The sequence below is a fragment of the Tauraco erythrolophus genome, chromosome Z, assembly GCF_009769465.1.
Source record: "Tauraco erythrolophus isolate bTauEry1 chromosome Z, bTauEry1.pri, whole genome shotgun sequence".
NCBI classification, from domain to species: Eukaryota; Metazoa; Chordata; class Aves; order Musophagiformes; family Musophagidae; genus Tauraco; species Tauraco erythrolophus.
The window spans coordinates 29,520,324-29,664,502 of record NC_141496.1 but is presented as its reverse complement, the minus strand read 5'-3'; the positions used below and the strand labels follow the sequence as shown (position 1 = coordinate 29,664,502).

At 39.0% G+C, this 144,179-nt stretch overlaps 1 protein-coding gene across 1 annotated transcript; it reads left to right on the top strand.

Moving 5' to 3' along the window:
• The first annotated feature begins 56,900 nt into the window (after nucleotides 1-56,900).
• Nucleotides 56,901-142,553, top strand: SV2C (synaptic vesicle glycoprotein 2C). Its single transcript, XM_086629163.1, has 12 exons — nucleotides 56,901-57,480; nucleotides 78,778-78,958; nucleotides 93,094-93,245; nucleotides 117,100-117,233; nucleotides 117,390-117,479; nucleotides 123,766-123,876; nucleotides 126,365-126,453; nucleotides 126,824-126,988; nucleotides 129,700-129,833; nucleotides 131,104-131,307; nucleotides 132,211-132,370; nucleotides 142,370-142,553. Exons 1-12 carry the CDS (start codon nucleotides 56,901-56,903, stop codon nucleotides 142,551-142,553), a joined length of 2,184 nt encoding a protein of 727 aa, XP_086485289.1.
• The last annotated feature ends 1,626 nt before the right edge of the window (nucleotides 142,554-144,179 follow it).

Genomic DNA, 144,179 nt, shown 5'->3' with positions numbered 1-144,179 from the left:
CCATTTCATACTTTCGTTTATGATTTTGCTCGCAACATCCTAGCTTGCACCAAATTTTAAGTACCTCTTAGAAATCTAAAGCAAAGAAAATTTAAGAAAGTAGCTACATCCCTTTGGGCAAAGGATTCTGCCATCTGGTGGTACATCTCATAACTCTATGCTGGAAAATAAAACAGTTTTAACCATTTTTAAAATTATTGATGTGAATACAGGTGAGATCAGTACACGTCTTTTAATTTGAATTTAGCAATGCTTTTGACACTGTCTCCTATCACACTCTTGCATCCAAGTTAGAATGTTGCAGTCTATATGGAAGAGGAACTCAATGAGTCAAATCCAGTTTGGGTGACCAGGCTCAAAGGCAGGCAGGTAATGGCTTGTGCTCTACCTCAATACTGATAAGAAATACAGTGCTGCAGGGATCTGCCCTGGAACATGTCCTATTTAACATCTTCATTGATGTTCTGGAAGAGGTGAGAATGTGCCCTTGTCAAGTTTGCAGGTGATACACAACTAGAAGACATGTTGATATGCTGGGCAGGGCTGTCATTCAGATACACCCAGAGAGGGTGAAGGAATGAATTGAGAGGAAATATTGTGAAATTCAACAAGGATAAATGCAAATTCTTCTGCCTGTGGAGGAGGAATCCCTTGCTACAGTCTCAAGACAGGCAGAGGACTGATTAGCCTTTGAGTGGCTCTGTGGAAAAGGCCCTAGAAGTCCTGGTCGGCAGCAAGCTGAACATGAGCCAGTGGTGTGCCCTGGCAGCAAAGAACGCCAGGAGTGTCTTGGGCTACACTAACAGGACCATGTCCTGTAGACCAAGGGAAGAGATTATCCCTCTTCTTAGCACTCATCAGACTACAGTAGAATACCACATCCAGTTTAAGCCCCACATAAAAGAACAACATCAATAACTGGATAGAATTCAGTATCTAGTCACCAAGATAGAGGGTTTTTCATGGACAATCCCTTTCTGTCCAGGCAGATTTTAAGATTTTAATCCCTGATTCAATTAGATTGCTGAGAACAACTACCCTCTCTGACACCTTTTGACTCTTGGTTGCATGCTTTACATCTAATTCTTTACTTTTATTTTTCTTTTGTTATTGTTGCTGTTGCAACTATTGTAGCCAACACACATAGTATGTACCTCATATCTCAGATTTCAGCTAACTACAACAAAGTAATTCAGTCCTCTACACAATGCAAATGTTGGAGCAGGTACAGCCTGAGTTGTATGAACTCCCACTGTCATCCATCAGCCACCAATTCGTTTGTGGCTCCCAGCACTTTAGCATTCGAACACTCCACAGTTATTAAGGTAGCTATCCACTGCAGGAAAGTAGAGAAGCATCATTATCTCCAGTTCTCTAATGAATGAGGTGCAGAAGTCTGGGACACTTGTCATTTGATGAAGACTAGGTGAGAAGATCTGAAGGAGTTCATCTTCTTAGTTGTCTATTGCATCCAGAGCTGAAGAGCTGTAAACCTTTAAAGAACTGAGGAGAATAGTATCTGCTGCAAGACCTCCTTCTCTTTCAGGAAGAGGGGTATAATATTCAGGGAGAGCAGAGGAGGCATTCAAAGCTTGTTGCTCATTTATTTTGTGTCATGAGGACATTCTGACTGTATGCAATACAGGTATGAATCTTCTTGAGACTTACTGCAGTTGAAACAAGGTATGTATATTGCTCAAAGTACCTAACCTTTGCAATAAAGTCTTGGACTGACCTGCAGCAGCAAGTACTTGTAAAATATTGGTCAATAATAAACACAGGAGTTAATAATACAGCCACTAGGTGGATGTAGGAAGATATTATTATTTACATACAAGGACAAAATCAGTAAAATTTTCTCTAAGTCTTAACTTAGTTACAATATTCTTGGAAATGCTATTCCCTACTTAATAAACATTTAAGCCAAGTATCTCTCACATTCACTGTCTTTTGAAACGGAGTTGCTAAAATGTGTTTAATTGAAGTTAAATGATTCAATACTTCTAAAAATAATTGAATGCATATTCATGAGTAACAATACCACTTTGAGCTGAGTGAGCCCATACTTAGAGAGGGTGCCTGCTGTTCTTCATCAGCCAGATACAGTATGACCTGCTTTTGGACAATATGAATGTGAGCACTGGCAGAAAATTTACTGGAAATAGAAGTGGGGAGTGATGGCTCAGTGTGTCAGCTGCTCTGTGACAAATGTGTTTGTACTTAGCCATGTCCTGAAGTAAATGAAGGTAGCTTATCTCTCAATGTACATAACTCTGCCTGAAGAGTGATCTTAAATTCTTTGTGCAAATTAATACAACGTACTTGCAAGATATTTTTGCTTGAAGTATGACTGGGAAAAAAGAGAAGGGAAAATAGTGGAATCTACAAATGGAGATCCTTTCAAATAGTTTGTCTGGCCCAAATAAACTAAGTAGTAAAAACTTAAGAACATCTTATCATTTGGTCTTTTCACATTTTAAATTTTCACCTTATGTTTTACCCCTCAACATTTACCTGCACCTTCCTTAGTGATACTATGTTGCATCAAAAGCAATGTGGCAACAAGTAGAAGCTAAGAAGAGTATGTGAATGGAAATTGTTTTATGGATTCACAAAACAATTGTGTCAGATAGCAATTACTGTGAAAAAAGCTTGTTTCTAAAACATGTTTTCCCACTAGAGTCCAAGGCTCTTCTACTTAAGTCTTCCCTAACAGCCAAAGACTCGCCCAAGTAACAGTAGTTTTGTACTTTAAATTTGCCATGAGCAAGTACTACGTTAGTGGCAGGCTATTTTATCAACTAGAGGCGTATTTCCACAGAACAAAACAAGATCTGGACATTTTTCCCTGGGGATTTTACCAGAAACAACAGAAATGAAACAAATACGCAACTTCTGTAGGCCTTCTGTAGGTCTTCTGAGTTTTTCCCAAAGCCACTCCAAGATGTTTAATTACAATAACATCTGATCTCAGTCAAGAATTAGTAATCAGATACCCATGTGTGTCTCAATTAAATAAATGAAGGAGAGAAATCTAGGTTGGGAGGCACCTCTGGAATCTAATGTCTTGCTCAAAGGAGAACTAACTTCAAAGTTATATCAGTTCGCTTATGGCTTTGGAATGTCTCCAAGGATGGAGATTCTGCAACCTTTCTGTGAAACCTCTTCCAGAGTTGCACTACTCTCCCAGTGAATAATATTTTCCTAATGTCCTTATGCCAGGAAGATTTGTTTATTTACAGGCTAATACAGAATTAAGATTTTGTGGGAAAACATACTTCCCACTGATACATAACAGGAAGTCACTCAGCTTTCTTATTGACTTTTAAATTCTACAGTTTGCTAGAAAGTAAACTAATCAGTCAAATACAAGTGATCACACCAAAAGACTAACTAATAATTAACAAAAATATCATAGAATAATATAATTATAAAATGGTTTGGGTTGTAAGGGATTGCTAAAGGTCGTTTAGTCCAATTCCCCTGCAATAGGCAGGGACATCTTCAACTAGATTAGGTGGCTCAGAGCCCCATCCAGTCTGACTTTGCATGTTTGCAGGAATGGGGCATCTACCATATCCTTGGGCAACCTGTTCCAATGTTTTGCCACCCTCATTGTAAAAAACTTCCTCCTCATATCTAGTCTGAATCTATTCTCTTTCAGTTTAAAATAATTACCTCTCATCCTATCACTGCAGGCCTTACTAAAAAGTCTGTTCCCACCTTTCTTATAAGCCCTCTTTAAGTATTGAAAGGCCACAATAAGGTTTCCCTGGAGCCTTCTCTTCGCCATGCTAAGGGTTTGATTAGACTTCTGAAAGATGTCTGTAGAGGAAGTTCCTGTTGGGAGGCCTCCTGTCCTGGGTGACTTCTTTCATGGAAGCATTTACTTTTATAAACTCATGCTGACCTATAAGCTAACATACACAGGTGGAAACCATGACCACAGTCTTAACAGAAGCAAGGAGAGAAATACACTGCTGTGATACTGGAGAAGCAAGATGGGAAGAAACATCCTCTGATGACCATGAAGGCTTTAAGATGTCGGGATGCATGTTTGAACCAGAAAGGTCACAGGTAGTATGTTATTGTTACATATCTCTCAGAACCTGAAATCCTGCCAGGGTATTTTCAGGCAACAGCTGCAGTGACAGAAACCTTCAAAATCACTGAGGAAAGCTGATAACTCTGTTTTTAGCTTGTATTTTTGTAGGTTATTCTGTTCATTAGAAATCTAAAAATAAGAAGAAAGAAAAAAAAGTAGATAGAAGTTCTGTAAGTTCAAATCCAAAATATCCAGAAATCAGCGGCTTCACAACCAAAGCTAATATGTTAATTCATGTCATGCCAAGGGTTCACAGCGTCACTAAGCTTTTTAGTTATAATGATGAGATTCATCATCTTAAGACACTTTACCATCTTTGTCATAACATCTCAAAGAAATGTCTAAATATTCATTTACTCACTTCCTATGGATTTCCTGTCATCCATATGTCTGTGTATTCTGCCCATTGTGACATGCCTTTGTATTACATCTCCACATATAAGAGCCATTTATCTCTATACAGCCTTTTTCTTGAAGAGTAGCATTAAGTTAGTAGGGTTTCTCTGCTAAGAAATACTTTAAAATGTACCTGATCTTGGGCTAAGGATTAGATCAGATTCAAAAAATGCACTGCAGTGTAGATAGACGCAATCTGTAAATCAAAGTGTTGAAGATGTGGAGTGATTTTGTATGGATTTTTCTGAGGTACAGTGCCAGAGAAAGGCAGGCAAAAGGATGCAAGTGTAAAACTTAAGAAAAGCTGACAATGCAATACAGAAATTACCTAAGTCTATGCAAAGTTTGCATTCATAGAGAAATTTTCTCTCTGCTTTCGGAAAAGATGTTAAATAATGTCCTGAAGAGGGGGCTAAGTAAATTAATTAAACCAGAAATCCTGCAATTCTCAGGAAAGATCTAAAGTCCATCTGATGAAGAGATCATCCACATTCAGGAAGATGCTTGAAGAATAAAGAGCCAAATTTCCTAAACCAGTGAGTTTTTACGAGTAACCTTTGAGGATGATGCTGTCTCTCTCTCTTTCCTTACTAGTGAGATTAAAATAGCTGATGCTTCTTCCCACTGAAATAGCTAACTGTATATACTTCAGACAAACAACAGTGATTGATCCAGAAGAAACCTCAGTTAATTACTATCTATTGCCAAATCCTCCTTTTCCCAAACAAGCTTATGGAAAGGATTCTGAAGCTGTTTCCAAACACTTCTAATTACAGGAAATATCCTAGACCTGGCACAATCTGAATTTAGGTCCAAACGTAGGATGAGAACAACGTTCTCTCACTGTTGCATGGCCTCCTGCCATTGGTAAAGCCCACACAAACCTTCCTGAATCAGTCAGTCATTCCTGAGCTATTATTAACACGTCTGAGGAAGACGGAGGAATTCCAGGGAAACAGACTGCCTAACATTCTTAGTAGAGAAGAGATGTACTATTGATGCTGACAAACTGTATCAGCCTCACCTCTGGGGCTCCATAAAGACTAGTTTGCTGTCTGGCCCTGTTAAACTTCTGTTAATAGAAATTACTGTGCAGTATAAAGTGCAAAGTTACATGCTTCTTTCTATCCTGTTGTCACGTTAAGAGGTCAAAAGACCGGTCTATCAGCATCCCAAGTCAGAGCGTGGGACTCAACACCAATAGACGAGGAGATAACTTTGGCTAGTATACCGGTTTTCCCAAATGCCACAAGACCCTTGGGTCCGACTTCCCCTGCCCTCCCTTGGCAGCCACAGTTAGTTGGAGAGTGATTCGCCCACCTATAGGTCAACGGCAGTAGTACTATGGCCCAAACTCCTTATAATAATAAGGGCAAGAGTTTCCAGAAACATGTATATATAATTTTATTTGTGACAGGATATAGATTCATAGATAGCCGGTGATAGTGACTGACTACAAAACAACTTTAATTAAAATAATATAAAACTATTACTGATCAGTGATAATACTAAATAGCTAGCAAGATGTTAGTAAATAAGTGCATGTAACGCAGAGCTCTCATCCAATAGGCATCCCTACGAGGGGGAGAAGAGAGGTTCAGCCCGTCGACTGATCCCAGACGTTTCGATGGGGGGCTTCTCTCTAACATTCCCTTTGTCTTTTACCATTTTATACTTTTTAATTTCTTTTAGGTGGAGCTCGAGTGACTCTAGTCATACATAACTTTTATTAGGATTGGTGTAAATTTCTCTCGTGAGGGGTGGTCACAGCTCGAAGGCGGGTAGCCTTTGTGGTGGGGGTGTGATTTAGTAGCTAAAGGACACAATTTCACCATCACTGCTGAGGCAGCGGTTGTGATTCATCTTCCTTGATGGCAATTATATGGTTATCTTCACCAGGTGCCCCTTATCCCTGATAACAGGGATTAGCCGTGATACCTCCATACCACTCTACTCCCCATTTCAAGGGTATTACGCAGGCCTTGTTTGTTATTCCTTATTCTGATAACAGGGATGAGCCTTGATGCCTCCGTACCACTCTACTCCCCATTTGAAGGGTATTACATAGGCCTTGTTTGTTCCTGGGAGCAGCAACTGCATCTCAGCTCAGAGCTGCACTGATATTACAGAGATTTAAGCTGAACTTTCGGGCACGATATTCTCCCATTCCCCTCCCGTTTCAGTGATTTTCCCACACCTGTGTAACATAGAACCCCACACCACCAATACAGCCCAATACTTTGCCAAGAAATATAGAAGGATAAAGATCAACCTGTTGAAACAGAAGCCACAAAAGATAGACTGTGATGATTGTCAGAAGAAAGGGCTCAGAGTTTGTTTGGGCCACAGGATTCTCCCTTTAGACGGAAGAGACATAATTGACTTCTTGGTTTCTTGCTTGCTGGTAGACATTCTTCTACTGACCCTCATGTAGAGACCTGTCAATGGTGAGTAGAGTGCATCCTATCTTGAAAAAACAATGGCTAGTTCAACAGTACATCTAACTTTGCCATCTAGCGTACGCTTAACACACATTTTTAAATCTAACAGAGCCTGGGAGGAATACAGAGAAATTGCCTGAGCAGCCAGGGATCAGGTTAGGAAAGCTAAATCCTTGATAGAATTAAATCTGGCCAGGGACGTCAAGGGCAACAAAAAAAGCTTCTATAGGTATGTCAGTGATAAAAGGAGGGCTAGAGAAACTATGGGCTCTCTCCAGAATGAATTGGGAGACCTGGTTATTCGGGATATGGAGAAGGCTGAGGTACTCACTGACTTATTTGCCTCAGTCTTCAGTGACAAGTGCTCTAGCCACACCACTCAAGTTGCAGAAGGTAAAGGCAGGAACCAGGAGAATGAAGAACTGCCCACTGTAGGATAAGATCAGGTTCAAGACCATCTAAGGAACCCAAAGGTGTACAAGTCCATGGGACCTGATGAGATGCATCCACGTGTCCTGAGGGAACTGTCTAATGAAGTTGCTAAGCCATTAACCATCATATTTTAGAAGTCGTGGTAGTCCAGTGTCTCGGATTTGTCAGCCAGTAGTAATTTGAAAATCTTCCAGATATCTGCTCCACTTGCAAATATCAAAACAGAATATGAATAAAGTGTTGGTCTTTTCACCCTAAAGACAAACTAGTGAGATGTTATCTGATTATTATTGGCGCATACTGAGGTGAAATGCAGGAAACCACCACTTCAAAAGATCTAGAGTCTTTAAAAAACTGGAGCCAATTTGCTTTGAGATTATTGATGTTCCATTTCCTGTGTAATTCTGAGGGGCTTGATTTCTGCTATGTTCATGGCTCGTTGAACTTGTTGTAGCGTATGAAACAATTTTAATGTATATTATCTGATGAAATTGAAGGATAATGACAGAATATCCTGCAGGAAGATTGAAAGCAATGCACAGATCTCTCATCAGGAATAGCAGTTCATTGACAAATAAAGTGATTATAATCCCTGCCTGTTGTGTTTTGCATAACATATAAGAAATGAAGTCAATAATTTCTGCTTCCAAGCTATACTTTCAGATTGAGGTCAAGCAATTATCAAGGTTGATTTTAATAAATAAGCAGAAGAAGCACAAAAAGAATCTGACAATGGAAAAGAAGGAAAAAGTCCTCATAAATTGTTTCTTTCATTAACTGTTGATTTTGTTAAATACATATGGGTATATATAATATATATATAATATGTATTATATATATAATATGTAGATTTAGATTAGATATAAGGAAGAAATTCTTCACTCTGAGGGTGGTGAGGCAGTGGAACAGGTTGCCCAGAGAAATCGTGGATGCCCCACCCCTGGAAGTGTTCAAGACCAGGTTGGATGAGGCTTTGGGAAACCTGGTGTAGTGGAGGGTGTCGCTGCCCATGGCAGGGGGATTGGAACTAGATGATCTTTGAGGTCCCTTCCAGCCCAAACCGTTCTATGATTCTATCTGCATATAGGAGTTCCATGAAATTTAAGTTAGTCCACTGGGAGAAAGGAGGTAACACAGGCTGAGGCCATCTCATAGATTCATAGATTCATAGATTTCTAGGTTGGAAAAGACCTTAGAGATCATCGAGTCCAACCATCCCTAATCCCCATTAAACCATATCCTCAAGTAGATCATCCACCCTATTCTTAAACACATCCAGGGATGGGGACTCAACCACCTCCCTGGGCAGCCTATTCCAGTGGCTGACAACCCTTTCAGAGAAGAAATACTTCCTAACATCCAACCTGAATCTCCCCTGACTAAGCTTATGCCCATTTCCTCTTGTTCTATCACCCATCACTAATGTAAAGAGCCCTTCCCCTACCTCCCCACCATCTTTTCTCAAGTATTTATAGGCCATAATCAGGTCTCCTCTCAGCCTCCTCTTCTCCAGGCTAAACAGCCCCAACTCCCTCAGCCTCTCTTCATAAGTTTTATTTTCCAGCCCCTTGACCAGTTTAGTCGCCCTTCTTTGGACTCGCTCCAGGAGCTCAATATCTCTCTTAAAGCGAGGGGCCCAAAACTGGACACAATATTCCAGGTGCAGCCTCACCAGTGCCGAGTACAGGGGCAGGATCACTTCCCTGCTCCTGCTGGTCACACTATTCTTGATACACGCCAGTATCCCATTGGCCTTTTTGGCCACCTGGGCACACTGCTGGCTCATATCAAGCCGGTAGTCAACCAAGACCCCCGGGTCCTTCTCCGCCAGGCAGCTCTCCAGCCACTCTTCCCCGAGCCTATAGCGATGCTTGGGGTTTTTATACCACAAGTGAAGGACTCTGCACTTGGCCTTATTAAAGCTCATGCCATTGGCCTCAGCCCAACGATCCAGTCTGTTCAAATCCCTCTGAAGGGCCTCCCTACCCTCGAGCAGATCGACACAGCCTCCCAGCTTGGTGTCGTCCGCAAATTTACTGAGGGTACATTCAATTCCCTCATGCAGGTCATTGATAAAGATGTTAAACAGAATTGGACCCAGCACTGAGCCCTGGGGAACCCCACTGGTGACCGGCCTCCAGCCGGATTTAGCCCCATTTCCCACCACTCTTTGGGCCCGGCCATCCAGCCAGTTTTTAACCCAAAGGAGGGTGTGCCTATCCAGGCCAGCAGTTATCAGTTTCTCAACCAGAACACTATGAGAAACTGTATCAAAGGCTTTACTGAGGTCAAGGAAAACTACATCCACAGCCCTTCCCTCGTCAACCAGGCGGGTCACCCTGTCATAGAAGGTGATCAGGTTTGATTGGCAAGACCTGCCAAACATCTCCCTGTGTTTCATTGTGCTAACTTACCAAATTTTCAGAGAATTTTAGCAGATATAATGTCAAACTTTTATAATCACAATAGGGATAAAATTAAGTTTCTGAAGTAGTACCCTTCAGATGTCACTTAAGATTTGCTGCAGCCACTTCTTTCTCTACATGTTGCTGATTATAGACTCTTAATTCTGAGAGGACTTTTGGTCTTGGATGACCTATGAACTCTGTTTCCATGGGGATATGCCACAGTAAAAGCCAAAAAAGCCTTAGCAAAACAATGATAAACAGGAAGAGTTTTGATGTTGTTACATTTCTTCTGCTCTCTGGTATATGGAAAGAATAGGGATAATTTTGTTAGATTAGCATATTTATTATATATGCACATATATGAAGATTAATCCGACCCATGCAAAATCTATGATTTTCGAATGTGTTTAAGAGAGAGTTGTGAAAAGGATTAGTGTTTGTATAACAGGTACTGCCAATTTCAAAAAGTGAATAGAATGCAAAATGTTGATTTTCAGTTGTATCTATAAATGTATTGTCTCATAAAATAGATAAAATAGTTGATAACTAGAAAGTTAGTGAAAAAAATGCCTTTTATTTCAAGGAATTATTCAATTTCAGTATTCATAGTATAAAATTAATCAATTTCAGTATTCATAGTCAGACACAGAGACTATGCAGTATATACTCTAAACTGTTGGCAGGAAGAGAATTTGGAATTAATTCCTTTTGCATTTTTACAGCTCTTGAATAGCTTGTGAAATAACTCTGAGAAGATTAAATGTTTCCTTCAAGTAAACTTTATCTATTTACATATATTCCTGCTTTTTTCATTACCGAGAGTCTACATAAAGGAGCAACCCAGCAAAGACATAATGGAGTTAATTTCAACTTTGGTTTGTGCATGCCTTGTCAGAGAAGCACACTGAAATATTCAATTTAGATATTTTATTATATTTTTCCTAAAAAAATTGATGTTTTGGCAACATTAGTAAAGTGTAAGGTGCTCTTCATTGCGGCTTTATAGCTTTTCTCCAACTCTGCTGTTTTGATATTAGCAATAACACCTCCAAAGCCATTGTGAAGACATAAATCATAATGACATGCATTAGTATGTAATAGAGACGACCTTGGGAGCAATTCCCAACTTTCACATCTACAGCCAGCTTCTTTCTGACAGTATGCTGGGATGGGACCTAGGTGGGAAATGCGCCATGCCTTCATGATGCTTTGCACAGAAAGCTCGCAGACAAAGAACTATTCTGTGCTCTGACAGTACATTCAAGGTCTACCTGGGGACCAGCAATGCTAAACCTAGTCGCCTTAAAATTTGCAGTCAATTTTAGTGCTCTAGTGTTTTATTAGCAATAACTGATGCAGCAGACAGGTGGACGCCTTTGCTATCATCAATATTATTAAATACTTATATTGCCTGGCAACTTTAGTCAACGATTAAGCATATATTAGTAAGTATTTTGAGTATTTTTCCTAGATATGGAGGATATAGATCTTCATATGTAAAGTGTGGACTCACTTTGTTTAGATGTCCAGAATAATCTGACACAAGAAAAAAGCTAAATAAGCAAAATATATTAAATAAATAAGCAAAATATATTAAATAAATTAATACATACAAATAGAGGCTACTGTGAATAATGGAGGAAGGGGTGTACATCCTATTTTTCAACATCATGAGAAGTCTTAAAGAGACTATTATGTTGCAGTGAAATTTTGTTCAAAGACAGGTATGGTGACATTATAAGCAAGGAAAGTTTTCAGATAGGAGTGAGAAAGTAATGCCATTTTCTACTGCTCTTCCGGATATCAGAATATGGGTGACAGTCCTGCTACGTACGCCCCTACGCATGACACACGTCAGTGCTTCTTTACACAGCCACCACAGGACTGAGTCCTTGGTATGACCCTTTCATTTCAAAAGGATTTGGACATCTTTAAGAAAGAAACCTCTATCCAAGTAACCATCCACAAAGAGGTAACCTCTAATTCCAAAAAGGAATCCTAAGCCTTGGATTGCTTGGAGTAGGAACAAGGTATTGAAAGCAAATATCACTGTACATTTGCCCATTACTGTATCATTCCTCGCAGAATGGCAGAATGGTTGAGGTTGGAAGGGATCTCTGGAGGTCGCTAGTCCAAATCCCCTGTTCAGGCAGGGTTATATAGAGCTCAGGACCATGTCCAGACAGATTTTGGATGTCTCCCAGGATGGAGACTCCACAATCTCTCTGGGCAATCTGTGCCAGTGCTCAGTTACTCTCAGCGGTTTTACTTTAAAAAACTTACACTTTAAAAACTTGTTAAATTTCCTCAGCATCCACTTCTGAGCACTGCCCAAATTAGTGGTCTAGATGGACCTTTGGTCTGACAGCTATGTAATGTGCTTTCTTATGATTTATTGTAGAGGTTTTCTTTGCAGGGTAAAGAAAAGGCAAGTTGTCCACCAACACAAGAGATCTCCTATACAGAGTCTTCCAATTGAAGCACTCAGGAACTCTAAAATTCATCTTCCATTTCTCATCCATCAGGCTGCTTCCTAACCTTGAATGTCTCTGTGATTTACAATGTCAGATTTTTCTCTCTTGCATCTGATTTGCAGATCAAATACAGAGCCATTTATCTCTAGCTCCAACCCCCCCCCCCCACCCCCCCACCCCCCCCACCGCCCAAGCTCACTATTAACTTATCAGGAAACACAATTTAGAGTAGCTTTTTGGAACAATGCCAAACTGTGGTGTTTAATACTGCAATAGTCAGATACTGAGCAAAAAATAATCTAGACTAATAAACTGAAACTTCCATGCATAAATTGTACATATGTGGAATACTGAGTTACTGTATCTTGGATAACTCTGTAATACAATTTCACCAGTTAAAACTGATAAAAGAGACTAAAATTTCCTTTAGTCTCCTAGAATCTTTCTTTCCTAAACTATCATCACTGCAAACAAAATCCACAAATGCAGGAACATAACCTCAGTATAATACTTCAGTAAATTATAGTTCTAATAGTCTTCCAGTGACACAAATGATAGTTTTACTGTAAGCATGTAGCAAGCTTGGCGCATCTCTTAAGTGATCTACATTTTAGAGTTCAGAAACCAACTTTTCCTGCTCACATGTTCAGCACTAACCCTCCCCCTTTTGACAGTAAAAAATTGTTATCAAACAACAACTCTTCAGGCTTTGTCTTTGTAGAAACCCATCAAAATTCTGTTTTTCATGGCTCTAATCACTACTTAAGGTTTAATAGTAACCAGATGCAGCACTCTGTGATGGATAGCAGCCCCATTTAATCAGTGCTCTTGTAATACTTTGGGTTAATGCATTGTGACTGTACTGCTGTTGCCTCACACTTGAAAGCATGAAATCCAACTGAACAGTGACTATATAGAGTTGGCAGCTTCTTAGCTCATTTAATCTGCCTCTTCTGTATATTCTGGCTTAATATACTAGGATGTGTTTTCCTTCCTTTTTTTTTTTAGCCATTGAAAAGAATATAAATAGCGTTGCTGTGTTATGCATGGGCTTAGATCTACTCAGAGTGTGAATGAAGGGCGAAAGGAGAGCAACTGTATTACGTGGCCTTGAATATTTCTGCTGCTGATAGTGCTGGTGGGAAGACTATGATCTCCTTCAGATTTTCGATTTTTCTATAGCTTACTTTGCTTATGTCTTATCATAGGTCTTGCTTGATTCAAAGACTCCTTCTTAAGGGTTGTTAGAGGGGTGCAAGAATGACCCATTTGATTCTTGAATTTTGCACTGTTTCTGAAGGCCGGGCAGATTTCAGACTAGGATTTTGTTGGAGCTTAAGCATAGAGTCCAGCAATGCTCTTTATACTGGAGTTTTAAAAGACCAGTGTCAGTGACATCTAGTGATTTCCCTGGAGTGTTTCACAGTACATCAGACTTCATTATACAGAAGTTTAAAAAGACTAGGCTAAATTTTCTTTTCTGAATTCTAGATCATTGGCACAGTTATGATGCAGCTGCTTATGTATTTCAATACATTATTTTTATTTTACTTTAGGATTAGTTTTCTTCCAGTATTTGCAGTCTGGTATGTTGTTAGAGGTGAGTAAATTTTCACAATTCCGTCAAATATTTTTAAAGGTGAATTAAGTACTACTAAGTTTAAACTCTTTTTGTATTTGCTTATGCAAGTGTTACAGCAAGTAAGCTTGCTGGCTGAAATGTTCATGAAAGCAGAAAATATTAAGTAAATATTAGGGATCACTGGCAAAAAGTAAATTCTTATTGTACGAACTCAAATAACCTTCACAGAAACACGACCTTGAGTACCTCCAGTCAGTAAGGAAACAGACAGTGATTGTGATGCATCTTCCATGCATTTTGATTCGCATTTTGAATTTCAGCAATGGAAAAATATTTGTGAAAAGTCTGAAGTCATACAAGACACATAAAACATCAATAAATGATATAAAATTAAAATTGACATAGTTGTAATTACATCAAAAGACATAATTCTGTACCTATCACCTCATTTGTTCTCAGTCTTCCTTTAAATAATATTCACCTTATCTTCTTTTTTTGCTTTTGGCACAATTTATGTCTTAATGGAGATCATGGAGTCTCAGTCACTGTTGGTGTTAGATTCATATGCATATTTCACTAATGAGATAGATATAATTGATCCCACTCACTGGTAGGCAAGATCAGAGGTTTCCTCCAGACCTGTTTTTCTAGAATTCCAAACTATTTCTCCAGTAAAAACTCATCAATGTTATCTCTTACGAAGATCATTATTTGCATGTAGTAACTTTGGGTCATTCAATAAATGAATAGTATTAATAAATTGCAAAACTTGGAGCTTCTAGATTCAGAAAATCTGCTTTATTGCAGAAAAAAAAAACCCCACAGTTTTTATAGTTAGTTCATCATGAGCAACCTTGACTGCTGTCTTCTGAGAAATGGTATCATAGAATCATAGAATGGATAGAGCTGGAAGGGACCTCAAAGTTCCAACTCCCCTGCCATGGGCAGGGAAACCCTCCACTACACCAGGTTGCCCAAAGCCTCATCCAACCTGGCCTTGAACACTTACAGGGATGGGGCATCCACAACTTCTCTGGGCAACCTGTTCCACTGCCTCACCACCCTCTGAGTGAAAAATTTCTTCCTTATATCTAATCGAAATCTCCCCTCTTTCAGTTTAAATCCATTGCCCCTTGTCCTATCACTACACGCCCTTGTAAAAAGTCCCTCTCCAGCTTTCCTGTAGGCCCCCTTTAGGTACTGGAAGGCTGCTATAAGATCACCCCGGAGCCTTCTCTTCTCCAGGCTGAACAGCCCCAACTCTCTCAGCCTATCTTCATAGCAGAGGTGTTCCAGCCCTCATATCCAATTTATACAACTTTTATTGAAAACAAAATAAAGCGTGATGAGAATTTATCCTTGCGGTGTTCCTCAGAGTACAGCAACACTGTATCAAAGAAAGTACCAGTGAATCTGGGATGTGCGAGAACCTGTTTTCTTCATTCTCAGTCTGCTTTAGCCATTCTAACTTAATCAAATAAAGAGTGTGAACTTGCTTGTCTCTGTATTTAAGCTCTCAAAATACTTCCCATGACTCTGCCCATTGTGAAATTAAAAAAAGGTCATGTTTTATTTTTAGATACATATTAAGCAATGATGTTATGTCAGTGTCTTTCTGCTGTTCAGTCCTTGCCTTGAAATAAGCATACTTACCAAAGTTCCTACTAATGCTACTTCTTTTTCTAAGCATGTAGGTCAAGGTCTTTGAAATGTTTAATGATTTGGTGTTGTCAAAATTTTAACATTCAGCAATTTCTGTACACTGGCCTTCTTTGTGGTATTTTAATACAACAATATTTATATTCAATAAATGGTGATTCTTTTTTGAATGCTGTTATGATTAATAAAGATGTTTTATGACTGAACAGAAAGTTTATGGTTACATACAGTCATGTAAACATAAAAAGATTACGTTTGGTGAGGACTGAGGAAACATCTGTTATTTGTGCACTCAGTGCTTCCAAAGGCTAATTTTCATAGGCTGAGGAATACTACATGGAGGAGTTGGGAAAGTCAAGACAGAAATATGTCAATTTTCTGCTAAGGCAATTGGAAAATATTGTACTTATTTTTAATTTTCATAGTATTATTATTATCCAGATAGTCTACAGATTATATATTGACATTTAAAATGTATGGCATTATTTTTAAGAGTATTATGCTGTTTATAAATTTATGCAATTCTACACTCTTTAGAAAAAATTCAAGTTGGGGAAGGTTAGTTAAGTCATTTCTGATTTTCAAGAGTATAAAATCTCACTGTTTACCCTGGAGATTTCCTTTAGATGTTATCTCACAAATCATGGTGCTACATCTTAGCCCACTCCTTTTTTTCCAAGAGTGTGAATATTTCTGATATTTTTGGGCCTAGATTCTTCACCTCAACAAGGCATATTAGACTAGCTAAGTTTCTATAGGACATGAAGTTTAAAAGTTAATGAAGTGTCAAAGTGCTTTGATATCAGAAATATTATGTCAAAGATAGGTATTGGCCGTGAAAGGAATACCATAATGTTTAAGAGGAGTATATTATTATATATTAATTTATTCTCAGTTTCATCTCAGATATCTGTCAGTTTCTTAGACTGACCTGCCTAATAAGTTGCTCATGTCTTTATGGAAAAAAAAAGGCTTTAGGGTGAGCTTAATAAATTATGAACAGCTATTATACTTGTAATTAGAGTCATGTTACCCAAGACCTGACTGATCCCTAATGAACACAGATGTTTTGACCTAATTAGCTGGTGACAAAACAATTTTAACTACAGTTAGACAAAATGGAGACTTGATTCCATCTTGAATATCCAATGATGCTTAAACTGTGTGGGTAATCCTGTGTGGATAATCTCACAGCAGATATTTTAATATAGAATGTGTCTCATCATAGATAAACTTGCTGGTTTAGGGTAGAATTACATTCACGTTCTGTCCTGGTTTTTGAATAGAGTCACAAATACTCTGTCATCCAGACTTAAATATATTCGACTTACAGTATTTTCCATTCATATAGGTATTTTTCTGCCCATTCTTTCTTGGATCACTTTTTCCGTATTCACAAACTGCAGCTTTGCTTTAAGGATTTTACTAAATTGTTTTTATTGCAACTGATTTTTTCTACAACTATGTAAACATCTTTGTAATCTCATTTAGCAGTTAACCCCATACCATGTCATTAATGTTTGTTTTAAGAGTACCTGTGGATGATATGCTATAACTACTAAAACTGAGTCGAATTAGAAAAAATCTGTTCATTATGCCAGCAAAAGTGTAAATTGGGAGCTGGGTTCATTACTTTGCTGGGAGCTGCACAAGATCTTAAAAAAAGAAAAATAGGAACAATCTATGATTTATGTTCAGCTTTAATTTTTTTCCCAAATTCTTTGTGATATTGTTTGTCGATAAATGCAAGACATATGAGAAGGACAGTCTTCAGAATTACATAACAACAAATACCAAAGCTGCCAATACTATAAAGAGAAGGACTGAATTTTCACTGGATATGTGTATAGTATGATGTCTCTAAATGTTCTGAAGTGAGAACAGTGGCCTTTCATAACTCATTGAACCTTATTATGGTGCTATATCATCACAAACTGCGATGAAGGAATGTAGTGGTTATGTTCAAGGCTAGGAGAGCTTGTTAGGGCTGTGCAAAACAATCAGAATTTAACCTCAAACCTCTCTTATACAGCTCGTTGTTCATGATGTCTGGATGCCTCTGTCGTTACTGTACCTGCATCTCCTTAGCCCATTCAAGTAGGGAAGTGCTATAGACTTCATTTTGTAGATACAAAGCAGATGAAGAGGCAAATAAAGACTTACTTGTCAGATGTCATGGAGAAATTTGTGGGTGGGGTAATTTGTAATGTGCTTCTGTAACTGAACGACAGACTTCAGTTCTGTAATCAAGTGTCTTGCAGCCTACCCTGCCCAAGTAGCATCAGCTCATGCTTTTCCTTGCACAGAAATACTGCTCAAAAAGACGTTACACCACTCCCGGTGTCTAGAATTCTCATGGGCTTGAGTGTATCCTTTTCACTCACCTGCAACAGTCAGTTTAAGGGCTGCTAATATTAAAGTCTGAGTTAATGGAAAGAAGCCTCCCTTGGTTGTCATAACCGTTGCCCATTTTACAAGCAATTAGCAGCAAAGAGAGCTGCCATTGAGGCTGGGGAAACACGATATAAAAAGGCCTCTAGAAACATCAGAGATTAATACAGTTTACACACGTGAGACCTCAGTGACAGTTATCTATGAAACTGGATATGTTAGAAATCAGTGTTTTGAGCAGAAGTCCAGTTGGCTGTGATTTTTTCTAAGTTCTTCAAGACATACTTTTTTCTAAATTTTTAGTCCAGAAAAACACATCTGGTGTTTTTTGTTATGAAAAAGCTATTTCATGGCTGTTTCCAAGTCTTGTCCTTTGACTTCTTTTCTTTGGATTCAACTTCACTCTCAAAAGTGCAGAAAAAGTGCAGCCAAAATTAGATTTTTAATAAGAAAGATTCTTTTAAATATGCTTATTTATTTTAATTGTACATATTTCTATCTGTTAAGCTTTTGAATTCTATAGTATTTTGAAAGCCATTAGCGATCCCTTTTTCTGTTTTTGTTTCTTCCCTCTAGTTTCTAAATAAGGCACGTTCATAAAAAAAAGATCACTTTCACAAAACAAACAGTTGGGTTATTTTCGTCATTATTGAGCTAATGTTGTACTTTCAATTATATCATTCCCACTACTTTACAATGCCTTACTAATTACACTAAAAGTATAGCTTCTGCTGGTATATTGATGGTTTCTTCAAAACTCTGTAGTTTTCTACCAATGCTGCCAGCTGCTTCTTCGAACTTTTACTATGAAAAGAACTCAAGTTTTCTGTGAAATGCCAAGAAATGCAATTAACCTTGCTTTGACCTTTTCTCCACCTTAAGCATACTGCATTGTATTCTGTGTATAACAAAGGGTTGTCTTTCAGATTGTATAAACAAATTGAAATACTTAACATGAATGGGATATGTTTCACGTTACGCATTGATATATGTCTCTGTGTGTGTGTGTGTGTGTACACAGAATCATAGAATCATAGAATGGTTTGGGCTGGAAGGGACCTCAAAGATCATCTAGTTCCAACCACCCTGCCATGGGCAGGGAAACCCTCCACTACACCAGGTTGCTCAATACCTTATCCAACCTGGTCTTGAACACCTCCAGGGATGGAGGATCTACAGCTTCTCTGGGCAACATGTTCCAGTGCTTCACCACCCTCAGAGTGAAGAATTTCTTCCTTATATCTAGTCTAAATCTCCCCTCTTTCAATTTAAAGCCATTACCCCTTGTCCTATCACTACACGCCCTTGTATAAAGTCCCTCTCCAGCTTTCCTGTAGGTCCCCTTTGTACTGGAAGGCTGCTATAAGATCACCCCGGAGCCTTCTCTTCTCCAAGCTGAACAACCCCAACTCTCTCAGCCTGTTTTCATAGGAGAGGTACTCCAGCCCTCGGATCAACTGTATGCGTAATATATGCAGTATCTAGAATTATAAATATGTATGTATTTGCATGCATGTGTACATAATATAATGAACATAAAGGAGATGTGTATCACATACATAAAAACTGCAAATATATTTTCTGTTACTAGAGGGAAGCATGCTTTGGAAATTTTTCCCAAATGCCCTGTGTCTGTTACTGTGCAAATCTTTTTTCACTCAAACACATATCCTAGACCAACACAGCAGATCGTAAGTGTTGCATTACAAAAGATAAGGGTATGCATAGTGTGCAGCAGGTCAGCAGAAACCTCACTTTCCTGGCAGGGATGGGAATTAGGTGCCAGGGACTTGAATGCACCCCCTCCTCCTGGGGAGTTTGCCACTTGGGCTTAGGGCCAGCCTTTGTAGTGCAGCTGCCCAGCCTTGCACCAGGGAAACTGCTGCTTCAGGAAAAGCTGTGAGAAGTGAGGGTCTGTCCCCTTTTGCCTGGGAACTGCTTTTAAGCCCAGGTCCTTGCCCTCAGTCTCCGCTGTAGATGCCCTGTGCAAGGCTGGCCATGTGCCTCCCTGACTCCAGCCCTGACCTACGGACCTGCCTTCATCCCAGGCCTGCCTCATCTCTGTGGACATGTCTGGCTGTCACCGGACTGCAGCTGGTCTTGTTTACTGTCTCCAGATATCGTCCTGTCACTGACTTGCTGACTTGACTTCCTGGCTTGACCTTGGACCTGTCCTGTGGCTATGGACTTGTCTGAGGATCAGGATTCTTAGCTGAACCTTGTTACTGTCACTGGATCTGTCCTGCTTGCCTAGTTAGGGTGATGTGAGCCTGTCCTCCTTGTCACTGCCCCTGCCTGCCTTACTGTCATGTTTAGCTCACAGTTTGCCTTGCTGAGCAGCCTGCTTCTGCTAGTCCTTGACATAAGGCATACAAGTATTTTTTTAAATCCAGACCTAATTGCAGTAATAACTTATCTTCATTTGGATTTGTGAGTGCTCAACTTGTTGATCAGATTCCAAGAAACATTTCAAGATGAGCATCCAAACATGGGAAATCACATTTAGAGAATCAAAGATTTAGACCAAGTTTTAGCTTACGTGCTTAAACTTTTCTAATAAATTCATGGCAGAGCATAAGTCAAGTAGATAGAGGGAGAACTTATCAGATTTACACCTATTTTGAAAGTGAGAAAGAAGTAGGTGAGCATCATTTTAACTATCAATTACTTCATCCCCAGAGGTTCAGTGATTCCCATTTTGTTACAGTGGTTATCTCTACGTACTCAGGCAACAAGCTCTTGAATGTATACTCATTTATCACATGTCTGCTAGCATACTCAATGTTGGTCAAATGTTCCTCCATCAGTCAGCCAGAGACTTTCAGATAGAAGGATAGAGGAAATATTTTTACTGCCCTGAGAAACAACATTCAGCATTAACTAAGCTCTGGTATTTTCTACCTCTCTCTTGTCTGACATCATCCCATTTCCAGATATGTTACTGGAACAAAACAGCCATTTGAATGATTGTCCCTGTGGGAATTCTGGAAGAAATGTTTGACTTGGAAGGTTATGAGAAAGTAGTAGTGAGTACATTACATGTAGAGAATACGTGTGATGATAACTAGACAGAGCTGTAATAACTGAGGCAGCTGGGAAAATACTTTGTATGGTGTTGCTCCTAGCAGCAAAATTCTTAATCTGGATGTGGTGATCATTATGTGCATTCAGGAAAATATCATTAGATGAAGAAAACTGAACCCCCACTCCCTGTAATCTCCTTCCTTAGGTACTACTATACTTCATGTACATGATCTAAGGCAAAAAAGAAATTAGCTTAATAATTTTTAAGTTGTTAAGTAGGAGATAACTGCAGTTGCATATCTCTGAAAAAACAGTGATTAATTTAAATTAAATCTTTGACTTGTCTATGAAACAGTATAAGTCAGAAATCTTTCAGGAAACTATTTCTTATATGGTGCTTTTTGTCCTAATTTTCATTATTTTGCATCAGCATTTTGAAGTTATTTTTAGAAGTAGAGACCTATGCAAAATCCTAATGCTCCATTACAACTTCATCAGTTTTGGTTATAAAAGCTATGCCACCCTAAAAATAAAATGAATTTGACTTCAGGTGGGCTTTTTATACAAGTTTTTCTATTCTGAGAGCTAAGCATTCTTGGTATTAAAAATAATATCAGAGAAAGAAAACTAATTGGAGAGCTGCAAAGGACAATTGGAAAAATTATTCAAGGCAAACTTTTAATAAATTATATTGCCCAGAAACAGAATAATTTTAATACATTTATTGTGAACATTGTGATAAAGTTAATTATCTGACATTGAAATAAGCATACAGAGAATTTTTAGATGTGTTATGCAAAGCATTTGACTGGGTATAGTTTTATAAATTAGATATTACAGGACATCATCAAGGGAGGAACACTGAAAAATAAACGTCCTTCAGAAACCCCAGTGCGAAATATCTAGTCATGTTGGTGAGTTGTTAGTCACGTGAATATTCACTTAGACCCCCTTATGGGAAGGAGAAAAGGTGTTTCAAGGCTGGCTTTCAAAGATTACGTGGCAATTGTGGGCTGGTGAATGTTTATGAATCGCCAGAACAATATCTCTTTGCGCGTAGGTGTTCGATATAGCTAGTTCAGATAATTCTAGGATGGGGTAAAAAACAGTCAGAGTTTATCTATCCTTCTCCAACTGTGGCGACATTTGCTTCATACCAGAAGATATCTGAATGTTCTGGATTTATGTTGGTGACTCAGCTAGAATTTTAGATAAAACGTTAGAAGCCTCATTATTCTTTGACTCAGAAGTAGCTTAATGGATGGGCTCTACAGGGACTCCTAACTTCACTCTATTTTTGAAATGTTTAATAAGATCATATTTAAAATGAGACAGCCTTTTGGAACATGTTATTTGCACACAGCCACATGTACTCTTTAGCGGATTTGCAGCTCAACTCTACTCCTGCCAAAATGCAAAATCTCTGCTAGTGTGACATCAAGATTTGGCTCCTGATCCTGAAGTATAAAGCAGCTCAAGGGTTGCTCTGCATTACAGCACTCATAGTCTACTCATAGCTCACTGCAAACTGATGTGACCTTCTCCTGGCGTGTCATAAAGTAGTTGGATCCAGGGCTCAGGACTGCACTTAGGATGTTTGCAAACTGAATGTAACCTACAAAGCAAGGAGAATAGCATGACATCTCCTACTAGGAAGGATGAAAAAAGGACATGACAACCCTTATTTATAGTTTCACTGTAATTTCAGCTTTTTCTTATGTACCTGAACATTCAGTGCTAATTTGACCACTAGAATTGACGTATAAATTGCACTAGGGTGTACACTATTGCACTAGTGTGTACACTATTTATCATCTTTTCCAGAAGCACGTGGAAACCAGTGACCTCAGCGCATCATTGTCTGGGTGTTGTACAAGAATATAAAAAAATAGCACTTCTAACACAGGGATTTTGTATCTTGCTGCAGGATTTAGCACTGATTTTCACCTATTTGCACAACATCTGTGTTTTTACTTCCCTTTGTACTGAGAAAAGAATGATTCAGTTCTATTGTTAGTTGCAGTAGAGGGTTAAAGGCCTGTTTCAAAGATTCACCTTACTCTTATGAGTAAGGATTTATGGATTTATGGAAATCCTAAACCAAATCTTACATTCTTGTCTTTACCTTTCAATTTCTGCATTTTGTTGGAGTACTTCCCTTCATTGTCAACAGGCATAAGATCTTTGCCTTTATGCTAGAGAAATTGGCTCCAGTTCCTAGTGGTGAGTAGTCTAAAGACAGCAAGATCAGGCCCGTATGTTTTGTTCCTTTGAACTGAATTGCCTTTTATAAAAGCAGCATTCAACAAATTTAAATACTACAGCAAATACACTGATCCTGTTGTCCTTTTGTGCACCAGTGTAAGTCAGATGTTCTATTGGTGTCAATGGAGATGGTCAGGTAAAAGCAATAGCAAGCGGGAATCTGTCCTTTACTTTTAGAAGCAAATTAAGCTGTGCAGTCCATGGGGTGGCCAGATGGCAACATGCTTGTGGTAGTCACTAGCTTCATGAACTCTTTTACTCCTTGGTTTCACAGAGCATTTTACATTGTAAGTGGTAATGTTTTTATGCATATGAACAAGTAGAATGTGTTCTATTTCTGAATACAGAGAGGAGAGGAGAGAGGAGAGGAGAGGAGAGGAGAGGAGAGGAGAGGAGAGGAGAGGAGAGGAGAGGAGAGGAGAGGAGAGGAGAGGAGAGGAGAGGAGAGGAGAGGAGAGGAGAGGAGAGAGAAACTGAAGAGTTCCTGAAGCAGCAAATAGTCGTCAAATACAGACTCTGATACAGATTAGGCTGCCCAAATGGAAATACTTCCAGAAATGTGATTTCAAAAGAGCCTTTTGGATATAGATTTATCAAAGGTTCAAAATCTGTCAAGATTGCTCAGAAGATATAATAGAAAAGAAGCTGGTCCAGGTTTTGAAAGACTCCTAGAGCTGCTAAGCTGATTAGAGCAATTCCAGGAAAATCAAATTTTTTCCATTAACTTGATCCACAATGAGCAATGCCTGTGCAAAGCACAATTGATGTGTTTAATGATGTTTATTTTCTTCCACTTCTAACAAAATACTTTATTTGAGGTCCACAGTGAATCATCCATTTGCAGTGCTGTGTATTTTGTATAGATCTACTTCTTAACTCCTCTTAGTGTTTTATATTCAGAATTTGAGTTTCTTGTCACTTGATTCTGGTCCCTGATCAGATTATATATGCCTTCGAAGAATGAAGCAATATATGTAGTGAAAAGAACCTCAAAGTCTTCTGTGGAATTTCTATTGATCTCAGGAATAATTTGTTTTCTTTTAGAAATGCAGTAAGACAAGTACACTTGTTTCCCTTGCTTGTTTGGAAAAAAACACTGAAAGGAAACAGTGACAAATAACTGTTCAAATGTAGCCCATTAAACTTGCTATTTTTCTATATTCTTTGTGAAACTAGAATATCAACTCATGTTTCAGCTGTGTGGTATGTTCCAGCTTCATACTACAAACAATGCTTTCAAGTGTCTTCAAATGCTTATACAGGCCACAGCGAAGGTTCAGTCAAATTGCAGTTTACGTAGCTTTTCATTATTCCTTAAATATACATGCAAGATTCAACACTCTGGGCCACCATATGTGTGATTGAGGTACCTGCAGAAAGACTGTGGATTCATAATTCAGATTATTTACATGATTCATTTACAGATTTTAAACTATAATATCCTGAGGATATTATGCATTTTAAAGGTAATCCTGGCATCATTTCCTTGTATCTTCATTCCGTTTATCTAGTCCCAGAGTATGTACCTCAGAGAACGCAGGTGCAAATACGTAGCTATGAAAACACGGGTTCCTTGCACAGTCCCTAGATATATCAGCACTGGCTGTCAGAAATATGAAAAGGCATGTTACAACTTTTATTTAGATGCAAACATGGCATAATCTATATGCCATGTTATAGATGAAAGAGCTTTAAAACCAGCCTGCACCAGTCAGTCATGACACAATAGAAACAGTTTTTTTGTTTCGTTGTTTTTTTTTGTTTTTAAAAGGCAGTACGTTTAAGAAACAAAACTTAAGATACTCAATATTAGATACTTAATGTAATATGCTGACAAGCTAAATTACATTATAGTAGGTTTTGCCATTCTGGATCCTCTATGTCATATATCTATGTCATATAGTATCTACAGAAAACTAACACAGCAGCAGACCTCGTGAGCTTAACTGAATGCGTATAAACACCAAATTTTATGTCTGATACAGAAGAGTACTCTTGAGGGTGAATTTTGAAAAGGTCTAAGCCACCAGATCCAGGAGCAAGGACAATAGAGGTAGTCTGTAAAATTCTCAAACTCAGGAGGCATTACTTCCATCAGAGTTGCCTGCATGCAGTCAATCCACCTCAGGATGTGTTTCATGGTAGCAGGAATGAGACCTGCTTCCTGCCAACCTGCAGCGGGGATGTTTTGGGGGAAGGAATTTTCTCCTATTGTACAAATGCTCGTTGTGGATGGAAAACAGAGCAAGGAGACAGACGCTATGCAGTTTTACTTACATAGTGCTTCACATTCCCACGACAACCTTTCTGAGCTGACGCAATCAGCCCTATATGTGTGCTGCAGCTTCAGGATCAGCTTAACTCAGCCTGAGACAAGTGAGTCAGTTGCTGGACTGACTGAAAACCCACCAGGCTTTGGCATATTTTCCTTTGGTTTCCAGGCTTATTCTGCAGTCAAATCTACTCACCAACCCATGTTACCCTGAAACCACACAAACAAGAAAGCTGATGATAAGAAAGCAGCAAGACACGCAGACAAGTCGAAGAATCGTTCTCTGCAGTAGCAACACAGTGTTACTTCAGTTTAACCCAACCATGCAACTGCATAGTTTTTGCATCTGTGGATAAAATTATTGGTTTTATTCTTTAATCTATCTGCCTGTGTTCTATGAAATGCATAGAAACCTGACCTGTGAACCTCCCTCTCTAACACAGTAGGTGAGGAGGAAGGTGGCTGCTCTAGTGGTCCTTTCCCTAGGGAATCCGAATGCAAGGTTAAAAAAAGTCTTTAGTCTGCCCATTGTACTTTTATCACATTGGTCTATTTTTCTTAGCATTTTATTCCTGTATAGCCAAAACTTAAATGTGGTGATGGTTTTTCTTTCAGAGTTAATTGCTGCATTTGCTCAAGAACTCACAAGGGGTATATCTTCTATCTTAATTTATTTCAGTAAAATACAATAGGGTTGGTTTAAGATGCCTTTTATATTTATATGTTTTATAAATGTCGCTATTAGATAGTCAAGAGTAAATGGATGGAAACATTTTACCATCATTCTTGTTTGTATAGCACAAACAGCCTTTTCTTACATTGCCATAGGAAAATTTTGGAATCTTGTTTTTTCTTGTTTATTGTACACAGCAAGTTTAGCTTGTTAAGGAGGTGCTGTTTTCTAACACCAGGTGCAATTTTCTAACGCTAGGATTACTGAAAGAGACAGAAAAGTAATAAGTATTTCTTTTCTGTTTCTGTGCTTGTGTTTCACACTTGACAGCACTCCATGCATAGTTCATTCAGCTTTTCCCTTGGGTACCCAATCAATAAGCAAGTTTCCTTTGCTGTTTGAGTCTTTTGCTCAACAATGGAGGAAAAGAGAAGCATTTCAGAGTGTAACACACATATAAACTCAAAAATATTGACAGGAAGTCTCAAAGGCAGATGAGCTATCAGAAATTACAACTCCGTAGAAGCCACACATTAGGAATGCTCAGAGTACAAGCCAGAGGCATTGGTGGTATCTGCCTTTTGCTCTGCCTTCCTACTGTAGGTATAATTCGTGGTTAAACACATTTTGGAAGGGTGAATTCAAATCTCATGTTTGCTAACAAAACTGGTGGAATATTTGCTGATTTTTAAAAGTACTTTTAATATGGAGTCCTACCTCCTCTCCTCACTTTCTCTCATGTCTTCACTTCGACAATATATGTTTGTCACATCACACACTTTACCAGGGCAATTGCAGGTAAATGTATACAATCATAATGGAGGAACTGTCTTCATGTTCTTTGTTCTACAGTGGCTATTAACACCTAATGTAACAAAGTTATGATATCACTTTGAGTCTTTGATGCCACTGTTTTGAAAATATTGTTGATAATGATAATTGTTCATAGAACCTCAGTTCAAAAAGAGACTTCACAAGATAGGCCCTACATAGGCAGATAGGAGTTGCTGCTCGTTCACAAGCCCTGGTCCTCATGGGGGATTTTAGCCACCCCGACATCAGTTGGAAAAACAACACGGTGGGAAGAAGCAATCCAGGGGATTCCTGGAATGCACTAATGATAATTTCCTTATCCAAGTGATAGAGGAACCAACGAGCAGAGGTGCCATGTTAGACCTCGTTCTCATCAATAGGGAAGGGCTGGTAGGTAATGTTGAACTCGTGGGTAGCCTTGCCTGCAGTGACCATGAGATGGTGGAGTTTGAGATCCTAAGGGCAGCTAAGAGGGGGAAGCTCAGCAAGCTTGAAACCCTCGATTTCAGAAGAGCTGACTTTCGCCGCTTCAGGAACCTCCTTGGTAATGTGCCATGGGATAATGCCCTGGAGGAACTGGGAGCCCAAGATTGCTGGTTGACTTTCAAGGATCATCTCCTCCAAGTTCAAAGGCATTGCATCCCTAAAAGGAAAAAATCGGGCAAAACCACCAGGAGACCTATATGGATAAACAAAGAACTCCTGGCTAAAATCAAATACAAAAGGGGAATACACAAAGCAGAGAAGCAGGGACTGGTAACCTGGGATGAGTACAAGGAAGTCGCTCGTGTACTCAGAGACCAGGTTAGAAAAGCTAAGGCCCTGACAGAGTCAAATCTGGCCAGCCATATTAGAAATAACAGAAAAGGATTTTATAGGTGTGTGAGAGAAAAAAGAAAAATGAGAGAGAATGTGGGGCCTCTCCGGAAGGATACAGGTGACCTGGTTACTGAGGATGTGGAGAAGGCTGAAATATTCAACAGCTTTTTTGCTTCAGTCTTCACTGGCAACCACTCGAACCACACCACCCAAATCACAGAGGATGTTGGCTGGGTCTGGGAGAGTGAAGAACCACCCAGGGTAGGAGCAGATCATGTCTGGGAACATCTAGAGAACCAGAAGGTGCACAAGTCCATGGGACCTGATGAGATACATACACGGGTCCTGAAGAAACTGGCGGCTGAAGTTGCTAGGCCACTAGCCATCATATTTGAGAGGTCCTGGCAGTCTGGTGAGCTTCCTACAGATTGGAAAAGGGCTAACATAACCCCCATCTTTAAAAAAGGGACCAAGGACAACCCGGGAAACTACAGACCAGTCAGCCTTACCTCTGTGCCAGGTAAAATCATGGAACAGATTCTCCTGGTAGCTGTACTAAGGCACATAAAAAATAACCAAGTGGTTGGTGACAGCCAACATGGCTTCACTAGGGGCAAGTCGTGCCTGACTAATTTAGTGGCCTTCTACGACAAAGCCACAGCGCTGGTTGACGTGGGTAAAGCAATGGATGTCATTTTCCTGGACTCGTGCAAGGCGTTTGACACTGTCCCACATGACATCCTCTAAAATGGAGAGACACAGATTTGACAGATGGACCACTCGGTGGATAAAGAACTGGCTGGATGGTCGCACTCAAAGAGTTGTCAATGGTGCGATGTCTACATGGAGACCAGTGTCAAGTGGTGTTCCTCAGGGGTCTGTTCTGGGTCCAGTGCTGTTCAACATCTTTCTCAGCGACATGGATGACGGCATTGAGTGCACCCTCAGTAAGTTTGCTCATGACACCAAGTTGTGTGGTGCCACGGACTCACTTGAGGGAAGAGATGCCATCCAGAGGGACCTTGATAGGCTTGAGAAATGGGCCAGTGCTAACTGCATGAGCTTCAACAAGTCAAAACGCAAGGTCTTTCACCTGGGTCGGGCCAATCCTAGGCACAAATACAAACTGGGCAAAGAGTGGGTTGAAAGTATCCCTGAAGAGAAGGATTTGGGGGTGTTTATAGATGAGAAGCTCAACATGAGCCGGCAGTGCGCTCATGCGGCCCAGAATGCCAACCGCATCCTGCGATGTATCAAGAGAAGCGTGGTCAGCAGGTCAAGAGAGGTGATTCTTCCCCTTTACTCTGCTCTTGTGAGACCCTACCTTGAATACTGCATCCAGTTCTGGTGTCCTCACCATAAGAGAGACATAGATCTGTTGGAGCGTGTTCAGAGGAGGGCCACAAAGATGATCCAGGGGCTGGAGCACCTCTGCTACGAGGACAGGTTGCGGGAGCTGAGATTGTTCAGCCTTGAAAAGAGAAGACTTTGGGGGGACCTAATAGCTGCCTTCCAATACCTGAAGGGAACCTACAGAAAGGCTGGGAAGGGACTTTTTACAAGAGTGTCCACTGATAGTAAAAGGTGAAATGGGTTTAAGTTGAAGGAGAACAGATTGAGATTAGATCTTAAGAAGAAATTCTTCAGTACGAGGGTGGTACGACTTTGGAATAGATTGCCCAGAGAGGTCGTGGATGCCCCCTCCCTGGAGGTGTTCAAGGTCAGGTTGGACGGAGCCTTGAGTAGCCTGATCTAGTTGAGAGGTGTCCCTGCCCATGACAGGGAGGTTGGATTAGATGATCCCTAAGGTCCCTTCCAGCCTATGCCATTCTATGATTCTATGATAACCTGGCTTATCCATTTGTCCCATGACAAAGCAATCATCTTTAAACATACTTTTTTTCTGATATTTTCTTAAAAGCCATGGATGATGGAGATTCCACCATCGCTCAAGGCAATCCATTCTAACGCTTCACTCTTCTCCTAGTGAGGAATTTTTCCACTGAGGAAAGTGAATCTCGCTTGTGGGACTTCCTACACTGACTTCACTTCTCACCCTGATGTTCATTCGCAGTCTTTACGTGCGGAGCACAAGCAGCTTCGCCCTGTTGCTGCAAAGCGCTCACGGCCCGCGCTCCGGAGGACAGTAAAGGGGAAGGATACGGTGATCTTCGGGTGACCATAAGGCCTGTTGCAACCCGTTCTGAAACAAGCTGTTTCATACACCCTCCCCTGTCGCCGCCTCTCTTAAAACACTGCCTTCTGAAATAAAGTGAGCGCATGGGTGTCACTATTTCCCCCCCACAGCCCCCTCCTACCAGGAAAAAAGGGCCTTGTTTTCGCAGAGGCTTCCCAGCCTTGCCCGCGGTGTGTGTGTGTGTGGGAAGGGGGTGGGTGGGTGGTTCTGTGCCTCCCCCTCGCCGGCGCTGGCCGCTGCCTGCGGCGGGGATCGCCCTCCCCGCACTCCCACGCCTTCGATTTCTGACGGTGGCGGCCGCCGCCCGCGCCGTGCCCCCGCGCCGTGCCCCCGCCCGCTCCCCCTCTCTCTCGCCGGCACTGCAGCAGAGGCTTCACCGCAACGCGAAGCCCACGCAGCCACTCCGGTCCGCCCCTTCTCTGGTCTGTCACGCTCGGCGGCTCCTCCGGGAGGCTCCTCGCCGCCTCCCGCAGCCTCACGCCGCGAGCAGGAGGCAGGCGGCCGCGGGGAGCGGAGGGAGCCGGGAGCGCCCCGCAGCCCGGCCGCGCCGCGGCTCTCCGCCGCCTGCCCCGACGGTAAGTGATGCTCCGGGCGGCCGGGCGGCCGCTGCTGCCCCCGGACAACTTTTCCCTTGGTTGTTTTTTTTTTGTTTGTTTGTTTGTTTGGGTTTGGGTTTTTTTGCATGCTCGCAGCGGAGGACTTCAACTTTTCCACGGGACTCATAGGGAGATTGCTGTCCGGGGAGGGGGGAGAGCTCTTTTCGGGGCAGGTCGAGCGTTACGGGGAGCGCGGGGTTCCCTGGCATCTCCGTGGTGAGCAGAAGCAGGCTTTGCTCGGCTGCTGCTCACTCCCTGCTGCTCACTCCGGCTCTACCCGGAGCTCGCTCGCTCTTTTGCACAGGGATAGAGCAGGTTGCACAGATCCGAGGCGGTGCGCGCGTCTAATCTCTGCTTTTGAAGCTGACTGGCATATTAAGGCTGGCAGAACTTTTGCACGCTAGGGGAGCGAAAACCAGGGGTGCTGAGGTTCGCAGACTCCAGATGTTTGAAGAAAACAAGCTTGTGGATGTCCTAGCAGTAAGGATGGCGAGGAAAATCAAAGATGCAGGAAGGGTGTCGAGATTCCAGCTCCTTATGGAACCGACACTTTTCAAGATGTGTTTAGAAGCGAATAGTCAGAGTTTCAGACCCTGCAACAGGAAAGAAAAAAAAACAAAAACAAGACAGAAAGAAAGAAAAGAAACAATTTAAATGGTTTTGATATCTATGTTGCTTTCCTTACTGTAGGTTTCCTCCAAGGATTTTAACTTGCATTGACTACGTTGGGAGGATAGTTTAGCATTCATGACCCAAAAGGGGGAGAGGGGACTCCCTTCCTTACAGCTTCAGGAAAGGACTTTTCCAAAACACACGAAGTTACTGCTTTCCTGGTGCTTTCGGGGTTTAGACCTCGAGATGTCTCCAGCAGTATATGGGGAGGGGAGCATGGAAAAGCCACAGAGGGGAAAATTGTAGTCCAAGTCCTGAGGTTAGGAAAAGCCATGGGATGGTGAGGTTTGTTGAGGCAACCCCCATCTAATTTTTGAAGAGGATTGAAGAGCAGAAGAGCCTGAGGGATGCAAAGAGGCAGAAAGAGCTTTTCTGGCAGTCCTGAGTGGAGGCAGGACACCCCAGGGACCTGAGGGCTGAGTGACACGAGGGTAATTGAGCATGGAGATCACTGATGAGTCTTTGCAGCCTAATCTTGCAAAGTACTGTGGGTGCAGTGTGAGTGGGGGGCGAGGGTGTGAGCTGAGTCATGCTAGCTGGGGCGGCCGCAGCACATCTGTACAGAAAGAGAGGGCCTTGGAGAGCAGGAAGAGATGAGGAAGAAGCATATAAAGAAAGGCGGGGAGGAGGGAGATCATCTCATCGAAAGATGCTGAGATCATCCAGAGGCTCCTCTGTGATTGATAGTATCCTGCTCTCCTTCCCGTAAAGGGTTAGGAGGCTGATGAGTGTGTCTGTGCTGGAGGGGGGGAGCGGATTGCAGAGGTTAGTACAACACAGGGGAAACCTACTCAGATAAACACAATTGGTACTGCTGGTACTTGGGCTGCATTGCACTGCAGTGCAGGGAGCTCACAGCAACTTCTGCCTTAGGAGAGGGAGGGAGATGCTGAATTGATCTGTAGAGGTGGCATGAACTATGCCAAAAATTACTGTTTGTGAGGGAATTGCAGATAGAACTGGAAGCATAGTGTAAGGTGATTTTGGAAGGAACTGCCTTATGAATTTACAATTAACCACAAAGGATTTTAGGAAAAAATATCAACATCCAAATCAGATAAAGTTCTCTGATTAGAATAATTGTCAATGGTATGCATCTCTTGGAAGTTATTTTCCTCCAAGTTCGCTGTGGTAAAAAGCCCTGTTTTAACTATGTCATATGTCCTCCTGAATTATTGAAGTTTTACGATGGATCATATTTTCATGGATTGAGGTCCCTGTGGGAATGAAAACTACCATTGCAGGGTTTCGTGCAATATTCATAGTTTTCCCTGCAATTAAGCATTTATTCAGCATTTTCATAGAGTGCAAAGCACTGTGGTAAACTGGAGACCCCGTTCCTTTCCTTTCCTTCCCTTTCACCTAGCTTTTTTCTGCAATTTTTGCTGAATGATAATATGCGTTAAATCTTACCATTTTGGTGCTTGTGTTGGGGTTTTTCTTAATCTGTTTCCACAATGTGAGAGCAAGAAGCATTGCTTTTCTGTATTCCAAAGAAATCCAGAATTCGCTAAAACATAGTCACAGTAAGTTCCAAGTGGAGTTTTATTTATATTTGGAGGAAAGCTTTGTGTAGGCCAAATATTCACAAAAAGACAATCCACCAATTAAAATTATTGACACACACTGAGCCTTGAAACATCTTCAAATAATGCTCGAAGAAAAAGAAGAAACAATAATTTAATGTCTATATTTCCAAAGCTGTGTTCCTGCTGCTTATTCAATAAAAATGATCCTGAGGCTCAGTGGTACAGACCAGACCTAGACTTTCGTTGATGGTAATTTGATGTAAAATCGTATGTCATTGCATTCTAGCAAAATAGATTTGTATTTGTCCGAATGAGCTCAAACCAAGTGTTTTCTGATTACGTATTTGATAAATTGAATTCATTTTTAATAACAATGAAGCAGAAGTGTTAGCTTTCTTCTCAGTTCTGAGCAACGTACAAGAAAGATGTTTGCAACAAAGGAAAATCACATGAAGCATTCAGTTGTGTTTGCAAAACATGGTGTTACCTCAGGTTACAATGTGAAACCTATAATCGAGTTTGTGTATGTCTGAGTGTATAAGCTTGTATAAATTGCTCACAGTAATGGTGGATTTCAAATTAGTTTTTTAAACAATGTGTTCCAAAGCACAAATGACAAACATTTATCCGCAGTGGTCCTGATTGTCCGGTTCAAATCAGTGTGAATTGTATTGTAGATTTCAATGGGAACCAGAATGAATCCAGCTATATAATTATCTGATGGTGATTTTTTGTTGTTGTTTTTTTTTGTTTTGTTTTGTTTTGTTTTGTTTCTGCTTGGTAGGAAAATAGTAGTAATTAACATATGTGGCATTCTCAGTCATATAAAAGTTGTTTCAGCATCACAGGCAGATCACTTGGGCCGTATGTTGCCATGAATCTTTGCAACACATATGCATCACAGGATGCATATCAATGCTTGTTTAAACAAAAGCTCATCAATTAGATTAAATGTATTTGCAAACCTCTGGTAGGGAACCCACAGCTGCTGCCACCGCCTTCGTATTGTGCAGTGCATAACATTTTCCTATTAAAACAGAATAGAGTCCCTTTAAAAATTATTCAGAGGACTGGATTTAGAGCTTGTCTTCTTTTACGTGTAAACAGTAAAATGGAAAAATTAACTGGAAGTATACTCAAAGTATTGTCACTGGGAAGAAAAAGGTAGTTATATTTTTCTTTTAAATTAGCAAACTGTTTCAGTTTTAAATTAAATGTGATGTATTCTTTAGTAAGTACGTTACAAAAGGTAGCAGGTCTTTTTTTTTTTCTGTAAAACACTGGTTGATAGCCTTACAGGCTTTTTATTTATCTTTATTTTGTGTATTGCTACGTGATTCTTCTAGAGATATTCTAAACCTACAGAGTACCTATTCTCCTGTGAATATGTATGTTACTGGTCTGTGATATGTTAGCCAGGTCTGGTTTCAAATTACCATATTTATGTCAGCAAGAGATAAATCCATGTGTATTAAATATAATCAAATGCAAATGTCTTTAGTGTGATTATTATTGAAGCTGTTGTCCTGCTGTTAAAAAACCAAACAGACGAGGTAAATCAACGCTAAGCACGACCTTTCCTTCTCCATGGTTCGAACTCTCAGTCACCTTCCCACTCAGAGAGCCTAATAAAAGTTTAAATGTTGCAGATACAACAATGAAATTGCTTAATGTATAATACAGAGTAATATGAATAAGATACAGTAACGTCTTTTCATTTTTAAGACTGAATTCTTACCTCTGTTTGTCTGCATTTCTGCTAACAGCCGCTGACGGTAGAGACTTGCCATGCATCAACAAAACGTCAGAGACTTTCATGATTAGGTGGGCATTCCATCCAAATATTTCTAATTCAACTAAAAATGCATGATATTGGAAATACAAACGACACCCACCACGTAATGTAGCTGTTTCAGCACACAAGGCATATAGCATTATATTGATCCGAGACTCATGAAAAATATGGTGTTGCTGCAGCTTCATGTTTCCTTGTCAGCAGCAAGATTTTTTTTCAAGATAAAACGGCATCCCTGTAGCGGGCTCTCTCCTTCTCAGCAGGTTATTTTTGTGTCATGGCTGTGTGCGTCTAGTTATGTGCTTTGTTCTGGGATGGAAGTCTGTGTCTCACAAGCATGTCTAGATTTTTGACTGAAAATCCACGTCACAATGAATACAGTTGGTAGCAGCATTAAAGCATCCTGCAGGATTTTTTTTCCTTTGATGATTACATGAGTTTTTGCATAGTGAAAAGCTTTGTGAAATACATCATGGATGCTAATTATTTAGAAATACAGGTAACCAAGGAACTGAGAGGTGACTTTGCTCATAACATCTCATAGGGCCTCTGGGTCTTTAAGTTGCACTGTTTTCATGTTATATAGAACTGGAGGATAAACATCCCTTTCTGTAAGACAGTGCTAATCCCAAGATTCTGGTTTTGCAAACTGGCTTCCACCCTTTCCACCTCCTTCCCTGCTCTGACCATGTCAGGTTTTGCTTTTATCCGTGAATCCTAGTCATTGCCGCAGCCTTACAAATGAAGTGGTCCTCTGCACTGCTCTTAAGGCTGAGAAATGAATGATTCCTTGGAGCAGCACTTCCAGCTGGAAGATACTGCTCTCTAACATATACCTTTTTGTTGTTTCTCTTTTGTCTGAATGAATTCTTGAAATCTTGCCTCTTGGACAGCTGATGGTATGTCCCACATCCTTGCTGTCTATCAAAATTGGACAAAATATAGATTTATTTTCATTAAAAAGGAATGCACTTGAAACAAAATATATCCAAGCATAAATAATAAAGATAAAATCAACAGTGTATTTTTCCATTTCCTGATCATGTTGAAAGCTCTCTGCAGTGCACTTGTGATATCTTTCTTATACAGATATGAGGCATTAGATAGTGTTCGGAATTTTTCTTCTTAATTCTCAAGCCAACAAAGTTAATTGCTTCGTACAAACTGTGGAAGATCCTATAGTGATGAATTGTTAGCAATTTTTGAGGGGATTTATGGATCTGTGAATGAATGAGGTGTTTCCTCAGAAGTTATACGAGGCTGGTCCAGAAAGGAAAGGTAAGATCAAGTGTTACCGGGGTCTCCTTTGAGTCTAGAAAATGTGTATTCTTGATTTTACAGAGAAAAATTCTCCGTTTTCACTGAGCTGGATTTGAGTTGGTTTTAATCAACAAGTTAAAAGAAGATAATTCTAAATGCAGTAGATGATGATATCAAAAGTTAACATTTAACATGCCTTGACCTCCTACTTTCCATATCAGCACGTAGCTGTGCAGTTGACGGTGGCTTTTGCTTTTGGACAGTATTCTTCTTGGTGTCTAGGCATCACCTCTTAATAAGAGGAGGACTCACTGCCTTTCTTCATGTGTAGCTTGTGCACAGACTGCTGCTAACAGCAGATTCACTTATCCTTTTAATCTCAGCGAGCAAACAGCATCTTATTTTCAAATAACTCAACTGTTATTTTCTCTCAGCTGTGTTAAACAAATCAAGTTCTGGCAATAGGGAAAGTATCAGAGAAAAATGCACTTCATGATGTAAGACACATAAATAACAAAATCATTACTGTGCCTGGAAATCTTGTAAGGGTGATCTGTTCAGTAACAAAAAAAAAAAAAAAAAAAAAGGAAGAAAAAATATAAAGGAGTATTAAAGCTTGTGGGAGTCTCTGCTATGCAGATGGAGTCTGTCTTTCCCTTAGTATGCCATCTCGGAACAGACTGCAGTATAATGTAGACATAATGAAGACATTTAAAATAGCTAGTTTCTGTTGCAGTCCAGTACATCTTGTGATGCTTCGAATGAACCACAAATGTGCTTTAGACTATCCTACAGTGTCAACCATGATGCAGATAGATTGTCCTCCATTCAAAGGTAACTAGTTTAAAACTTCCAAGAAGGTTCTGCACAATCATGCTGTAATGCAAAAGAATAATGGAATAATGTATGTTGGAAGGGAGTCCTTGAAGTCATTTCATCCAGTCGTCTTCTAAAAGCAGAGACAATTTTTACAGTTAGAACAGGTTGCTTGCCTAGTCAAAGTTGAATATCTCCAGGGATGGGGACCCAAAGCTTGTCTGTGCAACCATTCCCATGCTTCACCAGCCTCGTCATGAAGAATTTTTTCCTTACAACTTGGTGTTGTTAAGGGGGTGTTGTGGGTTAGGCCACTCCCCCCACAGTCGTTGACTCGCCCTCCCCCAGTCCCAGGGACGAGGGAGAGAATTAAAGGATAAATGGGATACCCGTGGGTCGAGATAAGAACAATTTAATACAGATGATTTAATACACAGTGTAGCTGCTCACCACCTCCTCGTATGTGAAGCCCGTCTCGTCCTGAACCTGCAATCCCGGGCGAACGCGAGGCCCCGAAATAGAGAGGGGCAGAGAGAGAGAGAGTACTCTGAGAGTGGGAGTACTGGGAGAGAGAGGGAAAAAAAAACCCAATAGAGCAAAAGTGCAGCAAGCGCAAAAAGAGCAAAAAGTGGCGAAAGAGCCAAAGCGCAAAAGCCCTTCTGTCCGGCTGACCCTCACTTTTATACTGGGCATGACGCTGCATGATATGGAATACTAATTGGCCAGTTTGGCCCTCAATCTTAAGTTCCACCACAATTCACAAGGGGAACGTGTCCCCCTTGTCCCAGCTATGCTCCCCCCTTATCCCACCATGCTTCTGCACTCCGGCCAGAACACGGCACACTGAAAAGTCCTTGGAGTCTCATGTCCAACCACAAACATCAGCTTGCTGTCAACATTCTTCTCAGAGCGAGCCTCTGAGTAAAACCAAAACACGGAGCTCTTCTAGCTGCTAAAAAGAAGAGCTAACTCTGTCCCAGCTAAAACCAGGACAGGGGGTCAAAGTCAGACTTACTGACCTCAATGTAGCTTCAAAAGTAGAGGGGAATAATTACTACAGGTAAAACTCTTGCTAATGCATCCCAGGACGTGGTTATCCTTCATTACCACAGGGTACACTGTGGTGTATAGCAGCATAAGTTTAAAATGGGGTCCCTTTACTGTAGTACTGACATTGGTACGGAGGTGCCTATTTTTGTTATAGAAAACATTTTCCATTAAATCGTAGGAAGATGTTTCTGTGCAGGATTTTTGAAGTGTGGTAATCCATGAAAAATATTTTGAGACATGACTGCCTATAAACAGCATGAAGATGTGTCCCACAGCTATCAAGTATTATGTAAGGGCTCAAGTGTCAGTTAACAAAGATGTCTTCCACAGGTGACTTCGTCTCAGTTGTGAGAGGAGGGACACTACAAATTATTACAGATCTACATGTATACGTATATTGACTAGTGTAGGTCCCTGTACACCCCACTGGAATTCAAATGAGGTGAATGGAATTACATTCAGTGGGAACTTGGGTCAGAATCTGTCATTCTAGATGTTTTGTTGGAGAAAAAGGGCTATATAAGTTGTTGATCTTTTTTCTCTGATAATTGTTTGCTCTTTAATTTTAAAGAGTCATAACTACATGCATAAATAAATCAGCATTTGATCAGAAAATGTGTACTCTTCTAAGATTTCATATATCCAGAGATACCTAAAACTTGTATTTAAGTGGAACGTACATCATTAGCCTTGGCAGATGTTGTCATGTTAATTAGCATGGAAAACTTCAGATGAATGTGTTCGTCAAAACCATAAATAAAAAAATCATATCTTCTTTGTGGGGATATGCCTACTTTATAAAACCTTTTAAAGGTTATAAAGGCTTAACTTTACCTTTGAAGAGGCAAACCTGTATTTTCCATATGTACATTTTAATGCTTTTGCAGTTATTTATTAAGCCTAAAAGTACGAAAGTTGAAAATGACTGGAAGAAAAATGACTTTTAAAGGAACTAAAAGCATTTCCTTATATACTTCATGCATTTCACTCTATTTCATATATAGCTGCTCAAAGATTTGCCACACATATTGTGTAATGTATAAGAGGCGTGCACTTGCATGCATCTGAAGTAAAACCAGGAGAGAGTAGAGCATGAAAAACCACAGCTACATATATTGTGGTAGTAGAGTCACAAAAACTGGTAGGAAAATCAGTGCTATATCTGCCATTGCTTTCAAATACTTTTTAAAACAGTGTTGTTCTAGTTGGTGACATCCTTTTAATTCCATTTATCATCATCGTATCATATAGCCTCATTAGAATTTATAATTTGACTATTTACATTTTTAATTCAGAACAATGCTTTTCTTTATAGCATAACCTCTATATGGAGGGAATAGTCAGAAGAATAAATGTTTTGTAGTATTTCAGGTTTTAAATGTTAGTATACATGATGTGAATGAGGAATGTTATTTGGTTTTGTAAATGTATATATGTACTTGGTTTGTAAAGAACAGAAAAACACCAAACCAAATCACACTCTGACATAAAAAAATACATATCTCCTGTAAGTGTATGACATCCAGATTTCTAAATGAGTTTAGGTCACTACATTTGCCTACTGAGGGGATAGTCCCTGTGGGCAACAGCAAGCATACACTTAAAGTGCATTCTTCGGTGTTCTAAACTATCAAATAGATTCCTAAGTTTAATATATTTTTATATTGATATATGACTATATTAATAATACCCTAGGTCAGGCAGGCCAATACTGATGCAGCAAAAATTCAGCCTGCTTATTGGGAAAATGGAAAAAACTTTTTATGTTAGTCTTTGATAATTTCTTTTGTCCTTTTAGTTGGAATACTAATTCCTTCCCAGTACTCTTCTTGCCTTGAAATGAAGTTCTGAAGAAATAAAAAAAATAAACAACTTGAATATGGAGAAGTAAGGATACTTTTTCTAGGAAATACAAAAAGGTGGTATAAGTGTTAGACACCATATAGGAATTCAGAATATAGTAGCTGTCTGCAAAAATGAATTCAATTTTGTTTAATTTTTGTTTCTTCAAATACAATTCCATGTTCAGTTCACATCTGAACTTGGGAGAGCCTGAGTACTTATTAACTCTAAAGCTCTTTAAAGTTTTGCTCAACATGTTGTCCTAAGGATCTGAGCCATCACTCCATAGACCCATTCCTTAAACTTTGAATATCTAAACAGAAATATTTAGGCCCACGTTTATAATCATAAATCTAATGGACTGACTTTCAGAGACCCTGGAAATTCTCTCACTAGAAGACACATTCCAGTTGAATGCAATAGAGATTCATATTAAAAAAATAATCAAGATATATGTCCTTGTACACCTTGAATAAACAAACAACAGCAAACTCCTAGAGATTGAGAGTTAATGCCATCAGGGTGTTCTGTGTATTTGCTTAGAAAAACTACAAGGCAGGGGGGAAAAAAAGAATGCTAACCAATTGTCCGAACATATTTTAGCAAATGAATGCTTAGAAAATGGATGTTAATTGGCTAAAATGAGTTCTTGACAAAGACCATTATTCATTAGGTCCTATATGGAACAGAGCAAAATTTACTCCTACCTTAAGAACATTAACAGCTAAAATAAAAATGAACAAAATATAAACATTTCATATAGTGTTTGCTGGAGTTATGGTTTGGCTCTCCACAATCTGTTCATGACAGTGTCTGTCCATGGACGAAGTAGTTGTGCATGATCTGTAACTACTCATTAGCAGTCTACCGGCAACCCTAATGCTTTGGTAGTGGACATCTTACATGCTCAAGGCAATTTTGTCTGGAGTGCTACTTGTTTTGGACTAGCTTCCTTTATAGAAATAAAGAGGCTCCTAGAAATTCTCTTTCAGTTCACTTCTATTCAATGGTTAAAACAATGACTTTTTTTTTTTCCCCTGTTATAACATTATGGTTTACAAAACTGGAACAACCGAAAAAGTAAAGCATAAAAAAGAAAAATAGTGGGAATTTATCTGAGACATCTTTTGACTGAAATGACTAAGGACCAACTCAAGAGTAATCCATTCAGGGTGCGTTCCTCTATTGTATCCAAGCCATTCTTTGGGTTTTAAATCACTTTAGAAAATATTAGCGTACTTGGATTCATGAAAATTCAGGAAACATTTCCCAAATCCCTGTCTGGGATTGAAATCTATAAAACCTTTGAGTAATGGTTATTTCTCATACCTGGCTCATCATCTTGCCTAGGAAGATGGCTGAATTGCCTCCTCTCTGATGCTTGTTCTCCCGCATAGCATGACAAACTTTCTGTGACTTCATAATAACTTTAAAATGTTAAATATTATCTTCCTTCTCAATTTTAAAGTTTCAGTTTTATTCCATCTGCAGTTTCATGGCAGAAAACTACCAAAATTCACAGAATTAATTTCAGGGTTTTTTTCAGTATTTAGTGAACATTTGTCATTCACATGGTCTCAGAGCACAATATAGATGATTCCTTGCTATGACCAGCTCTACAAAATATTGACATTCTACTTAATCCTTTAGTAGATGGGAAGACTGTTTCATCTTGGGAAATTAGGTATTTCTGAGAAGAACAAATTTTCACTGGATAAATTGCTTGCCAATTTCTGTATTATAGTAACAAATGAATATGGTGACTCCCTGCTCCATAGTCCAAAGGAAGATAATCTATTTTTGAGTGTTTGGGAAATTATTGCGAACCAACTTCTTTCAATCCACTGGTGGTATGACTGCTCTCTAAAGTAAACGCTGCTCATAGAAATCACCGAAGAGTCATTTTATCGTGTATATTTTCTGAAATATGAGTAACTCAAGGGTATGACCTGAAATGCTTGTAACATCCCACTTGGTATTTTAAAGGATGTGTGTTATTCTGGATAGGAATAGGATAGGAAGAAAATGCTTGCTAAATGTTCTGGGCTTCCCTAGTGCATGGTCCATGTACAGTCTTTCAGAACAGAGCAACTGTAGTCTCCACCTGGTGAAGAAAAACACAGACTGACAGTCTAGCAGGTGGTTGGGGCACACGATGCATAAGGAGAAGCTGTGCATTTGCTCAACTGGGAAGAGAAGGCCAAAGGAAGATAGAGGGATCTAATTGCTGTCTTTCATCATCTAATGAGTGATTAGAAAGAAAATAGAGTCAGGAAAGTGATGGAAATTTGAACAAGATAGAAAAAATTCTTCATTGTGTGGGTGGTGAAGTAGTGGAATAGGTGCACAGAAATGTTGTGGTCTCTCTGTCCTTGGAGATGCTCAAAACTTGCCTGGGCATGACTTTGAACAATCTGATCTAATTTTGAGGCTAGCCTGACTTTCAGCAGGAGACTGGAGTAGAAGACCTCCAGAAGTCCCTTCACGCCTTCATTATTCTATAATTCTACTGGTATGAGGGACTGCTGGTATAAAGACCGTTTGCTACTGAAGGTTCATAAATCATGGGATTCAGTCTCCCTCTCCTGGGAGCCCTTCTAATCACATCAGAATAGTATCTGATCAGGATCAGGGCCTTTTTTTACAATTGCTTACAAATTCAGAAGATGTACACCTAGGAGCGAAGAATTTACCCAAAGAAGGGTAGAGGAATACATGACTGTTCTTACAAATATTATTTTATATATATAATAGAATTCGTTGTAACAGAGTTGTTTATATGAATTATTTTACTCAAGGGTCTAAGTTCTTGCAGAATAAGACTACTTGGCTGATAAAGTGGAAATGTTGTGGCAAATAAGTGCTGACAGTGTAAGTCCCTGCCAGGAGATAGCTAGGAAATGGAACTGAATGACCGATTAGAACCTTTTCAGTCAAACTTTGAGGATTCTTTATTAAGTATGTAATGCGTTTTTGCATCCACTTTATTTCAGGTTATTGGGTAAAAATGTGTTTTTTCCTAGTTGGGAGAAATTGATTTATACTGCACCTCTTCTACATGAAATAAATGGAAGCTGTTATGTATGTCAATATCCAGAAACAGGAGTGAACTACAGGTTCCAATATACTGCCTTCCTCCACTCCTGTGACAGGGAAAAATAATTTTTGTGAGCAGAAGTATCATTTCATTGGCTGAACTCTGTGCCGGCAACTTTCTTTAAACTGTGGCTTTTGTTAAAATATTAAATTCAATTTTCCTTAATATTCTAAAGCAGTGGAAGTAGTAATTCTGCAATGCCTTTGGTCTTTAATATTCTAATAATGTGCATTTTTTAATTAGGAAGATATTTTAGTTCAATAAAACTTTCTGAGAAAGTGCGTGGCATAACTGGAATAGGGTTGATATAAATGGAACTGTTACTCTATATATAAGGGCTCTGTAAACATGTAGAGGTTTTAAAAAGATTCAAGAAAGTGTTAAAAATGCAATTAAGAAAACCTTTTACCTGCTGGTTTAGCCGTGCTATAACAGCATAGAGTGCAAGGGTTAGATGCATGTGTGAACTGTAAGGCTGGAAGCTGTGGAGGGGTCAGAAGAGGAAGAGCATATTCAGTAGAGAGAAAAGATATACTGATTCAAATGCCTGTGAAATTTTGGATTTAATTAAAAACTGCCTTTTTTTAACGGGAGTGTCCGGTGCTCTAGGGTTGCAAGTAGTGAATGTTGCTTCAGCTATACTATCTATAAAACTGTTTTCAAGGAAAGCTGATACACATACATTGAAGGAACTAAGCACTTAATCAATGTGGTGTATATCCTGAGGCTACCACAATGTGATGCTTTCAAAAAGCTAATTGTAAGCTATAATCAAGAACTAATTGGCTGAGGAAGCAAGAATTTATTTTCTAAAATTGCTTTGCTTATTAATTTAAACATTTATGACATCTGGGTTTTTTCCCTCTTTTTTTTTTTTTGGTTAGAAAAAGAAAATTACTTTTAGAGCTTGGAGCTTTAATTAGACTTAATTTTTTGTTTATTTTACATACTTTAGACCTATGCATTTACACACACGAGTAAGTTGTTTCTTCTTACGCTCTCTTCAGACTCCCTCAGCCACAGAGTAGGCAAGAGACCTGCTTGGAGCCTAACATGGATTTCCTTCATTAGTCAGCTGGCACTGGTGTCATACAGATAATTTTCTGTCCTTGAAACAAAAGCACTATCTGATAGGAGTCATCCAGGACTGCCCTTGTGGGTGGGTAAGAGGAGTCTTAATGTGTCTTTTGAATAAGAAAAGTGATTATAACAGGCCAAATCTGAAGAGAAAAAATAGAAATGCTTATAAATGCCCATGAGTAATGTGGAATATTTGGTTTGCTGCCCAAGCATGAAGGTAAATGAGAACCCCCTGAAGGAGCCTGCTAAACATGAATAGTGGTTCTTCAATACGCTTTGTGAGTGCGAGTTATTGAGGTGCCGATAAGGGGATGGTCCACCTTATCTGTGGCACTCAGGGCATGTTATTGCTATGGCATTGCTTTCCTGATTCACTAATAGTAGCAATATCTTTAGTTACACAAAAAGAACATGTGAACCTGATACCACTATGCAGGCTTTTGTACTTGATTACCTGCTGAAGAGCCATGATTGGTTTTGTTCAGGGGCAATATCAGTAAACAGCCAGGGTGCAAAGCAGGGATAATGATTAATCAGATAGAAGACAGGAATTCTAGACAAATGGCTTCAGAACACAGCCAGGCCGGGATGGTACCGTATCGACCTTTGCAGTGTCAGAAAACAAGAACATTGTTGCTGTAAGTATAGCAAAGATAAAACTGAGTAATTTTTATTACTCAGTAATAAAAATGAAAAAAACCCAGAGTAATAAAAGCCCTCCCTGATAAAAATGAGAAAAACTTAATTCTTATCTCTTTGGGAATGTATGGTTTTTAGGGATTGAGCCAGTCTGAGCTTAGACTTCAGGAAATTACCAGATACTTTTTATTTTGTACACAAGTGTTCTTGACATGATTTTTGCTTTCCTGACTGTCACATTCAGTGCTTTAACTATCACCAATATTCTACCTTTTAAAACATAGAGATGAGATGAAAAATTAAATAAAGCTGTTGTGTACTGTCTCTCTTAATAGTTTGATTTATCAAATTATATTCAACCTAGAGGGTTAGAAGAAAACCATTAATATGACTGTATAGCTCCTACATGGTACAGTCCACGTTGGTACAACAAAAAAATACTTCTTATAGAAGGACGACATACAATAAGAAGCAGGGACTTTTTCATTATTAAGCAAGTATTACTTATTTTTTAATTTATAAAGAATAATGTTGACTTTTTTTCTCATGTTTTTGTTCCAGTTCCTTTTCATGAAAACTCTTTTAAGGTGAATTGAGAAAGGAGGGAAATTCATACATTCAGTCTAAGCAACTGGCAGTGGTAGTATGTTGTCATCTCTCCAGAATTGTGAGGTTAACAGTTTTCTCATTTCCTACAAACCTAAAACTCAACCAACTTAAGACTTTTGACATCGCCCCTCCAGAAAACGTCTAATTGCTCCTACTCCCATATTTATATGTGATAGAATAGATCCTGCTTTGATAATATTTTTAATATGCTGTTTGAGTGGCAGCACAGGAAATCAAACCCATGGCCCCATGTGCAGCAGCGTCGCAAAGATCCTGTTCTTTCAGCCTTCTGTCCTTTCAAAGGTTTCTTCCAATGACGTTATTCTCCTTGCATATTCACTCATGATGTAAAAAAATGATGAATTGCTATAAACTCATAATCCTAGTCAATGTTAAAAGTTGTGCAGAACTTTGGGTTGTTTCTTAAGTATTTTTAGCATGTAGTCCTAGTAAACTCCTGAAGATAATCATTCCATAAAAGGTGATACATGTTCATTCCAAATCCCACTGGCTTCAGTGTGAACATTTTAATTAATTCTAATCCAGTCCCAAATGTTCATCCTTAACGTTCCTTGCAAATAGCCTCTTCAGACTTGAAGACTGTGTTGCTGCTTTGTGTGGCAGAACAGAAAAATGAGATGACAGACAGATAACAGAGGCTTGATGCTAAAGCTGGTGATTCGGCAGCTGAAATGCAGTGTGTGCTCCCTGTGTGTCACCAGAAAACAGAACTAAGACAATGTCTGTAGACTAGACTTGCTACGCATGCTGAAAGTGAGCTTTCTACCATCCATTCTGATAACAGTCAAAATCAGTGATTGCTAATGAAACATTGCCACGTTTTCCAATGGCTGTTACCAGTGCTGTTCCAGAGAGTAGTTTTGGTCTCAACAGGCTTCATAGTTTTTGGTATACAATTCTGTATACATAAATCAGTTTTCAACTTTCTGTAGTTTAGAGATGCCTTCAGATTTTGCAGTGGAGGTAAGGAGCCATGTGGAGAGAATTTCAGTCTGCTGACAGTAGTCTTTAGTAGTTTTTAGTCAGTGTTGCAGTTCTAAGCATAGTCTGCAAATCAGGCACATACATCCTCTGTGAGGATGCCGAGTGCCCCAACAGACCTTGTTTCCCTAATGAGCCTCACCTGAACCCCTCACACCAGCACCTTCTGCCTGCTGGTCCAGGAACTCTATTTAAGCTCAGGCTTCAGCCTTTGTGAAACCTGTCAGAGGGCAACAACCATGGCACTGCTCCAGGAGGGAAGAGAAGGCAAGAGCTGAGGGGGACCACAGTGCAGGCATGGCTGTGCCTTTGCTGATGGAGCATGGTTCCCCAGGCAGGCTGTACAGGGATGACATGGGTAAAAGCTTTCTATCAACAGTCTGGTGCTCGTCAGGCAAGGTGAGGCAGTGTTATTTCCAAGGTCGGTGAGGGAAATCCAGTCTGAGATTCAGGAACAGCAGAGGACAGGAGACAGGTTCAGCTCAAGCAGAGTTGAGGTGCCCAGGTCTGAGCTTAAGGGAGCTCAAGTCCATGGATGGCAGAGGAGTTGAGTACCTGAGAGAGGTCCCAGGCGAGGTTAGTCAGGGTTGTTAAGGCCCATTGAGGCACTTGAGGCCCCAATAGTCAATTAAAACTTTCCAAGAGAAGAAGGAAAAACAATTTCAAAGCAGGGAACTGCAGGAAGATGGTTAACTTCAGAGCTGCGTGTCAAGTGTTTTAAGAATCAGTCTAAGATTTAGGCCAAGAATAAGTGGGAAGACTGAGGATCTCAGTGAACTGGAGAATTGTACATGTCCATAAAGCACAGAGAAAAAAGGCTGTAGTATCATTCTGCTTTAAAATAAAATAGAAATGGTTTCATATGGCAGAATTTATTTCTGAGATGTTTCAGCTCACCACACTTTCTGAGATGTTTCAGCTCACCACACCCTGTTGCTGTGTGGAGTCAAACACAGAAAGCAGAAATTTTTTTTCGGGTTGGCAAGTAAGTTGTTTTCAAAAGAAGCAGGCAGAAGCTTACTGAAATTGAAAAAAAAAAAAAAAAAGTTCACCAGCTCTTCTGTCTTCATTTTGCTCCCTGTTCTGTGCTTTCAATGACAGAGCACTGTGTTTACTCAGTTGTGCTATCCACCTCTACATATTCTACCCAAGGGAAGAAAACCACACTGAGGTAGTGCTCGGATTGCATAATGCACTCAGAGCTACAGATAAATCTTATTTTGTCAGAGGTCTAAATTGCAGAATCTGAAAACCTAGGAACTGCTGCATTTTCAGTACAGACTCCATTCATCAGTCCATTGTTCTAGTGTCCTTCTGTGCTCCCTTCTTACCTATGTTATCAAATCTACAAAACAAAGGCTTATGAAGTTTAGTGAACCAGGCAGGGATATAAAATAAATATTAAATTTGTGATTTAATGGAAGCCAAGCACCTGCAACCACTTGGATTTATTCACTTCAGGGCTGAAATTTTCTTACATTTGCTGAAAAACTGCATGTGCTATGGCACATGTGCACTGTGCAACTTGAAATAATAGTGCAATTGAGGTTAATGTACTGAAGAGACCTGATTAGATGTGTTGTCAGCAAATGACACAGTTTGAATATGGCTAAAATCTGAGTTTATAAGAATCTTTAAGAAGACTTTGTTTTCCAGTGTGGAATAAAATTACGTAAACGATTTGTACCATTATAAATCAGTTCAGCCTTAAAAAAATGCGATCGGATTTTTAGCAGCAGCATTTACATTTGGGCAGGTTAGAGCACTCATGATTTCCTTTTTTTACCCAGTTAAGGCCTGGAAGACAATGAGTCAGCCTTAATTGGGAAAAAAGTAATTTCCACCTGAAACTGTTGAATTATCCCCCAGGGAGAGGTAAGACTTTATGAGTGTGTGGAATCACTTTTTTTAATGCAGCAGAACCAGTGCTCTATTTGGATATCATGTTCCATAATCTTTAACAGCCACAGTGAGTCTGATGCAGAGGGATACATTACTATGATCACAGGCTTCCAGTAAAAACACTGTATGAGACACAGTGCAGAAAATAGTCCTAGGGAAACCCTAAAGGAACAACATGAAATAGAGAAGATTGGTGTACATCATCTGGAACATACACAGTAGAGTTTTTCATCTAAATAATTTAGAAAGTACCCTGTTCTTTAAGTATAACATAAAAAAGCTAAGATGGATGTAAGACCAAATCAGTTTGTTTGCAAGAAGGAACCTAGCAGTCTTGGTTGCCCTTGTACAAAACTGTTTGAGAAAAATTTAGGTTTGCAGGTTACTTTTAAATTACAGTAATCTGTTCATTAACATCCTTCCTCTTTTATATGAGATGTCCAGATGTTTTAAGACAGATCATCAACTTTTAATTATTTCAGAATGAAAAATTAGGTACAAGTATATCAAGCTTTTAAACTTAATTCCTACTTAAATATGTAGGAATTTTTTTTTTGCTATTTATAAATTAATTTTGAAAGCACTGAAAATGCAATTTGCTAAGGTACCTGTTATCTGCATATTATCAGACTGCTATTATTACAGTCTTCTATGAATGTTCTTCCTGTCATTCTTGATTATAACTGAGTTCCTATATTGATGAATTTCCGTGTCACAGACTCTGAAAGTCATTGTTACTTCTAATATGCAGGTACACTTCTTATCAACTGTGTTATTGCCTTATTCTGTGTAATGATCTGTACCTGACTTGTACAGCTTTTATTTCTGTAGTTAGGCAACTTTTCATTTTGAGCTTGGATGTTTTTAAGTTGTTTTCTCTCAGAGGTAGCAAGTTTACAGAAAAACACAAGAAAGACATGATCTATAATTCAAAGAGCAATGTGCTGAAATTACCAAATATTCATTTTAATACCTGTCCATATCAAGTTGGCAGTTAGGCAAGTGACCTAACTTTTCTATCGTTCAATTGCCACTGTTTCAAAGCAAGAAAGATAAAATTATTAAATACCCTGCCTGGGTAGTTTATCTAAGGTACTCATCTAAAAGTAGATTTTTGTGCTTTTTAACTTTTATAGTCTAAAGCATTTGATGTATTTTTACTGTATATCCTAATCCATTTGCAACAAGAACCATAAAGGCTATATGCCATCTAGTCTTGCTTTTCAAAACAGAAAATAGCAGGCACATTCCCAAAGTGACATTTTTTTGCCTTTCAAAATCACTAGAGATCAGACCTTTCAAATTACAGGAAAATCATAAAAATGTTGGCTTTTTTATGGCACGACAGGGACATGACAAATACCTGATCCATATTGAATTACTGTTCAGATCTGATATCTTTGCAAAATGCTTCTCCAAGATGAAATTTGTATGAAAACAGAAGACTGTTTTCCTTTTTTTCATATGGGCAATGGCTGTTTAACCACTTTTAGCTAACCATTTAGGCTTTGTGACCTTTGGGTGTGTGTATGCCACCCATTCTCCGGAGTCTTTTGAGGTGTCCCTTACTTTCTTTCTAGTTTCCAAGAATAGATTCTGAACGTTTTCAGTTATTATGTGAAAGATATATTTGTACATTGTACAATGTAATTTTTTAAAATAATATGAGAATGATAGAATAATCTAGTTGGCAAAGGGCCTCTGGAGGTCATCTAGTCTCAAACCCGGATTTAGGTAGCTCAGAGTCTTGTCCAGTTGAGTTTTCAATACCTGTGAGGCTGAAGGAGCTCCTCTGTGCAGCCATTCCAACCTCATAACGAATTTCCTCCTTAGAACTGGCTGGAATTGCCCTTCTGCATCTTGCAGCTGCTTCCTCTTTTCTTTTTGTTCTTTACCTCTGACGAGGGCCTGACTCTGTTGTCTTTATACTCCCTTATTAGATGATGGAAGACAGTGATTAGATTCCTTCTTAAGCCTTCTCCTCTGGAGGCTGAGCAAACACATCTCCCTCTTCTTGTATGTCATGCGTCTCAGGCCTCTAACCACCCTGGTGATCCTCTCCCTCTCCACTTTGTCATTGTCTTTTCTAGATTGCGTTGGTGGTGAGGGGAGCAAAATAGGACGTGGCAGTCTAGACGTGGCTAAGAGGCAGAGGGGATAAACTCCCTTCAGCCAGTGGGCAGCACTCCTGCTAACACAACCCAGGACATAACCTGTCTGTCATGGCAGAAAGGGTCCTCTGCAGATTCATGTTCAGCCTGTTATTCGCCTAGACCCTCAGGTCTATTTCTGCAGACTTAATGCAGTAACTTATATCTAACCTCTGTAAATATTGATTTAATTAAGGGAACACATTCCTCATTCTGAATTTGCGTTTTGATGTAACCAGCTTAATGATATATAGCAATAACACAACTCTATATTAAAATATTGATCAGAGAATGCTTTGTTTGTTCATTTCCTTCATTACTTTCTACCACTAGTGGGACAACAAACTCCAGACAAACCAATCTATGGCACTGTGGTGGGTTGATCCTGGCTGGACAACAGGTACCCACCGAAGTCACTCTGTCCCTTCCTTCCTCAGCTGGACAAGGGAGAGAAAATACAATGAAAGGGTTGTGGATCAAGACAAGGACAGGGACACATCACTCAGCAATTACTGTCATGGGGAAAACAGACTCAACTCAGGGAAATTAGTTAATTAATTACCAATCAGATCAGAGTGGGTTAATGAGAAAGAAAAACTAAATCTTAAAACACCTTCCCCCCACCCCTCCCTTCTTCCTGGACTCAGCTTCGCTCCTGATTTTCTCTACCTCCTCATGCTGAGCAATGCAGGGGGACAGGGAATGGAGGCTACAGTCAGTTTGTTACACGTTGTCTGCTGCTCCTTTGTCCTCAGGGGGAGGGCTCTGCATACTCTTCCCCTACTCCAGTGTGGGGTCCCTCCTATGGGAGACAGGCCTCCACAAACTGCTCCAACACGAGTGTTTCCCACGGCTGCACTTCTTCATGAACTGCTTCAGCGTGGGATCTTTCCACATGTCCGTTCCATGGGGTGCAGTCCTTCAGGAACAGACTGCTACAGTGTGAGTCCCCCATGGGGTCACCAGTCCTGCCAGCAAACTTACTCCAGCGTGGGCTCCTCTCTCCACGGTTCACAGGTCCTAACAGGTCCCTGTTCAGGGAGGCTATCCACGGGGTCATAGCCTTTGGGCGCATACACCTGCTTTGGTGTGGGGGCCTCCATGGGCTGCAGGTGGATCTCTGCTCCACTGTGGACCTCCATGAGCTGCAGGGAGACAACCTGCCTCACCGTGGTCTTCACCACAGGCTGCAGGAGAATCTCTGCTCTGGCACCTGGAGCACCTCCTCCACCTCCTTCTTCACTGACTTTTGTGTCTGCAGAGTTGTTTCTCTCACATATTGTAACTCTTCTGGTTGCTGTTCCAGAGCAGGATTTTTTTTCCCCTTCTTAAGCATGTTATCCCAGAGATGCTGCAACAGTCACTGATGGGCTCAGCCTTGGCCAGGAGCAGGTCTGTCTTAGAGCCAGCTGACACTGGCTCTGTTGGACATGAAGGAAGCTTCTGGCAGCTTCTCACAGAAGCCACCCTGGTATACCGCCCGCTACCAAAACCTTGCCATGCAAACCCAATACGGTCACCAAGCACGAGTGTTTCTCTTTTGATTGAACTTGTGCATTCTTCTAATCTGAAGTTAGCTGTTACTAATGATTTGTTCATAGTGAAGAATTTCATTATATATATATGCATGTATACACACAATATAAATAAATTATATGCATATATTAATAGAGATGTACATATCTATACATATATGTGTAAATCATTTTCTTTTTAGCTAGTCTCAATGATGTATTTCATGTATAGCAGCTTTCCAGTACCTAAAGGGGGCCTACAGGAAAGCTGGAGAGGGACTTTTTACAAGGGCGTGTAGTGATAGGACAAGGGGCAATGGATTTAAACTGAAAGAGGGGAGATTTAGGTTAGATATAAGGAATAAATTTTTTTACTCAGAGGGTGGTGAGGCAGTGGAACAGGTTGCCCAGAGAAGTTGTGGCTGTAAGTGTTCAAGGCCAGGTTAGATGAGGCTTTGGGCAACCTGGTGTAGTGGAGGATTTCTGTGCCCATGGCAGGGAGGTTGGAACTAGATGATCTTTAAGTTCCCTTCCAACCCTAACCATTCTATGATTCTATGATTCTATGATTCTAATAGTTTAAGACAAGCTGGGCAGGTAGAGCATAGAGTGCAGAGGTAGGAACAGTTACCTATGCTGGTTTAATGAGGGAGAGGAACGAAATGAAACACCCGTCTCTGCAGAGTTCAGGATCGTTGATGTGTACTCGATTACTGAATTCCCAGGCCAGTTTCATGCACATGTTTTGTGGTTACATTGAGGATGAATAGTCAAAAGTGCCAGTACAGGACAAGTGATGAGAATCCATCTGAACCGGGAGAGGGTTGGTGACTGCCACTGTTGGTAGCACTGCAGCCTTACAGTGATTTACATGGCTTTGGCAACTTCAGACCAAGAGAGAGGATTTGCAGCCTGGATGTGTGTCTGTCAACATGAGAGAAAGAAAATTTGTGTAGATTACAGAAGCTTGTCTTTTAATCTGTTAACATTACCTGAAAAGAATTCGGTTCTCACCAGCTTTGGTGCCAGCTCTTATTTACTATAAATAAATAAATACCTCTATAAATAAATAAATACATACCTCTATAAACAAATAACCTTTATTGAGGTGTCTATTTTTTATCGGAGTATACTATTATTGTTCTAGGTACTACCTAGAACAATAAAAGAACAGCTCTTTAAAACAGTTTTGTGTTTGCAGTTTGTTTACTTTGCAGGTAAATTCAGGGATGGGTTGTAACTCCGCATATGGCTCAGGTTTGTAATGACTTGTAGAATTGAATCTTTTGTGTTGTTTGAACTGTACCACATAAAAATTGATGGAGAACTTTAGTAAAATTTGAGTAATGTTGTTCTTTGTCATGACACAGCAATGCACAATACCTTCTTTTTTTCCTTACTTTTTTTTTTTATAACTGAGAGCACATGCAAGAAAAAAGCACCTTCTGTTTGTGAGTTCACATAGTTCAGGTACCTATATTTCACCTGGAAATAAAATCATTTGGCACATCAGAGTAGTAAAATTGGAAGTAGTTATGATCAAACAAAAGATTATGCCTTCAGATGAAGATTACCTTGGAGCAACAGATAAACTCAGAAGAAACAAAACACTTTTATCCATGCAAAGATCATTGATAAAAAAAGTGGAGGTAGAAAAACAGAAATCAAACCAGAATTAAAATGTTGGGAGAAGTGTGCATTTAAAAAGTTATCAACTCAAATAAGAAATAGTTTTTAGTATTTTATTTTCCTTTGGAATGGAATTACAGATTCAAAAGAAAAGCAGGAAAAATTATATACTAGGTCCCCAAGTGTATCTGACATACCATAGCTCCATTTGAGTGTGACTTCCAGGTCTAGTCTGAAAAATTTATTATCTGAAGATATGTGCATAGTTTATATCATGTGCTGTTAGTCCTCAGTGGGTCTTCTCATGGCTTATGTTAAACAAAGATGTAAGTCTTTGTGAGAATGGGTTTTCTGACATCTCATATATTTCCATCTTCATGGGACCTCCCTGATGTAGTTTGTAATGTTCAACATTTGTTTCAGATGTAGCACATCATGTACAAAGTGGTAACTGTACTCAAATCTGTGAATATAATAGGATGGAAAAGAATAAACATTACAGCAAACAAATAATTTTATTTTTTTGTACATGCATCTTTGAGTCCTCTGGAAAAAAAAATTGTAGGTGTTTCTTGAAATAGTATTTTTATTTCAGATGAAATCACTACTTTCCTGGGATTTTTTTTATTTTTTTATTTGAAAGGATTGAATAGGAATGTGTTGTTTAGTTTAGTAAAAGTGAGCTGGCTTTTTGAGTAAGACATTTTATACAAACAAGACTATATGGCTAGACTCTCATCTGTGCTTCTGCTCCTTTATGCTACTCAGGTAGTCATTAATCCTTACTCTTTCAGACTTCCCAGTTACTTACTTGTAGTCAATCAGTCCAACATAATTAAAAGGGTGGGGAGCTATCATGCATGGGCTGTAAATAATTCCTCTTTGTAGTTATCACCCTTAAGGCAGGGATCTCAGTTCACTGAGAAAGCAAAGCTGTTTAAAAGAACAGTGTTCAAATTAGGTGTGCTGCTTAGAAACTTACGCAAGATAAAGACAAATTTCTGATTTCATACTCTGTACATCTTTCTGTCTGCCCAGACAGGGATTTGACTTGGTCTATGTGCAAGTTTTTGCTGGCAGAGTTACACTGTTAATGAGTTTGAACAAGTATTGAGTATGTCAATTCCTTATTGACATTCTTGGTCTATCATAAACTACAGTGTAAGGTCAGCTCTTCTGCAAATTTGTGTTTTCAGAGCCTGCTGAAGTCATGAAGTAGGTGTACTCTAGGAGTGCAAAGCACGATTTGGCCAATGTTGACATTTAAACTATATGTTCATTCAATGTTCTTAAACTCCTGCTGTCTTCCCTCCGTAGACATACCCTACAGTAAAATGGAATTGAACATTGGACAATCTTTTTAAAAGAAAGCTGCTCTCACTGGAGAGAGAAAAAAAAAAACAAAAACAACAAAACAAACAGTAGTCTAAGAATTAGAGAAATTCAGAGTTTAGGTTAAACAGGGTGCATGCACACTCTAAACTAACCTAAAATGGTCAAAATCTAGGAACACTTTGTAATCATCAGCCCTCAGAAAACTTGTTAGGAGTCCGTAAAGTTCTTGAAAGCATTTGAAGAAGGCTACGGCAGACCCAGTGAATGTTTTTATGCATTGCATTTTCAGTAACAGCTAGTAGATACTGTAGTCACACACAGGTAACAGAAAGGATCAGGTGCCTAATTCAGTACACAAAGAATAACTTCTAAGGAGCATCTTGAAAACTGAAAAGCTGTAATTAGAGAAGTTGCCTTATCATAAAAGATTCACCAGGATGACCTACTTAGAAGGATCACGACGCACCTAAAAGCAGGCTACAGTTTTCAGTCATAAATATTACATCCTAGCTTTTTTAAGGCTGCATTTCTCTTCCAGTAAATGCCTCAGTTTGCACTGAATAGTTGAATAGTGCCATCACATCTGATTTCTTTGAGAAACTTCCAGAGTGTACAAAATTAGTCTAGAGGAAAGGACTGAAAGTAAAGACATTTTCCACTATAGGTGAATTTCTACATTCAGCATCAAAAAAGCTAGGAAAATACCTTTTAGCTTCTTAAGTCATATTACCTGCATGTCTGTGTTATTTTTAGAGTTGGTTTTCTTTTATCAGAAGTACATCATGTCCTTAGTTTATCTAATGCAGTCTATAATTCTTCCTATCCCTCAAAACCGTATCAGTCTTAAAATTGATGTCTGGAATATACTCCTGGGGACAGTGTTTACAACAGAATGAGTAAAAGACAGCTTCTCAGAGCAGTACACTGCTCTTCTCCCATGGAGCTCAGGAGGCAGTTGACACTACATTAGCAAGGGAAACAGGATTTGCTTCAGAAATTTCCAGCCATTAATCTTGACTCCTGCATTACATCTCACTGCCTCCTTAGTAGTACTACTGCAGCTTTTTCTGAGGTTATGCTGGAAAATAGATCATTAAAATGATCATGGTTAAAAATAACCATTTCCCCAAGCTGGAAGCAGACGATGTTTTCTTGGAAGCACTGCTGCAGAAATTTTTGCCTGCTTTCTCCCAGAGGTCAGGCTTCTGCAATCCTGTTGCAGTGCCCAGATTCATCACCCCCCCTTAACTTCAGGCACAAGAGTAATGGTGCGGTTTTGTAATTGATTTCAGCTGTTCTTACTATGGACTGTTGCCAAAGAAGGATTCTGAATTTCTTCCCTCCCCCTGCTTGCATGCAGCCAACATTTCTTTCTACCACCCCTAGTGATCATGCATATGTGTGATGAACAAATTGCCTAGCTAATATGCCTGAAAACTGCCCAGAAATGAAGGGAATGGTTAGTCTTCAGTCAAATAAATAAGCAAGCCACTCTTGACTCATTGTGTCTGCATTAGTGACCCTGGAACTACATAAAAGAAGAGATGGAAAGGTATAGCAGGGTAGCAGGGAGGGCGACTGGGACAAAATGTCTTGGTGTTCTCACACAGCTAGATCTGTGTGAGCTCATGCTGGACTAACACACTCCAGGTTGAATTAGCTGATGATATGCAGCTGCTCCATCCTGCCTCTAGTGACACTATGGAGATGTGTCTGTCCACAATGTAGGTATTAGAAATCCCCGAAGTGTGAAAGTACCACCACTTCCATCTGCCCAGCTCCCTGTGCTGATTTTTTTTAGGTTAGGACTACATATGGCTAAGACTCAGTGTGTATGCACTGTGAATGCACTGGCCAAGTTCTATGAGCTTTGAGATACAGGTAAAGATCTGAGGAACATTAACTCTACAAGATCAGTGTAAGTGAGAGGCTGGACAGAGGATAGATATTTCTTGGTAACTCATTGGGAGAAAAGCTAATATTTGTACCTTTTTTAACATAGCAGGGAGTTCAAATGACATTGCAAACAGAGTCAATATGATGTATGGTGCCTGGAATTGCTTGTTTGCTTTCAGACGAGAACCTGATGTCCATTGAAAGACTAGAGTGTAATAAATTTCATTCTGGAAACTGGTAGAGGTACTAGATTTCTCTCCAGAGTATTTTCCGTGTAACCTGGGATATTTGCATCTCTGAATAAAATCCAGGTTTGTATATTTGAAGACATGAACTGTGGTGTCCAGTGCTTAAATGAAGATTGGTATGATACTGTATCAATGTGAAGAAGCAACTAAGAAGAAGCAAATTATAATTTTTTTCCCTCATATTTTGCAGGTACTTGGGCTTTTTCTGCTGATGTCCAACACGCAGTAGATATTCTAAACGCTATTCAGCAAGTTTAAAACATAACAGCAATCCTTCCTTGATACAAGATGGAAGAAACATACAAAGACAGGACTTCATTAATGAAAGGGGCAAAAGATATTGCCAAAGAGGTGAAGAGGCAAGCAGTGAAAAAAGTGAATAAAGCTGTTGACAAAGCTCAGGATGGCTACACACAGAGGTCCTACAACCGATTCCAGGATGAGGAAGATGACGATGATTACTATGTCCAAGGAGGAAATTATGGTGTAGAAGCTAACGATGATGAAGGATCAAGTGAAGCAACTGAAGGGCATGATGAAGATGATGAAATTTATGAAGGGGAGTATCAGGGAATCCCCAACATGGGGCAGGGCAAGGATGGCATGGTGGCCTTAGGTCAGTCTATGCGTGATGAATATAAGGATCGTCATGAACTGGAAACAGAGAGGAAAGCTGATGAAGAAGAGCTAGCACAGCAGTATGAACTGATAATACAAGAATGCGGCCATGGTCGTTTCCAGTGGGCCCTCTTCTTTGTGTTGGGAATGGCCCTAATGGCTGATGGGGTTGAAGTTTTTGTGGTTGGATTTGTGTTGCCCAGTGCAGAAACAGATATGTGTATACCCAATTCTGGATCAGGATGGCTCGGTGAGTAAAGTCTTTGCTCTGTCTTTGTGCCATTACAAGTGGTGCTTACTGTGTGCCTAAATAAGCATTTGTCAAAACCAATAAAAATACATTTGTATTGAATATAAACAAGTAATCTTCAAAGTGCATTAACAACTAATATGGGTTTAATAAAGATTACAGTTTTATTTTTTAGATAATTGATTTCTTTTTCAGTCAGAAAGTATAAATAAATAACTAAAGTGGAAGACTGCACAGTAATACTTAAGAGAAGTTAACTTTTAACTTAAGTTTTTGTGTACAAAAGTAGACATCCAGATGAGCTAATTTAAAAAACCAACCAACCAACCAACCAAACCACAGTTTGAGTATTCGAGTTCTGCTGGATTTATACAGGCATAATAAAGAGTAGGTGATACAACTGTTCAGCAGCATTGTCGTAATGTGTGGAAGTCTTCCCAAGGGCGAGGTGGAATGCAATCTGAGAAATGCAGGAGACCCAGGGAAAATACTGTCTAGCATGTCTCTCCTTGTGTCTTTTACTCCTTATATCCCAATGACTTTTCTCTATCCATCCAAAAAGTATAACATTTATTTTAAGTCTGGGGAGACAGAAGTCAGCAGGAACAAAAGGCTGAAGATGAGCTCAGGATATACTTTTTGTGTCCTTTCAGTTGATGAGGATGGGCTGTGTCTCATCCTGTTGCCTTTTTCCTCCCATGGTGCAACAAATAGCCAGAGTGTGCCAGCATTACATGACTCGGTGAGAGCAGCAGCACTGCCAGGAGGTCCATGCTTGCCCTCCCTGGGCATGCCCAGGCACAGCAGATAAAGCTCTGTCGGGACAGGGCTGTGGAGAAAGGTGGAGAAAGGGTTCCCTGAGGAAGAAAGGAGGTGGGAGCACGGGGGCTTGGGATGTAGCAGAAAATGGAGTGTATGTGTGTAGATGAGCAGCTTGGGCCTGAAAGACCCGGGCTATTACAGAAAAGGAGGGCTTCATATAAAATATTTAGGAACTTTTTTCTTCTTGTAGATGTACTGTTTGTTCCCTGCATCTTTACAGTGCATGGTTTTGTTGCAAGACAGCAATTTTTACTTGGCCCAGTTTCCTGATTTTATTCCTTTACTCACTATTGATTAGAAGGACCCTAAGATACCAATTAAATAAAAATTAAATTCAGAATTTTAAATAACACGAAGCTATTTGTGCTATTTAAATAGAACAGAAGCTTTCTTGGTAAACCATTAAGACCATGATGGGTTGAAGGGTTGACATATTGATACTAGCAGTTTGGCTCTATAGATTTCAGTAAAGTAGACTGTAGTTACCCTCATTTATATCTCTAAGTCTCCCTCTGTGTCAGAGTATCATGAGTGGAAACAGTAGCTGAGTTCTCAAATGGCTGGGTCCTTTGAGGCATTCTTTGCCATTCAATAATTTGTTGTTAGAAATGAACTACTCTGCCTATTTGTACAGTGCAGTGATTAAACTTCTAAAAAACCAAATTAAATTATCCAAGTTTTTATGGTTAAAGAGGCTGCATGCAAATAATCTGTTTAGTACTGCTTGTTTACACAAATTTACAAACGTTGTATTTGTCATGTTTGGACATGTGGGTTTTCAGATCCACTTCTTACAGAAAGAAGGTGCATAAAAAGATCTATTTATAGCCATTTTGGAGCTCTAGAAGTAATTCAAAGAGTAGAGAGAAATAAGAGAAACCAAAACAACCTCAAAAGGTATCTGTAGGTAAATGTTACTGTGGCAGTGCAGATAATTTTAGAATACACAGAATACATTTTATAAAAGCAGTGTACACCTAACTTGCTTTTAATGTGATTTTGTTATCCAGTGCTTGGCAGTTGAGGATGTCTTTAAACACTACTAATACATTTTTGTAAGTCTCTCTATTGCTGGAACAAAAGTGATGGATCTCTATCCCATTTTTTAACTATTGATAATCCTGTTTGTTTTGCCACACACACCCTCCCAACAAACTGGGTGGTCAAGGTCGTCTTTGCTCTCCAGGATGATAACAATGTAATCTCTCTGCAGTTAGTTCATATGGGGTTAAGGAAAGGAACAAGTTTATGTAACATTAAGAGGGAGCTTCATGATGCTTATGCATTCAGTAGTTAACTGATCCACATATGTACTTCCTTCCACTTAACGTTAAATGTTAAATGGGGAAATGGATCTTTTCATAATTAAGACATTCTGAACACTTCACTACTCCTGGCTTCTCTGATTGTCAAGTTGTGAGGGTGGAGAACATGTCTGTAATGCTTTCTCTTCGTCACACTTGCTATATAGAGTTGAAATTTGGGGGCAAATCCATTATATTTTCTAAAAATAACATTTCATTTAAATAGTTGCTGTAAGCATTACAGAGATGTCTGGAATTGGGAGTGGGGAGTATAGTCCCTGCAGTAGCAGTTGGCCATGAGGACTTGCAGCCACCTGTTAGGGTCTGACCCATGTCACGAAGAGGGTTGAGAATTTCCCTGTGACTAGACTTCTTATGAGGCTGTCTTGAGATACATTAGAATTACTCTGTCGATGTTTAACTAGAATTCAGTACAGAGATTGTTAAATACCTCATAGATAGATAGATAGATAGATAGATATGTGAGTGTATATATATAAATGATGGTCACTGACAAAATTAAGGAAACAACTCTAGGTGTGCAAGCAATGATGTATGCCTAAAATATAGAAGTTGTAATGGATATCTCTATCTTCCTTTTGTAATTTTATAACACTAGCCTGTGTTGTGGTATTAACAAACAAATAATTATATGCAAAAAGATTAACACAGAAAAGCAGGAAAGAACAGAGATAAGCGTTTTCTTTCCAAGTGTGTATCGAAGGCATTGCAACACATGGTGGTTTTATCAATAGTTTCACAATAATCATATTACTTGCCCCTTGCTAATAGAAATATATCGTAGGCTGCAGTTTGTCAGTACACAGATGTACATACTGCTTATAACCAGTGTAGATACATAGCCTTTGCAGACAGCATAGCCTTAATTCCAGTGATACATAACAGTCATCAGGGCAGTGAACGTTGAGTGAAAGCATTTTCATATGATCATAACTAGGTCCTCACAGCCATGCATTTCAATTATTTTGCCCCTGTGATTTCACATCATAATCACATCCTAACTGGGGTCTTCCAGACAGACGTAATTTTTTTTCATGATTATAATTCCATAATCCGGACGGTTTTAATGTTGTTAGAATACTAAAGTCATGGGACCAGTCCTAGGAGTTATAAGGTGGAGTTGGTATGCATACACAACATTTATTTTCCATGCAATTTTCTAGGCTGTTAAGAAACACAGTAAGAACATGTTAATTTGTCATTGAAAAAGCAATGATTGACTCAGTTGTAAAAACTGATTTCTCATATGTCATGCCATGATAGTTTACTAGGGAATATGAGATAATAAAAAGCATGTGATAGTATTCATAGAGCCTCCCTGTTGGCGGGGTTTTTTTTATTTACTTGCACCAGGGCACTTTCCCAAATTCCCTCTCTATTGACCCTTGAATGAGCTTGAGGTCACTGTTGATTGATGACCAGCAGCATTTCAGAGCACATAAAGTCATGTGATGAAAGTGCTGATCAGAATCATCAACTGGTTTCCCAATGCCTTTTGAATTAAATAATAAAATAATATGTTTTTTCATCTCCATGCAGTTGTTTTATTAAAAATATGGAAGTTGACTTGCTTAAACTCTTCCAAGATTATGGTGACATCTCACTAAGCTTGAGGGAAAGGCCTCCTTTCCTGCTGTATAATCTGACTGTACGTGTCAACTCCTTCACCTATGGGGATCCACGTTGACCTCTTGGGTTCCGGCACCAATGAGGCAGGACTGTACCTTCATGAAACAGGTTGTAGACTCAGGCCTGAAGACGTAGTTTTAACTCTTTTGCTGCTTGCGCCTTGTCCCTTTGGTTTCACATGCAGCTCAGAACTGGACTGATTTTAGGTTAATTCTCTGAGCTGATTTGGGTGTACTTTTCTATGTCACTTTGTTTCTATGTTTTTGCATGTAGATTGTTCTAAAGTTTTATAGATTTTTTTTTCTATAAAATTTAAATTATGGCCTTTTTTTCCCTCAGCATCTCTGCATCTTAAATAATGAAATATTCCTTTCCTTAAGCAAAGCAAAGCTAGCCTTTCCCAGCTATATCCATTCAGGATGCCATGCCACTGCTGACCATCTTCTCACTGGTTCTCCTATGGGACCTGTAAGTGCTCACCTTCATGTGCTAGACTCTGCACATCTGCACCACTGTCACCGTTGCTAGCAGCAGATACAGGCTGACTCCCACTTGACTGGCCCATGATGTCAGTCTTTGTGCACTGTTGGCACATTTTTCAGACAGATACCTCCATCCCTTTTTTGTATTTTATCACCTCAGCACTAGAAAAAAAAAAAATCATATAAAGGTCCCAGGACTAAGTGATTATCTTTTTTTAAACCTTTTTTTTTTGCATTTATTCCAACAAAAGCTGACAGCTGGGTAGCCACTCATATGCTCTGACTGCCATCTTTTCCAGAGGCCAATGGTTCCTCATTACTTCCTGGTAGTCTCCCTGGTCTGTTTTGAATCCATATATCATCCTCTGTGTGAAGGTTATACTGAATGCTCTCTTGAGGATGAATAGTCTTTGTTAAGCAATGTGTTTTCCAAGTCCTTGATACGGGCTCATAGATAGCACAGTAACAAAACCAGAAATAATCTTTATGTATAAAAGATATTTTTAGTTGATGAGCCGCATAGATAGTTTCTTCAATTTGAAAAACTCAAGTATCATAGTAAATCACTGGGCTGATAATACAGGTATTGTGCATACGAATAGCAACAGCTTACTTCAGAAATCAAAGGATTTTCTGAAACTCCATGTTTAGTGTCAAATAATGCCTTGATATAAGATCTCTCTCTGATATTATCAGTTTTTAGTTATTACATTTTGTATAATATTTGTAGGAAACAGAGTATCAGAGGCATTAAGTAGGTGTTTTGAGCTGAAATAGTTTTCAGTCTGGGACAACAGGCATGTGCCTACCACTTCTGCATTCATTGCCAGTTTGCCTATCGGCTGGTTTAATGCAATGCTTCCTATGGCTGCTTTGTCTTAAAACCTACTAAACATAACCCTGCACAACGCTAATCCAGACAGTTCTTCCTCTTCCATGGTAGGAAGTGCTCCCCAAAGGCTCAGTAGTTGATGTGAAGTTCTTATAAACTGCTAAGAACACCAGATGATTACTGAATTCTTTCCTCATCATAGTTTAAAAAAGTACTGGCTTGCCAGATCTTTGCTACTTAATCTGTAAATGTACAACACTTCTGGCTTCCTATAACTAAAAGAGATACTGCAGTTGTTACACTTGACTAAACTTTAAAATAGAAGAGTGTTCTGAACTCATGGATTGTACACAGGTTTGCTGGTTTAAACACAGGCTAGGATATAAATTTGTTTAGGCAAGATCATATAGCTTGAGTTATTTGGTCTCCTCCTGAGCCTGTATGGATTCTCTCTGGATCAGGCAGTAGTCTAAGAGCATGCAACAAAATGTCAGTGAACAAAAGACTGCAGGACCTGAGTCTGACAGGACCCTTTTGTAAATATTCAGGCATCCGCATGCCTAGTGGGATTCTCCAACATGTCCAGGCACCTCACTATGTCACTAGACACCTTGCACACATCCTTAGAGACATAAATACATGGACAAACTTGGAATCAAATTCTTATTCTCAGACTGTGGTTTTCCTTCTGCACATTTGGCTAGGTTTCTTTCATGTACTTTCTTCTTTTTTGGAGAAATTTCTCCTGTTGTGGATGTTCAAACTAAAATGATAAGCAAATTTTTTTGTGGACTTTTCTTTGATGTTCAATGCTTGCTATATTCCTTTGTTTTCTCACCTGTTAAGTAGCTTTAAATTCTCTGTGTAGCCCAGAGACATTGTGCTTTGGAGGGGAGGAGGAGCTTTCTTGGGATTGCTAATCTTTTTTGAGGACTATGATTTAATATGGAAGCTAAAGATTTTGTCTTTGTTAGTTGATGGTTGAGTAAACATTTTACTACAAGTTTTTATTTTTACCAATTGTAAATAAATGTACTATTAAAGCTTGAAAAAAGGCCATGAAAACTGAGTATATTGATCTTAATGATCAATTAAGATTACCCCTGTTTGTGAATTCATTAAAACTGTTTTTAATTGACCATCTTTATGCCAAGTTATGTTACACTTGTGACTTAACTGAAATTTTATCTTCAGGGCCAAGTCCAGAATTCAAACACAGAACTGGGGAAGTATAACACTGAGCAGCTGACTTTCTGGTTTCCATTTCTTCTTAAAATTCAGACATTTAAGACTTTATTTCAAAACAAAATCTGCTTCAGGTGTTACAGTGTTCTCTTATCTACTCAATTCCAGTGATACTTAGTTTTCACAGCATAGTTCCTCCATATGCCATCATGTGGAAGACACAGTTATCCATATATTTGACACTACTTACTAAAAGGTCTAAATTTTAATAGATTGTCACAAACCCGTCCTTACGCAGCAGTGAGCAAAATTTCTTCTGCTGCTGTAAATGGACATCTATGTATAGCACTGTTTTCTTTTATTGTTAAATATTACTATAGGACCTTCAATACAGTTGAGATTTGTGACATATTCCTTCATAGAATACAGTAGGAGAAAGTGTGTCTTCTCCTCGTATTCCAGTTATTAGCAGAGTACCAGATATGTGATGATATAATAGACCTCAAGTGTTGTATAATAAAGGAAATCCAGGCTCCGCTACTCCGTATTTTACTGTTGTATGCAGCCAGTACATGTGATACTATAGAACTGAATCTTCCAGGAGAAGATCCATATTTTTATTATGGAAAGCATGTTGAAGTTCATTTTTTAAAGTGATTTTAGACTTCAGGGATAGAAGAAGAGATTCAGAACTAATTTTTTAATGTGGACTCTTGGCCATGGTATAAATTTTATTGAAGAGGACACAGATGATAAAATATTAGATACTTAAATATGTGTCTGGGAATTACTGTATTCACAAGAAATGCATCTAGGTTGAGAATACTTACTGAAACCACAGAAGACCTTTAAGTGTGAGGAACCCCATTGAAATAACTGTAAGAGTTCGTTGCACTTACAGTTAATAGTAGTAATAAATCCTTAGCAGAGATAAAAAGATTTAGAAATAGAGCTGCAGTCACTGAAATGTGTGCTAAATATTCAGGAGCAAGGTGAAAACTGGTCTGTAGGATTAACGTCTTATTTCTTCAGAAGGAAATGCCAGAAATACAAATGCCATCATGCGTGCTGTTCACCTACAGTACAGTTCAGTTCCCCTGCAATGACATTATTAAAGTACTCTACTGCAGTGCTTTTTCTGCTTGCTTTCCAAGTAATTATTTGAGGGAGAAAAATTAAGAGACAATTCCTTATCCATTCTAGGCAGCTACGTTTTGTGGACCAGTGGAGATGGTGATTATGTTTGGTTTTCTTTTCTGAGAGGAAAAAAAGGGACAGTGAAGAGAGTATGCAATATAATTTTTGTCTATTATGAACCGAACTAAACCTGTATCACACAGAGTGTCATGGGCTTGTCACAAGACAGGAAGTGGAAGCACGAATTTGAACCATTAATGAAATGCAGTGTATTTAGTACTCTGCCCTGGCACAGGTTCCCATTATAAGCCAGTATTTGGGGTCAGTCACAGCTGCCCTCCTTTTCTGAGGACAACATTGCTCCCAAAACACGTTTTTGAAGCCAGTGCTAACAAAGAGAACAATACCACCATGTCAAATGTTTTCTCTCTTTTACAGTGTTCCTGCATGCAGCTTTACTGAGGAATACAAGTTATTGGGCACTGTTTACTTACATGTTTGCTCTTTGATTTAAGAGGTTCACCATTTAGCCTGGGGTTAAGTATAATAATTCTCTGGCTCAATACCCAGTTTCAGTCACGCAGTTTTAACCTGAGTAACGCACTACAATACAAGACAACATGAAATGACTGCATTGCAGTTCATAGCAGAGAGCTTTGGTGTTTGTATGCATTTTCGGTACAGCTGAGTGCTGTTTTAACCAACTCATCTTTTGATAGCTCTATGAGTAATGTAATACTTATTAGCTTTTTTTAGTTAAATGGACCTGACTACACATGTATACCTTGGAATAATGTCAGAGATCAATCAATGTACTTACAGCTAGTAAAATAGTAGGTCATTTTTTGAGCAAGACATTTGTTGCCAGAATATAGTATTTCTTCAAGGTTTAAGCTTTGCTTGCTTCAGCTGAATTCAATGAGTACAATGGATATTGGGAAACTTATTTAAGTGATGAAAAATACAGACTGCAAATGGGATAATGTATGTACTAGACTAGTGAAGATTGTATGAGTAGCCAGTAAGATACTCACACATTTAACCACTTAAAAACATGCATTACCACCATATGCAAGTAAGTCTGTACAGTTTGTTTACACTTAAAAATAAGGCTGAATGCTTATGGGCTTGTAGTTATCTCCAAATCTCTGTCTTGGAGACTGTGTCTAAAACAGTTAAAAATCACTGGGCTGCTTTGTTATGCACTGCAGGTTATTTTCTGGCTCTTCCTATCCCATCACAGATCGGCAATTTTACCATTTATGTCACATAAATTTATAATCTTACAAAAGTGGCCAAAAGAAGGAAATGCCTCCCAAAGCAAAAGCCTGAGGGCCGTGGTGATTTCACACATTTAATTTGGTTGTCGCCTCCACTTTTTCCTCCCTCTCTCAACTGCCATGGAATCTCTGGCTGATGATACATCACTTTTTAAATCAATGTGTCAAATGGAGTGTTTTAACCAAACAGACATTTTAAACATGATTCATAGATTTCTAGGTTGGAAAAGACCTTAGAGATCATCGAGTCCAATGATGGTGCACTCTCTTCCAAGTCATTGTTTTGTTAATTCTCCAATACAGTTAAATTATGATCTGAAAGCTTTCATTTACAGTAATTCATTATTCGTGTATTTGTAGCTCTGAATTTTGCATCTTGCATCAAATGTTGCACTATGAAATGAAAGACGAGATGTATGAGCTCCTGGGCAAGAAGAAGAAATACTTTCACAGAGAAAGTGTTAATGAACTTCATTAAGACTTGGAACGAACAAAATTTAATGGGTCTTTGTCACAGCTGAGTAAATCTCTTCCCATGCATTTTATCCATGGATTTAACCAATCAAGGATTTTAGAACTGTCATGGTTTGATGTGGAGGGGGTGGGGTTTCTGGTGGCAGGAGAGGGGCTTTGCTCCCTGTGACCTCCCTGGTTTTGGAACTGGGTTAGACTTGGTTCTGGCCACCAGATCAGACTGCCATCCTCCTCGGGGTAGAGCCAATAGGGCGCCTCTGCGAATTGCCCTATTTAAGTTGGGACAAAGGAACCGGAAAAGGTGCTTTGCCCAGGAGTGAGGAGAGAAGGGAGGAGGGCACTGCCCCCCCTCCCTGGCTCCCGGCCGGGCAGCTGCCTGCGTCGGGCCGGCGCCACCCACGGAGAATGGTGGCAGCAGAGCCGGCTGGGGAACTCGGGGGCACCCCACTCCCGGGGTGCCCACTGGGCTGAGTTCACCTGGAGAGGACTGAGATCTGAGAGAAACAGCTGCATCAACACCAGGTCAGTGAGGATGGAGCGGGAGGAGGTGCCGGAGCCGAGTTTCCCCTGCAGCTGGTGGTGAGATGGCAGGCGGCCCCCCTGCAACCAGGACGGCCTCGGTGGAGTAGAGACCCACTCGCAGCCCATGGAGAGGAGATGCCTGAGCCTGAGGATGGTCATGTTGGGATGCACGGCAAGGCAGAGAGGCATCTGGAGTCTGCGTGACGACGCACGCTGGAGCGAGTGGCTACAACTCTCTAAGTATCCGAGACTGTGGTAAAGCCCACATTGGGGCAATCCATGGCGAAGGATTGCATCCTGTGGGCTGAACTCACGCTGGAGAAGTTTGTGGATTTTTCCTCGTGAGCAGGGGATCCACTGGAGCAGGGGAAAAGGGTGTAAGGACCCCTCCTCCTTTAAGAGAGAAGCCGCAGTAACAGCACGGAATGAACTGACCTGCACTCCCCCAGTCCCTGCCCCCTGCGCCGCTGGGGGTTGGGGGGGTGGGAGAGGAGGAAGGTGTCGGTTTTTACGATCTGGCTTTGTTTCTTTTTATCCTCTCATGTAACTGGTTTTGTTTCCCTTTGTCCTTTTAAGTAACCGTCAATAAATTGTTTTGCTTTTAAGAAAGCCAAGTCTGTTTTGCCCGGGACCATGGTTGGTGGGTGCTCCCTCTGTTCTTGTCTCATCCCTCAGTCCCTTTATTATATTTTTCTCCTCTCCACTTTACTGGAGAAGGAGAGACTGTGTGAGTTTTAGCAGCTGGATCACCCTAAAACCACGACAACAACCTTTCAAAGTTTGACTTGTCATTTTATGTTATACCATCAGCATTTTAAAGAATTGGAAAAAAATTGTATATTTTGATAGATACTGCTTGAAAAGGCTACCTATTCCAGACCTTTGGCTTGTTTAAGGGAATGTCAGTGCTGAAAAGTATGGACGATAATTAATTTTTTAATCTACTCTGACTGCATTTTGCTGCAAATGTAATTCTTTCCTTGTGATGGGTACATCTACAGTTGGAGAGGGTCCAGAGGAGGGCCACGAAGATGATAAGAGGGCTGGAGCACCTTTCCTATGAGGACAGGCTGAAAGAGTTGGGGCTGTTCAGCCTGGAGAAGAGGAGGCTCCGGGATGACCTTATAGCGGTCTTCCAGTACCTCAAGGGGGCCTACAAGAAAGATGGGGAGAGGCTGTTCAGGAGGGCCAGTTGTGATAGGACAAGGGGTAATGGTTTTAAAATAGAGGGAGGTAGATTCAGGTTGGATATTAGGAAAAAATTTTTTACCATAAGAGTTGTAGAACACTGGAACAGGTTGCCCAGAGAGGTGGTGGATGCTCCATCCCTGGAGACGTTCAAGGCCAGGTTGGATGAGGCCCTGAGCAACCTGATCTAGTTGGAGATATCCCTGTTCCTTGCAGGGGGGTTGGACTAGATGGCCTTTGAAGGTCCCTTCCAGCCCTAACGATTCTATGATTCTATGGTTCTATGATTCTATTATCACTATGCACACCTGGTTCCCTTGTTTGAAGTACCAGTTTGATACTGTTTCTAATGTATGGAATATTACTACTTTCATAGCTGATGCAGAATCAAAATCACTATTCTATACAAGTATATGTACTTAAATGAAGGAATGATACTGAATTACTGCTAGAATAGATACATGAATATGGCATACATAATTTTTTTTAAACTATTAATGTAAAAACTTGTATAACAACAGCTATAGTGATAGTTAACAGTTTGTCCAGGACACTGTTATTTACTGACATTTATAATGAAGCTTATTTTTTCATTTATTCTCACCCATTTTTCAACACTTTATTAGCCCTATACAGAATGGGAAGGCTTGATATGAGGCCATATATAAATGTAAGGTTTAGCAGTTTCACGCACTACAGCAAACTAACAGTCTGCACGAGTCTGGGAGGAATAACTCACAGATTTATTATGTGACTGGAACAGTGGGTGACTTAGGGAAATTCTGTCCTTTTTTGTTTTTTTCTTTTCAGTTCAGAATCTCAGATTTTACACCCGGGCCAGCTCTACTTACTACTCAGTCTTCTAGATGGGCACTTCCTTTCCACTAACTGTAAAATGTGGTTCCCTGGCTCTCTTAAACCAATGACATTTTATCTGACATCTACTAGTCTTTATTCCAGCTAGTGGAAACAAAATCAAGAGTTTTTGATGACATGTTACATACGCCATGTTATTCTGGCTTTTCCTAACAGGTAAGCTTTTCTCAGGATAAACATGTGATGCATAAAGTGTCTTCAAAGACTCACGGAAACCTGTTAATGAGGCAGACAGATGTTTTTGTTCAACTTTGGGGCAGATTGTAGAAAGTTGGGAGAGTGATGTAAAGTAGGAAAATTAAGAAAATGGTGTAAAGTGACACCGGTTTTACATCCTTAGAGTTAAAAAAGATCTACATGCTCAATGATAGGCAAAGGTGACCTATTTGCAAATTTCTTCATGTCATGTTAGCTGGACTGAAATTATTCGCTGTATATTGGTTAGCAGTGGAGATCCTCATATGAAGTCGAGGAAGTAGGGATGAATATAATCCATGTGATGCATGACTCTACTGTGCTGTGTATTGCTTTTGTCTGGCACTTGTCAGACCTGCTCATTTTCAGAGAGAACAAGTATTTTCCTAATCCGCTAAAATTCAGGGCGATTTTCGAGGTTGGTTCTGAAGTTGCCACTAGCAAGTCTTGTTAAACAGAGATCATGAACTGATAGATACAGTCATCTAAACAATTTTCCATTTAGACATTAGAACAGTGCCTCCCAGCACTATTGTAAATACGTAATTAAAAAGCCTGTTTACCATCACCAGCACCTGGAGGTGCATTGGCACTATACAGAAGATTATTGTGATCTGTTATTCTTCATTCTGACATTCAATTAGTTAATCTATTTTATTGACTTTAAATGGGAAAACAGAAAGAAGATGTGAGACCATTAACAATGGAAGTTTCCTTTTTCACTTGTATGTTGTTGAGTGCTAGCTGAGGTAGACCAGGTCTCTTGTCAGGCACTCTGGGACATGTGTGAGTTTCAGACCCTTATTAATTTTGGTAACCTGTTCCTGACAAGGTCAGGCCTAATTCAACATCTTTTTCTGAAACCAGTGTAAGATTGTTGGGTTTTGTTTTGTCTTGTCATTTTTTGCGGATTTTTTCGTATCATTTCTCTTCTTCCACTATTTCACTTCATTGCAACAAAGGTGGTAAGAGCCACAGTATGGATGTAGTAAAACAAAAAAATTATTTCCTCTCACATACAAGGAAAGAAGTTTTCACATAAATATCACATAAAACAGAATATAGTTGCAGTAAGGAGAGTTAATGTTTGATAAAACACTGAAGAAATAATCAACTGTTAGCTTTAATATTGTACAGATATCTTCATTAGGAGCACAGTTTTATTAATTAGTTCTTAGAATCACATACTTTGGTTTGCCGAGTCGGATGCATCTGTTATTAGTGTAGGTGTATATACTTTGGGCTTTTTGTTTTAATTAAGCGCTAATTAAAAGTTAGTGATATTCATGGACTCTGCTCTGTTTTGAGTCAGAAACAAGACTAGGCAAATAAGAAATTAACATTCAACAATAAAACATGAAGCCAAAATGGACAGTTTTGACACGAAATGAGATGATTAATGTAGATGACTGCATAGGCATTTTAAAGCTTCAGTGAAATATATTCTTTTCTTTGAAATTTAATTAATCCCAGCACATTGCACAGTGCTATGCACTGTTCAATCATATGCAGCATTAATAATCATTCTGATTCTCAGGATTGCCATGGAAATGCATTTCAAATTGCAAAGTCACAGCAATTTCTAGCATGACAGGGTCAATTCAGATATGGGCAAAGAGCGCATTGAATTTAGTATCTAAATCTGAGAGTATAAAAATCTAGAGGAAACTTAGCAGTTGCAGTGGAAGAAAACAGGAATTAGGGGTATTAGGACAGCTTAACTAGGTATGTTTTATCCGAAGCTTGTCTGTTAGGATTTTCTCGCTAATGCCAGAGGGAACTGTTGGATCAAAGAAGATAGGGTGAAAATAGTATGTTCAGTGATAGCACCTAGGGAATCTGTCAACAGCTTCATATCATCACCTAGGATTACCTGAGTATTTGATAAAGTCTGTGCTCTATATGTTGTGTACTGGTAACTATGATCTTGTAAAAATATTGTTAATATGGGAAGAAAAATACCACATATTGACTGGTTCCTGCAGTCTCGTGTTTTTCAATGTGGAAGCTGATTGATTGTTTCTCCTGTGAGTATCAAGGAAGCGGTGTTTTTGTCTTTTTCTCTTTAATGCATTGTTGATTTAGCTAGACAAGCAACAGCAGTATGAAATAGCAGTGTGCTGCTGTTTGTTGCAATAATCACTACTGTGATAGTTTGATATGTGGGGGGGTGTTCTGGTGGCAGGGGAGGGGATTTGCTCCCTGTGCCACCAGATCTGAGTCCCATCCCCCCTGGGGGAGGTTGAGCCAAATTGGCGCCTCTGCGAATTGACCTATTTAAGTTGAGACAAAAGGGGCGGGAAAGGGCTCTTTGCTCAGGAGCGAGGAGAGAGCAGGAGGGCACGGCCCTCGCTCCCGGCTCCCGGCCGAGCGGCCGCTCGGGCCCGGGCCCGGGCCGGCGCCATGTGCTCAAGATGGCGCCGGGGAGCCGCATGGGGGACTCGGTAAGCGCCCCGCTCCCGGGGTGCCCGCCGGGCCGAGCTCCCCCAGAGAGGATTAATATCTAAGAGAAAACAACCACAGCGACCAGGTCAGAAAAGATGGAGCAGGAGGAGGTGTGCTGGAGCTGAGGCTTCCCTTGCAAATCGGTGTGAGATGGCAGGCGGCCCCCCTGCAACCAGGGTGTACTCGGCGGAGCAGCGACCCACTCGTGGCCCGTGGAGAAACCCACGTCGGGAAGGAGATGCCTGAGCCCAGGAGAGGTCATGGAGCAGGGGATGCGCGACCAGGTACTGTTGATAATGGGGCATGGAATGCACGACGAGGTCGTGGAGGCATCTGGAGACCGTGGGACGACCCACGCCGACGCGAGTGGCAGCAGCTCCCTAAGAGGCCGAGACTGGTAAAGCCCGAACTGGTGCGATCCATGGGGAAGGATTGCAATCCTGCGGGCAGGACTTACTTTGGAAAAGTTTGGGGACTTTTTCTTTGTGAGTAGGGGATCCACCGAAGCAAGGGAAAAATGGTGTAAAGACTCCTCCTCCTTTAAGAAAGGAGCGGCAGTGAACAACATGGATGAACTGACCTGTACTCCCCCATTCCCTGTCTCCCTGCGCCGCTGGGGGAAGGCAGAGCCAGGAACGAAAGGAAAATAGGGGGTGGGGAGGTGTTGTTTTAAGATCGGGCCTTGTTTTCTCTTTCTCCTCTCAAGTAACCGGTTTCGTTCCCTTTTGTCTTTTGTTTAGTAACTGTTAATAAATTGTTTTGTTTTATTAAGAAAGCCTGAGTCATGTTTTGCCCGAGACCATGGTTGGTGGGTGCTCCCTTTCGGTTCTTGTCTCGATCCTCAGTCAAAAAAAAACACGACAACTACCAATATTCAGTTTGTAAATTATTCTAATAAAGAAAATGGAATAACTCTGATCAATTTTTTATTCTAAGAAATCTGATATGGAATAAATAAAACCGATGCTGCCGTATGGTAGTAGATGACACTTTAAAAAGACTTAGTTGTTGACACGATAATGTTCTTAAAGCAGAAGTGATTATTACAATGTACTGCAAAGGTACTGGTTTAGTGTATTCTCTATTTTGCTGCCTTATCAGAAAACACAGCTGTGAAGAAAATTCCCCATCCTAGCAAGTAATCTATTACCTGTCACAATCTCTGCAGTTACTGAGCTGCTTCTATGCATTTATTAATTTATCTAATTTGGATCTGAGGAAAGGCAGAAGCAGATATTCCTTTTGTTATTACAGTGTTTCAATTAAAATAATATCTGACTACACAGGAAACTCATCTGTTAAAACAGAGTATTATTTTATTAGTAAAAAAACATGTATCAGCATACCTGCCTGTGTAAATTTTAGATATATTGTTAGGTGAATGTACCTAAAACTGTAAGGATGTTTAATGGGATACAGGCTCTTAAAAGAAGAAAATAGTATGTTTCTCAAAATTGACAGATATCGTAAAGGTCCAGAGCTAAATCACCTTGTTCTGCACTTAATACATAAACCAAAATTAATCTTATTAACCCAATGAGAACAAACATGGAGGCAAATTCCAATCTTTTTCTTGTTGGAATTAAATTGAGCCTTACACCACAAACACTTCAGGTTGTAAATCTCATACCTGAGATACAGGAAACAAATCAGAAGTAGACATATTAGGTACATAAATTTAATACAAGCATGCCAGAGGAAACAAAAAAAATAACCTGGATGAAACTTGTGTGAACGATTGTTGTAGGACCCTTTGACTTTCTTGTGGATAGTATTTCTGTTATAGCACTGGAAAAGCCATGAGTTTTCATATCTGGAAGTTCCCTTAGGCTAGACACACACTGGAGTAGATTCATGATTTGGAAATATGTGCAAATCGTTTTCCTGGAAAAAGCTGTGTTGGTTTGTTGTTTTCTTTTATTTCATGCAGAGGAGAGAACTATTCTCATTTCTCCTTTGCTCCCAAGAAAAACAATTGTCTTCCTGGCTCATCTTCGACCTTTGTAAGACCACAGCTGGGTGATGACTTTGGGCAGCCACGCTATGAGACCACTTTCACTTCAGTCTCAATGTTAAATCAAGACAAATACATTGTAGGTATTAGTTGGTCTAAAATTTTATTGACCTAAAATATAGTATTGTCAAATTTTGTCTTGCATTAGGCGCTTTCTGCTTTCTGACTATGCCATAAGTCCCTTTCACTTATTTTCAGTTGACCTGCAACTATCTTGAAGGTTCCATAGTGGACTTCTACATCTACTTCCCTTTTGAGTTCAGTTCTCTGTAAAATTTGGACTTGATCATTTTGAAAGGGAAAAAAAATGGGAAAAAAAATGGGAAAAAAAATGGATTAGTTTTTTTTTTCCCCATTTCCATTTAATATTTTGTACTTTTTCTAGACTGTATCTGTTTTGCATTTGTGAGGCTTCTCTTTAGAAATACAGTACACAGCTACCTCATGCCAGTTTTCTTTCGATTAAATCAATCATCTAAATTATACCTGTCATACTATTACAAACTGTATTGTTTGAGTTGGTTGTGTTTCTGCTGATGCTTTTCCTCTATTATCTTAAAGATAGTAAATAGGTTTGCACGTAGAACTGTTGAATTACTTGCTCTTTCATTTTCCATCTACACTGGTCAACTGAGTAGATATTGCTTTTTCTCAGCTTTGCTTTCAGTTCCATTTTCCGGACTTTCATGGTTGACTCCCTCTATTGCAGTTCATCAGTATTGTATTAGAAGAGGATCATTTTGTCTGAGAACCAGATACAGTTCACTTGATTTCTATTTATGTGAAGTTTCTAGATTGGTATCAGATTGAATGTCATCAGATGTTTTGTAGTTATGTTTGAAAGTGGTATAAGGAGGTGTTTGTTTTCTTTTTTCTGTTGATGGAGCAGAGGCACTATTTATTGTATTGTTTTTATTTCATTGATTTAAGCTATGAATTGTATGCTATGTATTTTTGTATTTTACATCAGCACATTTCCCTGAGTTGTTTTCGTAAGTAAATATTAGAGAAACACTTTTAGAAATTAATAAATATTTTTAAAAACATGGTTTGGATTGAAACAGTATTTTTTAGTTTTCTTCCCTTCATGAAAACGTTGTTTCTGTATCGCTCAGCATGTTTCAGAAGAGGAGATTGTCTTTTTTTTTTTCACTGATTTCACTAGGATTCAGTATCTTCCTTCCTCTCAATGAGTATAGATGTATATCTTTCTTTAGTTATTATGGAGACAAAGTTGTGCTTTTTTACTGACTGTGAAGGATATCCAAAATATCTTGTGCACTAAGCAGCTAAAAAAATATGCAAAAGCTAAATGATCTGTCATGTGAAGACTTGTCACTTTGGAATTACTACCATTAGAGAACTAAGCATACAGGTTACGCAGTTTCAAGTCACAGTCAAAGAATCACTGCAGTGTGATAAACGCTGTACAAACTTTTATATTGAGAATGAAGTGTTTCAACATTCATTTAAAAATAGCTTTCATGTATATAAATAGATAAACCCTATTACTATGATGGCTAAAATAATTCTAATAATGTAACAGTAAGCAAAACTTGACTGTTTGTAAATATATATTTAGCAGAAGAGCAAAAAGCTTTGAAATGAATGTGTAATTAAATATCTGCACTAGAGAGTATGAAATTAGACTGAAGCCTGTTTACAGGCTGAAAGGGAAATGCGGGAGGAGTGGATTAGTCTGAAGAGTAGTAGTAGAAAAAGAGCCTGATATGCTGTGACATTTTGGGATTTGCATATATTGCATATTATTGGGTAAGAGCAATCATTTAACATCTGAAGTTAAGACACAAAATGATTGCTGTGGGAATCAGCTAGCATTTAGATAAAGGAAATCCATGGCTTGAGAAATCTTGAACTAAGACTCATGTAAAATTTTAATTTTAGTTAATATGGTGTCTGGCTCACGTTTGCTGGAAAACAGTATCCATCAACTTTTTCAGATGGCTGAAAAATTGATGATTTACTGCTTTAACCACTTAGATATATACCTTAAAAAATTGCCATTCCATAAATGTAGAGCTGCAGGCCCTGTATAAAGAGAGACAGAAAATCTGAAAAAGAATAGACAGGAAAATACACTGAAACAGGTATCATTTGTAGCTGCAGTAGATTCAGTATGGAAGGGATATAGATCTTTGGTGAGGGAGAGGGATTGTGGAGGGTCTGCAAGGCAATTAGGAAAAAATTCAAAGTTAATGTGATGAGAAAGAATAAACTAATGTGCAGCTCAGAGAACAGCTTACTTATAGTAGTTTATTGATAGGACGAGACTATTATTTTTAGCAGCATGTTTTGAATGCTTTTCAGGAGAAGTACATGGGTATAAGAGAGGCTAAAGCATGGTACAATGACCAAAAGATTTGTCATCGAAGAGAAAGGTTAATGTTCTTATAATCTCAAGACTTGCAAACTTTTTTCTTTCATTGTTCATAGTGTTTTGATATTTCTATGCATCACAAGGAAAATAGTTACTTGATAAAATTATTCGCATAAAATATTTCAAAGTTATCTATATAAAGAAATATAAAACTATTTGATTGGCCTTCTCTGAGTATTTCTGATATTAGACTGTTGACTGGGAAAGCTCAAGAATGTGTATGTATGAAAGAATGTAAGGAATTTCACTTTAAGATTAACAACCATTTTATTTGCCTTTTTGAAATCAATCTGCTGGCAATGCAGCTATTGAACTATTTTTGCTATGTTCTTTTAACTAATATTGATGAGCAAGCACCAGCTCTGCTGGAGGGAGTTTCCAAACTGCTTGTAAGTACTGGTCTACCTGTAGCGTAGTACAGTAACCTTGTCCACAGGAGAGATCTTAAAGTGGTTGAGCAAATTTGTGAAGCCACTGGCCAAGCTTTGTCTCTTTAGGACCAGAAAGCGTTAAGAGCTGTGTGTGCATTCTCAGGAAAATCCCAATTATTGGAATAAAAATTGTGGATCAGAATGAAGGAGTTATCTGATATTGTAGTGTCTGTGTCCTTCCTGGATTAGGAGGAAAGAGAACAAAGACATGTTAGTGATTCTGCAAGTTCTGGATCTACCTACATTCTCATCAATATCTTTTGATGATCCTTTAATGAAACACTAAGATCCCAGTAAGACCTAGAAAACGTCTATTGACAGAGTTGTTTTGAGAAGACATTTAACTGTTGTTCTTAAGGAACTTCTTGCTCTTGCTTGAGATAGTTAATGCTCCTGTGATGAGCAGCAATGGATCTCTCATCCTGTCCTAAGGGACTCATGGAGAAGACAGTCAGTCTAGAAATAATCTGTTCTTATTTTATGTTGGCTAAAAAGACAGCTGCAGAAAAGACTGATTTGCTGGTATTGATCACAATCAACTGTGAAAGGCATAGATAAAAACAGTATACTCACCTAAGCAAAATGCAACTCTCTGTCTTGCTAATATATGTTTAACACAATGTATGTTCTATCAAATGATTTAAAACGTCTGGTAAGGAAGAAGCAGTGTAAACTACTTGTATAAAACACGAGGGGAAACAAGAACCGTTCGGGTGCATGAGATGCTGCAGATGGCAACACTTGAGATGCTAACATCTGGAATTCCAAGCATGGAAATACAGATGACTGACCTCTATGTTAATAAGCAGTTAACGAAATCCAGCCATTGAAGTATTTTTTTCAGCTTTCTTTCCCTTCCAACTACCTCCTGCAGGGCAGAGGCAATTCTTTTGGAGACCTGAATTCTACACAACAGCAACTAAAGCCCAGTAGAGTTGCTGGGGAATTTGTCTATTCTTGTGGCTGATCGAAAAGAGACACAGGACAAGGATTGCTAGTATTTTAGATGCTTCCACCTACTTTATATTTAATTTCTGCTCTGTAGCAGGCACACAAGATGGTACTGCTAGGTAGGTAAAACCCAATGTGGGAAGTTCAATAAGAAAACAAGTGGTAAAAGAATTACGTGTATCAAATAAAATACAAGTCTCGTTGGTTTTGTCTAAAACTTGGGAACTACTTCTTCTTCTGACAGTCTGCTCAATGCGTTGTACATCTTTGCCAAATGTCCCACAGAAGTTTTGTCCCTGGAAAGAAAACAATATACAATATGCTAAGGTGTGAATGGTCAAAGTGTTAAATATTTCAACTTATCTTTCTGTGAGAAAGTACTTCACGTTGAAAACATCATTAACGTTAAAAATAATCAGCCTGAAATAGTTTTTCTCATTTTAATGTATGCAGTTGAATTGTAATGTATCTGTTCAAAATTCTTTGTGGGGAAAAAAAACAAACCAAAACAAAAACATTCCGGTGCTTTTCTGTATACAGTGCCTTTTTAACTAAAGCTGTACACTGAAGTAAGAGGAAGAAAAAATCAACGAAGCTGGACATCTTTAATTCTATAGATCTCAAATGGAAAGTGTCTATTTCATAATCAGCTTCCTTTAGACTTACCATGTCTTACTCCCAGTGATTAATGCCCAAAAGGACTGCTTATATTCTAGAAATGTTAAGACAATTTGGTTCTATAGGGGAAGTTATAGTTTTTGCTGTATTTAACACAAATACAGTTTATTACTGAAGAAATAGTGGCATTCTTTCTCCCGTTCAGTCTTATTTGCCTATATTTTAATTGTTTTAGCTAGAGATGCTTTGTTTAATAATTACATTAAGCTTCACTGTTTGTCTGATAACAAACAACAGAAACACAGTAGGAAGTCTCCTCTCCCTAGATACATTTGCAAAGCTGTACATATAATTTTTACTCACTGGGAAAAGACAAATTAATTTCTATACTGTTTGTTTTGTAAATATAGAAGATCAACTATTTTGGATGTGGTCAATTGTGGCCAGTTATGTAGCTCACAAAACAACATATTTTTTTGTGTGTGTATTGCAGGTAGCATAGTGTACCTTGGGATGATGGTGGGCGCATTCTTCTGGGGAGGCTTGGCAGACAAGGTGGGAAGGAGACAGTCACTCCTGATATGCATGTCTGTCAATGGATTCTTTGCCTTCCTTTCATCATTTGTCCAGGGCTATGGCTTCTTCCTCTTCTGTCGCTTGTTTTCTGGATTTGGGTAAGCACTTCTGGTTTTATTCTTTTCCACAATTCTATGTATTAATAAAACTTTCCTGTCTACAAGATCACACTATTTAATGTAGAAATATAGTCTGTGTCAGGGGCGAGAGAATTAAACAAGACAGCTGCTACACTCCTAAGTAACAACCTGAAGGGGAAGAATAATGATTTTAAGGGAAAGATACAGATTGCAAATTGTGAGATTGAGTTCTCTTTTTATTTTGTAACAGACTTGCTTTATGAACTTGATTGGCTTGCTTAACTCTCTTATGCCTCAGCTTCTCTATATATTGCTTGTTTAGTCAGCAAAATAATACCCTCCTCACAGGTGTACTGTAAGATTTCAGTATTATTTGTAAAGTTTCTAAAGTTTTTGTGTGCACAATATTGTTTATAATATCACTGCAGTCAAGACTGTCAACTTTAAAATAGGGCCTTAGAGTGTGTGCCAGATGTTATTACTCTCTCCAGAAGAACAGTGTTTGTGGCCCTCTGCTTTACTTTTCAATTAAACAACTTCTCAGTTGTTCAAAAAGTTTAAGATACTGGTAATGGTCAATAAATTTATTATTTTAAACTTACATGAGCATAGACTGAGATACACAAATAAATCACTATGAGAAAGCTTCTACCTTTACTGCATCCTTGGATAATCAAGACCTTTGTTCTACAGAGTGGTTAGTTTAGCACTTCTGGTAACTGCTTGATTCAGATCAAAACTCCCAATTACAATTCCATTTCAGGCCACTATCAATCTTTAGAGTTGCTGAACAGACAGGAGCTGGTGAGAGGAAAGTATATTATGTCATAAAGCCATGCACATGAAGTCCACTGCTTGTATGCTTTGTTGGCTGTAGTTTATATAGCTATAATGCACTAGCACTGGTGTGTGATGTTTGTGGTTCTAGAAACCCCTTGAACTGATCTGAAATAGCATAGGGCTAGATACTCATACCAAAAAGAAATTACCATAGCACTAAGTACTATTAAACTGATTTAGGAAGGAGAATGGAAGGACAGGAGGAGAGAGACAAGAGATAGGAGTTCTCTTGCTAGAAGAATCTCCTCAGTCACTGAGTTGTCAGATATGACTTTAAAAGAGATCAAGAGGAAATGGCAACAGTTCTAATTCTTAAAAAAAAAAAAAAATAGAAAAACAAAACAAAAATTCTCATCCAGTTTTTCATATCATAGGTCACTATCAGTTCCAGGTGCTTGTTTCGTCTCTTTGTAGAGAAACATTGATTGTCTTGCACGACATTTTCACCTTTCCATCATCTCAACAAAGTCCAGAAACTTGTATTCCTGCTTATCCTGCACAATTCGTGAGGACAGTACTGGACCCTTCTATCTCTTAAGATTTGATTTTGGCAGGCACATTTGTGACACTGTTGACTTTCACCTAGACTGTCCCTCTTAGGGCATACAGCAAAATAGGTATTTGCCATACCTCATGTCAATCTAACCTGCAGGGTCTCCTCTTCACCTGTAGCAGTAGCTTTTCCAGTAATGTATAGTGTGTGTAGCTTTACTCATGATAGATGGATGTCCTGGATTGGGAAGCATGTTCTATTTTTTACCCAGCTTATGACTAATGGTCTTTGAAGGAGCAGGCCCCTCATATCTCTATCTTATACCTCCATGTGGATCCCCACGGTGTCCAAAGTCCTTCTACCTCATCTTTGAGAGCTGCATGAATAGATCATACGTAATTTCCTACCATGTACTACATTTGAAATGCTTCCCCTCCCCCCCCCAAAAAAAAGACCCAACAACCCAACCAAACAACAGCAACAAAAAAAACCAAAAAACCCAATAAGACAGCATGAGTTGCAGAGTCATTGCTCATAGCAGTTACTGCAGAAAAAGATTCATGGCTGGGTTGCATTTGCTGTTTTCTACAAAAGCTGGATTTCTCCCCAGAATAACCTCCTTCAGCTGATATCAGAGTTGCATTATAAAAGCAGTGAGGTTTCTAGAACTGAATCTGTGCTTCATACCTCAAGATGAGGAAAAGCTCTTCCTCTGTTCTCACTCTTTGCCTGTGATGATGTAGTTCTTCCATCAGACTTTGCATGTTTAGAGCCCTTTTTCTTAATCTGTTCACTTCCTCTCAGAGAAGGCTTAGTTTTTCACTTAAGAGCTGTATTCAAGACAGTACGTGTGTCACATCTGCCCTTCCTCTGTTCTTTGATCCTGTTTTGGATATGATCTTACGTTGAAAGCAGCGGTAATAACAACAGACACATCATATGCCAAGCACCAAGAAAGAAGGGAGAGGCTAGAATATTCCAGCTGTAGAGTAAAATCTTCTCACTTTTAAACAGACGGGTGCAAATATACACACTGTTAGAGCATGCATCTTACAGGTCTCAGTTTCCAGATACTTTGCATCAGCTGGTGTGCAAGAAGACAAACTCTTTTTGGTTTTGCTCACTGAAGAACTCCCAGATGTTTGTGCCAGCTTTGAAACCATATCTTCTTGCAATATGACAGGAAATTTGCTTAAAGGGTTAAATTAAATCTTGAACATTTATTGGGTTCTTTACTACATCCCATGTCTTGCTCAAGTGAAAAAGTTCTGTCAGTTGAATGGGAATAGAAATTCAACTTAATTTCTCTTTATAACCTCTCCTTATTTCAGAGGTCCGGTTCTTGGACATTAGATTTTAGTTCCTCTTTCTTAGTGAAAGACTCTGATATATATCTTTATTACCAAGGGAGGAGGCTTTGTTCCAGTAATTTTGTGTGAATGAAAGAGCCCAAATAAGAAATAGGAATAATGTTAGGCAAAGAACAGAATAATATGTTTTAATGGCAATATTGTATTTTTATTCAGTTTGGAGAAGAGCTTTCTGAAGGAGCAGAGAGTAATCTAGACAATTTCATATAATTAAAAATTTAAAAAATATTAAGAAGTATTCAAAAGATATAAAATATTTTAGGTGTACAGAGTTTAAACTGGTCTGCTATCTTCTAGATAATATAAAAATAGATTAAGAAGCATGAAAAATAAAACCAGTATTTAATAGAAGATTTTATGTATAAAAAGTATTATAAAATAGATTCTTCTCAGATTCTTTTGCATTCAAAATATGTTTGTAGAAGTAAATTGCTCAGGGGGAAAAAATGCCTTCAAATATTTTTTTTTGCATCTGAAAAACCTAAAACTAACAAAAATTTTGCATACAAAAAGTGATTTGGAATATAAACCAGTATAAATAATATTGAGATATTGCTGGGTAAAGGGCGTTGAGGGATACAAAAATCTGAAAGGTGAACTTAAGCTAATGAAAAGAATGAATAAACGTTGGACAGTCTGCAAAATCATTTCCTTTTACAGAAAATAATATCATAACTATGATTCTTCCATTGATTAATCTAAAATCGAAACTCAAAAGGAAATTGAATCCAAAAGCCTGACGAAGGACTAGGAGGGCTTAAGACACATAAGTAAAAAGACCTAGACAAGAAACTGTGAGCTGTATTCATCATTAGCCATTGGGGGAATGTCCAAAGATTTATCATCAGAAAGCACCTTGTTAGATCTGTACTTGAAATTGTCAGAGGACGTTTTCTCTAATACCAGAACAGGACTCAAAGCATCATTGCTAACTTGAATGGAACTGATGTTGTTGCCTATTTGACACTGCTACCGTGAAAATAATTTTATCTAACCTCTGTTACAAAAAAAAAAAAAAAAGTATTTATTTAATCTAAGCTATTAGTTTACTATTTTTGATACATTTAGATAATTTTAGATTCAGGCTTTTTAGATACTGCAACTTAATTTAGAATAAAGTGTTTAAAAGTGCACTATATACTTGTATTATCCCAGCAAATTTCATTTTTGTTGCTTTGAAGTAACCAAGGATGATACAATTTTTGAAAATATATCATGCTTTTCCAGCCCAAATGTTACTAATAAAAGTAATCAAAATTTCCATTCAGTAAAAAGCTAGCTGAATAAATATCTTGAGATGAACTACAGTGTAAAAATTCTTCAGACAACTTCGTATGTTTGCTCCCGGATGAAAAAGATTATTTTTCTTGAGCAAAGTAAAAAATGCTAATGTGTCCTCTTTTACAAACCAGACATTATGTCTAGATTACAGAGATTTCTTTCAATTTGCTAAAATTGCCAATTTGGCTAAATTTCGTCTTCTAACCCACAGAAATATTGAGAAATATAGCTTAGATTTGGCTAACTTATGTAACTAAAAGCTATTGAGAAGCCCTTTCCTTGCCCATTGTCCCTTGTGAATAAGAGTCTCTCTCAAGATGTACTATCATATTGTATTTCTTTTCCAGAAGACTTTAGACTATACTTCATTAAAACTGAGACTCACCTTCAGACAGCTATCTTAATTCTTCCTCAGAAAATACCTCTAAAGCTACCTGCGGTACTCCTTCCGCATTACAGGGATCTGCCAAGGAGTGCTGGTGTTCATGTAGTAGTAGCACTAAACTCATCATTTAGATGTTTTCCCAAATTCTTCGAACTCTTGTGAGGAATCAACAGTTAGCAAAAATCCAAAACTGTGGATGAAGTTTCTTGTAACTAGCAGTTTTGAGGTGATTGCCTGTGCAAATCCACCCATGGTGACTTTTACCACCACTTTTGTATGAGTAGTGGCAAGAAACTCTTAAGTGTTTTATATTCCCGTTCTCTTAATATCCAGACAGAAAGGTGATGCAAACAGTCCATACATAGAACAACTGTAAAAATGTTCCAGCAGAGATACAGACCATGTGGACACAGCACAAGATGGTTGGCCAATGCAAGCAGTTACCTTCAGGAATTTCAGATCTGGACCAACAGTTCGCTTTTACAATTGTGTGTCATCAGTATTTAGTGTCATGTTGTATTTTTCTTTTAGCTTTTCATATTCGCCTGCTTCACTTCTTTCTGATGAAACATCTTGTGTTCTCTCACCCTCAAAAGGTTGTAATTCTGCCACCTCTAATTCCTTTTTAGCTCCCAATTGTCTCACACTCATGGCTATCAGTGTTTTTACACTGTGAGCTAGTGAACAGCTCTGCAGGTGACTGGCTTCAAAGCTGTTAGCCTGTGCCAAAAGGGTAGATAAGCCTCTCAGTCAAGCCAAGGAAGCAGTTGGCAAGGTCTGAGCTTTCCAAATAGCTTTGATCCAGCCCTTGCAGCTTCAACTGTGGGTAAATGTTGACTAATGTAAACCTGAGACAGCTGGAAGGGAAGTGGTGGTTCCTAAGGTTGTTAGGAGAGAGGATAGTATCCTTACAAGGAAACAAAGATTCTACAAAAGGGAGAGAAGGACTAGATAAGGGAAACATGTAAATAAGGTAGAGAGCCCATATGACAGAAAATAATCAAAAGTATAGAATCATAGAATTATTTAGGTTGAGAAGGACCTTTAAGATCATCGAGTCCAACTGTAAATCTAACAATGACAAGTTCACCAATAATCTGTGTCCCTAAGTGCCGTATCTACATGTCTTTTAAATACCTCCAGGTATGGTGAATCAAGCACTTCCCTGGGCAGCCTGTTCCAAAGCTTGACAACACTCTTTCAGTGAAGAAATTTTTCCTAATATCCGGTCTAAACCTCCCCTGGCACAACTTGAGGCTATTTTCTCTTGTCCTATCTCTTGTCATTTAGGAGAAGAGACTGACACCGACCTCGCTACAACCTTCTTTCAGGTAGTTACAAGGAGCAATAAGGTCTCCCCGCAGCCTCCATTTTTCCAAGCTAAACAACCCCAGGTCCCTCAGCTGCTTCTTATAAGACTTGTGCTGCAGACTTGTCACCAGCTTTGTTGTTGTTCTTCAGCACTTCAATGTCTTTCTTGTAGTGAGAGGCTTAAAACTGAACACAGTATTCAAGGTGCAGCCTCACCAGTACCGAGTATAACAGGACGATCACTTCCCTAGTCCTGCTGGCCACGTTATTTCTGATACAAGCCAGGATGTTGTTGGTCTTCTTGGCCAGCTGGGCACACTGCTGGCTCATATTCATCTAGCTATCCCCAGGTTCTTTTCTGCCAGGCAGCTTTCCACCCACTCTTCCTCCAACCTGTAGAGTTATATGGGGTTGTTGTCACCCAAGCGCAGAACTTGACACTCAGCCTTATTGAACCTCATATAATTGGCCTTGGCCCATCAATCCAGCCTGTCCAGATCCCTCTGTAGAGCCTTCCTACCTTCAAGCAGATCAACATTCCCACCCAACTTGGTGTTGTCTGCAAACTTACAGAGAAAGCACTTGATCCCCTTGTCCAGATCACTGATAAAGATATTAAACAGAACTCGCCCCCATACTGATCCCTGAGGAGTTCCGCTTCTGACTGGCCACCAGCTGGATTTAATGCCATTCACCACAACTCTTTGGGCCTGGCTATCCAGTCAGATTTTAACACAGTGCAGAGTACGCTCGTCCAAGCCATGAGCATCCGCTTTCTCCAGGAGAATGCTGTGGGAAATGGCATCAAAGGCTTTACTAAACTCTAGGTAGACAACATCCACAGCTTTTCCACTAACCGGTTCACCTTATCATAGAAGGAGATCATGTTAGTCAAGCAGGACCTGCCTTTCATAAACCCACACTGACTGGGGCTGTCCTGTACATGCCACGTGATAACACTCAAGATGATCTGCTCCATAACCTTCCCCAGCACTGAGGTCAGACTGACAGGCCTGTAGTTGCCCAGATCCTCCTTTCAACCCTCCTTGTAGATGGCTGTCAGGTTTGCTAACCTCCAGCTCCCTCAGTACCCTTGGGTGTATCCCATCCAGCCCTATAGACTTGTGTGCATCTAAGTGGTGTAGCACGTCACTAAAAATTTCCCCTTGGATTATGGGGGCTTCATTCTGCTCTCCTTCCCTGTCTTCCAGCTCAGGGGGCTGGATACCCAGAGAACAATTGGTTTTAGTATTAAATACTGAAGCAAAGGCGGCATTAAGTACCTCAGCCTTTTCCTCATCCTTTGTCACTGTGTTTCTCCCCTCATCCAATAAAGGATGGAGATTCTCCTTAGCCCTCCTTTTGTTGCTAATGTATTTATAGAAACATTTTTTCATTGTCTTTTACAGCAGTATCCACATTAAGTTCTAATTGGTCTTTGGCCCTTCTAATTTTCTCCCTATATAACCTCACAACATCCTTACAGTCCTCCTGAATGGCCTACCCTTTCTTCCAAAAGTCACAAACTCTCTTTTTTTCCTTGAGCTCAGCTCTCTGTTCTGCCAGGCTGGTCTTCTTCCCCACCAGCTCGTCTTTTGGCAGATGAGGACGGCCTGCTCTTGTGCCTTGAAGAATTTCTTCTTGAAGAATGTCCAGCCTTCCTGGATTCCTTTGCCCTTCAGGATTGCATCCCAAGGGACTCTGTCAGCCAAGCTCCTATACAGGCCAAAGTTTGCCCTTTGGAAGTCCTATGTAGCAGTTTTGCTGAATGCAAAAGACATATCTAGCTGAACAAGTGTAGCAGGCAAATTCTTTGCAATTATATGCTTGATTTTGACATCAAATTTGACTTGATTTTTTAAAATAGTGTTGGATAAATTTCGGCAATGATTTATTTACTCATCAGTTCAGCTTCCATCAGAACAGACAGTACTGTGGAGTTCAGTAAATAATCACATGAATCTTTATCACAAGGACTCTCCTGCTATTAATAACATACAGGCCACATATGTATCTGAAAGGCAACTTCTCTAGTATACATAGTCCAAAGAGGTACTTCTATTTAAACATGGGTAGAACTGTCAGCAACGCTTAGTCTATAGCGTGATGTAGTTTTGTATGGCTTTATCTAGCAATTCGCAAGGAGAACCACTCAGTCTGGCTGCTCACTTTTAGATACTTCACCAGTCTAATGATAGTTCTGAAAGGAAAACAGCAGAGACGTTTTTCAATGAAACTTGCGGTATTGGGGGTAGAGAACAATTAATAAGAGGGAAGAGTCCGTGCAATTGGACAGAAGGCAGGCTGTTTCCAAATGTCAGGAGTGTAACATTGAATCTGTGTTTTGAGCTTTATCACTTTCTAACAAATTTTGAATAATAAGGTGACAACTTGCAAATGCCATCTCGCATAGATACTGTCTTTATTTTTAGTCTTGATATTGTCCAAGTTTTAAAGGGAAGAAAACAAGATATTTCAGAAGAACACTATCCTGCCTTGTGCATTTAGTATTCTGAAAGGGTTTTCTTCCTCATTATCTCTATTCTTTGCATGATTTTGCATTTGAAGATTGGCTAGTGAACCTGCAGATAAAGAAAGGCTTCTATCTGAAGCCAGAGGTACCTGAATGCCTTGTGGAAGTGTTTTCATCCCAGCTGCCACACTGTGCAGTTGCCAAAATCTGTTGTGATAAATCACAGCTCTGAAGATAGATTAGCAGACATTTATCATCTTTCTTTGTGACAAAGAAAGTGCAAATGTACCTTAGCTTATTGTTTGTTTCACTGAATCCTACTCTTCTAGGGTGCATCACTTAAATATCCTCTTAGTTTCCCCCTCCCCATAATTTCACAGAACAAACATGAACAGTGTACAGAAATAACATTATAAAAGCATAGCTTTCAGTTTGAGCAATTTTCTGGGGTCAGAAATTGAAACCTCTTTTGCTGAAAAATGGGATTATATCAATTGTTTATTTCTGTATTCGTAGTCTGTATATGTCATTTCCTCTGAATAACTGCTGTTCTCTTTTAATCTTAGAAAAAAATTAAAATCATATCAAAATGTTGGATAAGGAGCCACTCTTCTTTGTGAATAAACACAAGAAACATTACAACTCTTTTTTTGAATTAACAGAACTGAGCAAATATGAACCACCACCCAAAACACATGCCATATGCAAGCTGAGTGGAAGGTGAACTATGTAGGTGATGGCTTTCAGTAGAGACTAAATTCAGCTGCAGGGCCTAGATACCAGACAGCAGAGGACTCTGTGTGTATGAGTCTGTATATAAGCAAATGCAGACAGAAAGAAGTAGCCAAAACCTACAAAAGTAGCTAGAAAGATATTAAGAACATAATCTTGAAAAAAAAAACCAGAATAAGAAGTGAAAGTGAAAAAAGTATTTGGGGGCAGAGTATGTACATTCTCTATAACCAGGATGGTACTGAATAACATGTTCATTCATTAGCTTTTTGTCCAAACAAAAGTAAGCCATAAGGCTCCAAAACTGCCTCACCTTTTGCACCAAAAAGGATAACAATATGCTGATTAATTGGTATTTTCTTCCAATCAAATCATACATTTCTGTGAAAATACATAAAGAAAATTGCGCACTCTTTTCTTGGTCTGTCTACTTCTGATGGGGTTTATTATAGCAGATGAAAAATATCTCAAAAAGATCATGACTGACATTTGTCATTCTTTTGACTGACATTTATGATGCCGTTTTCTCCACATGTGGAGCAATATGTGTAGTAGCAAAAGGCTCCTACTGTTTAGTAAGTGTTGTTCTTGCATATATTCCTACATATTTATTAAAAAAAGACAAGGATGAAGGAATGAATCCTGTTGTTTTAGGTGCAGAGACTGATGCTTATAGACCGAGAGAGTTTATTTTATGGTCTTGAGCCAAGCTCAAAAAAGCTTTGCCTCCTGCTGGTATTAGGCTGTGCCTCATTACAGAGTCTTTTATTCTGGAGACAGTTGTCACTCATGATCATCATCTCAGAGGTTTAGACCAGTGGTTTTTTAATTTCTTTAAAAAAAAGTTCAGACTCTACTTAATCTTCCAATGGAGATATAAAACCCCTGTATAGTTAATTTGTACATACTCAAAATATGTTTGCACCTCATAGATACTTTTTCTGACCATTCCGTAAGTAATGCATGGACTGCCCACCGTGGTCTGTGGATAACAAGTTAGAGATGTCCATCGCTTTGTCTATGATGATTGAACAAATAACATACAGAATAACTGATAAGATGTAAAAACTTCAATTTGCTTGATTCATTTGTATTTAAGAAAGTTAAAATCCTTCTCATCTTTTACAATAAACATTTTTCTCGTCAGCAGTTTTCACAGGTTTTTCATCTATATGTGCAGACATGTGAAGAGAAGACTAATTTCATATATCAAATTCTTTTCTACAAATGAGCATGAGCCACATAACTTATAAACACAGTAAGAGCAAACAGTCCACTGTGTGAAACCAGTTCATTGCAAGAAGCAGACTTAATACTGTGTCCTGTGGGACAATAGTGTTTGCATTTCCCATAAACCAAAGAGGAAGTCTTCCTACTTTAAAATCCATGGCAACTGTGCCTTTGATTTTATTTGGAATTCACTCCTGTGCATGCCACCATCCATTTCACACGTTAGTGGGATACCAAAGAGGCAGTCTGCTTTCAAACTTGTAGTACAAAAATATTGAGGATCAAATTCTGTTCCTTCCACGTAAATATGGAAGGGCTCAACTGATGCCACTGAATTATTAAGGGCTTATACGAGTGTAAGTGAAGGTGGGATCTAGCTTAGGATTATTCTTACCATAGAAAGTGCATTCTTCCTTGCAGCAGTTGGGTGATATGGTGGGATTTTTTTAATATGAATATTTGATGAATTAATTCATAATGTGCAATAGCTGCTGAGGTCTGTGAAAAACCCTCACAAAAGAGTGATGCGAGAAGACAAAGTTGCTCTGATCTTCTCTTGCCCAAGTCTTTGAGAGGTACTTTATACTTCTGCTAGCAAAGTTCAGTTTACCAGACACCACATTAGTTCTGTAATAGTAAATGACTGTGGTACCAAACATACATTAAAATTCTGCTAGAGTCAAACAGAAATTTCTTTGCTCCTTAAAAATGTTCTCTAGGTCCACACAGTTTCTAAGGAGTTTCCTCATTGTTGTTTGATGTGGTAACAGCTGTAACTCTTCCTGTTCTCCCTTTCTGCTGTCATTGGCTCTGCATTTGGGAGCAAGTTTTAGGGAGCGGAGGTGTGGGTACTGCCACCCTGAGATTGTCCAGCATAAGAGCCAAAGAAAAGTCTTCTGCAGAAGGATGCTTCTTCTCCATCTCCCTCCTCTCTCCTCCAATTCAGCTGTTGATTAGCCTCTCTAAAATTTCCATAATAGTTTTTTAGTCATTGTAATGGCTTGGTGACATAGGAAGAGCAAAAAGGTACTGGTATGCTAAAAGCTTTTAGCAGTATTATTTAGCACGTTCATGAGGCCAAAAGGAAAAATGTAACCAGCTGAGAAGTAAGTTTTTCATTCACACGTTTAAGGTGCGAAGAAGTGCACAACACACTTTACTACACAGTTGCTATGAAACAGGGACCTACAACTCTAAATAGCAGCTGTTGTCTGTATGACAAAAATGCATCCTCTATTTCTTCTTTAGATAGCAGACAAGTTATTTTCACTGTTTGATCAATATGAACATAGTATGTGGACTTTTAAGCTTTTCTTAGCCTGTTGGAGAACTCACCGAAAATGTCAACTTAATCACATCAGATGAAGCAAAAAACTTGTTTTATTTTTTTCCCAAAGATGATTAATTTTTTTTCTGTCTATTTGCGCATCCTAAATAAACATTTTGGTTTACTGGCTCCAGAATTCCTCTTACATGTCTAAAAGTTCTATTTGTTAGAAAAGTTGCTGTATTAAATTGGTCAGTACAGACAATGCTTCTGCAGCATTGCAGGACCTTTAGGACATAGCATATGAGTCAACTCACCTGGATCAGTTTTAAATACTAAAGTAGTATCGATCTCCCATCCTCCATGGTACAGTTGCTTCATGCTGACAGGTAGGAGATGCCTTTTTTGCTGCCTTTGGTCAAAATCTCTGTACATTTTATGACTTTCAGATAGCGTATGTTCTTTCCACTTGAATCATCCACCAATTTCCTAAACATTTGTATGACCTATGCATACATGACTTACTCCACCCATTGGAAACCCTACACAAGCCCCACTTCATCAGAATTCCAGTCTAGGAGATTTAAGGGATATTTCAAGAAGATTGTATGCTGAGTCTTGAATTTCATAAACATGAGAACTGTATTTGCCTGAAATGAACCATTTATAGAGAAAGTTTTCAAGCACTTTGCAATAGGAAAGCTATTAGAGTGTTAAATGTCATTTATTATTAATTGGGCTATATAGCACAGATGGTTTCAGGCTATATTTACTACCAAAGAAACTGCATTATAAAATAAAGAGAAGACTGTACTTCGTGAAAAAAACATATGAAATGAAGAAAATGGTAAATTTAGAAGAATAGATTGGACAATAGAACAGAAAAATTACCAAATGTATATTTATTTACCAATCTCTATACTTTCTTTAATGAGCAGAAACAGGCAGAGAAAAAAAGCACTGACTGACCAAAAATTATTCTTTTTAGGTAGGGTGTTATTGCATGAATGATACTGTCATCCATGCCATGAGCAAACTATTAATTTAGGTCTTCTTGGAAGTGGGCACTTACAATTCCTCATCAACACTTTCCAGCTTAGGCAGGAAAGAGGAAGACCTTGTTTCTAGTTCTGCTATTGAATTTTCAACATTAGCAGAAGAAATCTAATTAGATCCATGAGTACTGTATTTGGACAACATTGTAGGAGTGCAACTCAAAGCTGTGCCTGAGTCCTGGAGGATAAGAAATTGTAGCTGTAATTCGCTTACACTTTGGGAATCAGAGAGCCTTCAGTCCATAGCACCACTGAGGAAGCAGGAATTCCCCATCACAGCACAATGAGCTGTGATTCCACCCTTGATCAATGCCCCTTCCAGCATTCCTCACCCTGGGCTTCCAGAAGAACCTCTGAGAACAACAGTCCTGTTGCCTATGACAGGGCAGTTCACTAGTGGAGGATTTTAGTGTTTTCACCCATGAGAAGAAATGAGATACAGCCCTTGCTAGCTGTATATCTAACAAAAGTTAGGAGGTCTAAACCTTTGGAGAATCAGCAGAGAGTGTAAGAGCTAACAGGCTCAACTATGGCAAACATTCGTTGTAAAGCTAAGAGTTGACCAGCAGTACATTATGAAGAGCTGTCTAGAAGGAAGTGACAAAACAGCAGACCTCTAAACAAATAAAACAGCTCCATCCACTATTTCACCCCTGTGCCTGAAGACGTCTGAAAATAAACTGCATTGCTATGGCATTGAATTTTCTTAGGAGTGAAATACCATTTATGTATTCATGTTTTCAGTTTTAGCATTTGCTTTAATCTGTTTCAAGCTTCCTTCTTTTTGCTCCCAGTTTGGCAGCTCCCAGATGACAGAAAAAATATGCATTTATCTTTAAAATTCAGTTAAATATTCAAACCGTGTGTGCTGGTTTTGTCACACCATGCAAGATACTCTTAAAAGTATGTAATCTGGGTGTGAGAATATCTCTTCAAGTTTCACAGGCATTTTCTTCAGCAGGAAAAATAAAATCCACAAAGGCTTGTCCTGTTGTGGAACATTTGACAGCTTGCATTGGTAGTGAAGAGGTAAAGACAGTAAAAGATGATCCAGAAGCTGGTACTGAAAATGATACATAATTTAAGTTACTCCAATTTTTGCAAAACCAAGTTGAGCTCTTTTTTTTTGCTGTTCAACTAGACTTAAGACAGTGTTTATTTTTACCATGTGAAAAATGAAATATAATATGAATGCATAGGATTTTCATAAAAAACTTAAGTATAAAACCAGCCTGGACTTAGCAAATCACATACTGTAGCTGAATAGAACTTCTTATTAAATATAAGTGAAATGAAAAATATTAGTACCATTAGTACTTATGGGAGATAAGACTTAGAGAAATATCTATCATTTTTTGTGAAAATGAGTAATATCATCAGTTAAAAGGAATGCATTTTTACACTTGTCTGTAGACTGCTATGATTTCAGGATTTTCGTAATGGTGAAACTTTGTGCTGGTTTCTGTTCCAGTGGCTGGTACATTGACAATACCCTTGAAACACTGAATTACACAAATTGTACACAGAGTTTGCATGGAAATATTTGATAAAAACTGTGTCAAAACTTGTGAATACATGGTGCAATTTGAGAACAAAACAGTCGTGACAGAAAGGCTGCTTGTAGTTTGAGTTTTCAATGACTGCAGCGATGGGCTTGATCAAACTTCAACTAGCTGTTGCTCTCTTGCTTAATCCATGATCTGTACCTCCTTTTAGGATTGGTGGAGCTGTGCCGACAGTGTTCTCCTATTTTTCGGAAGTGCTTGCTCGGGAGAAACGAGGTGAACACCTGAGTTGGCTCTGTATGTTTTGGATGATTGGCGGCATCTATGCTTCTGCAATGGCTTGGGCAATAATTCCTCACTATGGTAAGAAAAACATCTCCTTGTGATTTGCAGCTCTTCTAGTATGAAAGTAAAGCTCTTGAAGTATAGTTTAAAGAGAGGAGTTCATGCCTGTTCTCAAAATACTGACTCTGCTGTTAAGAAAAATATTTAGTTCTTCGGTTGGAAACAAAGAGAATAGGTTGTACCTTAAATAAACAATACATTAAAAGGTGCAAAAACTAGCCAATACCCGTGTTTAGTCAGATTCTTCACTAGAAACTCAGACATATGAAAATATAATTGGTGTTATTGTTGAATCTGGAGAAAATAGGTGATGTGAAGACTTGAATCAGAGAAAATAAATTTTAGATTTCTGATTGTCAAATTTGTGCTCGCTTTGTTTGTTTGATACAGAGATAAAATGTCAATTATACATTCTTGAGAAAGAAGAGAAAGGGCTATCAACGTTTGCAGTGCTAGTTCGGAATATAAAGCTGTGCTTAATGTTTCATTCTCAGTAGATCTTTTTAGTGGTGCTAAAATAGATAAATCGAACAGATTGCACTTAAATGCTGTAGGGATGAGTTAAGGGCAAATAAGACAGAAAACTGGCAATGGCTGAAGTTACACACACATCCAATATAAGCCACTTCGTGAAAGAGCTCTTTACTGCCCTGACAGGGTTAAATATTATATGGAGGTAGGGATTAAATTCTTAGTCTCCTGGGCTTGCCTTGTAAAAGAGTCAAGTGCTCACAGGTCTCGAGGGTTGCTGAGACTGCTCAGGGATTCTTAAAAATCAGCCTCTGCAAGCACTTCTCCCTGGCACCCCTCAAGACAAGTAAAGCAGCATTGTGAGTTAGCTGGCATCCAAAGCAGCTTTCTCTAGCCAAGTAATGAGGTTTATCACAGTTGGATTGTGAAAGAGAGAACAGCTTCCTAAGGTTTGCCCAAAGTGATGGGAACATTAGGAAGCAGTACTGTCCAGAAACAAATTATAATCGTGCAGACTAATCAAATATATAGACTGTTGCATTAAAATTAATTTTAGAGTCCAGTACACGCAACCTTAATCTATGTGTTCAAGCTTGTCTTTTGGCTTGAATTGCTGGAATCAAAGAGAGGAATTTTTGCTGACAAGGCACAATGTGGACAATTTATTTTTCTTCCAATTAGTAAATTGCTCTTGATGCCAAGTACTTTTTGCTTTCCTATGGATTTTTATTTTCTTTATCTTTCAGAGGAATACACAAACATTATGACAGACTGATTTACATCAGTTATCTAATTTCATTGTAGACTTTATAAATAAGTCAATAACCTTTAATGAGGTGCTTTTAAGCGTCACATGGCAGTATATCTCAATGAATAATAATATACTTCCTTATACTGAAGCAGTGGCACTAGAGGGAAAACTTTTCTTCTTTCTTTAGCAGTGGAAGAATATCAGCAACAAAAAGCCATGGTGTTCTGATTTTCTTTCTTTGTGTTCTTCTGCAAAAATATTTATGAAATCCCTTAAGGCAAAGAATATAAAAATTGATTTTAAAAGACAGTATCATTCAGTATTAGCCATATAAATCACTCCCTTTGCAGCATAATGAAGAAAGATATAATAGCCCAAAGGAGTGCTAAAAAGCAAGGTATCCACAGCAGAAACAATCCTTTCTCACAGGAAAAGAAGTGCGTTTACACATCATTTTGTCAAAATTAAACAGAGCGTATTTATGAGTTTTGTTGAGATCTTAACATTATCTTCACTTTAAATCAGACTTTTTTGTTACGTTGTGAAGTTTAAAACCTGTGTATTGGTTCCTAGTACAAAAGTGGAATCACCGCAGCTCAGGACCGGGGGCAAAATGCTTCATTGTTATGATGCTGTGCTGAGCTCCCAGGTACTGCCAGGGGCTCCCCAGGCAAACCTTGCTTCGGCACTTGGGAGACTGCAGTCACACATTGTTGTACCCTCCTGGAAACTTTCCAGGTCAGGCAAATACCAGCACAGATCTCCGCATCCTTTGTATCACGTGCACGCGTGAGGAGGCTCTTGTAGTGGTATTTTCTCTTTTAAAATTTCTACATGGTTTCCATGGAATTATTTTGCCCAAATTAGGCAAAATACAGATTTTTTTCGCAAAATCGCTTCCAGTCCTTCTCATCATTCACATCTCCACTGTCCAGGAAGCAAAACATAATTACAAACAAAGCAGCCCACCCACTGCTAAGCCTCATGTATATACTGCATAGGATTTCTGGGCTCTCTGCTTCTCACACGAGGACTAAATATAGTTGATTATTCCCAGCTGAACTGAGAAGTTACTCAATGGCAGTGAATGAGGTTGCACCTGTCGAAAAGCAGTAAACTGCCATTGAGCATAGTGGAATTATGAAAAATATCAGACCAACAGAGTAAAATAATTTTGTAGAATTTTTTTTCTCCCCCTTTTACAAGTGTATTCCTTTCGTTTGTACTGGCTCTTATATAAGCTACTTTTTAAAGTCCTAGATTCACAGCCAGTATACATTATCTAGCCCAAGGCAGCCAGTGAAGCTGTCTACACCAGTTTACCCGTTGAACTTCTAGCTCTATCTTTCTGTGAGAAAACAAAGATTACATTCTGTATATGTAACAGTTATCTCTGTTTCTGCTCAAGCAGCACAAGAGTGTCTGAAACCTGAGTAACGCTCTGAAACGCAAAATAAAGGGAAGGTAACAGTTGCCTTGGCATCAGCATGTTGTTAAGAGAGGAATCAGCGTAACGTAGTGCTGCAGTGACCACATACAGAAAGGCTAATATCACCTGGAAGACAAGCATCTCTGTATCAGGGCTTCTTGAATTCCACAGCTGCTGGCTTTTGTTTAAAAATTGAAAACAGATGTAGACTTGTTCAGGGTCTCCAAAAGAGGAGTTCAGGTCATGGAGACGCTACGAGAAGAAACATCTTGGCAGTAAAAGTCCCAGATTAGGCTACTACAAAGAAATTGCTTTATGCACTACTTAGATCAGGATGGATAGGAAGGATAATTACCGTTTTATAAATAATTTTGAAAGTGCAATTTTAAATTTAGCATCATGTTTCAAAGTAGATTACTTTAAAAACTGTCAAATGTATCAAATGTGTATTACAATATTCTTTAGAAGATTCATTTTTCAAATAACAAAAAATCTTAAAAGTGAGAAATTACATTCCAGTTTAAAATCCAGGTAGTGATATATTACCATTTTGATACAACAAATTTATGTGTTAGTCTGAGGACTGTTCAAGCAGAATATGCAAGATGGTTTAGTCAATTTGGGCCTTTAATAATAATAAAAAAAAGTTATAAAATTATCAGTTCTTAAAAAAAAAATACCTACTGTACACGTGTATTATTTTTGAAAATCAGGTTTGATTTTTATTATATCATAGCTTCAAATTAAAAATGAGGGGAAGCCGGATAAGGATTTCAGTATATTTAACCCATGAGTTTTGGTGTTCTGTGTAGTTTTGTATTTTGCATATGTGATGTGTACAAGCCTTTTCCAGCTTCATAAGCTACAGAAAAACCTTTCAAAATTTGAAACATTCCCTAGAGTATTTTTCTTAGTGACAACCAAATATTGACCTCTTTGATTTCTAAATCTTATTCCTGAGCAAGAAGGGGAAATACATGGGGAAAAATATATTAGATTGCAAGGCAGAGAATAGAGTGGTGCAGGTGTCTAGGCTGCTACAGATAAGCTGCACTTGAAATCTGAAGCTTTCCCCACACTCAGGTTGCTCAGGAATCATAGAATGGTTAGGGCTGGAAGGGACCTTCAAAGGTCATCTAGTCCAACCCCCCTGCAAGGAACAGGGATATCTCCAACTAGATCAGGCTTCTGATCACTCCAGCCCTTCTGGTATTTACCAGGGGATAGAGGAGACAACTATGTCCAGCAGCTTTAGTGAACAAATCTCCATGTACAATCAGAGGCAGAGAAGTTACTTCTCTATATATCCATCAAATTCCAATTAAATTAGGCTAGATTATTCACTAAAAGACTACAAAATTAATAATACAGAATCAAGGAAATAGGAAACATACTACTTTCTAAAACACTCAAAGCAAAAAGCAGATTTAAGTCTTTAGTTTAAACATTTTATTCAGATGTTGCATAACAAATTTTCATTTAAACTATTAATTTTTCATCAGTAGAGTCTTTTTTCCCCACTTAATTGAGGACCATCTAATTGTGTTCATAAGAGAGGTATTTAGCATCATTCAGGGAACACAAATATGGAAGAGAAAGATGTAGAATAAGGAATCTAAGGAAAAAATATTCAATTTCAAAATTGAAATCATCTCTTGCCTAGCTGTAATGTGTCTCTCTAGGTGTAAGCAGAGAAGTTTTAACTTGTTGGCTATTTGAGCAGATTTTTCCATTGCATCTGCAAACAACTGGGGTTTTGTCCTACGACTGAAAAAGGACAAGTTACAAATTACATTTCTACTCCAGTCATTAGAATTTTACTAAACGAAAGAAGATTTTTTTTTCTGAATATTTAATTTTTAAAATATTTTTAAAAGAGAATATATTTTTTATAGTAACACAGAACTTAAAAACGCAGACATAGAAGCGTTCAAACTTTGCAAAAACTTGTATTTAGAAGATTAATGTTAACTTTACTTTTAAAATGTTTAATTATGTCTCCTACTGGAAATTTTGTATTCTTTTCCTGGTTTATTGAATATATTTGCTCCTACTTTTCTCTGAAGATCATCACCTTTTACCTTTCTCCTGCCAATATGCTTAAATCAGCTTAAATGGCAGAAACTGGAATTTAGCTCAGATAGGAAAGAAGTTAAGTTTTAAATACGGATGTAATAAACTGCCAAATGCAGTTATAGCATTTCCATCACTGTAGGATTTTAAGGGCACATTAAACCACAGCCTGTCTTCAATAGTTTAAGAGACTCATTGCATTCTTAATTCTACTTTCCATAAGTAGATAAGTCTTTTCGTAGGCATAAAAGTCCATAAAAGGCTTCTTTTTCTAACTGAATGTAATTGTGATTAGAGTGGACCAATCTGTTTTTCTTTTGAGTAAGTGCCTTGCAAAGTGGCCTGAACAACATTTCTCAGTGTGTAGAAGATGATTGTCGAGGTGAAGCAGATCAATTCACCTGAATAAATTAACTTTACTGGCAATAAAAAGATCTTTCTGTCACCTTTTATGTAGATGGCTCAAGAACAGTTTCTGTAATATTTTCTATTGTCATGTTTGCTTTGTTCTTGTGTTGTCCTGTTGGAGATAAAAAAAGGTAAACATTCAAAACGGCAATAAAATCCTTTTCTATGCGAAACCATTGTGATCTAAACTGTAGTAAAATAGGCAAGGAGGTAAGCAGAGCTGCAAGCAGCAGCTATGCGGATGAGGAGGTGGAGAGCTACTGACTCACTGTGCAACTCAGAGCACGTACAGCACCAGGCAGTGTTAATGGAGGAGTTAATCTCTCAGCCTGCGGCAGACTAAACTGAGAATATGATGGACTAAAGCTGTTCAGTGGCAATCAAGTCAGAAAAACATCCAACTCCCTTATTCTATCTGGTTTTGTTAGGCTAAATGGTTTCTCAGTGACATGTGGAAGCAGCAGTATTGGGATAAAAAGTCCTTTACCAATGCTATATTTTATCAGTGGGGTTATGGGGCATGGTGACTACTTGATTAGCAATAAAAGCAGAAGGATCTTAGGAGCCATCCATCTTCCAGCACTTCTGATGAGCAGAACCAGATCCTTCTGAGTGGTAGGAGCTGCAAGTGTGGACGTACAGAGATTTCAGTCTAGCCTGCTTGTCTCCTCCCATTATGAGGAGACAGGAGTTTATTGCATTAGCAAAGTGGAGTCAAAAGGTTGCACTCTTCTGTGGTGATGATTATTCCAAGATGACAAATTGTTCCCCAGTACATAAATGTTACATAGTACATGTGTTAGACAATATAAGGAAAAAGTGGATCCTTTCCTGTTTGTCAGCATTTATTTTTGTGGAAATTAAAAGGTTAAATAATGGCTTTGTTACTAAGATGAAGGACTAGAAGCCAGACATTTTGCTAGAAGCTTTTATATGCTACATCTTCTTCAACAGTAACCCATGAACTTGCATATCTCAAGGTCTTGTAGCACTTCTAAATTCTGAAATGTGTGTTAGAAGTGGGTCTGGGCATCAGGGGAACAGTTTGATTTCTCTCATGGCTATTTCATCAGCTGCTACCAGCATTTCCTCAGCAGTGAGGTGCCCAGTAGCTTATAAACGTATTACACATCATGGTTTCATCTTAGGGAAGGGATCATCAAGTTCCTTCTTCCACTCTTCCTTTGCTGCAGTCCCCAGAGGGGAGTTTTGCTATCTCTGATGCAGTGAACCCATCCAATGAAAAGACCAGGATGCGCTTACATGATTTATAATAAAAAGAGCCACAGTTGACTGATTTCATACTGCTGCATCACTGCGGTGACTGTGCTCAAAACAACCAGAGAAAGAAACTATACTCAGTAGTCAAATCTACAGAGATGATTTACTGCAGTCCCTTGTATGTCAGCACCTGATTTATGTGAGTCAGAAATAGGAAAAACAGTCACGTGATGGCTGTTTGGTTTCCTTGTTTGAAGTTGGAACATGCTGAAATAGGATGCCATCAATGATTTAGACGTGCAAGAGGTGCATCAGTGATATCTTCTTTAATCTTGCAGAAGGCAAATAAGAGAAAAGCCTGATTAGATGCAAAGGGAAAAGGAATAAACTGCTCACTGATGATAAGACAAAAAGTAATGAGCTGAAGTTTCTGTCAAGGGAAGGTAGTATGAATGAAAAATAATGAAAATGAAAAAGACTTTCTAACGGTGTGTTTGTTAAGCATCTGAATAAATCTGCTTTGGGAGCGGTGAAATCTCAGTCATTTTAAGTCTTTAAGAATGTATTTTGAGAATATTGATGGGGCCACCATTGATTCTGATTTAGGACAAGTGAATGCACCTCTGTTCTCAGAGAACTATTGCACAGATACTGTTGCTCCAGAGGGTGCTGGAATAGGCTAGAAAAGAGCAAATGAAGAAAACAAAGACAAAAGAAGGAGAGAAATTTGGAAATTAGAAGGGGAAAAAAAGAAAAAAGAAGAAAGAAGAAAGAAAAATAAAGAAAAAGTAGCAGCACTGAATATTCCCAAGCTCATAAAAAAATGCCTGTCTGTCAAACTATTCTAGCTGGTAGCTGCAAAAGGAAGACAGAAGGTTTCTCTAATGAATAACCCTGTACTGGCAGAAAGAGAAATGAAGTTGATCCTTCTCTAATCTTGAAAATTCTGGACATTCAATTTAAGAAACATTATTTTTCTTATTTTTCTCAAACCTTTCCCTAATAGTCTGCCTTTTTTTTGGTGGTTCTGAACAAACTCCAGCCACAGCAGCAGCTGTTCTGGAAAAAGGTGAGCCCAAGGCTCCATTTTCTATTACGCAGTAGCTTCTGTTCTCTGCAGATCTCTGAATTATGTTAGTCATCCAGAACAAAGAGAGATGCCAAAGAAGATGGCCTGCGGAAGAGTTGCATATGTCTTTTCTCAGTTCTAAAAAGCCCATGAATGCATTAATAAATCTGCAGCATCTTAAATAAATTTTCTTTTTTTTTTTTTTTTAAACTTGAAGGAAGCATTTGATTCATATTTTAAAACCAAGAGCACCTCTTCAATTTTGCCTTCACCCTTCATCAGTTGCCTTTCTGATACACCTTCTGTCTTCAGAATCCATGAATCTATGGATATCTCAACCCATGAAAAATACTGTTTGAGATTTAAAAGAAGAAATTGGAGCCTTGTTGGGGTTGAATCTGCATTTGCTATGAGACTGCGTCATGCTGAAGAAATGGCATAGACCAGACATAAAGGCATCTACTACATAATGCAACATCTGTTGGTCTGTTTTGCATTCCACTAAGAGGCAAAATGATCCTCAATGTGCTATGCTTCCCCCAATACTTAGTGCACTTCCATTAATCTGGTATTCTGCAGGCTGAAGCTATATCTATACTTTTTAAATTTGAGTTAATTAAAGTGGATACAAGGCAGTTTTAATGTTAACTTGAGTTATCAACTCCTACTCATGAATTGTTCTTCATTTGAAGTAATCCTATGAAATTAGATTATACTGGATGTGTGTACTTTAAAAAAATCTTTGTCTTTAGGAACAACAAGAACTACAGAACACAGCAGAATTTAGAACAGCTGCTTATGCAAATCCAGCTAGGAAAGCAAAACAAATCACTTTGTTTATCAGTTTGCTATTTTCTGTGCCCTAATGCAGGGTTTGAAATGGTCATTTAAATGTTTGTATTTGCAAGTGTTAGAAGCTTAAGTAGCTTTTAACACATCTACTTAATGAGCACTAAAGATGCTCATTAGTGAGCTTCAAATATAACCTTCTCCTGGGCTCTTTAGGTTGACTGTGAAAAAGAAAATTTTTTATTGAGAGGTTCAGTAAAAAACTAGCAAATTGTTTTGTGAGCAGAGAAGTTATGAGGCCCGGTTTCCTAGGGGTTACTGTCAATGTCCTTGTGATCCTGGCTAACCTCGTTCTCTCCTTTCCTCCCCTATATCCCTTACAAGGCACCACAGCGGTACTTTAAGGTGCTCCTTGCTTTTCCCAGGTCCCTTTCTGCTGTAGTCTCTGTAGTTGCCCTTTCTTGTCCCCAGCACTGCGCAGTAAGAAACACTCAGCTTCCCACGCCCTCACCATGCTCCCAGCTGCTCTACAGCCCAGCACCAGCCTAGCTACTGTCAGGGAGGAGGCAACACGTTTTGGCTTGGGTTGGATCAGTACCAGAGCTGATGGATGGCGCAGCCACAGCACGGTCCCAGGGACCACTGACTTTTCCTGCCTTTTCCTCCATTCTCTGATGGAGTGTGTCCCCTCTGCCTGGTCAGTGCATTTCTCAGCTCTCTGGGGAATGCGATTATCTCTGAGAATATTTCTTCCTGTCAGATTTGATTGAAGTAGGTCAATGGCTTTAAACGATGCTGATGGAGGAACTGACAAACAGGTCTACAGACTGTTGCCATAAACATAATCGTCTAATGCCATAAACATAATTTTCCACAGAAACCATAGTAATAGTCAATCATTCTTCTGCCAATAAAGCAGCGGCTACTCCTCATCCTTAGTTTTCACAAAAACTCAGTTTCACACAATGAATTGGTCTTGTATATAAATTGAGAAGAGTTACATCCAAATTAATGAAACTGCCTTAGAAGTCTGGCCAGTGACCATCAGAAATGTCTACAGTGTCAGACAAAACCCTTGCTTTTCACTTCCAGAAATAAATAACATGCTAATCTGATAAATTTTCTTCTTTTTTCAAAATTTTGATGTTAAAAAGACAAAAAAGCTTTTGGTTTTTTGATTGGTCTATAACAGATGAAGAATTCAGGTAATCTGTACAGACACGCAAAAGAAGTCATCACCAGTCTTACTCTACGATTATTCAGATACATAAATCTATTAATTTCCTTTGGAACATAGACAGAAATTTGTTGACTATACTTCCATATTGTTTATCTGGCTTATAAAACTGTCTGCTCTGAAGGAGTTAGTGATTGTCTTTTTAGTAACAGTTTCTTTTCACTTCAATAATGTATTCTGTCTATGGATTGGATATGCAACTGGAATACCATTTTTCAATTTGCAGTGCCATTGTTTTTAAAACAATTGTTTAATTTTAATTAACAAAATCAGTTGCAGAATGGCATTGGATTTCTTTTTCAGGAAGTTTATTTATACTTTTCCTCAAAGAAAAATATTAAATGTTACTTTCTAAAATCATGCCTGTTTCAGCGAAAGTAATTCAATCAAGTTATATTCAACTATCCATGCATGTCTGAGTATCCTAATATAGCATCTGACTAAACTTTTTCTGTTCATATTTACAGGGGAGGGACCTGTACAAATTTACAGGAAAAAAATGTTCTACCTCCCCTAAGAGTTTGTGTGCTTAATATTCCCAACATGACTGTATTTTTACACTTTCCAAAGATGCCAGCAGAAAGCGATATAAAATGAGCAAAGAGAAATAGCAAGATTTGGTAGCGAGGGATCTGGGTTGAGGTTTCAGTTCCCGATCTCCTCGGCTTTGATGCTGGCCAAGGTGAGGAGATGATGCTTTCTACCGCTCTCTGTTCCTCTCTTGCTGTTTGAGTCTGTATTACCTTGTTTCCTTTCTAGTACAGGGGCTATTTGTTTTGGGGCATTGAAAGTTTTGGCCCCCTCCTAGTTGTTTCCTTGCCATATAAGAAAAAAAAGTGAGGAATCACAGCTAAAGAGATCAAAGTAAGGCTTTTAGATTGTTTTGTTTTCCCACAGGAAGCTTATGTATTTCCATCCGATATAAGCACCAGATTCCTTCATGATATCTGGATATTCTACGCTCTGTAAGGAAGTCATGAAGCTTTATAAAAGGAAAAATACAATACAATACAATACAATATTCTGTTTATTTAATATATTGTATTTTCCTTGTTCTCTTTGATAATTACATTTCAAACACTGTGCCTGCCTCTCCATAGGCAAAATCCACCTCCCCCATAGCCTTGTATAGCTATGATAGCTTGTAACCAAGGATTGTTAGTACTTGATTTGTGAGTGCAAATAATATTTATGTTGGAAGTGTTTGACCAAAGTTTGAATTCAAGACTTCTGCCCCACGGTTCACAGTATATACAGAAAAGCTCCATGTATTCAGCTGACCAGGTTTGTTTAATTCACTACTGTTAGATTAGAAGGTAATTCTTAGAATGCACATCTGGTCTAACCATTATGTCACATAAACTGCCTGTTTAGTCTGTTTGTTTCTCTCCTATTGATGATATATTGCTCCTTTTTGTTTAAAATAATTAAACAAAAAAGATAGTAAGAGGTAAATTAAATAGTGAGAAAAGGAAATGAGACTTAAACAACAGCACTGAAATGCTAATAAAAAAATTTTTTTTGCAACATCTTTCAAACAAATAAAAAATAATATAATTAAATATTGAAAGAGTTTCTTGAATGACATAGATGTTCTGTCGTTACACTGCAGCAGCATGTGAAAGGTAAAACGCGTATTACTGATAAAAGGCAAGTCATCTCTGTATTCTTCAGAAAATGTTCCAGCATTTCAATGGTCGTTTTGTTTATAAGTTAGGCTAGACAAGAAGGCCTCATTTTCTTTTCATAAACTGCAGTGTTTTATTGTTCCTTTTTCTGATTGTCTTTTTTAATTAATTGTTTCTCTTTTCTTCTTCAATGTGAGCCCATTGTTTAAATATCCTTCGTCCAGATGCACATAAATCACTGGAAGTCCCGGACCAGGACAGGGACACTTACGTTTTCAATTAGCTTCCATATCTAACAGCTGCGGTTAGTAATGTCTACAACAACCTGTCACATCAAATATAATGCAATTTGTGAGCTCAGAGCTATGAGTAGGCCATGGAGGGCACCACACAAAAATACGTAGCTACCATGGTATCTGTGTTTTGCATATTGGTAGGACATCAATATAATCAGATTTTGTTGCAGACAAGTGTTTTCTTTCAGACTGGGTTCATAATGACTACTGCATAGGGCATTTGGCATTGTCTACTTATAAAAGCAGATTTTGTCTGTTGTTGATTATTTGCTTTTATTTTACTATTTAGCACTGTCCAAACAGATGTTTCGAACCTAGTAAGCAAATCATTTTTCAATTCTTAATTAGGTATAGTAAAATAAAGTAGTGGAAACTGCTAAGTATGTATAGGAGACCAGAGGTAGAAATCTTAGCAAAAAAAACAAAAGTAAGGTCATACAAACAAAATTTGAAGCATGTTTTAGTGACATTTGATTGCACAGTCTCAGTGTCGACACTGACCATGATATTTTTAAGCTCTGACAGCAGCATCTTTTAACGTGCACTCCCACACTTTCTTGGATGTTAGTTGTATTTGCTTTATCTGTCATCTCTGGAAAGCATGAAGTAGTCTTTTCTTCTTAGATTGACGAGCCTGTAAATCAGGATGTTGTCAGAGTCGTGGCCAACAGATTTTACCTTTTTGTTTTGCGGTTTGTGAAGTGCCTTCACTGAACAGCTGCACAGAGCCAGTCCCAAGCGAGGACTTCGCAGAACTGCATGAGTACATAACTCTCTGGGGCCATTGACTCAGACAGCCAAACAGTCAGATCAATTATGTGCCACAGTGCTTGTAATGAGATTTTCGATGGTATCAGCTAAATATTAACCCTTGGTGGCCTATTCTGGGTTGATTTTTTTTCACTTGTGAGTAATTTCAACAACCTCTTTCCAGTTCTTCAGTCTCCATTCTGCTTTGAACTATAATGTAAACTCAGTGTAATTATTGAATAGGTCTTGCTCATATTGGAAAAATATATTTTAATTTTTATGCTCGCTTTTTATCTGGTTGTTAAGCTCAGAAAATTCTTAGACCATTCTTTGATTCAGTTTTCTTTCCAGATGCTGCTAGCCACTGCTGTGATTTTCAACAGAGGAGATTTCATAAAATGCTTCTAGGCTATACGCCTATGAAAATAATTAAGACAAATAAATCTTTCATCCATCCAGGCCTTAGTTAGCCATGTAGGACTGAAAAATGTCTAGTGGCAATTAAATTCAGGAAGGTCACAAACTCTGACCTATTGTATCCCAGAACTTCTTTTGATTTTTTCTGACTCCATAGCATTACAAGGGCATCGGGAAGATTTCAAACGTATGCATAATAGCGTCTTACATCCAAGCACTCTCAGCAAGCATTGGTTTCCACAGGACTAAGAGAGTCTCATATGAGTCCTAATATTCTACTTACAAGTAGATGTAGATCTATATCAGATTTTTAACTGAAAGGAGAAAATTTTCCAAGACCAATTTAGATGCAGAAATGTGACAAAAGCAGCCACATATAAGGAAATTGAATATCGGAGCTTTTGTTTACAAATCACAGCTCTTTTCAAGTTTTGCATCTGAACCCAGGTGAAAATTTAACCTGTGTCCATCTACATTAATTCCTAGTAGTCTTGGGCTTTTTTCTCTAAATAAGGATCATGGGTGCACCTAAGGGACATGCAGCACATCCTAGCCTGGAATATGCATATTTACTTACTTAATCACTTCAATTGCAACATGGTGTTTCTCATTTTAAGTTTCAGAAAGACACAATTAGCGTAAGTTTTAAGAGAGTTTTTGCACTGATTTGTGTTTTACAAAGTGTGAGGTAGAGAAGAAAAAGCTATTTTGAGGATTTTTAGGATGTACACGTAGAATGAATATTTTAGAAACGCTTATTAAAGATCTAAGGAGAAAATTGCAGATTTGCCCCTGAAAATTTTCAGAATCTATGCTCATTAGCCAGGGACTGAAATGAGTAAGAATACACCCACTTCCCAAGAAATAAAATGATATTTGCATTCAGAATGAAGCCACATAGCAGTTATTCAGGCTTGATTCCTGAAGTGTCTGAAGTCTGGCAAAATGTCTCAGGATGGAGACAAAACTCTTCATGGTGACTAAAGTCAAGACATTGCAACTCTGTGTTGAAGTGCTTTGAGATTTGGTAGGTTTTCAGCCCTATAGGATAGTTCCATTGCACTCGTGTTCAGAGTTGCTAAAGTGCAAATTTGGATCCTTCGTCGTGGTGGCCAGATGGAAACATTTACATTAGTATCACATCTTACCAAAGTGCATTTCTATTATTTCTCCTTAGTTTGAGAATGGAAAATTCAAAGTAGCCAAAGCTAAACAGAAAGGACTGCAGGGTTGTCTCCACTCCTAAGCAGTGACATCCTTTATTCCTTCCTGTAGGTGGAACGTTTTGCTCTTGGCCCTTATTTTCATGCAGTATCATATCGATGGGTGCAACAAATAGCTTAAGTCAGGGGATCAGTCTAGGAAAGGCTCACAAAGCTCTGCACGGTAGTCCCACATCAGTTGAGCACCTCTCCAGGGCCAAGCAGGTATTGGAGAACAACTCTAATTCTCTCACAAATGATATGTAGGTATATGAAGAAATCATACAGAGGGTGTTGTAGAAATTTGCTGTTTATCCTTTCCCTCACCCCTTATGGGACAATGGCTCTGCATTTTATGCCAATGTCTTTCTTTATGGATTTGGACAGTACAGCCTTCTCCCAAACTCTGTATATTTTGGTTCTGATCCTTCTCTTATTTTCATGCTTCTTTAGTGTTACTGAGAACTTCCAACACTGAGTTAACACTTAACCCATGTAAGTACTACTGTTCCTGTTTTATAGATAGAGATACAGCATAAAAATACACAGAAAAGCACAATAGAACACTACGGATTGCCAATAACTTGCCATGTAGTTGGATGATGTTAGGGAGAGTGGTGGCTTGGAGGCTAACTAAAGTGAGTAACAAACATATATACCTCTGCTTAAGATCAATAACTTAAGAGGGAACGGAATCTTCATCTCCTGTCAGCTGATGTGCTGTCAGCTGGCTCTTACAGCTGCCACTCAAAGCAGAATATTTCCTGTAACGTGACTTACCCAAGATCTTTTTTTTTTTCCTTAAAAACATGCTTTTTGTATATATGGGTAATCATAAAAAATTTATTTGTTTCAGTATTGCTTTACATGAGTAAAAAGGTAATTTGTCCCGCTCTGTGAAGTGTAGAGGAATCCTCTTGTTATCATACCTTTCTCAGTCATGCATTAAGTACAGAAGAGTCAAATTCTGAAAATGCCACAAGCTCTTCTTGTGAAAGCTCTTCTACTCTTTTGCCACTGTTTGTTACAACTATTGTGTCTTTGGAATAGTCCACTGAAGGGAAGACTACGGGGTGAATATGTAGAAAACTTAGAATGGTCAATTGAGTTTGCAAGTCCTTTCTCTCTGGTTCTGTATAGCCTCTCTTCTGCCCAGTAGGACTTCATAAAATGTGAACTGCTAATGACTGATTCTTCCTTATTCATGTCTCTGTTTTATGTAATTGGCCCAGTATCCTTCCCAGTAAAGAAAATTGTAGTGCAAGAACAGCTCTATTTGTTGAAGTCGAGATAAAGACATGCCGCTTCCATTAGGCTCAGTACAGACAACAGCCTACTTCTAGTCCCTGCATGTATTTGTGTTTATCTCGCTAGGAGGGCAAGAGAGATCCTGATTTCCTAATCATAAATAGACCACTAATTAAACATCCTTTGTCACCTCTAGCATCTGCCAAGATTAGACAGATGACATGACCAGGCTGTTGGCTACCTGCAGTTCTCTTACTAGGAATTGCTGCTGCTTAAATTCTCTTACATGATCACATTTGTTCATCTCTTCTGCCATTTTAAAGATTTACTTCTTGCCTGTATTGGCTACTGTGAGTCATAGAATCTTGATACAGCCATACTTTAAGGCCAAATAAAAGTCAAATTTCAGACAGACCGTTGCAATCTGTGCATGCAATGACTTAGAAGCTACCCTTGTCTTTTTTCCCCCCAGTATTGCTAGGTATTCTGATTTGAAACTATTTTGTACTGTTTTCTATCAGGCCTGTCATAGATACTTCGGCATTTCCATAGCAAGGAAACAAAGCTAATAGCTTTATATTCTGCGCAGAGTATATGTAAGATTAAGTCACAGGCTGACACATCATTATTAAATCTCTAGTTTTGGGCACGTGTCATACCATATCATTGTCTGAAATACAACGATATACAAGCTTCCTCCTCAATGAAAAGTAAAACTGGGTAGTACTACAGCAGGTATTACAAACATCTAAAAAGTGGATTATCGATGTCACTGCTCAGAGGTACTGCAGCTGGAGACCTCAGCTGGACTACAGTGCCATGCACTGGATAGACGAGTTGTGTCTGATGGTATTACAGAGCAAATTATTTTCTATGTGAGGTCAGCACTGCTTGCAGCTGTTCTGGGGCCTATCTGAATGGCAGATAGTGTTACCACAGTGATCAGAGACCTGATAATCTCAGGTCTTCCGATGAAGATCAATGCCAGCACAGGGAAGTGACGAGTGTCAGCATCTGACAAACCCCTCCTCTGCGGGAGAGAAAATGTGTCTTTAGAAAATGCCTTGTTCCTTTTAATTACAGTTTTAAGTATCAGCACTCACCAAGTGTGAGTTTAATGTGTTTGCAAAATATATCAGTTTAACCCTATTACTTTCTTCTTTCATTAAATTGTTGATCCTCACGGCTCCCAGGGACTAATAGTATCAGCTAGAGAGCCAGGCAGATGCGGATGAGAGTTAAGAGAGTCTTATACAGGCACCTTTGTTAAAGTACCTCCATCACGCCTGACACACTTCATCTATTTTATTTCGAGATTCCTTCTGCAGAAACTGCTAGCAGCTGACCTGCTGAGCCAGTGGGTTTGCAGAGTATCTATCTATATAGGCTAAAAATATCACTACCTTTCCCATGTGATATTAATAATTTAATCACAGGAAAGACAAGTGTTCTACTTTGTGTAACTGGAATTTTGCATTAATACAATTACAGAATAAATCTGAATATATTATTTCTGCAGTTGTTAGAAATCATATGTTTCACTTAGTCTTGTAAAAATGCCTGAGCTTTCTCAGCTGTATAACTTACTTGAACTGTTTATATTTTTTTTGCTGTTTCAGTGGTGTTTTACCATTATTCTGATCAGTACCACTAAGATATATGGGCTCAAATCCTAGATGTCACTCATAGTTGGTAATGCCAGGACAGACTAAATATAAATGCAATAAGAATGGGTTTCAATGCTTCCAGCTGCAAAGCATGTCCAGTCCTCCTTACATGATTTAGCTTATATTTTCGAAATACTCAACAAAACAATAACATTTAATAGTAGAAGTCTTTCTGCTGAAAGTTTTAAACTTAAAATTTGTATTAAGTGCGGTAACAGTGCCATCACGTGGCAATGTAGAGCCATCACACGTCTTAGCTGCTGGAAATTTTTCAAATTTAAATCATTAAAAATTGAGGCTGGAAAGCTGAGTTCTGACCAAAGTTTGTGTGATATAATAGAAATAAGAAAATTTATAGAATCATAGAAAGGATTCTGCAGAAGAATCTATCGAGTCTATGACTTACTATAAATACCTCGACTATCTTTTTCCTCTGCCTGTGAATTCTTGCATCTACTTCCTCATTTTTTCCACCAAAAGACAGAAGTTTAGGCAAACTTGGGCGTTGACAATTTCTGACACTGCCATGAATCTAGTGTCTCTGATTCCTACTGAATGATTAATGAAAATTCTTGTCAAGGATGGTCAGTCTTTAGCTAACTATGCCATAAATCCCTATATTCAGTTAGGCTTTCTTTGCCCACATTAATCTCTCAGAAAGGCGTTTCACAACTTTTTTTCTCTGATATTTAGAAACCTTCCCTTTGCCAGCCAGTGTTTATTCAGAGCCTGTAGACACCCATGTTTTTCATTGTCCACATAGTACTTAGTGTAACTCTTGTGGATTTGTAGAGAGCTACCCTGTTCCCTTTCAGCCCTCATTTTGGAGTTAGGCAAATCATCCCCATTAGTCTGCTCTCTAGTAACCTAGCCCCTGTAAAAGATGATCCTTGTCCTTGAAGATACGCACTGTTTATCAGGTAATATACATTTATAAAATCCAGCACAATATGGGCAGGTTTACCTCTATACTTATTCAGAAAGCAAATGACAGAAATGCTTTCTTCTCTCCTTTGGAGCAAGAACCTGTTCATAATATCCTTTGAATTTATTAATACTATAGAGCCGATGAAATGCTGTGTTGGGAGGGAGGATTTTGTTGACATTGAATTCAACATATAAATTGGTGATTAGATATAGATTAGCATTTTAGTTTTGCTCTGCTGTGTTTCTGTAATCAGTAATTGCCATGTCTGTGATTCACCTGGCCTTTTCCAGCAGCCAGTAAAATGGAAGAGTGGTATTCAGCACAAAGGCTGCTGCAGCAGCTTCAGCTTCAGATTCAGTCATTGGGGGTTTTATGTTGCTCTACAGCACATCATTCCCAAGATGCATTTGGGCCAAGTGTTTAGCAATTCATAAAACATTAGGACTTGCCACCATTTTCAAGATTAATGACTCTCGAATGTGGCATAGCTGGGGAGCAAGGGTGAAGTTTAGCTCTAGGTTGTTGTGCAGTGCTCTGAACGCAGCCGTATAGAGCTGCTCTGTCTTTGCTATTGTGTCATAAATCAGGGAAGGGTGACACAAATTGACTTACAGCCAAGACTACGCTTCCATTTGGTTTTAGGACTTACGTACAATAGGAATGAAAGCCACTTTGTGAGCTAAATTCAGACCTGCTCTAATGGCTCCATTTTCCAGATTAGCTCATGACCTAGGAAAATGAGATGTGTTATACGTAGGAATAAATTTAAACTTGCTCTGCATTTAAAATATATGTTTTGCTGATCTAGTGCTGGTGCTGGAATAGATGGGAGAGCGGCCTCAAGAAAGCTATGTTGCAGCTGGCTTTTTTTCTACTAATTGTTTCTTATAATCCTGACATTCATTATCATTATTAATTCAGCAGACACGTTAAATTACAAGATAAATTGCAGCAGCTAATACAATATAGAGAGAAAAAGATAGAATAAGAGCAACAAAAAAACATAACAAACATTTCACTCAACATGCCCCTGAGATATTTTGAAGAGTAAAATAGATGTTTTGTAGGTTGTCAGGATGACAGAAGGATGAACGGTGCATTCATTGCTTTTAATTAAGTGTACTATGGTTCACTTACGTTAATAAAGGACACTTTAAAATAAATTATCACCAGCATTTTCCAGGACTGGCTCAGAGCACAAGATGTTGATGGTGTTTTATAACAGGTATAAAGCCAGGTTGATTTCATTTACCACAGAAGTGCCCTTTGTGCAGCTCAGTCTCATAAAACATAAACCAGAGCAGTGAAAGGCAGATTGTCTAAATATACCAGTGGCTCTGTGTATTTCTGGTGCAGCCTCTAATGACAACAAGAGCCAGTACCTTGGCCACGTTTTTCTGAAAGATGAAAATCCCCATCCTGAGCCGCCTTCCCCTTGAGTTGCACGGCTGCCCAACGAGTTACATCAGCTCACTGCTCTGACTGACACTTAATCAAAAGGAAATAATTTTGCGAGTTCTGCATCAGGTGATCTTGTACTGGACTAATGGGACTAAATCCGGCTGGAGGCCGGTCACCAGTGGGGCTCCCCAGGGCTCAGTACTGGGTCTGGTTCTGTTTAACATCTTTATCAATGACCTGGATGAGGGGATTGAATGTACCCTCAGTAAGTTTGCGGACGACACCAAGCTGGGAGGCTGTGTCGATCTGCTCGAGGGTAGGGAGGCCCTTCAGAGGGATGTGAACAGACTGGATCGTTGGGCTGAGGCCAATGGCATGAGCTTTAATAAGGCCAAGTGCAGAGTCCTTCACTTGGGGTGTAAAAACCCCAAGCATCGCTATAGGCTTGGGGAAGAGTGGCTGGAGAGCTGCCTGGCGGAGAAGGACCTGGGGGTGTTGGTTGACTACCTCCTTGATATGAGCCAGCAGTGTGCCCAGGTGGCCAAAAAGGCCAATGGGATACTGGCGTGTATCAAGAATAGTGTAACCAGCAGGAACAGGGAAGTGATCTTGCCCCTGTACTCGGCACTGGTGAGGCCGCACCTGGAATATTGTGTCCAGTTTTGGGCCCCTCGCTTTAAGAGAGATATTGAGCTCCTGAGCGAGTCCAAAGAAGGGCGACTAAACTGGTCAAGGGGCTGGAAAATAAAACTTATGAGGAGCGGCTGAGGGAGTTGGGGCTGTTTAGCCTGGAGAAGAGGAGGCTGAGGGGAGACCTGATTACGGCCTACAAATACTTGAGAAGGGATGGTGGGGAGGTAGGGGAAGGGCTCTTTACATTAGTGTTGGGTAATAGAACAAGAGGAAATGGGTATAAGCTTAGTCAGGGGAGGTACAGGTTGAATGCCAGAAAGTATTTCTCTGAAAGGGTTGTCAGCCACTGGAATAGGCTGCCCAGGGAGGTGGTTGAGTCCCCATCCCTGAATGTGTTTAAGAAAAGGGTGGATGAACTACTTAGGGATATGGTTTAATGGGGATTAGGGACGGTTGGACTGGATGATCTCTAAGGTCTTTTCCAACCTAGAAATCTATGAAATCTATGAAATCTACTACAGTTTAAAATATATAATGAAGAATATGATTCTAATGATTACAATAGAATGTGTACACAATACCCAAAACACAGGTAAGGTTTCTAATTGGCTCATTAACTCACTGTAAACCTTTCCTTCTTTATTTCCTTCCCTTGCCAATTTAGATATAAAGTATGCCCATGTTATTTAAGACTTGAAATTCCATAAGATCTAAAGTTGACATTTTCCAAAAATCAGTAAAAAGTAAATTTTAATACACTTTTGATCCTTTTTTCTTCATATTTTTTAATCTGAAATTTTCATTTCAAGTTCTATTTTGGAATAGAATTTAACATTACATTTTAGACCACCTCTTTTTGTTGGAGGGAACTTCAGAAGTGGAAAGTATGTTTATGTCGTGGTTTAGCCCAGCCGGCAGCCAAGACACCACGAGGCCGCTCGCTCACTCCTCCCCCTCGGTGAGGTGGAGCAGAGAAAAATGTAACAAAGGACTGAGGGTAGAGATAAGAACAGGGAGGGATCACCCACCGACTATGGTCCAGGGCAAAACAGACTCTGTTTGGGGAAAAATCAATTTAATTAGTTAACAGCTCGTTCAGAGAGGATAACAAGAAACAAAGCCAAATCTCAAAAACACCTTCCCCCCACCCCTCCATTCTTCCTGGCTCTACCTCCTCCCCCAGTGGCACAGGGGGACTGGGAATGGGGGGGTTGCAGGTCAGTTTGTCACGTGTTGTTTCTGCTGCTACTTTCTTAAAGGAGGAGGACTCCTTACACTCTTTTTCCCTGCTCCAATGGATCCCCTCCTCACGGGACAGTTCACAGACTTCTCCAATGTGAGTCCTTCCCGCAGGTTGCAATCCTTACACCTTGGATTGCTCTGGCATGGGCTTCTTCCCCACAGAGTTACAGCTTCTTAGGGAGCTGCCACCTGCTCTAGCATGGGGTTCTCCATGGGCTTCAGATGCCTCTCTTCCTCGTTGTCAGCCTCCAGCAGCTCATGGAGACCATTCTCTACGATCTCCTTTTGGTACAGGCATCTCTGCTCCAGCATGGGGTTCTCCACAGACTGCAAGTGGGTCTCTGCTCCACCATTAATCTCATGGGTGGCAGGGGGGCTGCTGCCATCTCACCACGGGCTGCAGGGGAATCTCAGCTCCGGCACCTCCTCCAACTCCATCTTCACTGACCTGGTGTCTGCATGGCCATTTCTCTCGGATCTCAGCCCTCTCTCCGCTGTACCCACCCCAGGCACAGCGAACCTCAGCAGTCCCGGCACAACAAACTCTGCCCAGCGGGTGCCCCAGGAGCAGCGCGCTTCGGAGCTCTCCAAGCCACGCTGCTGCAGCCATCTCCAGTCGGGCAGCGGCAGCCCAGTGCCCAGGAGGGAGGCTGGCCCCCAGACTTCCCCCTCTCTTCAGTGTAGGTCCAGCCCCTGTTTGGGTTCCTTTGTCTCCATCTTAAATAGGGCATTCGCAGAGGTGCTGATTGTGTCAGCCCCGGCCTGAGGGGATGGGATCTCAAACGGGGCCAGAGACAGTCCAACCAGTTTTGGAGCTGGGGAAAGATTTTCACAGCTGCTTACAGACACCGCTTTCACAGCCCCTCCCGTGCTGCCAAAACCCCATCATGTAAACTGAGTTCAATTTATCTGGAGCCTTACTTAAAAACAAAAATGTTACATGGCATTCTAGGATCATTGCCAAGACTGTCATTGATTTGACCTCTGTCTTCCTGGGGTAAAGGTGGCAGAGCTAAATGAGGCTGTAGAGCAAGCTGGTATCATTTCAGAAACACAGAAAGTTTGTAAGAGACCAGAAAAAACAGGTTCCCAAGTCTGTAGATTAAAATGTTTCACTGAGCTGTTCATAAAGGGCAAAAAGAAATCATGGGTTGACCATATTTTCCATATGGTGACACGTAAGTACTTTAATATGAGAAGGGTTGGGTTTTTTTTTTCCCGATACTGTATTTATGATCCACAGCATGAGATCTTCAAATTCCAAAACACACTGTACATTTAACAGATAAGTACCTCCTTCAAAGAATTATTTAATAGGACATTTGGTACCATGTTGTACCAATTGTTTACTGACATCCAGACAGATTTAATCAACTATGTCTTTTGTCTAGAAAAATCAGTTAGCAAAACAATATATCAGATTAATCTGGCATCAGCTCTTTCATTATCCAGGATTCCATTTTCTTCCATTAACCTCTTCTGTTCTCTATCGTTATTCTTACCTTCCACTCATCTTTTAATAAATGATCCTTGAAAATTCTGCTTGAAAATTTCTGCCTTATTAAAACCAGACTAAGGACCAGGTACTTATCCAAATTAAATTTTTCTCTTTCTTAAGAGAAATTCTTAGGTTTCTTACAATTCTAGCATTTCAATACCCCAGTCATAATACACCAGACAATCAGATATTTCATTAAAAAGCTGAACTACCAGCCCTGCAGTTTCACATACAGGTTTTCCAGTATTTCCTTTTGTGTTCTTTTCAGTATATTTTAACAATGGCTTCTACAGATGCTATTAGTCAACACTCAAATGTATCTCAAGATCAATTTTTCAGATGAAGAGAGTTGTTTTCCTGTTGCTATTTTTTGTATTTATAGATCATAAATTGTCTCTCTACTTCAGTGTTAAGGTAGCTCATCTCAGACAGAAGTTTAAATATTGAGTATTTTTTCCTGTGCAGCTAGTTATGGGTTAGGGGGGAACGAGTGTCAGTTTAACAGAATTTAAGGAGCAGTGTAGTGCTCTGGAGCAAGATGGAAACAGAAGTTAACCACTGTAAATGCTTTATGTGTTGCACTGTATTACGTTAGGAGACTCTTATTAACAATGTTGATATTACCTCTTTGTAGAAAAAGTTAATAAAAATAAGGAAGACTGCAAAATTCCATAAAATATGTCATCTGAGTGTAGATTTTTAATTTTCCCTTCTTCCAGTATTCATAGAATCATAGAATCATAGAATGGTTAGGGTTGGAAGGGACCTCAAAGATCATCTAGTTCCAACCCCCCTGCCATGGGCAGGGAAACCCTCCACTACACCAGGCCGCCCAAAGCCTCATCCAACCTGGCCTTGAACACTTCTAGGAATGGGGCAGCCACAACTTCTCTGGGCAACCTGTTCCAGTGCCTCACCACCGTCTGAGTGAAAAATTTCTATCTGTCTGTAGAGGGCCTCATCCACCCGGTCCTCCTGATCAGGTGGTCTGTAGCAGACCCCTACTACTATGTCCCCTGTCCCTGCTCTCCCTTTAATCCTAACCCATAAACTCTCAGTCGGGACCTCATCCATCCCCAGGTGCAGCTCCATGCACTCCAACTGGTCTTTGACATAGAGGGCAACTCCTCCTCCTCTTCTCCCCTGCTTATCCTTCCTAAAGAGCTTTTATTTCTATATGTATTCTTATGTGTGGTCATGGTGTCCTTGTTACGATCACGTAATTACCTTCATGCAGATTTTGCTAAGAGACTTGAAAGAGGCTTCTTCATCCTTGTGTAAGGAAGTCTCCCAATCTACATAGTGTGGCTATTGTCCAGCATGACTAGTCACACGAAAGAGGCTGAAATTCGTGGTGTAAGATTATTTGTGATATCATCAATATTTGTGGACATAGAAGAGATCAATCAGGCTTCATTTAAATACAGGTATCATTTTGCATCTCTGGGATGCTTCAGACTCCCATGTACAGTACTCCTTATTTCTCTACATTTTGTGAACTTCTGCTTTCATAGGATGGAGTTTCAGCATGGGTTCTGCCTACCAGTTCCACAGCTGGCGAGTATTTGTGATCGTCTGTGCCCTGCCCTGTGTCTCTTCAGTGGTGGCCCTCACCTTCATGCCAGAAAGCCCACGATTCTTGCTGGAGGTATAACTTTCCGAACAGTTTTTATATTCTGGTTAAAATTATTTCTGTGTTTACATTATGACCTCTATACAACAGGCACTATGATTGTTTAGTGACTATTCTGAGTATCTTTATCTGTATGCATGTTTTGTTTAAATGTTTTGTTCAAACATTTAGGTTGGAAAACATGACGAAGCTTGGATGATACTCAAGCAAATTCATGACACAAACATGCGAGCTCGGGGTCAGCCTGAGAAAGTCTTCACAGTGAGTATTGCTTTTAAAGCTAATCGCTTAGCATATCAGTGAGCTTGCTGACTGGCAAGGTCTGGAGGGCTTAAGCAATCAATATTAATACTCTGCATGATAAAGCCAATCATTTGTACTCTAAATACCTAAATACAAGAATTGAATTCCTACTGAAATTGTAATAGGTATACCATATGTTAAAATATGTTAATATTTTAATACCTTTAGTAAGCATATAGGTAGCCTGGGAGGAATATAGAGTAATTGTCAGAGGAACCAGGGATCAGGTTGGGAAAGCTAAAGCCCTGATAGAGTTAAATCTGACCAGAGACATCAAGGGCAACAAGAAAAGCTTCTGTAGGTATGCCAGTGGTAAAAGGAGGACTAGGGAAAATATTGGCCCTCTCAAGAATGACAGGAGACCTGGCTACCCAGGATATGGAGAAGGCTGAGATACTCAATGACTTCTTTGCCTCGGTCTTCACTGATAAGTGCTCTAGCTGCACTGCCCAAGTCGCAGAAGGTAAAGTCAGGGAGTGGCAGAATGAAGAACCGCCCACCGTAGGAGATCAGATTCAACACCATCTAAGGAACCTGAAGGTGCACAAGTCCATGAAAACTGATGAGAACCATCCACGAGTCCTGAGGGAACTGGCAGATGAAGTTGCTAAACCATTATCCATCATATTTTAGAAGTTGTGGCAGTCCAGTGAAGTTCCCATCAACTGGAAAAGGGGAAACAACGGCCCTCATTTTTAAAAAGGTAAAAAAGGAAGACCCAGAGAACTACAAGCCAGTCAGTCTCACCTCTGTGCCTGGCAAGATCATGGAGCAGATGCTCCTGGAAACCATGCTAAGGCACATGGCAAAAAAAGGAGGTGATTGGTGACAGCCAACATGGCTTCACTAAGGGCAAATCCTGTCTGTCATATTTGGTGGCCTTCTACAATGGGGTTACAACATTGACTGATAAGAGAAAAGCAACTGGCATCATCTGCCTGGACTTGTGCAAAACATTTGACACTGTTCCGCGCATGTCCTTGTCTCTAAATTGAAGAGACATGGATTTGACAGCTGGACCACTTGATTGATAAGGAATTGGCTGGATGGTCCCACTTGAAGAGTTGTAGTCAACAGCTCGATATCCAAGTAGAGACCAGGGACAAGTGGCGCTCCTCAGGGATCGGTATTGGGGCCAGTGCTGTTTAACATCTTTGTCACTGATATGGACAATGGGATTGAGTGCACCCTCAGCAAATTTGCTGATGACATCAAGCTGTGTGGTGTTGTGGACACACTGGAGGGAAGGGATGCCATCCAGAGGGACCTTGACAGGCTTGAGAGGTGGGCATGTGAGAACCTCATGAAGTTCAATAAAACCAAGTGCAAGGTCCTGCACATGTGTCAGGGCAATCCCAAGCACAAATCCAGGCTAGACAGAAAATGGATTGAGGGCAGCCATGAGGAGTAGAACTTGGAGGTGTTGATGAGAAGCTCAACATGAGCCGGCAATGTGCACTGGCAGCCCAGAAAGCTAGCTGTATCCTGTGCTTCATCCAAAGAAGCACAGCCATCAGGTCAAGGGAGGTGATTCTGCCCCTTTACTCTGCCCTTTTAAGACCTCACCTGGAGTGCTGCATTCAGCTCTGGTGTCCTCAACGTAAGAAAGACAAGGATCTGTTGAAGTGAGTCCAGAGGAGGGCCATGAAGATGATCCAAGGGCTGGAGCATCTCTCCCATGAAGACAGACAGTGAGAGTTGGGGTAGTTCAGTCTGGAGAAGACAACGCTGCAGGGAGATCTTATAGCAGCCTTCCAGTACCTAAAGGGGCCTATAAGAAAGCTGGAGAGGGACTTTTGACACAGATGTGTATTGATAGGACAAGTGGCAATGGCTTTAAACTGAAAGAGGGGAGATTTCTATTAGATATAATATATTAGATATTAGTGATGAAGCATTGGAATGGGTTGCCCAGAGAAGTTGTGGATGTCTCATCCCTGGAGGTGTTCAAGGTCAGGTTGAATGAGGTTTTTAGCAACCTGATCTAGTGAAAGGTGTCCCTGCCCATGGCAGGGGGGTTGAAACTAGATGATCTTTAACATCCCTTCCAACCCAAACCATTCTGTGATTCTATGATTCTATATTCTTGAGTGTATGAAACCACAGTATGATTTTCTCCAATGTACGAAGATACTTAATAGACTTCATCTGTGTTTTATTTATTGAGATTACTTCACCTTTAATAATAATAGTAGACGCATAGAAGTGCAAATTAGATGGCTGTTGAGTCTTTGAAGCTTTTGAAATTATTTTTTTATCAGCTAATATGAGTTTTAAGAATTCATTATCACTTCTATGAAATAGTAATTTCAGACATTTAATTTTCTCACAATATCTCAGAAGCTCAACTGCATCTTGTTGACTTGCAGGTCTAATGATAAGGCCATATTCACAGTATTGATGAGTTGTTTCTATTTGGAGGAGAGATTGGCAGTTCACATGTGGGACTTTTTTATGGCATCTTCTTTATCTATGAAGTACATACAGAACAATTTTGTCTTCCTGGATACAGTAGGACCAAATAGCAGAAGGCGTTTTCTTTCTTTGAAATCCAGTCTGCCTTTCTAGCTTGTGCTGTGCCATGGGAGTTCTGGCACTCTGCTCCCTCTCAGAGCCATGTGTGGGCTGTTTTTCCTCTTCCAGAGGCTTTCTTCATACTTTAATGCACATATAGCTCAATTAAGAAATCCTCTTAAGGGTTCTACATTTGCAGGCAGTCTCGAGGAATGACCATCTGACCATATAACTTTATTCCATTGAGACTCGCAGTTTATTGCCTTGGATGTAGTTTCTGTTGCCTCCATCTAATGTTTTCCACAAAGAAGCTCGAGAACTCCTATATTTAGCCTGAAAGAAGGCTGGTTAACACATCCATCATGCTAAATCAACAATAATTGATACACCGGTGACCTACCCCTAATCCCATCTAACCTAATATCTTATTTTCTGATTTCATTTATGAGTAAAGGGATTTACCTAATACCATACAGCTAGGGTGTAATTTCACAATTGGCTTTTGCTGATTTGAGCTGCTTTCAGACAGAGTATGCCTGCCCTCGGTCACTCTTTGTTTTTCTTCTGGCAGTGTTGATATTCATTGACTGATTGCACAGTCAGCCATAGCTGAGACCCTGTTCCCCTGTGGTGTTGGTTTAGGCACAAGGAAGAAGACAGAAATGTGCTGGGACAAAAGGTGGCAGGAGGGATCAGCCACAGTCTCACAGCAGTTCGACGTAATCATAGTCACGTCCAAAAGCAGCCATGGAGAAGAAAACAAAGCACATGCTTTTTGTTTCCAGTCCTTGTGATCTAGCAAGTCTTTCTCTCTATGGTTATTAAAATCTGACACTGAACCGTATTGAACTCAACACTTATATTTACAGCTATTTTTGTTAATTGGTCAGACATGAATAAACCATGAATAAGGAAAAGCCACCACTTTCTTGGGATTTTTGCCAGTTTCTACCATGAACATTGGGATAACTCAACTCTGGATATCAAGAAGTTGAAGGATTAGAAATAGTGTACTGTATGTCCAGGTTAGACATGTATATAAGACCCTATTTTAAGCTCGCATTAATATGATTAGAAAACGTATCATTGTCTTCTTATTGGACAGTATCAGCACTTCGTATTATAAAACCTAGAAAGCAAAGAACTTGTGCATAATTTGTTTGGGACATCCTTTTAGCCTCTATTTTCTTTTAATACACGTTAATCCTGGATATTGTGACACTTTGTCTCAGTAATTTATTCACATAACTCTCCTAAATCCCATTGCTTCATCCAGTACCATTCTATGATTTATGCATTACTATTTTCCTCTACTTCATGTCACTAGTTACATCAGATACACTCTGATAGTATGTTTTCTAACTCTACAGCTGATGTAACTTTTTCTCCATTACTGCTGTAGTTTTAGTGTGCTTTCCTTTTATATGTTTCCCTAATTATATTGATGTCATCTTTTCCTAGAGGCTTTTTTCACAAGTCATGTTTGTTCTTGTTACTCATATTATTGAGGATTTTATCTTCAAACCTTTAGAACAGAGAAGGCATCAACTGATGAACAGTTCATTTTAGAATTAGAAACTCTTAAATGGATGTATTCTATTTACTGACTGTGGAGGTGGTGTCTTTTAATACTGTTGAAAATCTCTCCTGAGAGCAGTGACACTAACAGAGATGGTAGTCAAGTTAATAGTATCTTCTGTTATGGGACTACCCAAGTTAAACGTTTATATACATGCTTAATTACCTTCCTGGGCCCTTAAAATATACATTCATTAGATCTGTTGTTTTAAGTGTTTAAGTAGAAAAAAAAAAATTTGTATCCTTAAAACCAAAATTCTTTCCACTCCTTCGTTGCCATGTATTAATTAATCATTTTTTCTGCAAACACTTTCTTTTGCAGCATGACTTGATTTCTTAAAATTTAAAACATTGCATATTTCTAGCCATTATCTTTAAACAGAAGTTCCATTTTCATTAAAATAGGTATTCTTTATTGTTTTTTCTCTCATTCTTCTACTGACAGCTGAATTTGCATGGTCCAGATTGACTATTGTCCTGATTCAATAGGACTTTTCTTATGTTAAAGAACCATCAAGGCCAGAGGCTTTTTGTCTCCATCACAAAAAATGGTAGGATGTATACGTGTTTCTCCCGACCTTCACAGCTCCAAACCAAGTCAGGTGGCCGGGCTGGTGAAAAAGCTGCCTTTGAGCCTACAAGATTGGTACTGGTCTATACAGTGTTATTCAAAAGGCATTCCTTCTGCCCGAAGGTGTGGCATTTGAGAGTGCCTGTATGTACAAGGTCTTTAATAATCTTGGAGGACTCAACTCCGTCTTTTGTATAACATATATCATAAAAGCAGTTTAAGAGAAGCTTAAAATCAATGGAATGATGCAGACAGGATTATTGGTATTGGAAAAGGCATGGCAAGAAGGGTAACAGCTTTTGATATACTCCTGGTTTGGCAAGACAGTGAGCTACTCTATTTCAGAAATGAGGGTAGTTATAGCTAAAGCCGCTTAGTGGTTTTTTATTTGTTATTGTTCATGGGATGAGGCTGCTGGTACATCTTAAACAGCATACGTCTGTAAAAGCAGTGGGCTGAAAAGTAGAGCTTTATGATCAATACTGCTATTCCCTGATGTCCAGTAATCCACTGTGACACATCTGTGGGTGGTGATGTCCTTATTCTGTTATGAAGAAACATAAGCTGTTGCTACCTTCAGAAACTGCAGCCAAACATTGAACACTCAAGTCTCCTGCTCTTTCCCTCCTTTATGTCAGTCTTTTTCCCTATTTTCTTTATTTTCTTTCCATTCTCTATTTGCCTTCTTTTTAAACAAACTGTGGATGAATACACTGCCTTTTGCGATATCGCTATGAACCTGGGACCAGAGCAGAAGCCAAAACCAAAACCATGCAATGTCGTAAGTTTGCCAGGTTCTGTGTCTGGAAAGACAATATAACACACTATTGTTCTGCTGCACAGGAAAGTGCAACTGAAAAATTAGCATTGTAGACAATATCGCGTTCTCTGTCACTGGTAATTCTGTATTTTCCCTGATGTCTGTTTATCTCATTTCACTTTAGATGAAGTAGATGATTGCTTATAACAGCAGTAACATGTGTGGTTCCAGATCATTACATATAACTTCTCTCTCTTCATTAAAAAGGATAGATAAAGTCAACATCCAAAAGACAAAGAGATTTCCTTGTCTAGCACTACGGGAAATAAGAACTAAAGAAAAATTTTATTCAACTATTAATTCTTGACATTTCAAATGCTTCTATTTTCATTGCTGTATCTTTAATCAATAGACTTCTTTCAGTAATGTTGTGATAGCAAGTCAGAAACAACTTAATAGCAAACTTTGGACACATGGTTAACTGAGGCTTTAAGTAATGTTTTATCCCTTGTAGCATTAGGGGTACGTACAGCAACGCTCTAGCAGAACCTGACAGTCACAGCTTGTTTCAGTCAGAGGAAATTGATTTCTTGCATGCTTTCAAAGCAGAGCTTTTCCAGTACAGTTGTATGTACAACAAACTTCGGCATTATAATGTGCTACTATTCCTTTATATTTCTAAAGCATTTCCAGTGTAGACTCAGGTTTAATATCTGCTCATTTTTAGTTTATGAGATTTATTCAAACCTTCTAATATTTCTCAACAGGCAGTTAATGATTCAAGAAAATGCAAATATTTGCCCTTCTGTTTTTATTTCTAGGTTAACAGAATCAAAACTCCAAAGCAGATTGACGAGCTCATAGAAATAGAGAGTGATACAGGAACTTGGTACAGGAGGTGTTTTGTTAGAATTCGCACAGAGCTATATAGTGTAAGTAACAATATCTCTGTTTGTTCTGTAATTACCTTTCTTCTTTTTTATTAGTCTTCAGAAATGAGATGAGATGGATTGATTGAGCTCATGCTGGTGATAGCTGCAATGCTACATTTTCTACGTAACTGGGAGATTCAGGAACCAGTGTGAGGTTCTAGTTTCCTGACTCAGAAGAGGTATAGGTGAATCACAAAGGTTGGTCCTAGCTTCTGAGGAGGAAAATGCTGCACTGGTCTTCACACAAGTGATGGCTAATAGTTACTCAGCCACATTCACAAGCTCCACCATAGAGTATGTACCAGGAATGCACATCAATGTACACCTATGGAAAGAGGTGACACATGATAAGATGAAAAATTATCAGCAGGAACTTGAGATGGCCACGTTACTCACAAATGGTAAAGTCATTAATAACTCGTGTAAATGAATGTCAGTAAAACCTTTATAAGGCATTGTATCTGCATGCATTTTTCGGCATGTCAAATGTTTTATCAGAAAACTTCATTCAAGCTATTACAGAGAGTTTAATACAAGCACACTGGAACTGTGCTCCGTATCCTTTTTCACTTTTTTCCAAAACAAAAATTATGCAGTATCTTTGAACCTTGCAAAGAAAATTGAAATTTTTTTAAAAAGCAACAAAACATCACAAATAGCTTTTCACAGCTGTTAAAAATCTGGAATCTTAAAGCTCTCCAGAGATATGATAAAGTGTTATAAACCAAAGTGTCACAAAATTGCTTTGCTTGGAAAAATGTCATTTTCCCTATGAAAAAAAAAATAATCCAGAAAGTGTCTACTTGTATAGTTATTTGTCCAAAAATGGAGTAGTTGAAGATTAAAATGCTATAATTTGAACTTTTTAGTAAACCAGCTTTAAAAGAAATGCAGCTTAGTTGTCTCACATCCTTATTAACTAACTGGACTATCCCCTGGGGTCAGAGCACCTTTCTTGTTGAACGATGTGTACTGAAACCTCCTAGGACAGACTGCCTTTTTTCTTCAAAAGGAGGAGATCATGTTGAGGAGAGAGAGAGAGGAGAGCAGCCTTCTCAGTCAGCTCTGCTATAGAGTCACTGATCTGGGAGTAGTCAGCTTTTCCTCTTACAGTTAAAGTACCAGTTTCTTACTGTGATAGGTTACGATAGATCAGACTCTGGGTGTGCCCCTGTTGAATTATGGAATATAGTTTGTCTAAACTTAAAGCAGTGCAATACTGGGAAGTAAAAAGAAAACATTTCTCACAAGATCTCTAGTTTATATGAGATAAGGAAATGAAGCTGCCTAGAAATTATGAAAGTTTGAGGTGATCAGAGCAGAGGTGAATTACCAGACACAGTTCATGCAGATGTATGAAAAATTTCGTATGAGCCAGCAATGTGTAGCCTAGAAAGCAAATAATATCCTGGGCTGCATCACAAGAAGCGTGGCCGGCAGGTCAAGGGAGGTGATTCTGCCCCTCTACTCTGCTCTCATGAGACCCTACCTGGAGTACTGCGTTCAGCTCTGGAGTTCTCAGCACAGGAGAGATATAGACCTCTTGGAATGGGTCCAGATGAGCGCCACAAAAATGATCAGAGGGCTGGAGCACCTCTCCTATGAAGACAGGCTGAGAGAGTTGGGATTGTTCAGCCTGGAGAAGAGAAGGCCCTGAGGAGACCTTATTGTGGCCTTCAAATAAGCTCCTTATAAGCTCCCAAACTTACAGGGAGCTTATAAGAAAGATGGGACAGACTTTTTAGTAGGGCTTGTAGTGACAGCAGAAGGGGTAATGGCTTTAAAGTGAAAGAGGATAGACTTAGAGTGGACATTAGGAAGAAATTTTTTACTATGAGGGTGCTGAGACACTGGAGAGGTTGCCCAGAGAAGTTGTGGATGCCTCATCCCTGGAAGTGTTCAAGGTCAGATTGGATGGAGCTTTGAGCAACCCGATCTAGGGGACCCACCCATCACAGGGGGATTGGACTAGATGATCTTCAGAGATCCTCTTCCTTCCAAACCATTCTGTGATTCTATGAAAAGAAGCCAGAAAGTCACAGAACATGCACAATCATGATAGAACAAGAGGAAGCTTAGTCAGGGGAGATTCAGGTTGGATGTCAGAAAGTATTTCTTCTCTGAAAGGGTTGTCAGCCACTGGAATAGGCTGCCCAGGGAGGTGGTTGAGTCCCCATCCCTGGATGTGTTTAAGAATAGGGTGGATGATCTACTTAGCGAGATGGTTTAATGGGGATTAGGGATGGTTGGACTGGATGATCTCTAAGGTCTTTTCCAACCTAGAAATCTATGAAATCTATGAAATCTGGCTATAGCTGGAGATTAGCATACTTGCATGAGAAGTACTGCTATGACTAGTATCAAAGAGCTGATTTGCAATCTTTGATGCCATGAAGAAGCAAGCAAATTAGAATCAAAAAGCTTCTATCATTTAAGAGATTTGTTCAAAATACAATTTAAAATAAATGTATTTCCTAATAATTCACAGATTTGGTTGACGTTTATGAGATGCTTCAACTACCCAGTGAAGGATAATACGATCAAACTTACAGCTGTATGGTTCACCCTGTCTTTTGGGTAAGAGTGATTGAGATCTTCAAGCATTTTTGATCGACTCGACAGACAGAAGAGTCATCTGCATGCAAATTTCTGTCACTATGATTATCCTTTTTATTCGGAAAGGTTTTATTCAGTATCTTTCCACAAAATGTTATATTTCTCATTGATTCTGTTCTTGGTCACAAGCCTGACTCATTAAGAATATCTGCTTCAGAAAACTGACATCTTCTGATGTCAGCATCTTTCAATGGTTTTATTTTATGGAGGATTTTATTCTGATGGAGCAACTGCTTCATCACATAAGCAGCTGAGGGAGCTGCTCATCCTCACCTCGCACAGATTTCTGAACAAGTGGGATTGGCAGCTGAGCTTTTTCTGTTTTTCACAGCTACTATGGCTTATCTGTCTGGTTTCCTGATGTCATTAAGCATCTGCAGTCAGACGAGTATGCGTCCCGAGTGAAACATTTCCGCAATGAGGAGGTTTCACATTTTGTCTTCAACTTCACACTGGAAAATCAGATTCACAGCAATGGAGAATACATCAATGACAGGTTCAGAGATTTCTTATTATCCTGACTTGGCTGGAATAAATGAATGCATGTTTTAAAGCATGTCCTAATAATCTAATATTTTTCTCCCTCAGCTAATGATAGATGAGTTTGTTGCTTTTTAATGGGCATTTATTTCTGTTCTTGATTTCTTATGACTCATGGAGCACAGGGAGAAGTAGACTTGCACATGCCCTGGTGGTTTCTGTGTGAGGATCCCCCACGCAAATCCAGCTTCCTTGTCCTCCTGAAAAACAGACCAGAAAGCCTAAATTAACAATACTTCCTTTCACAGTGGGATTCAAAGGTTTTCAGACTCAACACATGCAGCATATTGCAGGGGGCTGGGGAAGGACGTACTTTCATCTCTGTTGCTGTTTCTTTTCTTATATCAGGGAAAGACGTTTCTGTGAAAATGCTGAACATTGAGAGTTTAGGATCTTATCACAGAAAAATAAAAGCTAAATGTTATTGTAAATCAATAAAAAGTACGAACAGCTCTGAAATTGGAAAAAACATGCCTTCAGTCCAAACATATTAAGTCTCTATCTCTCTCTTAATCTCTATCTCCATTTACAGATAACTCGATAACTTAGGGGAAAATTAGACACAGCTGGTTTAGGTATCTGGTTTCTCTTAAGAAATATACAGAACAACCATGTGGTCTCCTGGAAGTCATGGTGCTAAGTAATTATTATTTCCATAGGAAAATCTATATCGAAGTAAATAAAATTAATTATTTTGGCAATATGTGGCTTGAAAAATTATTTTTATAAGAACTTGAGTTTCAGCACAGTTCAAGGTTTATGTATTGCAGACAAAAAATAGCAACTATGTCATTTTTAAACTAGCCATAGCTTCCCAGTTCCGCTCTTTTCCAGGAGACAGATGTTCTCCTGTTACTGTCAGTAACTGACAGCACTGTCAACTGAATTCTTATAAACTTGAACTGAAAGTTCTTGTAAAACACTATATCTAACATTAATCTGCTCTAAAACACTAACTTACTCTTTCAAATGTGCAAATTTAATAGGCCTCTGACAGTCGAGATTCACAAAACATTTTCCACAGAAGTATGAATTCATTTGACATTCTTCCTCCACAAATGTTTCGATACTCCACTCATCCTCCATCTCAAGAGTTTCCTTCATCTTTCTTACTTAGAAGATCCATCAATACTTGACTTTTTACTTCATTACATTTCTGTTGGGTTTTAATTCAAATCATTGCAACACCAATTTTAATATAGTCACAACATGTTTCCTATCCAAAGGTAAAAAGTGCATCAGTAGAATGTAGGACACATAGTCTGTCATTTCTGTTCCAACTGACTCATCTAATTGCTAAATTTTCTTTGTTCTACTCTGGAATTAGGCTACATTTGAAAATGGAAAATGCTGTATGAAAAATGATAATGAGTTGACACTAAAAGCCAGCCTGATTTTGTAATCAGTCTCTCACAAATGAGAAATGATATAGTAACTAAAACTAATGGGCTGAAAACACCATTTTTCTGACCAATACACAAGGAGAATTAATTAGCTAGTAAGTCTTTTCCTGTGATAAACACAATTAACTTTTGCTGTCCTTTCTCATAAAGATGTGACTTCAACAACTTTATTGGCAAGAATTTAATTCCTACTCTTTCATAGGTAGAGTATTTTGTGTGTTCCTGTTCTTACTATTAGTCTTGCAATAAGAAAAATAATTAGCTAATCACACCTTAGGACAGAGTCAGGTCTGTATTTGGAAGGTTTTGCGGTTGTAACAATTCTTATTGACATATAACAATTAGAGCACTGCTTTTCAAACTGTTGCCACTTTGGGTGAAGTCTGCCAGCCAAACTGCCCTTTAGTAGTTGTAGATTTTTCCACACCTTCATGTGAAATAAAAGACATCACAAAAATAATGATGTATTTCTAAATGTCTTTTTTTTTTTTTTGTTAGCATAATGATGTTATTTGGTAGAATTATACTAAAAAAAGGTTTATAGAATTGTTTTAGTCTAGTAACACTGAGGTAGCAAGTTACTGCTAGTAATACACTTTGTCATTGACCTTTTCTATGAATGACTTGATTGACAGTCACGATCAGAGCCTAGGAGTTAAATGAGAGTCAGTAGGAAGGAGGATGTTCAGAAATGAAAAAGCTACTGCCAATTTGTTTATAGCTGTTTTATGTATACAGTGATTGCAATTGCATCCACAGACGCAGGTGCAACAAACACATCCTTTCAGTTGGATATCCAGCTGTATAACTGGTAATTTAATTGTTGTGTTCATGTTAAACCATTTTGTGAAACCGTTTGTTAACACTTGAACCAGTATGTTTTGCATTTGAGCCTGACACAGTGCCCAGTGTGTTCACCTGGAGAAAATTCTTTCTTTCCAGCTTGTTGGAGCTAGCAGGTGCTTGTTTGTTCCAAGAGACTGAGTTTCTGGAGCATGATCTCCCAAATTCTTACTGTAATGTCAAATTACAAGTAGTAGTGATTTTACAAGGCTATTCCGGAATGACATTGATTTTGGTTGATGATTAAGGTTGGTGATACTCTAGAATCAGCTGATCATTAATTACATCTCCTGAGTGCCTTTAAAGAATCATCATTATTGGGATTGAGATTTTTTTTAGACCTATACAGCTGCATCAGCTTGACCTATTGCTCTTTCTAACCTATGAAGATAGACTGACAGAAATTATTTATATCGGGCAGGTTTATTATGATGAAGTTTAAATCAGTAACCTTTGAAGATTCACTTTTTAAGAACTGTGTGTTTGAAGACATTACTTCACTGAACACATACTTCAGGAACTGTACTTTCGTGAATACCACCTTCTACAACACAGGTATTACAAGAAAAAACTCTGAACATTCATTGTTCAGCTGCATGTTCTCATTATATCTTTATAATTTCTGTATTTCTAATAAGGCATACAAGTCCTCTTGTAGAGAATAAAAAACTATAAAAAGCAACGGGCCTCCCTAATGTTATAATAGAAAAGTGAAAGGATCACACCTGCACTGGAGATACCACAGGCCTAATATTGAATCAGATAATAAACATCTCTTTGATTTTAATAATCTCTAAAGAGTTTCAGTCTGGAGAGGAGAAAATATATTTATTGCTTTACTGGTAGCTTTAACTAGTATATTTTTATTTAGTCTAAATGAGACTGGTGAAATAGTTTGTTCATTATACTTGTCGTGGCATAGGAATCTGAGTTCAGGATTCAAACTACCTAATCCATAATCATTCCTACTCTCCCCAGTCTTGTAACAAAACCAGGAATGTGTATTTTCATACATTTAAACAGAGGATTCTTTTTTTTCTTTCAGTTTAATAAGATAAAACTGAAAGTAGAATATGGCCAACTAAGCTTGTTGGAAAGATGAAACACTTCTTACCGCTTTCCCGTAACTGCAGCAATCATAATAGTAATAGAGTTAAGTTTTTAAGCAGTGCCCATCTTTCTTTGCATAGAAGGAAGGTGTTCTTCATTCAGGGTTATAAGGCTGACAGAAGAAACAGAAAGAAAGTGGAGGTACAGGAAGAGATCTCCAAAATCGTATTGGAAGAAGAATGGCTTGAACGGTTGCATGTAGTAACTCATCCGTCTTTGAGCTGAAGACCACAAGGCTTTCTCAGAAATAAAAACTAATTTAATCTGAATTCTGTACGAATGTTTCACTTTAAAGGAAGTCAAACCAAACTAAGCACGATCAGCAGTCTCATCTGAAACGCTGTCTGATGTGGAAATAGAAGGTCTGATACCAAGCAAGATTGAGAGAAAGAAACTTGCAGATACCCAGTGCTTTTTATACAAGACCAGCTAGTGCTGAAAGGCTTTAACCAAATACGGTTCAAGAAGAGCTGAAATATGGTAATGTAACTTGCCTAATTCCAGGCCTTAGAGTTGCTCTTTTTCATGAGCTTTGCATATTTTTTCTACTAAGATAAAAAGGTATCAAAATTAACAGCAGTAACTAGTGCCATTTTAGGAAGAAGTGAATGCTCGAAGTTGTCATTAAAGTTGTCTAAACTTGAAATGTTTTTAATCAAAAGCTGCGCATGGAGTCAGATGTTAGCTAAAATTTTTCTTTTTCTTCTTTCCACAGATCTCGAGCAATATAAATTTGTTGACAGTGAATTGATAAATTGCACATTTTTCCACATAAGGACAGGATGCCAGATTTCTTTCGATGATGACTACAGTGCCTACTGGATTTACTTTGTTAATTTCCTGGGAACTTTGGCAGTGTTACCAGGGAATATTGTGTCTGCTCTACTGATGGATAGAATTGGGCGGTTAACAATGCTAGGTAGGGGCTTCTCTTTGAAACAGGGAAAAACACCAAAACTTAAATTATCTCCTGATAAAGAAACATGTTCTCCTTTTAAAGAATTTAGTTTAGGGAGATGCAAAATATTCCTCCTGCAGAAACTTTGTTTATGTGGCATCATAAGTGCCTTTTTAGAAAGCTCCTATTTAGAAACTCTAGGAACAAAGGGTTCTGTAATCAGTTCTGCTATGCCACATTATCAGTAATTGTTCTTGACTCTGATATTACAAGATCATTGTTTAAGCATTTGGGATGAGATTTTGGAGAGTGCTGACCGTTGGCTTGTCTTTGCTCCAGCTGCAAGGAAAGCGAGCTGTAACCCTCAGCTCGTGGAGCAGCTCCTCAAAAGGGTCAGCAGTCTTTTGCCTGTTCTCTCTTTTGCAAAGCACACAGTTGGAAGATATCTGCTGTGGGTTATCTGCAATGATAAATCTGTTTTCAATTTTCTTAAATAACTATGTGGTAGTTCATTGTGTTCATTTTCTAGGAGAACATCTCTATACAAATGCAATTCCCACTCAGTCTTTTTATTGCTACAATATATGAACGAGTTTCACGTAATTGCAGAAGATGATGAACAAGGAAGAATGGGCGTAGTTTTCCTCAGGCAGCTTGCTTTGGGGGATCAGAGAGTGTTCCAGCTTTATACTTTATAATATGTTCTAATATTTGAGGAGTTAAGTTTTTTTTCTATGAGCTCCTTGCAATGTGTTTCTGCCTGACTGGTCTCACCAGCACAGGAGGTCTCTTTAGTTTTTAACTCGAATATATGGGTCAGTTATTTTGTGACACTGTGCATATAGAAACATTAGACAAAACAAACAAAGATAATTCTTTAAATACAGCTCCACTTCGTGTTCGTTTCACATGTCTTATGTCTAGGTGGTTCCATGGTTCTCTCTGGCATTAGCTGTTTTTTCCTGTGGTTTGGGACCAGTGAATCCATGATGATAGGTATGCTGTGTCTCTACAACGGCCTCACCATCTCAGCGTGGAACTCTCTAGATGTCGTTACTGTGGAGCTGTATCCTACAGACAGAAGGTATGTGCAGATACACCTCTCCGAACCTCACTGGCACTATCTCTATATGCTAGCAGAAATTATAAAAAAAATTGTTACATACGAGCTCTACAGAGGTAATGATGTTTTGAGTGGGCCGAAATAATAGTTTGTCCCATGAATAGCAAGGGGAAAAAAGATATTTTTTTAGCTATTTGGCATGTATTTCACACTAAATGTGACCTAATCAGGAAAATACCACAAATGCAGTTTCATATGAAAAAAGAAGGCCTAACTGCTACTCTCATTTAAAACACAACTAATGAATAGTATTTCTGAAAACAATCATTGAATATTCCTGAGTTTCCCTTAGTGCAACTGGCTATGAAGGCAACAGTGGATCCAAAACAGCAATATAGCTGCATTTGTTTGTTGGCTGCAAAGTTGTGGAGTTGATAATAAAAATCACTGTCTGGAGCTGTACAGCATCTTCTGGAAGAGACTGTAGACTTGAACCATGCTGAGCTGTTAATCAGTCTGCCATAAACTTGCATGCAGGGTCACTAGGAATGTACATACTCAGCATTAAGCACGTACGAAAATGTCTTGGGCACTGCTCACGACTCTTCAAAGCTCTTGCAGAAAAACTCAGGACAGTTTATGTACCCTGCAAACGTTGCTGCTAGATGACATGGTTGGGTTTTTTTTCAAATACAGGGTACTTTTTAATGCTGATCTTATGTTACTTGATGGACTAAAGGACATATGCTGTTGTATGTTGACTGTAAAAAAGCAAAAACTGTGTTTTCTTGAAAAGACTGATACATCTCACTCCCCTCCCCATCTTAAACAAATTTTATGTAAAATTGCTCAGATTTCTGCCAAGAGACATTATGCCCATCCTCCTGGTCACAGTACTATTCATTATGTAATTCACTAGAAGCTTCAAATATGGTGAAAAATATTTCCTGTTTGCTAGCAAGCCTAAGTTCTTGGACAGAGGTGCAAGTATCAGCTTTAGTATTGTCTGTCAGGAGAGGAAGACTGAAGACTGGCTTCTCTGTTTTATTTTCACTGGCATTTTAAAAATATATGCTTCTTCAGACAAGAAATTGATGTCCATTGTTGTGGTTGTATCGAATAACTATACTAGGCTGCTTATGAATACAAAGCACTAAGCTTTAATATTAAACACTACTTTTTTTTTTACACCTCAGGAATTTGCTCTTCTGGCAAGAACTATTTGATCATCCAAAATCTATGAAAATCTAGACACATCTTTTTTAGGCTGGGGCAAAGCTTTTCCATGTTTCATAGAACTATGTGAGAATTAATACATTCAGTGACTCACTTCCCAGAATTTTTTCTCTGATATTTTTTCATCCAGACTAGCTACAGTTTAATGGACACCATTACCCATCTCTGATGATCCTGTCCTAAGACTCCCAAATCCTTCTAAGACTCCTCTGACCTCCATGGCATGACTTTCCACAGTTTGCTGGGAGTTTCCCACTTCTGCAAGTAGTTGCAGGGCTAAACAGCCTTTCCAGACACATATGGTACATGAAGCTGTCTGATCTGGTTTTGCATATGATGTCCTTCATACTTAAGATGATGGCCTCTTTCACTTCAAAGCTGCATCCAGAGTGAATCTGGTTCTGAAACTGGCTTCCAGTTTCCCCTCAAAAGGCAATGTAGGCACAACCACCTTGCTCATTCTGTCACTATTTTAATATTCCAGTGTGTATTTTTTTCTTACTCCTAACCAGTGAAATGATCTCAAACCAGCAGCAAAACGCAGCTGGAGGTTGGGCTGGAAGAAAAGTGTGTAGAAGGAGGCTAGTTCACACTAACATGCACAAGAGACCAGGCTGGGCAGCCCCTCCTTTTCCTCCTGCACAACTCCTCTTGGAGACCAGCCAGCTGCCAAACCGCTGGGGCTTTGCCAGTGTGGTGCAGCATAATACAAAAGGTGTTTCATAAATCGTACTCCAGGTTATTTAGGGATCATGCTGGCTTTTTGCCAGGTAAGGGTGTGGTGAGCAATTTGGAAATACAGAGTGTATATGATACATGGCACCCATTTCAGCTTCCTCTTCATCAGTTGCCTGCAGGGAAGAGTTAAGGTTGCTTAAAAATCGTAACAGATTTGGATTCAGCATGCATTCACACTCATCTGCCTATTTACATTTAATTTACTTATACCTGGATTTGAGGTAATTAAGTAGTTTGTCTTTTATTCTCGATGAGTACTTTCAAATTTTATGCCAGTTTAGCATAGTTTTTGCCTGGATGTTCTTTATAAAATCTCAATTGATTTGCAAAATGGCTAAAATAAGAGATAATAGAAGCTGTATGGATTTCAAATGGTTCTCTGGTAGCTGATGAAGCTGTTTTAAAAGGTGAAGGTGTTACTAATGCTAGTCATACGCAGGTTTCTGTCTTCCAGATGACACACGTGGTGGTAACAAGTAATAATTTGACAATATTTTTTTTTCCCTTTTCAATACCTAAATTTTAAAGGACACTGATGATGTCTAGCTATAAACTAGCTGATTTCCAATAAACAAGTAAATTAACCCAGCTTCACAATGTAAAGAACTTACATTAACTCATCTTCTGTCTCATCTTCTCTCTTGTCTTTTGCCTTATATTCTTAACGGCTTATTCTGGACTAGTCAGCAAGTTCTGAAAAGTCTTTGGTTGCTCGTGACCCTCTTGAAGGCCTACCAAACTATTCTATAGCCCTGAAAGCTCTTCTCTGAAGGAGAGTTATTAAATTTCTTGAGAACATTTTTGGGTGCTCCTGGACGGCTTTCCTACTCTTTCATAAACTTCCCATATTTTCCAAACACTGTTTTGAAAGGAGATGATGTAGAAATTGAGGCATAGAGGAAAAAGATATTGTTAAAAACTACTTTAGGTGTTCAATTAGACACGTGGTACCAACAATCCGAGTCACTGAGCATTTTAGAAGAGAGAATGGGCTGAAAATGCTGCCCACTGCAGCTAAAAGTGCTCAGCACTTCAGTAACAGAAACCTGCAGGTGCTAAGCTGAGCACCCAGAAAATGTGAAATGCATACTTCACGACCATTTAGTTAGCTTTAAATGACTTGTTCACATCATATACAAATTCTGTAGCAGAGGTAGGGATTGTAACCTTTCTCCTGACAGCACTCAGCTACCTTAACTATGAGATTGCTTTCTCATCTTGCAGTCCCCAACCTTATTCACAGTGCACCTTCAAATTCCTGCAGCAAATGAGGTGAACAAGTTTTCTTCACTGCATTTATGTTTTACCCTCAAGATCTCTTTGTTCTGTGCATTGGCAGAGTGATGCGGAAAAAAAACACTGTGTGATGAGGTAATTATGACTTGTGTTGTAATGTGCGTGCCCAAGGGGCTTGCAAGAACATTGTACAGTTTCCTAGCTCTGCCTGTAATATAAATATGAATGGAGTTAAAATTCTCTGAAGAAGTAACATTTAGGAGATTTTTATGACTTTTAAATACAATTGTTGCTTTTGCATAAATGATAAATATCTTCTTGTGAACTAACTTGGGAAGCACCAACTTTATAAGCCAAGGCTCTTGTCAAGAAGTTGATACAACAGATAACCCAATCCTAACCAGAAACTGGAATAGAAATAGGTCATCTCCCACAGAGTGAATCAAGGTCAGATTGCATCAGATAACCAACAATTCATCAGTTTTACTGCAGCTGCCAGACATCTGGGTTTGATTCTTGGCCAGGAATATTTAGAATTCAAGGTGTGCTATAAAATGAAGTCATCCTGTTTTGTCTTTTTTTGATATCTCTGAAATAAGTTCATATGGGTTTGGTCATAATTAAGAAATAAGTCACCTATCTTCAGTTCATTACATTTATCTTCTTCTCTTCTTGTTGAGCCCTGAGAACCTATCTCCAGAGTAATAAATATTATTCACAGGGTATCTTAAGTCCAACTTCATATTGTTGTGGCTGTCAGAAGAGAAGTTTTCCGTTCTTTTGTGTCATAACAGCAGCCATCAACTTACGGTAGACATCCTGACAGCTATTTTCTACTGCCATCCTGTGGATGTGGTTCAACTATATTTTGCTGAAATTTCATGTTAAGGTTTTCAAGGCACGGCATACTGAACCCGTGCAATGCCTTGGGCAGTAGTTCAAGGCAGAAAGGCAAATTCCATAGTTTTATGTGCACACTGAGTGCTATAATTGGCCAGGCTATGATATGCATCTTTGTACTAATATTTTTAAAGATCTTAAAATGTCTGGTCATCAGAAAATTTTTAATACCACATTCAGTAACTCTGTTTTAATAGCCTTTGAGTATTGCTGGATAGGCTCAGCACTAGCTCTGGCAAGAAAATTATCAAATATCTGTGCTACACATTCAGTAGCACTCCACAGCAGGACAATGAAATTTTTAGGTGCTCTGACAATCAGTAATGCAAAAGTGGGCCTGAAGTATTTTATACAGCAATACAAACACCTGGTCTAAGAAGGAGCATATGTGGCAACCAGGAAACAAGCTCTTTTAATCTAAAAGCTTGGATAATCCCTCTATTTTTAACTGTTTGGACTCTTGCCATTTTTATGTGGGGCTTGGGTGAAAGGAAGCTAAGCATTATTCTTTGTTGCAGCTTTCCCAGCAACAGGAGTAAAAGTCATTGGGGAAGATTCCTTTTCTCTAACATTCAGCTTTCTCTCAGACCTGACACTTTTATAGGACATCCGCATTTTTATGTTATCAATACTAAAATTTTTTTTTTTTTCAAGACAATCCCAAATTGATTCACCAGTAGTATCTTACTGATGTGTCTGAAGAATTTAATGACATTCTCTAGCTGTACAAGGGATTCTTGCTTCCGAACTCCCTTGACCAGTAATAAGGATTGCTCATGGACTCAAAAAAACCCCATTTCTGTGCCAGTGCTTCACCCAGTAACTGATCAACGTAATGGAAATTAGTGTATATAGTAACGGCCCTATGCCTTTGGACTTTTTCACTTAATTCATTCGTGATGCTGAGATGACACATCACATATCTGTGATCATTTGCAGACTTTCCATACACTCTAGCACTTTCCTGAGCACTGTAGCAAAAGACCGTAGTAGTGCTGCCAGAGAAGACTGTGCACATGTATGTATGTGAATTGCAGCACATTTATTGCCTGGCTATCCTTACTCCCCTGGATTCAGTGGAATTAATATTAAAGGCATGAATTAATACAGATTTTAGCTCATTTGAGTCACAAATACTGTTCTAAGATAGATGTTTAATAACCAATAAGTCTGAATTTGTTATCCCTAGAGCTCAACAGTTTGCTTAATGACTGAGTTCTGACTATTATACTACAGAACAAATTCACAGTCAAACATAGTATTAGAAGTAAAGAATATGAAGGCAGAATATTGAACAGTGACAATGCTTTTCAGGTACAGGTCGCAACAACATTTTACTTAAGCCTGTAAAAATCTTACTGTTCCTACCAATGATGTGCATATTTTAGACAAAAGGACATGCCTGAAAACTGCTTAAAGATCAAAAGATTGAACTTTTGCTGCGTTGTTCATTTTGTATCATCAGGACAGCCACGGGCAATAAAAACAGGCTTACTTTGTCTTACTCTTCTTTGTTTATAATTTGATAACATTAATGAGATTAGACTAATAATGACCCCTTACAATTGGAAAAATCGGATAAGTTCCTTTTTACAAAGCAGAACTAGTTTTACAGTGCCAACAAATTACCTTAATTTTGCTCAGATACAAGAGATATTGTATATACAAAATTACTTTAAACCTTAATAACGTCATCTTGGGTATATAACCTATAACAGACTTAAATCACAGTGGCAACCCTGAATGTGCTATCTGCAGATTCCAGCATATGAATAGAAATAGTTCAAATTGCTCAGAAAATTATATTCAGACCTCTGTTATAACTAGTTGATATAAGAAAATAGCATCTGTGAAACAGCTTACCTTTATAAGGCAGTATAAAACAACACCGAATATAAGTAAAGCATCCCCATATGTTTTGTGCTATTGCCTTTCCAAAGATTTCCTGCCTGTCTCTATCCAAATTTGCTTTAGCTAGATCTATGTATTCTTTGGGGAGTTCTGATCTCTTTCTGAATATACTGAGGCTGTTGATGACTGTCTATTTTCTCTAGCTGAACACTGTTTTTTTCCTGTTACTGTTATTTAGGGGCAAGTCTGGTTTTACATCAGTACTGACAGCTACACATGTGCAGACACTGATCACAACCAGTCACCACCATAACTTTAGAAATACTTTCTGTACATAAACAAGGCCAAAATTAGAACAGTTCTGACTCTTTTCCTCTCCTTCTCCTGACTTGTTCAAAATAGTTGCAGCCTGTTACTATCCTATCACATAAACTCTGATTTTCAGGCTGACTGTGCTGTCTTTAACATCTTCCTACCTGTTTGTGATAAAGTCTGTTTTACCACAGTCATTCCTCTTCATGCTTCTCCTTATCTGCACTCTCATTCAGCCTAGAAGATGCGTCAGTCTGGAGCTCCTTCCCTCTCAGGACCTTCTCCCCATCCTGCTCAGCTTCCTTCAGATATTCCGATGCTTTGTTTTATCTGCCCTTGTAGTACAGATGTTTATGTGGTAGAGATTTGATCTTCGCTGCTTATTTCAGTGCACCTCCCACTTCTCCTTTGGACTGATTCCTCCAAAATTCTTCCTTAAAATGGGTGATTTTAAGGCACATTCTCATTTCTTCTCTGAGGAAGACATTTCCAAGGAGCTGCTGCAAATATTTCTCTGTCAAAAAGCTTCACAGACAGCACTTCCAAAGCTTCCTCATCTGCTCTCAGCGTTGTGCTCTCAGGCAGCCCTCACTGTTCTGCGCTGTCGGACCGCAGCGCATGGCACTTTGTAGATGGATATCTCAGTATGTCCATGTTTAGCTTTTCTTGGCAATAAGTGTTATGTAAAAGTGCTACAGGTTTAATGAAATTTAGGAAAAAAGAAGCAAATAAGGGCTTTGAATATTCAAGAGGCATATCTGAGTTGCTTCTGCTTGTTTTTTCACAGTGTTTCTAGGTCGTTTGTGCTCTGCCATCATAATGACCTATGTCTCTTTCCTTAGATATCGCTGATACTACACAAAAAGGAATTATCATTACTTCAGGCAAAATAATAATTACTTTGCTAACTCTGAGATATTTTAAAGAGACTGAAACACTGATGTCAATTGCAAGAGATATGGGAGTGCTGGTTGATGAGAAGCTCAACATGAGCTGGCAATGTGCACTGGCAGCCCAGAAAGCCAACCGTATCCTGGGCTGCATCAAAAGGAGCGTGGCCAGCAGGTCGAGGGAGGTGATTCTGCCCCTCTACTCTGCTCTCGTGAGACCCCACCTGGAATACTGTGTTCAACTCTGGAGTCCCCAATACAAGAAGGATATGGAGCTACTGGAACGAGTCCAGATGAGGGCCACAAAGATGATCAGAGGGCTGGAGCACCTCTGCTATGAAGATAGGCTGAGAGAGTTGTGGCTGTTCAGCCTGGAGAAGAGAAGGCTCCGGGGTGATCTTACAGCAGCTTTCCAGTACCTAAAGGGGGCTTACAAGAAAGCTGGAGAGGGACTTTTTACAAGGGTGTGTAGTGATAGGACAAGGGGCAACGGATTTAAGGTGAAAGAGGGCAGATTTAGGTTAGATATAAGAAAGAAATTCTTTACATTGAGGGTGGTGAGGTACTGGAACAGGCTGCCCAGAGAAGTTGTGGATGCCCCATCCTTGGAGATGTTCAAGGCCAGGTTGGATGAGGCTTTGGGCAACCTGGTGTAGTGGAGGATTTCCCTGCCCATGGCAGGGGAGTTGGAACTAGATGATCTTTGAGGTCCCTTGCAACCCTAACCATTCTATGATTCTATGATTCTATGAGATATATAGCCAAGCTAATAATAAATTATTATAAGTGATTATAATTATTACAAATAAATTTATTATTATTATTATTATAATCACCCTGCAAAAGAGACTAACTTCTGTCTTGTCCTGGGGTCAGAAAAGACATATAATACACAGAGCTAAAACTGGAGCAGGAAATAGCAACTCTTCTGATTATAATTACATAATGTTTTAGGCAAAGTGCTTTGACTTTGGTCTGCCATCATTGATAAATGAATATTTAACATTAATGGAAAAAAAACTTTTTAAATGTACATTTGCTAGTCTGTTCCATGTCTTAATTCTGTTCTGCAAATATTCTTTTAGCTAATTAAGAATTCGACATTCAAAGTACAATTACTTCAGGTTAGCACATTTCTGAATACTGTTCGGATTCTGGGTTAACTAGAGTTCTGTTTCTTAGAGAAAACTGGAGTGATTCAGAAATATACGAGAAGGATCTAGACCTACTTTCATCGTTCTTTTGGTGCAGGTCCTCAAATATACCAGGACTGGTGTAGTTCTGAAGCACAGCATGTCGGATAGTCAGGGAATGGGTAGTGCTGTAATCCCCTATATCCTCGTCAACTATACTAGACAGACACTTAACTCTCCCCCAGTATAGGACTTGGATGTAGGACACTGAAGAGCCTGACTGATCGACACTATTGAGATCCAGTGGCCAGATTTGCAGAAGAGCAGAAGAGATAAACTAGTCACACTGTGGGCTGTGGCCATGTCCATTGGTTGCCTGAGCGAGAAGATCTCTTCTCCCTTGATACCATGGTTTGCTGTTATCAAAATGAAAAAAAATAGTTCTGTGAATGATATTGAGAGTTTATATCTTCGCTCTCTGCTGGGATCAAGTCTGCTTACTTCGAGTTGATTATCTGGGCTGCTCTTTATGAGCAGTTTCTCAGATTTATTTCCTAGGAATGCAGGCTATATCTGAGCACAAAACTTCTTCCTTTCCTTCACATGCATCTGAGTACAATAACTAGGGCTCTTTTTAGTCACTCAGACCATTAACATTTCTGTTAATCCTTGCTGTTTAGACTGAAGGCTTTTTTCCTTCTAATGGCAGTATTAACAAGAAAGAAACATTTTGTTCCAAAAATAAGTTTCTATCCTCCTGATTCTTATTATTTTATCCCAGTGAGTATATTGTGAGCTCTGCATACTCCTTCTCTCTTTTGCTTTTAAGAGATTTGAGAAATGTTAGAGATGCTACTATGGTATGGATAGTTAGGCAGATGTTAGGACACTTTTGGTAGGACAAGGTTATTCCTGCAACTATGAATCATACAGTTCTGTCAGAATTTATTAAACAGAATTTGTTAAAATGATGTTTTATATATATATATAGTTTATATATTTATATATAGTTTATATATTTATATATAGTTTGCATAACACATCTATGGACGAGTAACCAAACATCTAAAATACTTAACTCAGACTACTAAAATCGCACCACTGTAATGCAAAAGCCCCTCTGAGTTGTTTGGGTGATATTTTCTTTTGGCAATCTATTTCCTTTCCCTTTTTTCCAAAGTTTCTCAGGTATGTCTTCTGCACCAAGCAGGTTTTTTTAATACCCTATTTTCTTTAGCTTTAAGAGTCCAGTATTCATTATTATTGGAGGTTTCATTAACCTTTTGAAAAAGCACTGGTTGAACATGTGTACCACCTGTAAGAAATCTATTTCTATTCAATATTTCAAGATTATAATCTTTTTATTCTTGTGACTTCTTTCCCAAATTACCAAGTAGCTCTCAAAAGATTTCCCACCTCCTGCCTCCCAATCCAGCATCTCAAGTGTTACTGAATTTCAGTTTGCAAGTCCTTTGTTCTACTGTAGAGGTGTAAAGTTACCTATTCAGTCATTCATTTCACATTTTGTTCCCTGAGGCAGCAGAATGAATTTGCCTCAACACATGCTGTAGCAGCTGAGCTCTGATTTTGTATTATAAAGACAAGCAGAGAATCTTTGTTGGCATAAATTCTGTTTAAGATATCAGGGCTATACTGATTTGTTCTCACTGAGGATTTGTCTCAAAGTCACCCATTTTTTAACTTTCTTCTGTTTTCTCTTCTAGGGCAACAGGCTTTGGCTTTTTGAATGCACTATGCAAAGCAGCAGCTGTGCTTGGAAACTTAATATTTGGTTCCCTTGTTGGTATCACCAAAGCAATCCCTATTCTCCTTGCTTCTACTGTTCTAGTATGTGGAGGTCTGGTAGGACTTCGGCTTCCTGACACAAGAACCCAGGTGTTGATGTAACTGGAAAAAGCCATTTACTATTTTATTTCCTTCTTCGTACAAATGTCAACTCTCCTGACTGATGGTGCAAAGGCTTCAGATTCTCAACGCTTAGCAGAGTGCTCAGATGTCAGAAATCAAACTCAAAAGATACTATGGAGTGGCAGAGATTTAGAAACCTCTGTATGAAAGTTTTAAAATTCACTTTTTTTCACTTGCATACATTGCTATTCAAAACTACTTAACTTCAAACTGCAAAGCTACCTCTTAAAACACTTTCAGTGACACGTCCAGGAAAGTAAAAACCATACTGGTAGTTAGATTTTTAAAATGCAAGCAATCACATTATTTAAAAAAAAAAAAAAAAAACATGCTAAATTTAGCCATGGCATTGTGAGGTTTTGTAACAGCACAGACATGCAAATTAATTAATTAGCAGTATTGGTGCAGAAAATGTTAGTATTACATGTACCAATGCGTGTAGCATTAATGGGGAAACTCTACAGACTGCATCAGGACTGAGAATATTGACCTTCTGCAGCTGTGCTCAGATTATAAAAACTTGTCACAATGCCTCTTTCTGGGGATAACCTTTTTAGGTAGTTTTAATCTAAAGTAAACATTACTGACTACACACCACATTTGCTGAGGAGAAGACAACAGCTACTGCAAGGGGATAAAAAGCCAAATACGGATAAGCAGCAAAGAGAATAACAAAATAAGCACTTTCACTCTTTGCTGCTGATCCTCCAGAAAAATTTTGTTTTCTTCTCACTTGTGGCATCTGGGATATTTTTGCCATTTTGAAACAGTGAATTTGTCTTAATCCAGTAGTGAATCAATGCAAATATTTGTGTTGTTGTGTGTATAAAGGAAGAATCAGGCTAGTGAACTATATGAAAACTAAGATGCTTTCCAAAAAGTTTCCTTGGTATTTACATTTCTAATAAATTTTCCTTTGTCACAGAACGGTTATAAAGTGTGTGGCTGTAGAATGCCACCTAGTAAATGTATTCAGGCCATAACTTCAATATAGAGTATAATGTAATTGAAACATCTCAAATTTTTTTTTTTTTGTAAATAATATCAAAACAAAAAAAAGCAATAATAAAAAACACCTTCATTATTTTCACAGTTCTTTAGATAATAATTTTCTCATTTGATTTTCAATAGTTCTAGAGATATCTCACCATTTAACACTTTCAAATGTCTCTCTGAAAGGCCATTAAGTAAAGAGCCATGTCAAAGCTGCAGGGAGTGGTAATGTCTTTATTAGATCAAGTGTAAGAGAGTAATAGTAAATATATTCCTTCTAAGCCATACGCTGTAGACTGTTCTGGATTATAGTAAAGAGTTCCTCACCAGTTCTACTGCTCTGCAAAAGGCTATGGGGTCTCTTTAAAATGTTAGCATTAAAAATTGAATAGAAATACATCTATAAAATTAGCAGACAAAAGGGACAGATCCTTTGATGACAGAAACTGTCATTGCTTTCAGTGGAGCTAAGACAACTTGTATCAGCTGATGAACTATCTGCCGTTTCAAGTTTCAAAGAACAAATTTGGTATAAAACATATGGGAAAATATATCAGTATTTTTCTAATTAGGTCTGATAACGTTTATTAGGTGGCTGAATCATTGCCAAAG

Coding starts and splice junctions, on each gene's coding strand:
- SV2C (XM_086629163.1), top strand. CDS start 56,901: ATGGAAGAAACATACAAAGACAGGACTTCATTAATGAAAGGGGCAAAA. Junction 57,481..78,777: donor TTCTGGATCAGGATGGCTCG/GTGAGTAAAGTC, acceptor TGTGTATTGCAG/GTAGCATAGTGTACCTTGGG. Junction 126,454..126,823: donor TGGTTCACCCTGTCTTTTGG/GTAAGAGTGATT, acceptor TGTTTTTCACAG/CTACTATGGCTTATCTGTCT.